General features: G+C 43.5%; 8 protein-coding genes across 13 annotated transcripts in view; 3 read left to right on the top strand and 5 right to left on the bottom strand.

The window, feature by feature from the left end:
- The window catches only part of LOC129869099 (dachshund homolog 2-like), a gene marked incomplete at its 5' end in the record, with an annotated part of 10,478 nt that extends 713 nt beyond the window's left edge, over positions 1 to 9,765 (top strand). For both annotated transcript variants that reach the window (XM_055943605.1, XM_055943604.1), the window contains 3 exon segments: positions 2,288 to 2,434; positions 3,193 to 3,258; positions 8,366 to 9,765. In XM_055943605.1, coding sequence (XP_055799580.1) covers positions 2,288 to 2,434; positions 3,193 to 3,258; positions 8,366 to 8,403 — 251 coding nt within the window.
- Positions 9,766 to 37,683: 27,918 nt separating this feature from the next.
- Positions 37,684 to 49,235, top strand: LOC129869098 (putative bifunctional UDP-N-acetylglucosamine transferase and deubiquitinase ALG13). 3 transcript variants are annotated; one of them, XM_055943602.1, is made up of 24 exons: positions 37,684 to 38,126; positions 38,457 to 38,540; positions 38,791 to 38,841; positions 38,951 to 38,997; positions 39,146 to 39,218; positions 39,603 to 39,684; positions 39,857 to 40,025; positions 40,209 to 40,278; positions 40,401 to 40,509; positions 40,743 to 40,807; positions 40,915 to 41,015; positions 41,254 to 41,369; positions 41,501 to 41,732; positions 45,052 to 45,135; positions 45,237 to 45,384; positions 45,482 to 45,626; positions 45,726 to 45,761; positions 46,010 to 46,065; positions 46,313 to 46,384; positions 46,597 to 46,774; positions 46,855 to 46,974; positions 47,083 to 47,123; positions 48,231 to 48,384; positions 48,580 to 49,235. In XM_055943602.1, exons 1-24 carry the CDS (start codon positions 38,007 to 38,009, stop codon positions 48,846 to 48,848), a joined length of 2,622 nt encoding a protein of 873 aa, XP_055799577.1. In that variant the 5' UTR covers positions 37,684 to 38,006; the 3' UTR covers positions 48,849 to 49,235. The 3 variants fall into 3 exon arrangements, with proteins under 3 accessions (XP_055799577.1, XP_055799576.1, XP_055799578.1); XM_055943601.1 differs by having other exon boundaries at positions 45,052 to 45,141; positions 48,580 to 49,234; XM_055943603.1 differs by having other exon boundaries at positions 37,962 to 38,126; positions 45,052 to 45,141; positions 45,228 to 45,384.
- Positions 49,236 to 50,809: 1,574 nt separating this feature from the next.
- Positions 50,810 to 81,714, bottom strand: LOC129869097 (short transient receptor potential channel 5-like). 2 transcript variants are annotated; one of them, XM_055943599.1, is made up of 13 exons: positions 81,446 to 81,712; positions 81,182 to 81,312; positions 70,140 to 70,574; positions 69,636 to 69,953; positions 69,347 to 69,550; positions 61,380 to 61,716; positions 60,936 to 61,075; positions 60,458 to 60,780; positions 59,662 to 59,857; positions 58,694 to 58,903; positions 57,324 to 57,365; positions 53,304 to 53,393; positions 50,810 to 53,154 (listed from the first exon to the last, which is right to left on the bottom strand). In XM_055943599.1, exons 3-13 carry the CDS (start codon positions 70,527 to 70,529, stop codon positions 52,276 to 52,278), a joined length of 3,129 nt encoding a protein of 1,042 aa, XP_055799574.1. In that variant the 5' UTR covers positions 70,530 to 70,574; positions 81,182 to 81,312; positions 81,446 to 81,712; the 3' UTR covers positions 50,810 to 52,275. The 2 variants fall into 2 exon arrangements, with proteins under 2 accessions (XP_055799574.1, XP_055799575.1); XM_055943600.1 differs by having other exon boundaries at positions 61,380 to 61,458; positions 81,182 to 81,714.
- An 18,595-nt stretch (positions 81,715 to 100,309) lies between these two features.
- Positions 100,310 to 102,657, bottom strand: LOC129867881 (mitochondrial ornithine transporter 1-like). The gene is made up of 6 exons (XM_055941350.1): positions 102,585 to 102,657; positions 102,051 to 102,309; positions 101,735 to 101,875; positions 101,294 to 101,457; positions 101,001 to 101,159; positions 100,310 to 100,526 (listed from the first exon to the last, which is right to left on the bottom strand). Exons 1-6 carry the CDS (start codon positions 102,655 to 102,657, stop codon positions 100,402 to 100,404), a joined length of 921 nt encoding a protein of 306 aa, XP_055797325.1. The 3' UTR covers positions 100,310 to 100,401.
- Positions 102,658 to 103,180: 523 nt separating this feature from the next.
- Positions 103,181 to 108,882, bottom strand: LOC129869096 (high mobility group protein B3-like). The gene is made up of 5 exons (XM_055943597.1): positions 108,698 to 108,882; positions 108,239 to 108,379; positions 105,332 to 105,468; positions 104,159 to 104,333; positions 103,181 to 103,965 (listed from the first exon to the last, which is right to left on the bottom strand). The coding sequence occupies exons 2-5, from the start codon at positions 108,335 to 108,337 to the stop codon at positions 103,888 to 103,890; spliced, it is 489 nt and encodes a 162-aa protein (XP_055799572.1). The 5' UTR covers positions 108,338 to 108,379; positions 108,698 to 108,882; the 3' UTR covers positions 103,181 to 103,887.
- Positions 108,883 to 119,082: 10,200 nt separating this feature from the next.
- On the bottom strand, positions 119,083 to 121,217 carry LOC129869095 (protein EOLA1-like). 2 transcript variants are annotated; one of them, XR_008761849.1, is made up of 3 exons: positions 120,546 to 121,217; positions 120,087 to 120,414; positions 119,083 to 119,959 (listed from the first exon to the last, which is right to left on the bottom strand). XR_008761849.1 is itself a non-coding variant. In XM_055943596.1 (2 exons), the coding sequence occupies exons 1-2, from the start codon at positions 120,802 to 120,804 to the stop codon at positions 120,200 to 120,202; spliced, it is 474 nt and encodes a 157-aa protein (XP_055799571.1). In that variant the 5' UTR covers positions 120,805 to 121,217; the 3' UTR covers positions 119,083 to 120,199. The 2 variants fall into 2 exon arrangements, 1 of the variants encoding a protein (XP_055799571.1); XM_055943596.1 differs by having other exon boundaries at positions 119,083 to 120,414.
- Positions 121,218 to 121,317: 100 nt separating this feature from the next.
- Positions 121,318 to 126,290, bottom strand: LOC129869094 (transmembrane protein 185-like). The gene is made up of 7 exons (XM_055943595.1): positions 125,672 to 126,290; positions 124,955 to 125,131; positions 124,599 to 124,806; positions 124,369 to 124,452; positions 124,077 to 124,253; positions 123,857 to 123,980; positions 121,318 to 123,690 (listed from the first exon to the last, which is right to left on the bottom strand). Exons 1-7 carry the CDS (start codon positions 125,707 to 125,709, stop codon positions 123,446 to 123,448), a joined length of 1,053 nt encoding a protein of 350 aa, XP_055799570.1. The 5' UTR covers positions 125,710 to 126,290; the 3' UTR covers positions 121,318 to 123,445.
- Positions 126,291 to 126,394: 104 nt separating this feature from the next.
- On the top strand, positions 126,395 to 131,817 carry LOC129869092 (cysteine protease ATG4A-like). The gene is made up of 13 exons (XM_055943594.1): positions 126,395 to 126,490; positions 128,114 to 128,224; positions 128,321 to 128,392; positions 128,481 to 128,579; positions 129,000 to 129,101; positions 129,359 to 129,431; positions 129,579 to 129,658; positions 129,768 to 130,009; positions 130,120 to 130,198; positions 130,319 to 130,464; positions 130,658 to 130,714; positions 130,793 to 130,904; positions 131,192 to 131,817. The coding sequence occupies exons 1-13, from the start codon at positions 126,481 to 126,483 to the stop codon at positions 131,254 to 131,256; spliced, it is 1,248 nt and encodes a 415-aa protein (XP_055799569.1). The 5' UTR covers positions 126,395 to 126,480; the 3' UTR covers positions 131,257 to 131,817.
- Positions 131,818 to 143,634: the final 11,817 nt, after the last annotated feature.

Genomic DNA, 143,634 nt, shown 5'->3' with positions numbered 1-143,634 from the left:
GAGAGAGAGAGAGAGAGAGCGAGAGTCGAGAGAGAGAGAGAGAGAGAGAGAGAGAGAGAGAGAGAGAGAGAGAGCATATACCGTGTAGCAATGAATACGTATCAATGAATTGGCGAGGACACTAGAACACTAGAACAGTCTTCAGCACCCGGCCTCACCCTTCTGGCCTCGGAAATCAAATGTCTACCGTTTGCAGATGATTTGGTGCTTATGTCACCAAACCAAAGAGGGGCAGCACCTAGATCTTCTGCACAGTTGCTGTCAGGTGTTCCAAAAAAGGTCCAGAAGCCCAGATTTAAAAAATGATAATTCCATCCAGACACCGTTGCCCTAGAGGGCACAAATAATGATACCTACCTCGGCCTAAAGATCAACACCACAGGTAAATTCCACAAAGCTGTGAATGAACTAAGAGACAAGGCAAGAAGGGCCTTCTACGCCATCAAAAGGAACATAAAACTCAACATACCAATTAAGATCTGACTAAAAATACTTTATAGAACAATCAGTTATAGAACCCATTGCCCCTTATGGTTGTGAGGTCTGGGGTCCACTCACCAACCAAGAATTCACAGAATGGGAAAACCACTCAATTGCAAAATTCAGAAAAAATATACTTTGTGTACAACGCAAAACCCCAATCAATGCCCGCAGAGCAGAAGGAGGACTTCACCCGCTAGTTATCACTATACTAGGCATCAACATCCAGAAAAGAGCTGTTCAATTCTACAACCACCTCAAAGGAAGCCATGCCCACACATTCCACCACAAAGCCCTCACCTACAGAGAGATTAACCTAGTGAAGAGTAGCTTCAGCATGCTGGTTCTGGGGCTTTGTTCACAAACACAAACAGAACCACAGGACAGCAACACCATTAGACCCAACCAAATTTTGAGAAAGATTCAAGAGAACTACAGTATTTGACAGACTGGAAAGAGTCAACCAAAAAAACATAGCAAATTGGAATGCTTTCTGGCCCTAAACAGAGAGTACACAGTGGACTCATTTCTGAACACTGTGACTGAACCAAAAATTATGAAAATCCTTAACTATGTACAGACTCAGTGAGCATAGCCTTGCTATTGAGGGAGGCCACCATAGGCAGACCTGGCTCTCGAGAGAAGACAGGCTATGTTCACACTGACCACAAAACGAGGTGGAAACTGAGATGCACTTCCTAACCTCCTGCCAAATGTATGGCCACATTAGAGACACATATTTACCCCAGATCACACAGACCCACGAAGAATTTGAAAACAAATCAAACATTGATAGACTCCCATATCTGTCAGGCGAAATACCGCAGTGTGCCGTCACAGCCGGAAAGATTTGTTGCCCGTTGCCATGAGAAAAGGGCGACCAGTGGAACACAAACATAAAACTTATCTGTTTATTTATCCTCCGCTACTATTCGTACCACAAGTATTTGCACATTGCTAAAACACTGTGCATAGCTGATAATATAACACTTGAAATGTCTTTATCGTTTTTAAACCTTTGTTTACGGTTCATTGTCTGGTAGTCTGTCGTAAATGTTGTTTCGTGTCTTCTCACTTTTGCCTATTGTTTTTTTTTCTTTCTCACATGCTTTGGCAAATGTAAACACGTTTCCCATGCCAATAAAGCCCCATTGAATTGAGTGAGAGAAAGAGACCTGGCAGTGGGAATGAATATATGAATATATACATACAGTAAATCAAAATCCAGTCAAAGGAATATGTGCTTGCATCTATACTGGACTTGGCACACATCCGTGTCTGATTTAGATTTGAGTTGTGCATCTTCAACCCCGGCCAAGAAATTAAGGCAATTAGTCGTCTCGGTAACAGCTCCAACAATATGTACAGACACTGATTATCTATTAACTATGGCTGTTATTTCATTGCCTGTTATTCAAATGTGTATTTTAATAGAGAGGCAGTAAAGTGATGATTTGTCCAATCAGCTGTGTGTAATTAGAGGTGTTAGCAGCTCTGAGTTAGACAGGGCAGAGCTGGTGCTTCTGCATGGTGCCGTTGGTTCCTCTTTACTGGGAACACGCTTTTTATTTGGCTGTTAATTTGGGGAGAATCGGCACCCCCAAGAGCTGCCAACTGGAGACAGCCTAGCGGCCAGCTCTGGGCTTGGCTGAGCTGGGCTGGCGCAGCCAGGCTAGCTGTTGTAGTACTGGGAGGCAGCACTAAGGATTCACCGATGCAACGTTTTTTTTTCAGTTTGTCTCAGTCGAGGTGAGCCTGTCAACTCACTGGCTATCTTCCCCCTCTCCGTCCCTCTGTCCCTGTGCAGCCACCATCCAGAAGCGCCTGAAGAAGGAGAAGAAGGCTAAGAGGAAACTGCAGGAGGCTCTGGAGTTTGAGTCCAAGCGTCGTGAGCAGGTGGAGCAGGCCCTCAAAACGGCCACCTCCCCAGAGAACCTCTGCATGAGTCTCAACGGTAGGCCTCAATACTCGCCTCTCCTGCTCCTCTCCTCCATACTCCCCTCTCCTCCTCCTCCTCCTCTTTAACTCTCCTCTCATCTAGTTTTATCATATTTCTTCACTCTTTCTCATCCCGTTCTTAAGTTCTTTCCCCCTGCCCTTCCTCATTCTTCTCTGTAAAGCAACGCAGATATTTTCATTCAGGGCAGCGGTCCTGGCGCTTATCACTTCCAGCGTATTAGCATTGTTACCCTGGGAGGAAATGGATACAGATACTTATCATAAACGCTGTAAATGCAAACGCTTAAAACGGCAAATTGTTTTGATAGCTCCTCATTTTCAGTTGTTTATTTCTGAATATCGTACCAGGAGCAGTGAAGGGGAGGGGGGGGGACGGAATCAAGAGCACGGCACACATCTGCAAACATTTCAGAGGGCAGAGCAATTATTTCCAAGGCTGATTAAACATGCATTTATTAGAAGAAATGCATTGGGTTTTCTTTCATCTGACGTTGTTGGGGCTAATACATTATTGTGTGAACAATCAGGCTACTTCTCGTGCTATTTGCAGAAAACCTATCTGAATCTAATCCCCGTTTCCGTACGATCTCAGATAGCCCCCCCCCACCCCACTTAAAACATAATTTGTCTCTTGGATAGAATTTCTCCTCCACCTGGTATATGTTCTTACACCGGAGACTGTCTAGATAGGTGAGATGTAGGCTAGATAGGTGAAATGTAGCGGGCCTAACTGACAGTTGTGTTCCATTTCAGAGGCAGTGATACCAGAGGTTGAGCCGGAGCGTAACGGCAGCCAACAGGAGAACTCGGCTGTACAGGGTAAGCATTAGCACGCCCCTGGTTCAAGCTCCCTCTCAGTCTCTGGGATCTGGGGGGGGGGGGGGGGTCAGGTAGCCATGACTTAACTCCTGTGTTTGATACACCTGAGTGTACTAAACATTAGGAACATCTGCTCTTTTCCATGACATAGTCTGACCAGGTGAATCCAGGTGAAAGCTATGACCCCTTGTTGATGTCATTTGTTAAATCCACTTCGGTCAGTGTAGATGAAGGGGAGGAGGCAGGTTAAATAAATACAGATTTTTTTGAGACATGGAATGTGTATGTGTGGCGTTCAGATGGTGAATGGGCAAGACACAATATTTAAGTGCCTTTGAACAGGTTATGGTAGTAAGTGCCCCGCGCACCGGTTTGAGTGTGTCAAGAACTGCAACGCTGCTGGGTCTTTCACACTGAATAGCTTCCTGTGTGTATTAAGGATGGTCAACCACCCAAAGGAAATCCAGCCAATTTGACACAACTGAGGGAAGCATTGGAGTCAACATGAGCCAGTATCCATGTGGAACACTTTCGACACCTTGTAGAGTCCATGCCCCGACGAATTGAGGCTGTTCTGAGGGCAAAAGTGGAGTGCAACTCAATGTTAGGAAGGTGTCCCTAATGTTTTGTACACTCAGTGTATAATGTCATCGAAGGAGTTAAGTTGTGATGCTCCCAGAAGTGTGTACCGCCAACTACATCAAGTCACTATCAGTCGACACTTGTAAAAATGTCCATTCTTTAATGCTTACCTTGTACCTATGTTTGTCCTGTGTAACTGAGAGCTTTCCTTTGGGTGCTGATATCCTTCGTTTAAAAGAATAATAAAAGTAGCATTTTACGCAACGTTGTTTGTGAATGGAGAAAGAGCAGCCTGTCATTTCACGGACAATTTTTGGGGGTTTTGGCAGGGGACGCAATCAGGACAAGCACAGGTAAGCATTAAAGAATGCATATTTATAAAGTGACCGAGTGGTAGTGCACGTTTGACATCTCCTACTTCATACTCCATTTTAAAACAGTGGATTACGGGGCGCAATTTGACAGACGTCACATATCATATAAGAAAAAGAGCGATTTCCAGCACTCATGGAAAAGCAGTTACACAAGACAAACATAGGTACGGTAAGCATGAAAGAATGGACATTTTTACAAGTAAAAGGTGACTCGGTGCAGTTGGCGGTGCACTCCTCTGGGAGCATCACGTTAGAACCCGGATGGAAGATATTCATACATGGATATAACCAGAGCTAGGGGGCGAGGTAGCATGGTGAAGGAACAGGGGCTTGGTATATCTCTCTATTTCCTAATATAGTCATAAAACCACAATATGTGCGCCACAAAGTACCGTTCAGATGAACTTGTTAATGTCGGAAAGTACGCTCACATATGGAGGTCAACGTTAGGGGATTGATGAGGTTGGGGGACGTTGTGGCCTCCACATGCTCCACACGTGGGCCTTAGTGCCTCTTCACAGTACCTTGTGACACAACAGCAAACACAAACCAGAGAGACTCTCTCTCTCTCTCTCTCTCTCTCCGTCAGCACTCCGCTCTCCGCCTGGGCCTCTTTGAAGACTCCCACCCCTCGGAATAAGATTACAAACTGATGTTGTTGCATATGCGTTTCACGCTTCCATTCTCTCCGAGTTTTGTTTGTAGAACCCCCTGCCTCTCCACCTCCGCCCTCCCATCCGATCCCCCTGAAACGCAGCTGAAGTTCTGTTTGATAAATGGAACCTATTATCAACATGTCTGAAGGCGAATTAAAGACACTCTGCCGTACGTCTTATTGAAATGTGGGCTGCGATAGGTGAATAAATACATATGTTTACGGAACATCCGGTGAGTGTGCTGCAAAGTGTTTCAGTGGAGATGAGAAGGTGGAGATTGTTTTTCTCAGAGCCAATTTCACAGTCTGCAAATAAAGGGCTCTCCATTTTTCTTGCTTCTGACAGCATCGCCACGCAGCGGAATGTTAAGGCCCTCCTCTCCTCGTATCAATAGGCTACTCCGCTCGGGGGGGGGGGGGGGGGGTTGCTTTTCTAAGGACAGGGTTCATTATCAGTGTGAGGGGGTCGTCTGTAGGTGAGTTTAAATCTGTGGTCTTGGTCAGGATTACCGAGGTATGGAACCCCTCTCAGGGCTAAAACCTCAAGTCCTAACCATAACGTCAAGGACGCAGACGTACTGGCTCGCAGACATGTTTCAAGGCTGGCTATGTGTAGCAAGCACTTTAGGATGTCATTGCTAATCCCACTTACTGTAGTGTTTTTCTATCGCAAAACACATAATTATCTGACATTCAGCCTTGTAAATCCACGTATTTGTCCGTTACTAATGACAGTGTGGAGAAGGGGATTATGGGGTCATGGCGTTCCTGACCTTTAGGGCAGCAGGGAGAACTGCCGACGGCCATGTGAGGGACAGACGGAGCACCTTCCCTCGCGCTCCACTGCCCTCCGCAGGGCACAGGAAGAGAGAGAGAGCCGTGGGTGACACTGTCACACTATAATCATTCCCTACCTTCGGTCATGCTCTGGAGCGGTCGGGCACCGTCCGACAGCAACAGGCAGCAACAGGAGTTTTCAATTACATTTGAGGACCTTTTCCCCAAAACCATGAATTCCTGTGTTACTGCTTAAAACGGGTCGGGCACATCTATCCTATTCCTATGCTTCTTCTGTTTGCGTTGAAGGTCTTTCCTTTGGCCAAAGTTTTAAAGGATAATTATCTCAGTAATATTACATTCAAGACTCATCACGACTGGCTGATTAGATCTGAGCTACCATTATGAAAGCATCGTTAGATCTTATCCCCCTCCTACCTATCAGTGATTACGTTCACTATGTAGCAATCAATCTGAGTTACAGTGCTATTAAAATAAGCTCTGTTTCAACTGTGCCAGCTTGGAATCCCATGCTGATGTGGTGTGTTCGTCCAGTCCCAGTCCACCAGGCTGTCCATCGCCCCACTACCGCCATGCCCAGCAAAGGTGTCTGTCTGTGGGGATGCTGTGGCTGGGCGCATGGGGCCTCTCCTGGAGCTCCTGGCTGTTTGGGGACAGGGAGCCGACTGACTCTCTCTCACAGGGGTTTAAGAGCTCCAGTCAGGAGTGTGTTGTCCGGCCCCTCCACCCCCACAGCCCACCGCATTTATCCATTACACTGGGAGAAATCTAATTACACCTCGCTTCACTCCCAAGTTGGACTTCACAGTTTTGCAAGCTTAGCACTGACAACTGATTTCATTAGGTTTGATTGTCCTTGCTGAGATCCCACTTCTGGGCCTAAAAGCTTTTTACGCTTTCTCAGGTTCCTCTGTGTGTTACGGCCTATTACGCCGACCTGCGTCTGTTTTATTAATCAAGATGAGTGGAGGTAACAGAAACTGCTGAATACAAAAGGAGGTGACATCATTTTGCAAGCCGATTAAGAGAAGAGGGGGAGAGTAAGAGAGAGGGGGGTGAGAAGGGGGGGGGGGGGGGGGGGGCAGGAGAAAGTAATCAAAGGCAAGGACCCAGAAAGGATAGATGAGGACCTCAACACTCAAGGTGTTATTACACCAACACACTCCTGGCTTCACTCTGGCTCCTATCACAACCACTTGTTCCTTAAACAAACGGCTCAGCATCTTCAGCTACATGAATAATCTACCCCCAAATAACTCGAAATCTCATAACCTGCTTTAGTTCCAAACACGTGCTGTACATACAGCAAATGAGACCCTTAGGTACCGTTCATTTCCAAAGTTTGCAACTCACTAATTGGCAACCCAATGAAAAAAGAGCAAGCAGGAACTATCCAGGTGAAGCTTTATGGCAGTCCCAGATCTGTTGTAATTAGCCAGTTTGCAGTCTATGCAGAAAAGAATGGGGCCAGAGGGCCAGAGCCGTGTTAAATATGGATTGAGCTGCCGAGGAGGGCTCCCAGAGGTGTTGCAACATACACAAACCACACGTCTATTCTATTCACACTGCCCTGGGAAGGGTTAAACATAGCAGATAGAACGAATGTCACATCTTGACCGTACATATTGACATTGGAATATAATTAGAGAACCAGGAAGGGTTTCTCTTCTCTTCTCGTCTTGACAGTACAGACAGCACATCACCATCCTTTTCTCTCTTTCTGGGCCTCGTCCTCCAACACCACCGAACGTTGCTTCCCCCCCCTGTCTTGATGATGTTCCGTCATATTTTCTATTTTTCCAGAACCCATTTCAAACATGCAGAACCACTCTCCTTAGCACAGCACAATGATTGCCCGTTCTGTCTCTCTCTCTCTGTCTCCAGTGAGAGGAGCTGACGGTGGCTTACTACCATGTAGAGATTAACATGCAGCTGCTGACTCCAGTCACTTTGTTATCCAGCTGTTTTTCTTTCAGCTGTCCCCTCCTGTTGACAACTAACACTAAATGATTAATCACCCATATTATTCCTGATGCACATTTGATTAAAGGAGATACTAAATCCATTGGTCGCTCTTGAACTTTTGTTCTCGTGCATGTGGAAAAGTTGAGAAATCACAAACTCAGTTTCACATGATTTGAAATATATACACACTCTGGAGAGTAAACAACTTTCCTCGAGAAGCATCTTTATTTACACTCCCCGCTGTATTTATTTGAACACTGAAGTTAAAAGTTGTACATTTGGGTTTATACTCCGACATTTTGGAATTGATATGAAATGTTTCATATGAGATAACACTACAGAATGTCAGCTTTTATTTGAGTGTGTTTTCATACATATCCATTTTACTGTTTAGAAATGAAAGCACTTTATGTACTGTATCTATCCCCCACCCCCCATTTTAATAAGTTTATAGTGTATTAAAGTAGTCAAAAGTTTAGTTATTGACTACATCAAGCTTGTGACTATACAAACTTGTTGGTTGCATTTGCAGATTGTTTTGGTTGTGTTTTGGGTTATGTCAAAATGTGTAGAATTGCACGATATTAGCTTTAAAACAACAACATTTTCTCTCCGCCTCATGGCAAAAGGTGTAGCATAGCTTGAGATTAGCGATAAAGCGGCGGTATGACACTGAGTAAAGATGGGTGGATGGAGCACTTGATTAACTGATGTTTCTTTGTTTCCGTAACAGAGAACAGACCCTACACCAAGCCTCCAATAATGTACTGAGAGAGACCTCCAGCTTCTCTAGACCTGGCCCAGGGCTGTCGCTGCAGGCTTCCCCAGAGACAGAGCCCTTGGCTGGGAGAGGACGAGTGGAGAAGAGGGATGACTGGAGGGAGGAATGGATCCCCAAAACCATCCCCTGAAACTCATGTACAGGACTGCAGAGAGGGTGTGGTGGGGTGAGAGGCAACACTGGAGTGCTGCTTATTGCTGCCCCATCATCCCACTTCAGCTACTTGTAAAAAAAATCCCTCTATTTTACTTGTTTTGACTACTTTTGTTCTACCCTCTTTGAGAGAAAAAAAGTAAGGACCATTGAAAATAAAACTGTCTTGGATTTCTCTCTACTCCCTGTGAAGCACATACAGAAGCCTATCCTCCTTCTCTATCCTATTTCTCTCCAAGCCGATTTTCCTCTCGTTATTATTATTGTTATTAATTATTCTCGCTCTTATTATTATTCTCGTTATTAGTTGTTGATTCCTCCGATGCCCCAATAGCACAAGTCTTGCAGCGCATATATAGGATCATATCTTCCTAAAGCTCAAAAGTCTGAAGGAGGATATGAAATGTCAAATTCAAGACAAAAATGTGCTTCTCTTCTTCTATCCCCTGTTCATCATCAAGTTAAAGGGAGTCAAATGGTTTCTGAATTTCTACGCTTTTCCCCTCTTTTTGTCCGGGGTGGATGGGGGAGGGGGGGGGGGGGTATTGTTGAAAAATGTCACTACTGTCTGTTGACTTAGAAATGTGTCCGCTCCCTGAACTGCATTGTTCCAGTGTTTATTTTAAGTGTGTTTTACTCAAAGCTCAGTCTGGATACAAAGAAAGAGATATTGAGTTCTATCCTATAGAGCCCTTCCTCCTGTAAAGGTTTCTCTGTTGCTGTGTTCAGTTCAAAGGTTCTATTGCTGTTATAAATACAGTATTACAGTAAGCCCTGTTCTGTTTATCCCCCCTTCGTTTTTAGACATGTAAAAAAAAAATGCTTTAGCGTTTGCTATTCTGACATCGTAATGAAGTGGATACATTTTTAGTGAGAAAAAAAAAACGAAAGTAAAATGAAATACCCCAATGCACATCCGATGCAAGCATGCATGTAGATACGACACTGGTAAAAAGTTACACTTGCTGGTTTAAAAAAGCTGCCAATTTAAATATATTTTTAAAGAATTTTGGGAATTTCATTATTACCATGATCACAACCAGGCAGCTATCTAAAATTGTTGACCTTGTTTTAATGATAATAGTATCACATCACAGCCTTGCACATAACACAAAAACAATAAAACATACTTCTGGACATCGTGGTAGATTTGTTTTTTGTTTTTCTGTTTGTTTTTTAGTAATAAAGTTCTAGATTCAGAGGTGTTTGGTTGAAGTTTTCTGTGTCCTCTGTTTCACTGCTTGCTGGGGTCTGTCTGCGGTTGAAACAACACGCACACCTCCAAAGAAACGATTCTCCCTGTGTGAGTGAGTGCCGCACTAAAGCGTATTTCTTCTAGCTCGTTGAGTGAGAACCTTTTGGGAGGACGAAGCAAAGAGAGACCGATGGAGAGCGGCCAGCTATAGTCCCATGGTGTGAGGAGCGAAGGAGCCCTGGAGGAGTCCTCTCGACTTTCCGTCAGAGAGCCTTACTGGAAGGACGAGGAGGAGGGAAGAGGGGGTGCTTTGCACTTCAATTAGAGACAGGTCGTTTGATCTGCTTCTGATTGCCCTTCCTCACTTAAAGCTTTATGTAAAGTAGTCAAAATGCTTAATTAATGATCAGTGATTTCTTTAATGAAAAGACAATTGCTGTAGAGGGCTATTTGATCAGTGGAATTAAAATGGAAAATTTGCATTATTTTCATTATAAAACATAGGATTTGATTAACACTAACAAGGAGAGGGGAATCAAACAAGGAGTTGTGACCTTGACTTGTGGGGCAGGTGCATGTATTTTTTTCTTCCACTCTCACTCTTTTTCTTCGAGCGTAATCCATAACAGCAGATCCATGTCAATTAAGAATATTGGTCTCTGGGATGAAATATGAGCGGAATCCTGGATCGATGTCACTTAACCTCTCTGCAGAGGAATTGTTTGGACAGATCTTGCCACTGTAGCCCTGAACGATTGCCTGTCATCAATACACGGTGTTGGAACACAGCCTGGTTTCTACCTGCACAAGGCTCTCCTCAGGTTAGCGCTCTACTCCAGTATTGACAAGTAAACCAAAGCTGTTTTCGCATGTTCCCCATCTCTCAGATGTCTTCCTCGGGGTCACCGGCCCGCGTGTGAAGAGATGGTGATGATGCTGTGACGGCAACACAAGCTGGGAGAAATACAAAGTCTGTTCCCACCTGACAGCTTCAAATCAATACAGGAGAAATCAATAATCAAATGCATTGAAATTAGCTGAGATACACGGTGTATGCGCCAAAGTTGTCAGCAGCGGCGAGTGACGATATGGGAATTGACAAGCACTCCCCACTTGGTACACCCAGTCATTTCAACATGAACATTTGGGTAATATTTTTTGTTTGAGATTTTGATCAATGAGATTTCAACCTTTATTTACACACTCAAAAAGACAGCCAGAAGTTTTTGGAATTCCCAATGTGTTAGTACTGCGCTTTAAAACCATTTAGAAGCACAACAAAGTTCAAATGGGAACACAATGTCAGATATTCTGCATTTTATACAACAGCTTAATGTGTTATCGGTTTGCTTCATCTAATAGCCGAACCAAATGGCCTGGATTGTGGTTGAGATTACATTAAAAGTACAAAAGTGCAAGTGATCAATGCTGTTCATGATTCTGGCAATTGTGAAGATCTCCACAGACCTTTGCATGCTATCTTGAACATCAACACTTTCTGTGATTACATAAGAAGACATACATAGTTACAGTACACTCAAAATGTGGCCATGGAAGTGTTTACAGTATTTATTCAACTTTAAAATGTGTAACATAAGTTTGTAAGATAGCCTTAACTGTATTACAAAAGTCATATTGAATTATGTTTGGTTGATAACGCAACCAAATCCACATTTGAAGAAGATCTAATGCTTGGATAGTTTCACCTGAGACACTGGCTTAGTCCTGTTGTTGGTTTAGTTAGAGACGTGAATCCAACATATAAACTGTTAACTTATCGAGGTGCTATTAGGCTATGCACTGTATTGCAAAAGTGATGTTGAATTGTGTTTGGTTGTCAATTCAACCAAATATCAACATTTGAAGAAGATATATATTTTGTGCCACTGACTTAGGGCTCTATTCAATCGGTAGCGCAGAAAATCCACTTTATTGCGCGATTGACAGTTAAAGGCAATGTTCCCGCAGTTGCGGAGACGACATTCACGGTGAACTCTGCGTATGTCAGTTAAAGGCAATGTTCCCGCAGTTGCGGAGACGACATTCACGGTGAACTCTGCGTATGTCAGTTAAAGGCAATGTTCCCGCAGTTGCGGAGACGACATTCACGGTGAACTCTGCGTATGTCAGTTAAAGGCAATGTTCCCGCAGTTGCGGAGACGACATTCACGGTGAACTCTGCGTATGTCAGTTAAAGGCAATGTTCCCGCAGTTGCGGAGACGACATTCACGGTGAACTCTGCGTATGTCAGTTAAAGGCAATGTTCCCGCAGTTGCGGAGACGACGTTCACGGTGAACCCTGCGTATGTCGGCTCAATCAGAAACGCCCCTCAAATTTGAACGTGTATCTTCAGTGATACGAGTTTAAGTGAAGTTTGATTTGATTCATTCTATAACTTGGATTTTGTTGGTTGAGATGGAGACGTAACTAAAGCTTGAAACCCTATAGCCCTATATGTATTGTCTATTTCAAGTTGAACCCTGCTTTGAATTGTTGATGACTTCACAAATACTAGATATACAGTTGAAGTCGGAAGTTTACATACACCTTCGCCAAATACATTTAAACTCAGTTTTTCACAATTCCTGACATTTAATCCTAGTCAAAATTCCCTGTCTTAGATCAGTTTGGATCACCACTTTATTTTAAGAATGTGAAATGTCAGAATAATAGCAGAGAGAAGGATTTATTTCAGCTTTTATTTCTTTCATCACATTCCCAGTGGGTCAGAGGTTAACATACACTCATTTAGTGTTTGGTAGCATTGCCTTTAAATTGTTTAACTTGGGTCAAATGTTTCGGGTAGCCTTCCACAAGCTTCCCACAAAAGAAGTTGGGTGAATTTTGGCCCATTCCTCCTGACAGAAATGGTGTAATTGAGTCAGATTTGTAGGCCTCCTTGCTCGCACACGCTTTTTCAGTTCTGCCACAAATTTTCTATAGGATTGTGGTCAGGAGTTTGTGATGGCCACTCCAATACATTGACTTTGTTGTCCTTAAGCCATTTTGCCACAACTTTGGAAGTATGCTTGAGGTCATTGTCCATTTGGAAGACCCATTCGCGACCAAGCTTTAACTTCCTGACTGATATCTTGAGATGTTGCTTCAATATATCCACATAATTTTCCTCCTCATGATGCCATCTATTTTGTGAAGTGCACCAGTCCCTCCTGCAGCAAAGCATCCCTGCAACATGATGCTGCCACCCCCGTGCTTCACAGTTGGGATGGTGTTCTTCGGCTTGCAAGCATCCCACTTTTCCCTCCAAATATAACGATGGTCATTATGACCAAACAGTTCTAATATGTAATATGTACCAAAGCACAGGCTTTCACCCGAAAGCTGGTCTGTTTCATCAGACCAAAGGACATTTCTCCAAAAAGTACGATCTTTGTCCCCATGTGCAGTTGCAAACCGTAGTCTGGCTTTTTTATGGAGGTTTTGGAGCAGTGGCTTCTTCCTTGCTGAGCGGTCTTTCAGGTTATGTCAAGATAGGTCTTGTTTTACTGTGGATATAGATACTTTTGTACCTGTTTCCTCCAGCATCTTCACAAGGTCCTTTGCTGTTGTTCTGGGATTGATTTGCACTTTTCGCACCAAAGTACGTTAATCTCTAGGAGACAGAATGCGTCTCCTTCCTTAGTGGTATGACGGCTGCGTGGTCCCATGGTGTTTAAACTTGCGTACTATTGTTTGTACAGATGAATGTGGTACCTTCAGGCGTTTGGAAATTGCTCCCAAGGATGAACCAGACTTGTGGAGGTCTACAATTTGTGGAGGTCTTGGCTGATTTCTTTTGATTTTCCCATGAGGTCAAGCAAAGAAGCACTGAGTTTGAAGGTAGGCCTTGAAATACATCCACAGGTACACCTCCAATTGACTCAAATTATGTCAATTAGCCTATCAGAAGCTTCTAATGAAGAAGCTTCTAATGAAGCCATGACATCATTTTCTGGAATTTTCCAAACTGTTTAAAGGCACAGTCAACTAAATGTATGTAAACTTCTGACCCACTAGAATTGTGATACAGTGAATTATAAGTGAAATAATCTGTCTGTAAACAATTTTTGGAGAAATTACTTGTGTCATGCGGAAAGTAACTGACTTGCCAAAACTATAGTTTGTTAACAAGAAATTTGTGGATTGGTTGAAAAATGAGTTTTAATGACTCCAACCTAAGTGTATGTAAACCTCCGACTTCAACCTTAGGCCAAATAGTATCATTGATCATATTGGACTTATAAAGTATGGTTACATTTAATTTGCCCTCTTAAACCTACCCTTTGGAATGACTTCGATAGCAACAGTGAATCTATTTAGGTATTAAGAGATCTCACAATAATCATTGTCACAATAGCATATTGGTAGAAGTCAGTGACAAATATCTAAGCTGGGCATGGTTAAAACCTTGGAGGAGAGACCAAATGGATGAATAGACAGAATAGATTAACTCTCCAGTAGGAGATGCTACCCAGCCTATATATTTTTTTATGATAGTGGATATAACGTTGAAGATCGGATGTTGTTTCAAAAGGTACAAATTCAACATATTTTCTACGAGGTTTGTGTATGTTGAAAATGGGTTACCATGACGACATAAACCTGTGGTTGAAATGTCACCCCCAAAACAACAGTTGATGACTTCTTGCAAATCCAATGTATTTTCTGCATAGCTTCCACGTCACAATACCTTGACAAATTACACTGAAGAAAAATATAAAAGCAACATGCAACAATTTCAAAGATTTTACTGAGTTACAGTTCATATAAGGAAATCCGTCAGTTGAAATAAATTAATTAGGCCCTTATCTATGGATTTCACATGACTAGGAATACAGATTTCTCTGTTGGTCACAGATACCTTAAAAACAAGGTAGGGCGTGGATCAGAAAACCAGTCAGTATCTGGTGTGACCACCATTTGCTTCATGCAAACACATCTCCTTCACATAGAGTTGAATCAGACTGTTGATCGTGGCCTGTGGAATGTTTTCCCACTTCTCTTCAATAACTGTGCAAAGTTTCTGGATATTGGTGGGAACTGGAACACGCTGTCGTATACGACAATCCAGAGCATCCCAAACATGTTCAATGGGTGGCACGTCTGGTGAGTATGCAGGCCTTAGAAGAAGTGGGACATGTTCAGCTTCCAGGAATTGTGTACAGACCCTTGAGACATGGGGCCGTGCACTATCATGCTGAAACATGAGATGATTGCGGGATGAATGGCACGACAATGGGCCTCAGGATCTCGTCACTGTATCTCTGTGCATTCAAATTGCCATAGATAAAATGCAATTGTGTTTGTTGTCCGTAGCTTATGCCTGCCCATACCATAACCTCACCGCCACCATGGGACACTCTGTTCACAACGTTGACATCAGCAAAACGCTCGCCCACACGACGCCATACACGCTGTCTGCCATCTGCCCGGTAGAGCTGAAACCGGGATTCATCCGTGAAGGGCACACTTCTCCAGCATGCCAGTGGCCATCGAAGGTGAGCATTTGCCCACTGAACTCAGTTACGAAGCCAAACTGCAGTCAGGTCAAGACCCTGGTGAGTACGACGAGCACGCAGATGAGCTTCCCTGAGATGATTTCTGACTGAAATTCTTTGGTTGTGTAAACCTACAGTTTCTTCAGCTGTCCGGGTGGCTGGTCTCAGCCGAACCCGCAGGTGAAGTGGCCAGATGTGGAGGTCCTGGGCTGGTGTGGTTACACGTGGTTTGTGATAGTGAGGCTGATTGGACAAACTGCCAAATTCTCTAAAACAATGTTGGAGGTGGCTTATGGTAGAGAAAGGAACATAAAATTATCTGGCAACAGCTCTGGTGGACATTCCTGCAGTCAGCATGCCAATTACACAATCCCTTAAAACTTGAGACATCTATGGCATTGTGTTGTGTGACAAAACTGCACATTTTAGAGTGGCCTTTTGTGGTCCCCAACACAAGGTACATCTGTGTAACGATCATGCTGTTTAATCAGCTTCTTGATATGCCACACATGTCAGGTAGATGGATTATCTTAGCAAAGTAGAAATGCTCACTAACTGGGATGTAAACAAATTTGTTCACAAAATTTGAGAGAAATAAGCTTTTGGTGAGTATGGAAAATTTCAGGGATCTTTTATTTCAGCTCATGAGACACTTTACATGTTGTGCTTATATTTTTGTTCAGTGTATATTGAAACAACGTTAACTCAACCAGTTTGTGCCCAGTGGGTCATATCTACTTTTTTGTCGACAAAAATCCCAGCTTTATTGACAAGTTCTGAAATTAGACTGGAATTACTGCAGAGGCAGCATTGGAATCTCAATGTAATTATATAACTTGTCAATCCGTCCTCAAAACAAGATAAAGCATGCGTAAATAATGATCAAGAACATGTTTTGCCTCACTAATTCTCCTCCCGTTGGTGCCATGCCTACCCAGTCTCCACCATGAGATAATGGTTCATAGTGGAATGAGAGAGATGGACTTTGGCAAAGGGAAATGGTTTAATTGGATGCATTGGCACATGTTATATCCTCCAACCAGCCAGCGCCACACCACAGCTGTCTCAGCTGTCTCCCTGCTGGTCTGGTGTGGGCCTGGGGGACGGAGGAGAGATCAGATGGTCTTCAGTCATTGCTGGGGAGAAATAAGTCCCATGAGACTTCACCATTCAGAGACTGTACAACAATTCAGCACAAGTGTCTGTGGCTGGTTTGTGGTGCGATATTTGCAGCGGGCGGATTGGGGCGGATTGTTTTCCCACACCCACAATGTCATGTGTTCCTTATATTTTCTGCTCACACACACAAACCAACGGACATGTACACACACACACACACACACACACACACACACACACACACACACACACACACACACACACAAACTATAGACATAAAGGTAAAACAATACCAAACCACCCGTTGTTTTTGTCATGCCATTGAAAAACTTTTAGCACTAAATTGAGGCCATTTAACTTTAAATAAACACAAGCAGATAAAGCTTTGAAAAGCAGCCCACTGAAGGGCCTGTCTACAGGGTGTCTTTGGAACTAATGATTACCTTCAGGCACCATTAAAAAACAGCCAGTAAATTTCATTACTAGACGGAATAGTGAATAATAGGTGTGTGGGTTTTGAAGAGAAAGCAGTCTAGCAATGTTTCCTCTCTAGTTACCCCCACCCCCCCCCAAGAAGTGAGTAGATGAGGTAATGGAGGAACTGTTTACTGTAGTTTGTTTATCCATTTGGAGCAGACAAACATCCCCACGTTAATGATTTACAGATTAGATCTCAACTACAAACGGGAGGGTGACTGCATTATAATAACGCTGTTGATAGAAATGTCTCTTCCACATTAGAGACTGTCAAAATGGCCGGATGGGGATTTGTAAAATAATGACGTGTTTAGGTCATTCCTCTGTGTGTGTCTTTGCCTGTACATGTTGTGTGTTGGGAATGACTGAATTCAAGTTTCAGTTATGAGAGGTGAGGTCGAGAATGGCAAAGGGCACCTGAAGTATGCTAATGTTCACTTTTTTTTTCTCTCACTTGAACCAGTCCAGGCTATTTTTACTGGGTCGGCCCTCGTATGGGGAACGCCATGTAATGAAGCATGGAGCCAGAATTGGGCTACACCACAGCAGGAAAATGTCAAGTCGCATCTCGCTGCTCTCAGAAGCATGAATCACACACTGTAGACCTACTATTTCCCAGAGAACACACACGCACACACACCTTTACACACCGAGTTGGAAAAGGGACAGGGGAGAAGAGTTTGACCTTTCTCGTTTTTTTTTTTTACCTTTGCTTGCAAAAAAAAGAGATTACACTCCCGACATGGGCCTATGACAGTACATCTACAGTATGTATGATGTTTCCCTCTTGTTTTAGTCAGTGTGTGTGTGCGCGCACGTGCGTACGTGCGTGCGTGTGTGAAGTGTCCAAGTAAAATATTTCTCTTCGCAAGTTTATGTTGCACATTTTATTTGTTTTTCTATAGTGTGTGTGTGTGCAGGTGTGTGTACGTGTGTGTAGGTCTCTGTACACTGGAGCGATCTGGGAGCGTGAAGAACGACTTGGCCTGCACTTCTCTGTTATACATTCTCACAAAGAGCTGATATGGCGGGACAGCGGGCTGGAACGGCCCCTGGTTCCCAGTGCGTTGTATGCGGCTGTCACCCTGTGATAAATGACATCATCGCCACAAAACCAAACAGCACCAACACTCTCCAACCAGCCTTCCCACCATATTAACACGTGTTTATTCCTGCTCTGCCACTCAGTAGATGGGAAGGGTTTGAACAAGCCTGCTGGCCCGGCGGAGATGTCTGCAGGCGATAACGCTCTGGTCAGCAGCTCTGGAGAAGAGAGGGCTTTCCTCTCTCCGCTCTGTTCGCTCCTCTAAGGCCTGGCTGGACATCCTGCCTGGAGTGTTTTTACTGGGAGAAAGGCAGTGCTAGGCCCTTGAGATTTAGCCAGTGAGGGACTCTTCTTCAGATGGCCAACTATTTAGCTGTCACACCTAAACGCCTTGGTTAAGGACTACACTTGTTTTCTTGATATCATCAGCATATTGTATACCTCAGAGTGGGTAACTGATGAGGATTCAACATTGACCACCATGCTATACGGTTCAGGTACATAGCTACTGTAAGTGTGTGTATTGAAAATGATGTTAACCGGTTCACCACATTTTGTCTATCTTTTGTCTCTGTGGACCTTTCCTGCTTTATCTAAACGTCTTTCCAGACATCCTGCAACTTTTTCTTCCAGGCGAGGCTTTTTTGGCAGGAAGTATGATCATTACGAGGAGAGAGCTGTCTGTCTTTCTGTCAGTCTGTCTGTCAGTCAGTTCAGCGGGAGACAGTGACTTTCGCCCTCCGGCATGCACGAAAACCCAAAGATATATTACAAATCGAAACTGATTTGCATGATCGCATCATCAGACGAAATCCCAATCAACTATGGAACATGAGACGTAGCATCATTCGAAATATGGTGCCAAAGAGGACACTAATCCTGCCCAGTCCACACGTTTTTCCAGAACTGATTCAGTCCTGACAATTGATGGATGGTCTTGGTTTGCATTCACTGTGGAGACGAACTGGTTGGTTCGAGAGATTAAACAGCGGACAATAAAGAGATAGCTGAAACTTTCACAAGCAAAGCCCACATAGCTTTGCAGTATTGCCTTCCTCTTCATGTCATGTAATAAACTCATCACCTATCCACATCGCAGCCTTCAATTATTACTGTATCACTACTGATTAGTGTCCATACCTTTATGGAGGCGGTGCAAGATCAATTAAAACACAGTTTTTGTTTCAGTTCAATTTATTGCACCGAAGACAAGAAAATATATATAAAAAAAATTTAAAAAGTGTGCAGGTGTGGTTGGAAGCCGAAGGGCTTATATGAAAACCACACCACAAAAAAACAATATACAATACATAAGTGCACAAATTAAAAAACGTTTGTTAAAACAGATAACAAAACGTACTAATTATAAATGTATACTTGAATTGATCAGTAATATATATTAGTTTGGTTTAAATGCGTGTGTGAGAGTTAGTCCATATGGAGCAAGATTACTGAGTAGTTTGGTTCATCAGGCTGACCCCCAGTCTTCACTTGAAGTTATTGAGGGATGGTGATGAAATAGGACTACTTGGATCATGCATTGGAATACATTGGCTCCTATTTGATCAGTGGTGGAATTGCAGTCTGTCCCTACTTAGTGAGGGAGCTACATGGGGAAGCAGCTTGACGGTGGGTCCCACTCTGGATGTGGAATGGGGGTTGGCGTCTGCACATATGTCTCCCCATCAACCCAGCATTGTGCTTTCCCCCCCATCTGCTGATGCTGTGTGTCTGGCAGACTTCATCTATTATTGATCAGCTCCTGAGGAGGCTGCTTGCCCAGTGGAACAGGCCCCAACTAGAATGGCCCCAGAGGCCCATGTCCGCTCATCATCCCTGCTATTGGAACTCTCCCTCGCCTCCTCCTTACTCATCGCTCATTGAGACTCAGTTTGCAGGACCAAGAGAGAGAGCGGCCATCAACTACAATGAGTACAATACTGAGGAGACAACCCAATGTGGACCACCTAACCACAACCTCCCTCTCTCTCCCTCTTCCTCCGTCCCCTCAGAGTCAAATGAAAGGAGGGCAGGGGTGTGAGCAAGGTTCTGATCTCATTGCTCTGTCCTGTGATCTCGGAGATGAAAACATGCGATGGCATGTCCACAGAACATACAGAAGTCAATGAGTGATGAGTAAACAGCATGTGGGGGTGGGAACCCCCATAATTAGCGGGTGGCATATGCCAGGGCTGTCAGGCAGTGTTTCAGCAGCGCATTAACGCCTATCTGCCATCTGTCCCTGAGGAGCGGTGGACAGCGTCTGCCCCGCCCGGCCGTCGCCCCCACCACAACTTGGCTGAGGACCCCTCCAGGTCCCCGAACTAATGCCTGTGACGAGCTGTACAGTTCAAATATTACTTGTTTAACGCCAAGGGACTTTAGAAACGGACAAAGATGGTCCCAAATCATTTCCCATACTCTGCTTTGCACTGTTGATCTGCCGTAAGGTCTATCAGACCGGAAGGTGATGCTTTCTCTTACTTTCTCACCCCAGTTCATCCCCATTTGGGGTTTTACGAAACAACAAAATGATAAGAAACAATATGGTTCCTTGATAATAGTTCTGGAGCCATGTGTTTTGGCTTGTTAATGACACAGACAACGCATTAGCCCACCGTTCCATTTCCATGAACTCCACTCCACCTTCCCAATCGACTCCAACGAAGGACTGTTTCCAGAGACTTTCCTGCCCTCAGACTAATCATGGAAAATGCATTAAGAGCTCTCGAGCAGCTTTCTCACGAGATGTATAAAAATACACGTTACAGAGACGGGGGAGGAGGACGATGCTGCGCGCACTGATTTGGCCCAAGAACACTTCCTCTCCGGAGGCACACGAGATGATTTCATGTGCAGCCATTCCAAATATATAGAAATATATTTGGAGAGAGGGCTATTTGAAGGGGGGGAAAATCTTCAGTAAACAACGTGATGTCTGAGAGAACGACATGTGACAGCTGTCCCTTGAGAGAACCAGCAGCAAAGTAGCAGGGGACAGTTTGTGTTCTGTCCAAGGTAAAGGCACTGCTACTAATATCCGCATCATCCTCTCACCTTTCTCATATGGGCCATGAGTATGGAAGGACGGTGATGGTTGAATGGCACATCCATCTCTATTTCTGATTCTCGGACGATATTACAACTCAGCCGTCATCTTTGTGACCGGTGCTAAAGAAAACATTGCAGGGCACCCTATGCAATGACATGTTATCTTCAGGGCCATTTGAGGAGGTGTACATATTCCAGGCTATTGTTCTTGGATGCTCAGTTTCTGCTTTAACTACGTCCACACCATCCGTTTGACTGGAGTATGGGAGTGGATGGGGTGGGGCTTTCCAAAACAAGTGTTTGATGACAAAACGAGGAGCAGACGCTGTGCCTCCAATAAGTGCCTCTGTCTCCTTCCATTTTTAGCACGGTGCCAAACCCATGACAAAATATTGTCCTTAGTTTATTCAGATGACTTCCTTCTTCTAGATAACAGAAGAAGGAAGTGGATTTAAAAGGGCATGCCAGGAGTACAAACAAGTCTCTCAGAAGTTACAGTTTTAGCGTTATACATGGTCATAAGTCAAAAAGCAGGGATTTGACATATTCTGTCCCAGTTGGAGAGTGGGAATCAAGGTGAGTCTATTTTCATCACAGGAGGTTGGTAGCACCTTAATTGGGTAGGACGGGCTCATAGTAATGGCTAGAATGGAATCAATGGAATGGTATCGAACTCATAAAACACCTGGTTTCCATGTGTTTGATACCATTCTCTTGGAGGACCTGAGCCCTAGGATCATGCCTCAGGACTACCTGGCATGATGACTCCTTGTTGTCCCCAGTCCACCTGGCCGTGCTGCTGCTCCAGTTTCAACTGTTCTGCCTGCGGCTATGGAACCCTGACCTGTTCACTGTGATTACTATTATTTGACCATGCTGGTCATTTATGAACATTTGAACATCTTGGCCATGTTCTGTTATAATCTCCACCTGGCACAGCCAGAAGAGGACTGGCCACCCCTCATAGCCTGGTTCCTCTCTAGGTTTCTTCCTAGGTTTTGGCCTTTCTAGGGAGTTTTTCCTAGCCACCGTGCTTCTACACCTGCATTGCTTGCTGTTTGGGGTTTTAGGCTGGGTTTCTGTACAGCACTTTGATATATCAGCTGATGTAAGAAGGGCTATATAAATACATTTGATTTGATTTTTTGGATTTGATTCCATTGACTCCATTCCAGCCATTATTATGAGCCGTCCTCCCCTCAGCAGCCTCTATAGTAGAGCTGTACCACAGAAGTCCAAGTGTAGCCAGTAAGTAAAGGAATGGACTGCTAAACTACACTGCATGAGCGTTTAACAGGGAATCATTTGGCAGGTTTCTTGATGAGAGTGCCCCTTGTGATCTTGTTTAGCTTTTTCTTCTTTTTTTTAATCATCAGACTAATTAAGATTTAGTGAGGTGCGCTGAGGATTAATAACCTACAACAGGGCAGTAAAACTCAAAACAATCCTGCCGCTTTCAAGACAGTCAGCAGTGGTGCCCCTTTGAAGTGCCATTTTACTGTACACATTCCCTTAACAAGACTCTGTAGTAAACCACGTGGAGGGAGCTTTTTTTTCAGCCTTTTGAAGTGGATGTGAGCAAATGGTGTCTGGCCAGTTTCGGAGACAATCCGTAGCTATGAACAATTTGTTTATACAGCCAGAATAATTTACTCTCCATAAACAACACAACAACATCAACAACAACAATAACAGAGGAGTCGCTAGGCAGGGCCAACGAACTGGAGTTTATTTTGCCATTGCCTTCACCTGTAGGCTACACTATTGTCCTATAGGACAGTGCCAGCACAAGTGGCAAATCCAGGAAGTAAAACAACACATTTAGTTCTACTTTTCTTTCCTTTTGATAAAGGCTCTCATGAAAAAATGAATATTCCAACTTTATCAACCAGCTCAATCATTTCTGGGGAAATGACACCAACAAATGGAGATGTTAATTTTGCTCCGGGACCACTAAATATCTGCAAAGGTCATCCATTAATAATGGGATAGGACTTTGGGGCACATGCCTGTCCCAGACCCAACAATATATTACACCATGTCTCACTGACCTGCTCCTTTGTTATCTCTGCTAATTGCCCACGATGCCCTGCTCTCCACAGCCTACTCCACAGGCTCTGGCTTAGCTCTGGAAATGCTGACATCCTCACCGTGCTGATCTTCCTCTTGAGTGGATATAGAACAAGTACATTTGTGTTTTCATTATATGTACAGTATATTACATGTATTTTCTGTGTAATAATGTCTTTCAACATTGTCAACACTGTCTGCTTGGATAGTGCAATGGTTATTTTATGTAGAGGCAAGTGCAGCGTGTATTTGAAATGAAAATGAATGTAATGTAAAACACATGATGAAGTCCTTGTTTTCTTTTCATCTCAGGACAAATGTGACTGTATCTTTTTACGGTACTATTGAAGCTTGCATCTCTGTGTCTGTCTATGTCACACTTCTTTCTCTAAAATCAAACTGGCCTTTGTGCTTCAGCTCATTCCTTTTGTACATGGGCAATTCCGCGGAAACAGAATGATGTTGAGACTCACATTTGTCACTTTAAAATGTATATGTCAAACGAAAACCAATGATTGCGAAGTCAAACACACCATACAACTCCATGCACAAGGCCAACTTTGAACAATTTCCACTGAACTCTTTACAAAAACACATTTACTTGAAGAACAGTGCGGATGCAACGTTTGGTAACAGAATGACGGCAGCAACAGCACGAACCATCATTCTGCACTGTTCTTCAAGTAAATTTATCTTAGTAACATTTTCTGTGGAAATTGTTAAAAGTAGTCTTTGTATAACTTTGCAATCATTGATTGTTGTTGTTCGACATACATTTAAAGTCTAAGAATCATTCTGTGGCTGTGTAAATGCCCACATACAATTCTGTTAAACCACACCTTTGTAAAGGAGAACGCAACTGGCGTCTGTTTAAAAATTCACTAGCCAGAGAGGGAACGTGTCTGTTCAGCAAAGAGTTGGGGACCGGATAAAAGCAATATGAACACATGTCACCAGTGCACATTGAAAGGCTGCTAAATTGTGTTGGCAATGATGAATTTGCCTTAAATAAGTTATTTGTACAGTCTGTGAGAAAATGCCAAGCGAACAACATTTCCCGAAATGGACTAACATGGGTACTGCAAGTTAGAGCTATTATTGTAAAAAGAATGATTACATTGAGTGTGATATTAATACAGAACACTCAGTGGGTATGTGTGTGAGAGGACAGAGAGAGGGAGGGGATAGCTGTGAGAGTGTCAGCTCGGTGAACTGTGCCTGGGATTGTGTGTGTGTGTGTGTGTGTGTGTGTGTGTGTGTGTGTGTGTGTGTGTGTGTGTGTGTGTGTGTGTGTGTGTGTGTGTGTGTGTGTGTGTGTGTGTGTGTGTTTGTGGATGTGAATAACTCAAAAAAAGCTAGCTAAAAACATCCTTTTGTTTTGTCAAGAATGTATTTTTAATATAGGTACAATTTATTCTCTTCACTGCCTGTGACACCATCTAAAACCAACAAACCGGCACACTCGGTGCCACCCCCAGAACTATGCATGCGTGGGAAAACCTGTTTGAAAAAGTTTTTAAAAGACTTCCTGCCGTACTTCACCGAATGTGAATATTTCATGCTGATTAAAACTGCCCATCAAAAAACCGAGTGTTCTTTTTATGCCACACTTTTTTTTCTTTCAGCAATATTCCCCTTTTCTTTTATGCAATGAAAACTATTTCAAATACAATACAACCCCTCACTGTCATTTTATTTGCTTCTGAGGAGGAAATAAAGGGTTTCACTTTGGCAAAGAGATGTTTGTTCTCTAAATTATTAATTCCCCTCCATTGGAGAGCATGGAGTGGTTCTAGTGTGTCTGATGTCAAAAGGGGAAATAAACGCAGAGTGCTTGAAAGACCGCTGTCTCGAGTGATTCTGAGCAGAGAGAGCGTTGGATTGCCGGTCAGGCTACGCTCTCTCCACAGCACCCTTTAGGCTCAAGTCAACCAGCATACCTCACTGTGGTTCAATTAGGCCTATCATATCCAATAGAATGATTTGTGTAACAATCTCACATATCCACTGTAAAATTCACTCTGAGTTTCTATAGGAATACGAGACCTATGGACTGAGAATTGGAGCACTACTAAACGTTCATGCTCTGCCTACAGTATAAGTCCAAATATTTTCATTGTCAGTGATCAATGATCAGACACGGGGCCCCAAAGGATGCAGTGATTTTGAGGTGTTTCTTTTTCACTGTGGGAGATGCACTGCCTACATAACCAAGTTCATTCCTTCAAATCAAGTGTGCTCAATTTTTTTTCTTCCTTTTACAGGCGGTGTATCATAATGTTTAACAAGGTTGGAGTGTAGGCCTACCAGCCTAAAATGTATACCATAATTAAAGATAAACTAGAAAAACTATATTGCGACTAAAGACAACTTAATGATGTATCTTCAAATACTCTCCTTCCTATTGTAAACAGTGTACTTTACTGTAGGCCTATTCAATAAAGGGAGCAGTTGACTGAGAGAAAAAGATGGGAGGTTGCCAAACATTTTTTAGATGGCTTGTTGTACGGAGGCAATCTGAAGATTAAAAACATCTCTTGAATTACAATGAAACGCCACAAAATAAAATTAATGCAGTATTTTCATTAAAAGAATTGAGTCTTGGAGTGTTTCACTATCCATTAGATAAGGTGGTAGGGGAACACGAGAAAGTACCATGATGCTTGTGTCGGGTACGGCTTTTAGGCAAATACACAGCATCACACCGCGGCCCCGTGCAATTCAATCACACTTCCCTCGCCGAGGGGATGGTGAAGCTGCATACCAATGTGGGAATCTGGGGAAAAGTGTTGGAGCTGCCGAAAGAATAATTCAGTTATCCAACTAATATGCTACAATTGACTTGAGTTCACAAATACAGTAAGATTAATGTAATCTGTAAGTTTGCCACAGGAAAAAGAAACAACCGCATAATGTAGACATATTTTATGGAAGATTCTACGCTAAGTGTTTATATAGGCTACAGTTCAGGATATAATTTTGGGAATATTGCAACCTCAATTTGGATTTTATTTTGTTGTCAAAGTGAGCTACTTTTCAAAGGGCACAGGTAGCAGTTCAAATCAAATCAAATTGTATTTGTCACATGCGCCGTATACAACAGGTGTCACCTTACAGTGAAATGCTTACTTACAAGCCCTTAACCAACAATGCAGTTTTAAGAAAAATACCTAAAAAAAAAGAAATAAAAGTTACAAATAATTAAAGAGCAGCAGTAAAATAACAACATCGAGAGCATACGTGCAGAGTCAATGTGCGGGGGCACCGGTTAGTCAAGGTAATTGAGTAAATACGTACATGTAGGTAGAGTTATTAAATTGACTATGCATAGATAATAACAGAAAGGGTGGAGGGGGGCAATGCAAATAGTCTGGGTAGCCATTTGATTAGATGTTCAGGAGTATTATGGCTTGGGGGTAGAAGCTGTTTAGAAGCCTCTTGGACCTAGACTTGGTGCTCCGGTACCACTTGCCATGCGGTAGCAGAGAGAACAGTCTATGACTAGGGTGGCTGGAGTCTTTGACACTTTTTAGGACCTTCCTCTGACACCGCCTGGTATAGAGGTCCTGGTTGGCAGGATGCTTGGCCCCGGTGATGTACTGGGCCGTACCCCTCCCATCTTCTCCAAAACTAACAGTGCATTTCCACACAACTCAATGAGGGCGATGAAACAACAGAGCCCCATTCATTTCCAATGGATGAAAGTGAAGTGGATAGAGAGACCATTGGGCGATGAGAGCATGGACGAGGGAGCGGAACAGGGCGAGACCAAAGTTGGGGAAAGCGGAACTTTATTCAAATCCCCTATTTGCGACGCTATTGACCAATGGAAGCTCACTATAGCTTCCATCCCCTACTGGATTGGCTGTTGATACCTAGCACTACCTAGCCTGCTTGCTAGCACTCACATGAGGCTGAAGCTAGTGTGGCTATCCGAATGATCGTGTTACGTGGAAATGCACTGGAAGGCTGCTGCTCACCTAAAGTATATCAGAAACACAGTTGCATCTGAAAAGCTTTGATTTGAAACGTCTTCAATAGAGAACAGCCGGCCCCATTAACATAGTCTACGATTAAGTAGTTTTAATAAATACAGTCACAAGCACCTCTCATTGCAGTACCAGATAAAGGGCTGGAAAAAGCTTTAATTTGTGAATGGTTTTTAATCAACCTCTTTCAGATGGTAAAATATTTTCCAACAATTATTTTGCTCTTTATTATATTTACCAAGTATGCATACTATGTGCATAAGGGAACCAAACCATCTTGATACTCCTACAATTGAATTCACAAACAAACCATTTAACCTCATAAGCAGACTGATTACCTGGACATCAAAGCATGAGTTTTAATTAAGCAAAATAATTATTTGATAAAAGGAAACGCACCGGTCTATACCACAGTTTAACTGTACTTCATCATGAGATCCATTTGTTTTTATTTGATGAATATGAAGCGCTATAGGCTATATTCAAATAGAACGGCTCAATATTAAAGTCATAAAAAATAAGGGGCATAAGTTTTATTGAGCTTTTTTTTCTTCCTCATTTTCTTTTCTCTTTCAATTTGAGCACCTTGTTGCCAGATGTTCATTATCATGGCACAGAAAAAAAAAGATTAGGCAATTCACTCTCAACAAGGCCTGTTTTGGGAATCGAGAGATGAGGGGAGACGGATGTATGCATAGCCCAATGCCTAACCTAATGCTTAATAAGAGACCACGTTTATGAAAGAAATACGTCGTAGAAGTACAGAAAACTACCATTAAGCGAACTTCTTGGAACACATACTCCTTTGACCAGTAGGCTAGGCTACAAGATTTCTGTTATTAGTGTCCTCACAATTTTGGGGGGGCAAATAGTCACCAATGACTGCTACATTTGAATATAAAGTATAGCACTAATAATGTCGTTTTTCTAAAATGTAGGCTATACATTCATTTCCTCAACGATTTGTACAGCAGTAGGCCAAACAAATCAATTCTCTGGCAATAGGCCTACATTGTCTATAATTAGGGCTGTACACACAAATGCAAAACATACTTACGTTGTACATTTAGATTAGGTTTTCACTGGATATGAGTAAAAATTGATTTCTGGGTTACATTTACGACTGCAAAATGTTGCACCTTTCTCAAAATGTCAGTTTTTTAAACTGTATGGCGTTCCCTTAGAAAAAACAGACGAGCCCGCGAAAAGGATGCTGAACCCTCACGAGACGCACTTCGAGGTTGTCTTGAGCTGTCCTGCCACCGTGTGGAAATTTCAAGCAACTACCACGTTTTATTATTCTAATCTTCACGGTCTCTTTCTAATAAAATATTATTTAACACAAACTTACAAAAAGCGGTACTTCAAATCAAAATAAAACATATTGACAGTGATTCTAAAGTTCTGTTAAATTAACATCAAACTATATTTACTGGCAACACAATCTCCACACAGCAATCCACTTTGCTTTGGATGGACCCAATGACCCAGCAAAAACAAAACTGTCACAGACTGGACACCGCAGACATTATAACATTGTTTAAAAAGTGATTATTTTTATGAAAGTTCAAACATGATGTATATCCAAAGTATTTTGGTTGTGATAAAAGGGAGCCATGCTTTAAAAAATCACTTGAGCAAAACAGGATAAAGGCCTGAACAGTTTTAAACTGAATTTATGTGCATGGAGGCCACATAAAGTTTGTGAGGTATTCAGAAGTTGCAGTTCAAAGGACTGTACAAAACACAATATTTTGCCTTTCATTCTCATCAGCTTGTTGCCTTTAATTAGCTAGTAGTTGTTAATAAGCCATACTTTGAGCCCTTTAACTCATGTAAAACAAATTCATGCAGCACAGTAAATTGGTCTGCAATGTAGGTCCCATAATAAACACAATAATTACAAACTATATTTTGTAAGAACCTTTAAAATAAAAATGTTTGATCTTTAATGAGCCTTCTCAGCTCCCTTTTAATATTGCTAAGTATGATGAAGCACACAAATTAGTACTTGATATATGGTACACAAACAAGTTTAATTAATGGCTCTGCTTTTAACTACAGGCACCAACCTAAATATTCTGCAGATCGTCTTACTCTCTCATTCTCTTTGCCTGTATTCGTTCTCTGTTCTTATCTAATGCAGCTTCCGTCCCCTAAGGTAGCCCCTTACAAAACAAAAGCCTATGTTATAAGCTAATTCCAAAAACTTTTAGTAAGTCCCTTTTAGATGCATGTTAATGTTTGTTGGCTAAATTTGTAGGCCTTAATTTGCCTTAATCGTCTCCAGACGGTGTTGTAGAGACACTGCATTCTTTTCAATGTTCAATGATCTCCCATCTTAAGGTGAAGGAAATTCATGAAAACAAAAAAGGCATACAATCTGAGTTTAGTAACCATAGTACACTTGTTTTATACTTATAATAATCCAAAATATGAGGTTGTATTACTCAATTGCTTGTTTTTATTGTCATTTCAGTCTTTGTAAACAATCAATGTATAGCTTCAAAATACCTGTACTGTCCGTCCTTGCACCCAGAGCACTGTGAAGAATTTCAGTAATTTGATTTTCCAGGGATTTGTCCATGAATTTGAGTGACACCTAGCCTCTTTTAGAATCTGAGAGTGAAATAATTACACATTAGTTTCTAACATGTAGGCTCAGCATTCCAGAACATTCCCATCCCAAATTACATGTCGAACAAACTTAATTTCAACTTACTTTACCTGTTGTCCGCTGATTTTGTCCCTATGTCGGAGGTAATCTGATACAAAATATCCACAGGGAAGTGTTATCAACACTACATTCAGTATGCTGGTTTGTATATCGGTTTGTATTTCCGTTTTCATTTTCAATACTGATTCATTTCGCATGTGACAAACACTGGCACAATATGGCCGAACCCAACCGAACCACAGACCGAACAGCAAACACTTCCAGCTGATTGCTAGGAAACGTGCTTCGGTCGACTACGTTTGGTTACATTCAGCTATTGTTAACATATTGTGAATCACGTGCAATGCATCAAGACATTGAAAATACAGGAGACAGAACCTACCGGAGCCGCAAATATTCGGGGAAACAACACTTTCCTGTAAATACCCTACAGTGCCTTCAGAAAGTATTCACACCCCTTGAGTTTTTCCCCCAAAAATCGTGTTACAAAGTGGTATTAAAATGGATTTAATTGTAATTTTTGGTCAACAATCTACACAAAATACTCTGGAATGTAAAAGTGGGGGGAAAAATCTAACATTTATGAAAGACTTTATGGAAAAATTAAACACTAATACATCTTGATTAGATAAGTATTCACTCCCCTGAGATAATACATGTTAGAAACACCTTTGGTGGCGATTACAGCCGTGAATCTTTCTGGGTAAGTCTCTAAGAGCTTTGCACACGTGAATTGTATAATATTTTCACATTATTGTTTTTAAAATTCTTCAAGCTCTGTCAAATAGAAAGCCATTTTCAAGTCTTGCCATATTTTTCGAGCAAATTTAAGTCAAAACTGTAACTAGGCCACTCAGGAACATTCAATGTCATTTTGGTATGCAACTCCAGTGTATATTTGGCCTTGTGTTTTAGATTATTATTGTCCTGCTGAAAGGTGAATTTCAATTCAAATCAAAGTTTATTTGTCACGTACGCCGAATGCAACAGGTGTAGACCTTACAGTGAAATGCTTACTTACAGGCTCTAACCAATGGTGTGGAAGAAAAAGGTGTATGTGTGTGTGTGTGTGTAGGTAAGTAAAGAAATAAAACAACAGTAAAAAGACATTTGAAAAAAGAGTAGCAAGGCTATATACAGACACCTGTTAGTCAGGCTTATTGAGGTAGTATGTACATGTAGGTATCGTTAAAGTGACTATGCATACTGTATATGATGAACAGAGAGTAGCAGAAGCGTAAAAAGAGGGGTTGGCGGGTGGTGGGACACAATGCAGATAGCCCGGTTAGCCAATGTGCGGGAGCACTGGTTGGTCGGGCCAATTAGGTAGTATGTACATGAATGTATAGTTAAAGTGACTATGCATATAAGATAAACAGAGAGTAGCAGCAGCGTAAAAGAGGGGTTGGGGGGGCACACAATGCAAATAGTCCGGGTAACCACTTGGTTACCTGTTCAGGAGTCTTATGGCTTGGGGGTAAAAACTGTTGAGAAACCTTTTTGTCCTAGACTTGGCACTCCGGTACCGCTTGCCATGCGGTAGTAGAGAGAACAGTCTATGACTGGGGTGGCTTGGGTCTTTGACAATTTTTAGGGCCTTCCTCAAACACCGCCTGGTGTAGAGATCCTGGATGGCAGGCAGCCATGATGTACTGGGCCGTACGCACTACCCTCTGAAGTGCCTTGCGGTCGGAGGCCGAGCAATTGCCATACCAGGCAGTGATGCAACGGGTCAGGATGCTCTCGAAGTTGCAGCTGTAGAACCTTTTGAGGATCTCAGGACCCATTCCAAATCTTTTTCGTTTCCTGAGGGGGAATAGGCTTTGTCGTGCCCTCTTCACGACTGTCTTGGTGTGTTTGGACCAATCTAGTTTGTTGTTGATGTGGACACCAAGGAATTTGAAGCTCACAACCTGCTCCACTACAGCCCCGTCGATGAGAATGGGGACATGCTCGGTGCTCCTTTTCCTGTAGTCCACAATCATCTCCTTACTCTTGGTTACGTTGAGGGATAGGTTGTTATTCTGGCACCACCCGGCCAGGTCTCTGACCTCCTCCCTATAGGCTGTCTCGTCGTTGTCGGTGATCAGGCCTACCACTGTTGTGTCGTCAGCAAACTTAATGATGGTGTTGGAGTCGTGCCTGGCCATGCAGTCGTGGGTGAACAGGGAGTACAGGAGGGAATTGAGCACGCACCCCTGGGGAGCTCCAGTGTTGAGGATCAGCAAGGCAGATGGGTTGCTACCTACCCTCACCACCTGGGGGCGGCCTGTCAGGAAGTCCAGGATCCAGTTGCAGAGGGAGGTGTTTAGTCCCAGGTTCCTTAGCTTGGTGATGAGCTTTGAGGGTACTATGGTGTTGAACGCTGAGCTGTAGTCAATGAACAGCATTCTCACATAGGTGTTCCTTTTGTCCAGGTTGGAAATTTGTCTCCCAGTGTCTGCTGTAAAGAAGACTGAACCTGGTTTTCCTCTATGATTGTGCCTGTGCTTTTAGTTCACTTTTATCCTAAAAAATACTCCCTAGTCCTTGCTGATGACAAGCATACCAATAACATTATGCATGAGGCCAATGGTGAATTTGACAAATTTGTTCTTTGCAACAAATGTGGCAAAGAAATTAACTTTTTGTCCTGACTAGAAAGAGTTATGTTTGAGGCTGCACCATGCAGTTATAAATTATGTGTCAATGTCAATGTCAGCTTCATTTTTTTACCCATCTACCAATGGGTGCCCTTCTTTGCGAACCATCGTAAAACCTCCCTGGTCTTTGTGGTTGAATCTGTACTTGACATTCACTGCTGGACTGAGGGACCTTATAGATAATTGTATGTGTGGGGTACAAAGATGAGGTAGTCATTTAAAAACTAATTTTAAACAATGTTATTGCGCACAGAGTCCATGGAACTACATTTTTACTCTTTAACAGATTTAGACTTGCCATAATAAAGCGGTTGAATACTTCTTGACTTTTCATTTTTAATTAATTCCACTTTGACATTATGGGTATTGTGTGTAGATCAGTGACACAAAATCTCAATTTAATACATTTTAAATCCAGGCTGTAACACAACAAAATGTGGAAAAAGTCAAGGGGTGTGAATACTTGCTGAAGACACCCTATCTCCACCTCCTACCGCCAAAAGGACCGACAGCATGTGTAACCGCTGAAGTAAGTGTAAATATCATTTTAGCCATCTTTTTTAGGGCGACTTGGGTCAGACTGAAAGTCCATGGAATAACCATGGTAACAGTCTGATGTTTAGGCTAAGTGATACCCAGCCCCATCCCTCGGCTTTAGGTTACCAAATGAAGTGGTGGGGCTGCCATTGGGTTGACACACAAACTCAGGATTGTGTCTTTAACCCTGAGTTAAACACGCAATCTAAGGCCTACACACTGGTAGGCTACAATCATCTACTAATATTTTATACATACAGTGCATTCGTAAAGTACTCAGAACCCTTCACTTTTTCCACATTTTGTTATGTTTACAGCCTTATTCCAAAATTGATTAAATAAAACATTTTCCTCATCAATCTACGCACAATAACCCATAATGACAGAACATAAATACCTTATTTACATACAGTTGAAGTCAGAAGTTTACATACACCTTAGCCAAATACATTTAAACTCCGTTTTTCACAATTTCTGACATTTAATCCTTGTAAAATTTCCCTGTATTAGGTCAGTTAGGATCACCACTTTATTTTAAGAATGTGAAATGTCAGAATAATACTAGAGAGAATGATTTATTTCACCTTTTATTTCTTTCATCACATTCCCAGTTGGTCAGAATGTCAGAGTCGTGTGTATAGGTGGCAGGGAAGTCAGGCGCAGGAGAGTCAAACGGAGTGTAAATGGAGTCTTAATATATGTCCACTTAACATGCTCCAAACACTAATATGTACATACATAAAATAAACATGGGTATGAGGACCCCGTCGCGTACCCATACAACCATAAACAACACTGACATAAAACAATCTCTGACAAAGACATGAGGGGAAACAGAGGGTTAAATACACAACAGGTAATGAATGGGATTGAAACCAGGTGTGTGGGAAGACAAGACAAAACCAATGGAAAATGAAAAATGGATCAATGATGGCTAGAAGACCGGTGACGTCGACCGCCGAGCACCGCCCGAACAAGGAGAGGCAACGACTTCGGCAGAAGTCGTGACACAGAAGTTTATATACACTCAACTAGTATTTGGTAGGATTGCCTTTAAATTGTTTAACTTGGGTCAAATGTTTCGGGTAGCCTTCCACAAGCTTCCCACAATAAGTTGGGTGAATTTTGGCCCATTCCTCCTGACAGAGGTGGTGTAACTGAGTCAGGTTTGTAGGCCTCCTTGCTCGCACACGCTTTTTCAGTTCTGCCCACAAATGTTCTATGGGATTGAGACCAGGGCTTTGTGATGGCCACACCAATACCTTGACTTTGTTGTCCTTAAGCCCTTTGCCACAACTTTGGAAGTATGCTTGGGGTCATTGTCCATTTTGAAGACCCATTTGCAACCAAGCTTTAACTTCCTGACTGATATCTTGAGATGTTGCTTCAATATATCCACATAATTTTCCTGCCTCATGATGCCATCTATTTTGTGAAGTGCACCAGGCCCTCCTGCAGCAAGGATCCCCACAACATGATGCTGCCACCCCCGTGCTTCATGGTTGGGATGGTGTTCTTGCAAGACTCCCCCTTTTTCCTCTAAACATAACAATGGTCATTATGGCCAAACAGTTCTATTTTTGTTTCATCAGACCAGAGACCATTTCTCCAAAAAGTACGATCTTTGTCCCCATGTACAGTTGCAAACCGTAGTCTGGCTTTTTTATGCCGGTTTTGGAGCAGTGGCTTCTTCCTTGCTGAGTGGTTATGTCGATATAAGACTTGTTTTACTGTGGATATAGATACTTTTGTACCTGTTTCCTCCAGCATCTTCACAAGGTTCTTTGCTGTTGTTCTGGGATTGATTTGCACTTTTCACACCAAAGTAAGTTCATCTCTTGGAGACAGAACACGTCTCCTTCCTGAGGGGAATGACGGCTGCGTGGTCCATGGTGTTAATACTTGCGTACTATTGTTTGTACAGATGAACTTGGTACCTTCAGGTGTTTGGAAATTGCTCCCGATGATGATCCAGACTTGTGGAGGTCTACAATTGTTTTTCTGAGGTCTTGGCTGATTTCTTTAGATTTCCCCATGATGTCAAGCAAAGAGGCACTGAGTTTAAAGGTAGGCCTTGAAATACATTTACAGGTACACCTCCAATTGACTCAAATTATGTCAATTAGCCTATCAGAAGCTTCTGAAGCCATGCCATACTTTTCTGGACTTTTCCAAGCTGTTCAAAGGCACAGTCAACTTAGTGTATGTAAACTTCTGACCCACTGGAATTGTGATACAGTGAATAATAAGTGAAATAATCTGTCTGTAAACAATTGTTGGAAAAATTACTTGTGTCAAGCACAAAGTAGATGTCCTAACCGACTTGCCAAAACTATAGTTTGTTTACAAGAAATTTGTGGAGTGGTTGAAAAACGAGTTTTAATGACTCCAACCTAAGTGTATGTAAACTTCCGACTTCAACTGTAGAATGCTCAATCTTCTTCAAATTACTAAAATATTGCATTATTAGAATGCAATCTGAAAGTCAATTACCATTCACTTTGTTACTTTCACTAGTCTCCATAATCTGTTTCCTTCAACTAAGACCCTCTACTCTTTCCAGTAGAAAAAAAAACTTTCTCAATCACTACTCCTAATACACACGGCTCACTCTAACAATGCTCTGCTTTATCCCTATTGCAAGGTTTTAAACAAAGCAAAACAAACTTGATAACTTGCTCCATATTGGAAGGCATTGTTTTAATTTTAGCCTACCTTAACAACGTTACTCGATATATTTATTTCAAATTTCTGTAGGATATTCACTTTCTGCTTCATACTTATTAAATGTAAAAAAAAAATAAGATTCATATGTAATGTGCCAAATTTATAAAATTCATTGGTCAATTCAGAAGGGGAGAGATAAACAGTTATTATAACTGGGCTAGCACTGCCTATCAGTCCACTGTCATTGGAATGTTCTATCCATAATATTTCTGGCGCCTGAGACAAAATAAACTGGGAGGCAGTGTCAGACCCCCACTCCTCCTGGGGAGTAGTTCAATTTGCCTGGTTACTCATTGGTTTAATATCTCATCGTTTGGCATATCAATAAAAACTCCATCAGGAATACAATAAATTGTAGCCTTAAGTTTAGTTAACAGAAAACCATGTTCAACATTCATTGGTTCTATTTATAGTTTTATTGGTTAGGGGTAAGTAAAGTCCCGTACATTGCTTTAACCTTATCATACCTCAAATTATCCATAAAGGGACCACTCTGAACATTCCTCAGAATACTTTGTCACCACTCACGTGGTATTATTTTTATTTTTCTATTCTTACTTCATCAGATCATCATAATAACACATTATACTCAATATTATGTTACTTTATCTCTCGTAACCCATTATACACTTGTGTTACATCACAAATTCCTCATCTACACCAGTGTTCTATTCATACAGGGGTTTGAATATTCATTCTAGTGTTCTATTTAACAGCATATTCGGGAATAATACTCTCTTCTTTCATTTCTCCATAGAGAATCCCTTTATAACATTATACATCTTTAGGTTTTCACCTTCACACTGCAGCAATGATCACAGCGCAGCAGCCCGAGAGGTACACATATCATGCTCTTAAGAAAGTCTCAGTGTCCGGGGGCATCTCAGACCTTATCCATCTCAGCTGTTACCCTTTGAACCTTTTCAATGGCTTTTCCTGTCAGTGCTCACTACCTGTAGACCGATGGGGTGTGGTGGACGGAATCCTAGATAACGTAATATATGGAAAAACTCAGCTCACAATGAACTGTTTGGGTTATCCATTATTTTCCCTATATAACTATACCTAGTTATTCACACCCACACCACTCCATGTGCATCTATGCACCACATGCGTCTTCAACGATTCTAGTCTCCCAGAGACAGTGGTCCCAAACCACTTCTTGATATCACCTTCCAACAGGACAACGACCTTTAAGCACACAGCCAAAGACACGCAGAAGTGGCTTTGGGACAAGTCTCTGAATGTCCTTGAGTGGCCCAGCCAGAGCCCGGACTTGAACCCGATCGAACGTCCCTGGAGAGACCTGAAAATAGCTGTGCAGCGACACTCCCCATCCAACCTGACAGAGCTTGAAAGGATCTGCAGAGAAGAATGGGAGAAACTCCCCAAATACAGGTATGAGATACCCAAGAAGACTCAAGGCTGTAATCGCTGCCAAAGGTGCTTCAACAAAGTACTGCGTAAAGGGTCTGAATACTTATGTAAGTGTGATATTTCCAGGGGGGGGGGGGGGGGGTTTGTATACATTTGAAAAAATGTCTAAACACTTGTTTTTGCTTTGTCATTATGGGTTATTGTGTGTAGATTGATGAGGGAAAAAACTATTTAATCAATTTTAGAATAAGGCTGTAACATAACAAAATGTGGAAAAAGTCAAGGGGTCTGAATACTTTCCGAATGCACTGTATTATTGACAGTGGGCAACAACATTTTAACTCACAGTATTGAAGTAGCCTATAATCTGTCTCCACCCCAGATGGGTGCTTTAGGTTCCAATCCAAGGTGAGGGAAAAAATAGGAATTAGAGAGGGGGGGAGAAGGGGAGAAGGAAGGGAAATACATTTGAGGCAAGACTGTCTAATATGACAGGCTATTGTTTTCAGACTGTAAACCGTTGTTCTTCAAATTGACCTTGACTAGTGATTAAATCAAGAAAACTTTGCTTTACTATGTCATACCGCAGCCACATGTTGCCAGTTTGACAACATGTAAAAATAGCATATTTATCAGGCTGTCTGTTTGATTTAGGCCATCGTTTACAATTTTTCCCTCTATATCAGGTTTATAATTCGCTTCCTACTGTGGAGTAGCCTTTTTTACTCATGGGAGACTACAAGTATAGACACAATGGGCGATCATAATTGAAGTAGGGTACTATTTCGAGGATAAAGTATATAAAAAAAGCAAGAGTTTAGTGTAACCAATCAAATACAAGAATGTTCAATACATTTTTCAACGGTTTCGCCGAGTGACGGCGAAATGAACTCGGCAATCAGTGCTCATTTGTAGCAGCTGTTTCCTTATTGCGATTCGAAAGGAAACTTTCGACCTTCGTGTTCTTTATCGTCTACGCATGAAGTTATGAAGCTTTGCATATTTATCGTTTTTTATTTTCAATTTCTTTAAATATGCAGAAAGCTTTGAAGAAGTATTTTGTAAACATGGACGAGTATCTAGCCAGCATCGGTCTCTACCGGAAAATGATGGCACGAGACGCGTCCTGTCTATTTCGAGCTGTCTCTGAGCAGGTAGGCTAAAGCCAATTTCGCAAACATTACTGTACACTTTTATTTGTATTGCATTGCATTTCACGTCCAACGTTTTGAAAATAAAGAGAAAATATTACAGTTCTCAATAACGTCGACTAAATTAATGGTGGGAAAATAGGATTTAGTCCTTTTTTGAATGTGTCGTTTGGGAACTCATGGGTCCATTTGGTTGACCGCTAAATTATTGATACTGATGAAGTGGCCAGAGTTGAAACATGGAATGCACTCAATTATGCATCACAGGGCGCGAAGTGGCCGAATACAACACATGTGGTAATAATGTACCGGTATTTCTTTCCTTTTCTCAAGCTTTATTACTCACAGAATTTCCAACAAAAGATAAGGAAAGATTGTGTCACCTTCATGAGGGCAAACCGATGCGATTTTGAACCTGTAAGTTGCAAGCACAATGTAATCACAGTACAGAACAAGTCTAGTTAAAAATCAGTCTATAATTACATTCTTTATCCTGATATGTTTTATCAGTAGGTCGGGTGTGGCTTAGTTGGTAGAGCATGGTACTTTCAAAGCCAGGGTTGTGGGTTCGATTCCCACGGGACACCAGTACGAAAATGTATGCACTCACTATACTCTTACGTCGCGCTGGATAAGGGCGTCTGCTAAATGACATGCTTTCTCTCAGTTTGTTGAAGGGTCATTTGAGAAGTATCTGGAACGTCTGGAGGACCCCACGGTATGTTTAAAACTACATGGTTATACAAGTTCATTGCACAAAACATGGGTCAGATTCAGACCATGGACTGTATGAAAATGGTCATACCCTTAAATATATTTTTCTAAAGGAAACCGCTGGACAAGTTGAGATAAAGGCATTGTCGTTGTTGTACAGGTACGTGCTCCACAATGTGTTCAGAGTTATACACCCCCACATTGTACTACATTTGTTGGCTGACAGGACATTGTAAAATGAGATTTATGTGAATTGCTTTTAATGGAACCTGAAATGAGTGTGTTCTCACATCTTTACTGTGTTGAAGGCGGTGCTTCCTCATATACAGGTACCCTGGGAAGCCACCAACTGAGATAACTGAGAAAGAGTACGTGGAGAAGGTAAGTGTGTGTGTGTGGTTCAGCACAGCCCACTTGAACCCAGGCCCTAAAGCATCTCAAATGCCTGACTAGTGAAGTAATTACCAGGAAAAACTGAATCCATTGCTAATTAAACCAGGTGTGTGAAAAGGTGAGATGACGTGTGAGACTTTGGTTTGTCCACTAGAGGGTGCTGCTCTCATTTTATCCTTTGAGAAGACTACCACCATTTCAAAAAGTCCCAATATTTCTACATTTTCAGTTTACCAGCTTCTATCTTTCTTACTTCCATCTCTATGTAGACAATTTGATGTGTCTATCATTTTCCCCATTGAATGGTTAAAGGAGTGATGGGGATAAAATGCATTACACTCCTGGACGCTGCTCTTCTTGACTGATTTGCAGATTCTGCTGTGTTGCTCCAACAATGGCCACTACGACATTGTGTACCCCAGGAACTACCCGATCGACGCAGCGCTGTGTCAGGGTCAGTATTCTCACAGTCCATCAGAATTCTGAGGAACCAGTGGATGTCTTTACTCTTTTTAAGTCTTATAACTAGCTACTCATTGATTGTAGTTAGTCAATATTGTAATGGGCAATAGTTCCATGTGTGGTCTAAAGGAAATGTACTTTTCTTTTTTTTCAATTGAATCCAGCTCTGTTGTATGAACTGCTGTACACGCAAGTTCTTGGTGTTGAGGAGGTGGAGTTGCAGGGAGCTTTGGAGGGGTTCCGTGGAGGAGGTCGTCGCTATAGGAACAGCCTATCGGTGTGCAGTGAGGATGCAGGCTATGACACCCCCGAGGACAGGGGTCAGACTCTGAGGTGAAGTCTTGTTCTGCACAATCCTTTTGAATTACAGAATGTCCTCCTGACTAAACCTGCCTTATGGTCTTCCAGTTACCTACAGTATGCATAAATTGCCCCTGCATCTATATATTGGAATAGTCATTGTGATTAATTTTTTTTCTTGCATTATTTGTCAAGTATAATTGTTTAATCTTGTAGGGACGATTGGGAGCTCAATGGGTACAATCGCACAGAGGACAAAGCCAGACCTGGAGCAGAGGAAGCAAAGGTGACAATGTTTTCTATGTTTTAGAAAGTGGTCTGGTTACCACCTGAGGTGTTGTAGTTTATAACATTACTGAGATTGTATGTGCTCCAAGAATCTATTATATCTCTCTTTCTCTTCCCAAGACTCCAGATGGACCAACAAAACTCTCTCTCCCGTACAAGGTGCTCAAAGCACTGGATTCTGAGATGTACAGAAATGTAGAGTTTGATGTATGGCATGACAGTCGCAAAGGTATGCCATGTTGCCCCTTTTGGGAAAACTTGAGTTGGATTTCTTGTGGAACTGTTAAGGTGACAGTGAAACTTAAGTAACAAAGAACATGTTTCAATATCCACGCAGTGCAGAACTTCTGTGCTGAATATTCGCATGGGGTTGATATGCTCATACCACACAGATTTCTTTTTTCTTCTTCACGTATAATTGGGCATTCTGGAATGGCATATAATGTCTTGTCTCTGAAACAGAAATGCAGAAGACTGATTACATGGTGTTTGCTGGAAGACAGTACTTCTTGGGAGACAAGTGTCAGGTAATCCAATTTATCCACTCATTTTAAGATTCTTAGTGAGTATTTCTTACAAACCGTACTCCGAACATACTCCATGACCGTAAGGTTAGCCCATGTCTCCTATGCAGGTTCGTCTCGACCCCAAAGGGAAGTATTACAATGCCTTCATTCAGGAGGTGGGCACTCACCCCAGCGCTGTGACAGTGTTCATCGAAGAGCTTGGAGAAAAGTGAGATACATGTCTCTTTTAAAACACCCCAATTGAATTGACTTAACAGGCACTACTGCACAGCACCCATCAATGTGTGCTTATTTTAGTATTCTGGTACATGAGTGATTGCCCCTGGCCTTGCATCATCCTATTGTCAGTCATACAGTATAGTGTGTATATATGGTGAATTACTTTCTACACAGTGCTGTTTTCAATATTAGATTTGAGACTTCTCTCTCTACCCCACCACTTTCAGACATCTTGTGTCTATGACTAACTTGAAGCCTGTGAACCCTGTCCCTGCCTGGAACATCACCCCAAGCCGCAAGGGACCGTCATACAGCAGGCCTGAGCAGTATCCTGGAGAGATGGGTCTGTATACCCTTTAACCTTTTTAGATGGTCTTAGCTAGTAAGCTTCTAATAGCAGTGACATGTATTGGCTTCAGACCATTAAAGATGACTTGTACAACTTTGTCTGTTACCGCTTCTCCCCTCCCCCAGACTCCGAGGTGAGAGGCCGGCGGCGTTTCTTTAAGAAGCCCAGAGGGAAGGAGATGCTGATGGTCTCTTACAATCGATCCCAGCCTCCCCGCTTCCGGCCAGGCCCTGGCGGCATACCCCTTGGGCGCGCCCCTGGCATGTATGCCCCCACACCACCACCAGGGACCCTGCCCTATGAACATTATCACCCACATCCTCCACCCAGGCCCCCGCGAGGATATGGCCCACCCAGGTCTGTGTGCTTGCTACTTAAATAGTCACACTGCAGGTTTGAGAACTCTTTCACACGGCTGCTGTTATACACAATTGAAAGGTCCTGTGGTGCACCGTTACTGATTTTTATTCTATTTATGCTTTTTGGGAAATAAGGCCATGTTCCTGTTAACCTGTCTAGGACTGGGGTTCCGCTAGCCAATGAAATTGCAGGGCGCCAAATAAAAATCAACAAATCTCATAAATCAAATTTCTCAAACATACAAGTATTAGGCACCATTTTAAAGATAAAATTCTCGTTAATCCAGCCCCAGTGTCTGATTTCAAAAATGCTTTACAGCGAAAGCTCCACAAACGATTATGTTAGGTCGCCACCAAGTCATAGAAAAACCCAGCCATTTTTTCCCGCCAAAGAGAGGAGTCACAAAAAGCACAAATAGAGATAAAATGAATCACTAACCTTTGATGATCATCACATGACACTCATAGGACTTCATGTTAAACAATACATGTATGTTTTGTTTGATGAAGTGCATATTTATATCCAAAAATCTAATTTTACATTGTGTTAGTTCAAAAACATGCTATGATTTTGCAGAGAGCCACATGAATTCACAGATACTCATTATAAATGTTGATGATAATTCAAGTGTTATGCATGGAACTTTAGATACACTTCTCCTTAATGCAACTGCTGTGTCAGATTTCAAAAACTTGACGGAAAAAGCATAATCTGAGAACGGCGCACAGCCCAAACCAGCCAAAATAAATATCCGCCATGTTGCGCTGTCAACATTAGTCATAATAGCATTATAAATATTCACTTACCTTTGATCTTCATCAGAATGCACTCCCAGGAATCGCAGTTCCACAAATGTTTTTTATGTTGGATAATGTCCATTTATGTCTGTCAAAATAGCTTCTTTTGTTAGGGCGTTTGGTAAACATCCACAGGTCCAGTTGGACGAAACGTTCAAAAAGTTATATTACAGGTCAAAGAGACTTGTCAAACTAAGTATATAATCAATCTTTAGGATGTTTTTATCATAAATGTTCAATAATGTTCCAACCGGAGAATTCCATTGTCTGTAGAAAAGCAATGGAACAAGAGCTACCTCGCATATGAAATGCGCGTGACTGAAAACGAGGCTGCTGGCAGACCCCTTAGTCAAACAGCTCCCATCCGGCCCCCCTTCACATGAGAAGCCTGAAACAACGTTCTAAAGACGGTTGACATCTAGTGGACGCCTTAGGAAGTGCAACATAACCCATATCCCACTGTGAATTTGATAGGGGCTGAGTTAAAACTACAAACCTCAGATTTCCCACTTCCTGTTTTAAAATTTCTCATGTTTTTGCCTGTTTTATGAGTTCTGTTACACTCACAGACATCATTCAAACAGTTTTAGAAACTTCAGAGTTTTCTATCGAATAATAATATGCATATATTAGCATCTGGGACTGAGTAGGAGGCAGTTCACTCTGGGCACGCTATTCATCCAAAAGTGAAAATGCTGCCCCTATCCCAAAGAAGTTAAGAGAATTATGTTCTCAATGTTCATCAACTAAACCTCAATTAACTACTCAGTCTGCGACCCAGAATTTGTAAGATACTGGTTGAAATGAAAACAGACGGAGGCCCAGCCTACAATAGTCGAATGTTTATTCACGAGAACGTTCTGAAGTCCACAATACAAAGACATCCATTTTATAGCGGTGCACATACTTCCACACAAACAGTAGGGAGATAGGGAGACCGTGAGAAGCACTCCCTGTCCTCCCCCAAGATTAGGGAGGCGCCGTGAGAAGCACTCCCTGTCCTCCCCCAAGATTAGGGAGGCGCCGCGAGAAGCACTCCCTGTCCTCCCCCAAGATTAGGGAGGCGCCGCGAGAAGCACTCCCTGTCCTCTCCCAAGATTAGGGAGGCGCCGCGAGAAGCACTCCCTGTCCTCCCCCAAGATTAGGGAGGCGCCGTGAGAAGCACTCCCTGTCCTCCCCCAAGATTAGGGAGGCGCCGTGAGAAGCACTCCCTGTCCTCCCCCAAGATTAGGGAGGCGCCGTGAGAAGCACTCCCTGTCCTCCCCCAAGATTAGGGAGGCGCCGTGAGAAGCACTCCCTGTCCTCCCCCAAGATTAGGGAGGCGCCGCGAGAAGCACTCCCTGTCCTCTCCCAAGATTAGGGAGGCGCCGCGAGAAGCACTCCCTGTCCTCCCCCAAGATTAGGGAGGCGCCGTGAGAAGCACTCCCTGTCCTCCCCCAAGATTAGGGAGGCGCCGCGAGAAGCACTCCCTGTCCTCCCCCAAGATTAGGGAGGCGCCGTGAGAAGCACTCCCTGTCCTCCCCCAAGATTAGGGAGGCGCCGTGAGAAGCACTCCCTGTCCTCCCCCAAGATTAGGGAGGCGCCGTGAGAAGCACTCCCTGTCCTCCCCCAAGATTAGGGAGGCGCCGTGAGAAGCACTCCCTGTCCTCTCCCAAGATTAGGGAGGCGCCGCGAGAAGCACTCCCTGTCCTCTCCCAAGATTAGGGAGGCGCCGCGAGAAGCACTCCCTGTCCTCCCCCAAGATTAGGGAGGCGCCGTGAGAAGCACTCCCTGTCCTCCCCCAAGATTAGGGAGGCGCCGTGAGAAGCACTCCCTGTCCTCCCCCAAGATTAGGGAGGCGCCGCGAGAAGCACTCCCTGTCCTCCCCCAAGATTAGGGAGGCGCCGCGAGAAGCACTCCCTGTCCTCCCCCAAGATTAGGGAGGCGCCGTGAGAAGCACTCCCTGTCCTCCCCCAAGATTAGGGAGGCGCCGTGAGAAGCACTCCCTGTCCTCCCCCAAGATTAGGGAGGCGCCGCGAGAAGCACTCCCTGTCCTCTCCCAAGATTAGGGAGGCGCCGCGAGAAGCACTCCCTGTCCTCTCCCAAGATTAGGGAGGCGCCGCGAGAAGCACTCCCTGTCCTCTCCCAAGATTAGGGAGGCGCCGCGAGAAGCACTCCCTGTCCTCTCCCAAATCTCTGTGGCCCCTAGCCAAGGTCGGCACCGAATTTTGCTCAGACAGTCTGTGTTTAAGATACTATAAAGACGTATTGTACAGATATATTGTTTTACCCTAATTCTGACTAAAACTACATACATTTATTATAATTTTACTGACTAAGACTACACATCATTAATAATTTTATGATTCTAATCAATTTCATACAATTATATGGTTTCAGGGTGGAATATTCTAATCATTCATTTAAACATATAAATTCCATTCACAGTTCCTTACCATAGATTTATATTCTTTTGGTATCTACTGAATGATATTGCCAATCTTGGTTCTGTTCAAAAGTTCAGCCCGTTTCTTGAACAGGCATCACCTTATTGGGCCAGAGGTGGCATACTACCCTCACCCAGGAAAACGCTGCTACCAGAGCTTCGATAACTACTCATTCAGGTCACGGTAATAGACTTCTTTTAATCATCTCCTAAGCAATGTTGAGCAGTGACTGAGTGTTGTGGTTATAAATGTATGTGTATTCACTTGAGCTCTTGCAGTCGAAGCAGGCGCCAGATGCATGCTGTCAACAAAGAGTGCCAGTTCAGCTATGTCCCCGAGGCTGGCGAAGAGGAACAGGACATGGAAGGAACAATCACCTTCTACGAGATTGACGAGGGAGATGAGACCCCTTTCCCTCCCTTGCCGGTAACGAATTAGCACATAAGCCCTCAGGGTTCAGACTTTGATAGTTGGGAGCATGAGTATTGCACAGTCAACCTGCTGTCTGCTTTGTAACCTTTAGGGTCAGGCGGTAGCAAACCCCATGGTTCCAGCACCCCCTACCTACTGGATGCAGCGGGGGCCGAGCCCCATCCCCACGTCTGGCAAACAGGCCATGACCTCATCAGAGGAGGACGCTGACGAGAGGAGCAATGGTGGCGACCAAGGTAGGCCTGTCCAGTGACGCTGTCTTGATCAAATGTATTTGTTCAACTTGAGCCAGGACTTGAATGTAAATGGAGAAAATCGATGTGTATCTGTCTCAGGTGAATATTCGGAGGAATACATCTATACTGCTCAAGGTGAGTGACTTCACCTGCTGTGGAGATTTTGGAGAGCCCTTAGGAAGAACTGGTAGGACAGTCCTTGTTCACCATTTTCATTATGTTCTGTAGATGCATTATTTTAACTGGTTATGTAGAGACAGATTAGGCTATTCCATTTCCCAACTGATGTCATTTGGCAGCAGTAAAGACTCACAATATGGAGACCCCTCGTTCAATGTGGATAAAAATGCACAATTATCTTTTGAAGTCTATTCATCTTGCAGACCCAGGGTTCCAGAGCCCGTCTATGTATGCTGCGGCAGAGTCCACTGCCAACCTGGTACTCAAAATATCCATTGTGCTCAATATGCCCTCTCAAACATTGCCCTTTATATATATCTATATCTTCTCAAATTGCCCTTCACTTTTTTGTGGGGGTCAAAACTAAGGGTAATAAAAGTTAATTTCACATGTGGCATGATTATATGTATTGTATAATTTCCAATTAACGTGCTTATTGGGGCTGATCTGTTGACTGTGTTCCTGTCTTTAAATATTTTATTTTTGTTGCCTGCCTGCCTTTCTAGACCATTGAAGAGGGAGGATCTCGTGCCAGCTCACCACAAGAGGGCGTAGCGACCTACAGCTACTCACAGCAGGTACTGGATCCCTCACCATCCGCTTTACAGAACTGTTGTCACATTTTGGCGGGAGAACAGGTGTTTCATTTATACGCAGCTGCTTTAAACATTTTTATAAACTGTAGAATGTACCTCTTTAGATTAGGTACAACTATTTTAATTTTAAGCATGACATTGAATTTAAGCATGAGTTGTCGTCTGAGGGTTATTTTAATGTTTTGTTTCCTCAGGTGGTGGTGAAGTCCGCAGTTATCACCTCTTCACAGGCTGTAAGCACAGCCCCAGCAGCTATCTTCACCTCCAACTCCTCTTCTGCTAGCAGCTCTCAGATCCCCCCAGCACCAATGGCTCCACCCTCAAGCCATCCAGAGGGGGCTCCCATGCCCCCACACACTATGGGCAGACCAGGTACCCGCTCTATATAAGTTATGGTTGGACATAATGAGTTGGTTATGAGTCTAACGGATGTCTATTTCTCTTGTTTTTAGTTTTATCCATGCAGTTTCCTCCTTCCTCTCCCTGGTTTGTGAATGAGATGGGGGAAGCAGTCAGCGCCTCACCCCCTCCACCATACTCCTATGACCCCAACGGCAATGACCTTCCACGAGGTCAGAGAAACGCTGCCCCATGGCTTTTGTGTTCAAGTTGTAAACTTCTAATGGTTGAATTTGAAAATGTGACAGCAATTGTAACTAAATCTATTTTTTTTTTTATAGATTGCAAGGTCATCCAATATTACTTTAATTTAGGAGTCCAAGTAAGTAAAGGGGATCAAATGAATATTTATTTAACTAGGCAAGTCAGTTAACAAATTCTTATTCACAATGACGGCCTAATATATAGCAGGGTTCTCCAACCCTAATCTAGCACACCTGATTCTAATAATTATCTGGTTAGTAAACTGTATCAGGTTGGTTACAACGTGTTGGAGTGAACCTACAGGAGGGTAGCTCTCCAGGAACAGGGTTGGAGAGCCCTGTATCAGTTACTGAACAAAAATATAAACTCAACATGCAACAATTTCATTGATTTTACTGAGTTACAGTTCATTTGAGGAAATTGGTCAATTGAATTAAACTCATTATGCCCTAATCTATGATTTTCACATGACTGGGAATACTGACATGTGTATGTTGGTCACACATACCTTAAATAAAATGGGCCTCAGGATCTCGTCATGGTATTTCTGTGCATTGAATTTGCCATCGATAAAATGCAATTGAGTTCGTTGTCCGTAGCTTATGACTGCCCATACCATAACCACACCGCCACTATGGGGCACTTTTTTCACAATGTTGACATCAGAAAACTGCTCGCCCACTCTACACCATACATGTGGTCTGCTATTGTGAGGCGGGTTGGATGTACTGTCAAATACTCTAAAATGATAGTGGCGGCTTATGGTAGAGAAATTAACTTTAAATTCTCTGGCAACAGTTCTGGTGAACATTCCTGCAGTCAGCATGCCAATTGCACACTCCCTCAACTTGATACATCTGTGGAATTGTGTTGTGACAAAACTGCACATTTTAGTGGCCTTTTGTCCCCAGCACAAGGTGCACCTGTGTAATAAGCATGCGTTTTAATCAGCTTCCTGATAATCCACCTGACAGGTGTGGCATATCTTGGCAAAGGATAAATGATCACTAACCGGCATGGAAACAAATTTAAGCTAAATAAGCTTTTTGTGCGTATGGGAAATTTCTGGGATCTTTTATTTCAGGTCATGAAACATGGTACCAACAGTTTGTTGCGTTTTTATATTTTTCAGTGTAGTATGGGTGAACAGTAACTGGTCATGAGACAAGACATGTCTTTTGAATGAAAACAATGTGTGCCTATATTTCTATCTGTGTTGAAACAGTGGTACCAGCAGAGCTACTGGCACTCCGTGGTGCAGATGCAGCAGGTGTATCAGCAGCCTGCTGCCTCCCCTCCCTCTGATCACACAGTCCCCCAGTCCTATCCAGAGCCTGGGAGAACTGGGCCTGATGGCCGGGGAGACATTCCTGCCAACGGTCAGCGCCACTCCTCTGCCTCAAACCTCTGCATTATGAATTGGCACATCTGCATTGAATAAGATCTGACTTCAGTGTCAGATTCTGTCACGAGGATGTTACGACTTCAAGTATCAAACGTGACTCTGATCCATAAAAAAATGTCTTTCTTAATCTCACGTTTGTCCTCACCCCCAACCTTTTCCTCCCTACCAGGCACACCCTTGGTCATGGACCCTCCCTCAACAGGAGCCCCAGGCATAGTGTTCTACCCCTTGGTTCAGGACCAGTGCAGCCAACCCCCCCTCCACACCTACGAGCCTTATGTTCCAATGCTTTCTGCCACCTACCACTACCTCACACCCTGGAACTCAGGCCCTGCCCAACCCCGTGTGCTCGCATCCTACTGCCCCTCCTCCAATCACACAGTCAACTATGTCAGTGCACCCACACACCCAGGGCACTTTATCCCTCCCAGCATGTAACCAAGCACTGGGGAGGGAGGCAGGGTCCCTCTACTATTCACCCACTCACATTCACCCTATGCCTGTAAATGTTAATTTGTGTCAAGTTTATTCCACTGTTCCTCTGTTGCACTTTGCTAGTCAGTGGCTGTGTCTGAAATGGCATCCATAGGGCTGGTCAAAAGTAGTGCACTACGTTGGGAATGGGGTGCAATTTCAGACACAGCCGCAGTTCCATCCCCACAGTGTTCAGGGATGTTTATGTTAATATTCATGTGTTTTATTTTTTTTGCTTAATTAAAAAAAGTTATGTTTCCCAGAAGTTGTAACAATTTGTCATTTGAACTGTACCTTTTTAGAGCAGGGCTCTCCAATTTGTTCCTAGAGAGCTACACTCGTGTAGGTTTTTGCTCCATCCCGTTGTAACTAACCTGATTCATCTTATCTAGGAGCTGGTTATTAGAATAGGGTGTGCTAGATTAGGGTTGGAGAGCCCTGCTTTAGAGAAGTCATTTGGTATGATCTGAGGTTCCAGAACCCTGGCCAGCACAAGGCTGATGTTGTTGCTACCCTTTGTCATGATCAGCACCATGGAAAGCGCTCACTGGTATTCGGGCAGTGTTAAAATATGTGTAGTTTATAACTCAGTTTCGGGAGGAGAGCTAGCAGGGCTGAACTGAGTGCCTTGTTTTTCAGCTTTGTCATTTTCGGCCCAGCACAGTCAGTGATTTTCCTAAGTGTGAAAATATAACAGAGGTTGGAATACTGTTACCATTATAAAGTACTTTTAGTGTAAGAGCTGTAGAAAAAGACTGCATGAAATTTCAGCCTGTTTTGGTGGGATGGAGTTTTGGCCTGCCTGGTGACATCACCAGGTGGTAAATTAGTTAATAGATACGAGTTCCAGACCTCTGACAATAACAGCTAGGTTTCAGCTAGGTTTCCCCTTCTGACTCAGACCACTCCACCCTTGCATTTGATCGAATAATGTTCAGGAAGTAGTATATAACTTCCCTCACTTGGTTGTCTAGCTCTTAATTGAAAGGGGAAAAACTAAAAACCTGCAGACACTCGGCCTTCCATGGGTTGAGTTTGACACCCCTGCAGTATAGTGTCACCTACTGTATCCTTCTAGATAATTTAACAGTCTAACCAGGTCTTGAAGTTGCCCAGGCTAGCCAATTTATTTCGCCAATTAGCTTCACTTGGCTGGTGTGCAACCCTGGCAGATTGTTTGACATTGGATAGCCTATCTCTGGTGCTAGTTAGGGACCGTCAGTACATTACACTATGTAAATGGGACTTTATGTATTTCTACAATTTGTAGCTGGTTTGAGGCTTAAGTCATTAAACTGTGGAGCGATTGACTTTATAGAATAGTGTCCTGTGTACTTTGTGTAATTTACTGATTGTCCTTAACTAACCCTATAGGGATATCCAATGTCAAATCAAATTGGCCATGGGCATGACGATTGGGTCTTGTGCAGCTGCGCTCCGAATTGATGATTACTTTGGTGCTGTGGGCAGGCTTGAAATCAACCCAAGGAAAACTTATGGTACACTTAATTCCGTTACAATATTTTCCTATCGTCTCGCAAATCTCAATTTTGGGACGAGACTGACTTTATCCTATTTACACTTTAATGACAGTCACTCTTGAAGCTTCAAAGGACTAATCTAATCAACCGCAGGAACGTCATTATACTGTATAGGCATTGTCTTTCTGCATTGGAATGCAGCCTTGGAATAGGAACTTCATATTGGAGCTGGAACTCTGTATGGGCCCAGACACCTATATTGTAATGCGGCCTATTAGCATGGAACTAGAGCCGTATATGGATTTAGCGCTGTTACCCACCTGAACTCCCTTGCTAATCAACCATCCTCATAGTATTTAAAAGCATGGGAACAGGTTAATGACGTTATTTTACGCTCCAGGCATTTTTTTTCCAGTCCCAGAAAGAAAATTTACAAAACCGTGCCAAGCTGTTCTTGACTTTATTTTGCTGGTCAGAACAAAAATATAAACGCAAAATTCAACAATTTCAAATATTTTACTGAGTTAGTTCATATAAGGAAATCAGTTGAAAGAAATTCATTAGACCCTAATCTATGGATTCCACAACTGGGAATACAGATATGCATCTGTTGGTCACAGATAAAGCCCTTTAAAAAAAAGTAGGGGCGTGGATCAGAAAACCAGTTAGTATCTGGTGTGACCCCCCATTTGCCTCATGCAGTGGGACACATCTCCGGATCCATGACCGCGGGCTGGCTTCCCCGACCAACGTCCACGCCAAAATACCACACTTTTATCAACTACTACTTCCTCAGATGACGAGAATCGTAAAAGTGTTAATTTGAGTGAGACGGCACATTAAGGTAAACCATGAATACTGCAACTAGCGAATGCATTGTGCTGTCACAATTGCCCAGAGTTTCGCTATTTTTGGACATTTCAGTGGTGTTTTGTGTGACCACAGTTAGAGGCCATCATATTACATGGCCCACTCTTGGAATCGTAGTTCTAAGAATCAGTCAAATGTATTGTATTTTAGTAGATCATTCTCATGATCAAATAAATGTATTTGTATACAAGCTTGTTTTTGACAGCAATTAAACATTGTTTTCGTAGGTTCTCTTCTAAATTGATCTTGAGTATTATAATTCACAGCCATCTTGAAAAAATAAATTAGATTAAGAGTAAACATAACTTTTTTATAAATGTTACTCTGCGAATTTCGTGCATTACCTGTCTCAATAGCCAAAAACGGGTAGTGTCTTATTTCCAAGAAAATATAGAAAAATACAACTTTCATAGAAAAACAAGAGTATTATTAGTTAATTGTCCAAAAACAACTTGTAAAGATTCAACCTGCAAGCCTGAAATAAATGTATGTCACACGACCTTGTCTACCATGATAATAACCATTCCTGTTTAGGTTATACCACATACCAAACAGAACACACTGTAGGGGAAATTTGGCACATGAGGAAAACGTGCATATGGAACAACACTGCAAAACAGTCTGGTAAAAGACAAACTTGCAACGAGATTAAACATATTTGTAAGAGAGTAGAAGTTTGGACAATGGTGATACCTCAGCTGTGTATATGAACCCCTTTAATCTCAGGGATATTTTGATGAGTAAAATAGAAATAACTGGGTCTGAACTGTATGAAAACAAGTTAAGAGGATGGTGAGCTTACAGACCCAATGATCTAAGGATCACACGTAAGTGGCAGTATGCAAACATGTAGTCATATTGCAATAGATAAAGCTTTTTTTTTTTCATTATATGTTTAGAATCTTCCTACTTTGCTATGATATCTTTGAAAATGAGTCCTGGGTTTTGTATACTTGGGTCAACCACTTATTCTTTCTGTCTTTTCAGCAGAGTGACCTAAACATACAGTACTATTCTGTCATTATTCCGGGGGGGGATCTCTAAAGCTGTGTTGTGATGGAATCGTCCTGCTCAGCCCCCCACTCAGAGGAGTCCAGCTCGTCACAAGGTCCTATCCAGCCCTCAAACATGTCCTCACTAGAGCCCAGGAGGACAGCCCGAGAGCTGGAGGCCGTGATGCTGGAAGCACAGTGCAGGGGTGGCACGGAGTGGCCTGGCGGCGGTAAGGAGTGGCCCGCCGGTCGCAGGAGCAGACTGTCACTTCCGTTAGCCTGCTGGGGTGACCCCAATGGCAGGGCCTGGGGAGGGGCATGTGGTAACTCGTTCAGGTTCACCCCCAGCTGGTCCAGGTGGAACAGGCTGCGTGTAACCGGGGGATTGGGGTGGGTCTGGATGTCCGGCCAGGTTGTGGGCTGCCGAAGCAGACCGTCTGAGATGCTGTAGGTGGGCTGGTGCATCCTGGGAGGAGGGGACCTGGGCTCTGGCACGTGTCCGTTCATGCGGGAGAAGAGCAGGCCCAGCCGCCTGATGGAGTCTCTCTTGGACTTGGAGAAGCGTTGCAGCCGGCCACTACTGCGGGTTAACGCAGCAGAGGACGGGGGGGAGGAGGAGAATCTGAGCCCGTTGCTCTTTGGTTTGTTGTCCACTGCCCCGTCTGCCCCTGACATGGACTTAAAGAGGGCGGAGACGCTGAACCCAGAGTCCTTGCTCTTCCTCTCAGCGATTGACGTGCTGAAGGATACCCCCTTGGCCCCTTGGTCCCTGGACTGACCCTGGGCCTGTCCAGCCCCTTCTTCCTCGTTGGCCTCGTCCTGCTGGGTAGCCTCACTGCTGGATGAGTAGGTCCTCCGCGGAGGTTTCCTGTCCCCCAACAGGTCCAACACCTCGTAGCGGAAACTGGAGATGTCCTGCTTGAGCTCCTATGGATCAGTTAAGAGGGGGATAGAGGCAAAGGACAGATCCACAATGAGGGACAGTTAGATAGTTAGATATTGCTCAACGACTATGATATATATACAGGCACATTTTGGGGATGAAAGCTTAAGTACACAACTTCTGAGATGCCTACCTTAAAATTCTCCTCTGTCAGACCCTCGTCTGTTTTAGCACTGCGGATCATGGCTGCTACATACCTCTTCACCAGGTTCCTGATCACCTCCTATACACAAAGACACACAGCAGAGAAGTAATCACATTAGATACACTCCTACAGTATGAAATGAGTGGTGAAGTCATGGGCACATTCTAGAAACAAGCATATTTTTCTTGGTAAGCTATTTTTGTAGACTTGTACCTCCCTAAATAGGAAATGATCTGAGATTTGGGGAAAAAGGCTCTTCCTTCCTTGCATGCACACATTTGCATGTTGTATTTAATAAGGAAAAACTGTTTAGGCATATTCATGACATTTGTATTAGCTTGAGTTGAAAATCTGGATGTACATAACTTTGCATTCATTTGCATGTTTAGGACACAATGGACCAATGGTTGAAATCAAACCAGACTTTTTCTTTTACAGAACAATAATTTGGTGTAAAAACAATTTAATGAATTGTGGAAGAGGATATTTGTAGAATTTGCATTTAATAGTGTGCACTGGAAGGGTAAGAGATACACTATACAAAAGTATGTGGACACCCCTTCAGATTAGTGGGTTCGGCTACACCCGTTGCTGACAGGTGTATAAATTCGAGAACACAGCCAGTGCAATCTCCATAGACAAACAGGCAGTAGAATGGTCTTACTGAAGAGCTCAGTGACTTTCAACATGGCACCGTCACAGGATGCCAGCTTTCCAACAAGTCAGTTCGTCAAATTTCTGCCCTGCGAGAGCTGTCCCGGTCAACTGTAAGTGCTGTTATTGTGAAATGGAAATGTCTAGGAGCAACAATGGCTCAGCTGCGAAGTGGTAGGCCACACAAGCTCACAGAACGGGACCGCCGAGTGTGGAAACAATTTTTTACGTGCATGTCCTCGGTTGCAACACTTACTACCAATTTCCAAACTGTCTCTGGAAGCAACATCAGCACAATAACTGTTCGCCGGGAGCTTCATGAAATGGTTTTCCATGGCCAAGCAGCCGCACACAAGCCTAAGATCACCATGTGCAATGCCAAGCATCGGCCAGAATGGTGTAAAGCTTGCCGCCATTGGACTCAGTGGAAATGCATTCTCTGGAGGGATGAATCATGCTTCATCATTTGGGTTTGGCAGATGCCAGGAGAATGCTACCTGCCCCAATGCATAGTGCCAACTGTAAAGTTTGGTGGAGGAGGAATAATGGTCTTGGCACTATTGTTCATGGTTCGGGCTAGGCCCCTTAGTTCCAGTGAAGGGAAATCTTAACGATACAGGATACAATGACATTGTAGACGATTCTGTGCTTCCAACTTTGTGTCATCAGATTGGGGAAGGCCCTTTCCTGTTTCATCATGACAATGCCTCTGTGCACAAAGCAAGGTCCATACAGAAATGGTTTGTTGAGATTGGTGTGAAACAACTTGACTGGGCTGAATAGAGCCCTGACCTCAAGCCCATAAAACACATTTAGGATGAATTGGAATGCCGACTTGCGAGCCAGGCCTAATCACCCGACATCGGTGCCCGACCTCACTAATACTCTTGTGGCTGAATGGAAGCTAGTCCCTGCAGCAATGCTCCAACATCTAGTGGAAAGCCTTCCTGGAAGAGTGGAGGCTGTTATAGCAGCAAATGGGGGACCAACTCCACAATAATGCCCATGATTTTGGAATAAGATGTTTGACGAGCAGGTGTCCACATACTTTGGATCATGTAATGTATGTAGGCATACCACTCACCTCACCACATGCACTAAGAGTTGCCTCAGTGCATCCCTTTCTCTGATAGGTTCTGCCCTATTCCCCAAACTCCTTCATTTGGAGCGGCAGCTGTATTCTTTGATACAGCAGTTTCATTAGACAGCGCAGGCTCCAGTCAATGCATTCGGTTTTACAAGTCAGCTGAGGAACCCCAGCAGCACAAGGCCTTAACTGGGGGAAATGAAGGGGAGGGGGGAGAGGAGGGTCGCCAAAGGTTGAGCTAATTGCAATTACTGTGATGAGCACGGACTAATAAACAAATGAACATCCCACTGGGCACACACTGGTTGAATCAACATCATCTGTCAACCTATTGTAACGTGGAATCTTCATCTTAAATACGATGACTTAACCTGACTAACAAGTTGTTACATCAACCTTATTTCAACATAATCATCAGAACTGTGTAAAACGTTGAAATTGGGTTAAATTCCGCATAGAAACTTTTCAAATCTTTTTCACCCTATCATCATTGCCAAGTTAAATAAAGGTTAAATAAAAAAGTATATATATTTAAAAAAACATTCAATAATATATATTGTTGGGTGGTTGATATGATGTTGAATTTCATATTTGATTAGACATATTTATTTTGACAGTATTACAATGTTGATAGTAAAAATCAACGTACGTTCGAATCGACGTCATTGTTTCAACAACATGCTGTATGTGAAAGTAAATTCAGAGTGAGGTTGGGTTTATGTAGGCTACTTTGACATCTGATTTGCCCAAAGGACACCATCATTTCAACGTGAAGCTAGGAATATTGTCATTCATCCATTGCTGATTGGATCTTTGGAAGTTTAGAAGTAGTGAACATTAGCCTTTTAAATGTTAAGCTAAATGCAGGATATTAATAATAAACTTTTACCTTTGGATATTGTCTTTTATATGCGTTATTCATAATATCTACTGTATATACTATCCAAAAAGAAGATACCTCTCCTTCAAATGTTGATATTTTGGTTGCGTTCACAATTAAATATCCAGTTTGTCTACAAATGAGTTATTGATATGTTGGATTCACGTCTCCATCTCAACCAACAATCTAAGTCGAATCAAACTTTAAATGCACTTCAAATAAAGTTTGATTTGATTTAGTCCTATTCTTCAACTTAGATGTTTGGCTGAGATGGAGACGTGAATCCAACATGTTAATTATTAACTTAGAAATTTGAAATCAACCAATCATCCTTCATATAAAAGACAATATCCAAAGGTAAAAGTGTATTATTAATATAATGCATTTGGCATCATTTTTATAAGCCTAATGATAGTTCTAAACTTCCAAAGATCCATTTTAACCATGTTTGAACACCATATAGAGTTTAACATACATGTTGAAAGTATTTACTTTCAACTATTCTGTTATTTAGTCTACGCAAATGAGTATGGAAGCTGCTCAGTGGTTAAATGTGTTGACGTAATAGCTCAGCTGACGTTAGAGGTAGGTGTCTGGATGGTAGACTTGTTCTCGCTGATGTGCATTACCCCTCATAAACCAGCAGGAGTCACTGTTCAGGCAGGAATCGTTGGACTGTGGCTTCGTATTTTATTTCAAGATACCTCTTTATTTAGGTTGAAGGCGTGCCATTGAAACAATGACGTTGATTCAAACATACCACTTACTATCAACATTGAAACAAGATCTAATGAAATATAAAATACAATAATTTCAACCACCCAATATACTGTATATTGAATATGAGACGAGAAAGATTTTAAACATTTCTTTGTGGATTTTTAATTTAAACATATACTGTACATAGTTCTGTGATTATGTTGTAATTTGATTGATGTCACAACCTGTTAGTCACGCTAAGTTATTGTGTTGAAGTTTGACCCTAATTTCAATGTTTAAATGAGATGAAAACAGTACCGGTTGATGACTTTTTTTCAAATCCAAATGTGTTTTTCCATGTAGATTCGACATCACAATAGGTTGAGAAATGATGTTAAAACAACATTAATTCAACTAGCGTGTGCCAACTGGGACATGCCTGGGAACAAAATTAAACCTACCGCCAAGCTCACCACCACCATAACGACGACACATCCAGTAACTGACACCTGTTCCCCACTTTGCTAAAATGTCAACAGCGTAATAATAGATTCTAATACATAGTGTGCAGTACAAATGTCCTTCATGCAGCTCAACAATGAGGCGTCAAGAGGTTGTGTTTGTGCGTGCGTGCGTTTGGACATGCATACGCTCTTGTCCACAGTTTTTAATGATAGCAGCTTTTTACCTGATAATGCTGGTTCTGAATCAGGTTGTCAGCATGCCGCTCCTAGAACAAAATGAAAAAGCAGACGAATGAAACTACTTTTGTTCGTGCGCAGCATTTATATTAACCGAACAAATGAATTGGTATCACTCTAGTGGTGTCTATGCTAATGCGTGTTCCATTGTACTGTGAGAGTGACGCAATGCACATGTTCTAAACAGGGGTTAAAGAGCTAAGGAATTTAAGGTCCAGAAGTATTTGGACAGTAACGTTTTTGTTTTGGATCTGTTCTCCAGCACTTTGGATTTGAAATGATACAATAACTCTGGGGTTGAAGTGCAGACTGTTAGCTTTAATTCGAGGATATCTGCATCCATAATGGGTGAACCGTTTAGACATTGCTGCACTTTTTATACATCGTGCCACCATTTTAGGGAACCAAGAGTATTTGGACAAATTCACTTATGTGTATTAAAGTAGTCAAAAGTGTAGTATTTGGTCCCATATTCCTAGCGCGCAATGACTACATAAAGTTTGTGACTCTATAAACATGTTGGATGCGTTTGCTGTTTGTTTTGGTTGTGTTTGAGATTATTTTGTGACCAATTGAAATTAATGATAAATAATGTATTGTGTCATTCTGCAGTCACTTTTATTGTAAATAACAATAGAATATGTTTCTAAACACTTCTACATTAATGTAGATGCTACCATTATTACGGATAGTCATGAACGAATCTTGAATAATGATGAGTGAGAAAGTTAGAGGCAAAAATATCGCACCCATGGAACGATCATTTCAGACTTTGTTCCACTATGTTTTCTCCTCTTCAAACAAAACTTCTGATTCAAAAGGGTGCATATCCATTATTATCCAACGTTATATCCCCAAAACATGTGTCTGTTGTGTTTGGTGAGTAGGTGAAGGTAACGCGTATGCCTCTGTGTAAGCGGTAGTGTGTAGTAGAACAGTGGAACGAACGGTAGAACAGGATTGCTGCTGGTAGAGGAGAGAAGTTCAGCTGACTGGGAGACATCCAGTGTATTTGGAGCCTGAGAAAGGGTTGCTTGGCAACATGTGCCTGCCCACTGCAGCTGGATGCTGGACCACCATGATATACAGTCCCCTGTCAGTAACTTCACAGCTGGGGGAAACTGAAAGCCCTAACAATATTCTCAAGCTCTCCATAACATTTACAGGCAAGGATCCCATAAAACGTATGGGATTGTGTTATTATATAGAAATGGAGGAGCAAGTTGATGATTGTAGTAAAGCAATCTCATGTCTTTCACTGATATGACACAGCAAAAAGGAAACTGCCAGGTGAGAATTGAGTGAGTGTGTGTACACTGTATACTATATTGACTGTACAGGTTTGTAAATGTGGTACCGTGAACTCCTTTAAGTTCTCGTGTTTCCTCGGGTCGTCGGGACTGGGACGGTCCCGTCCACACAGGCGGTTGTGCGTCCACACACACAGGTACCACACTGACTTGGGGCTGGGGACGATGTTGAAGGGCGGCGGGAGAGTTCCTCCCTCGTCAAAATAGCTCATCCACAGCTTGGTGCGGGCAAACTTCCATTCAATGTCCGCATGGTCCTGTACAAGGGGATTTAGATATTAAAGTGTCCGCATGGTCCTGTACAAGGGGATTTAGATATTAAAGGAGGTCTGCACCATCAGAAATGAATCTCTCTTACATCCTATGCGATCACATTTCCTATCACTGAGTGTGATGAAAAACCCACTTAATAGCAGGGCTAACATAACATTTGATCTGCTTGAAATAAATTGTTTCCTTAACATGTAGTTACATCCTGTCTTCCCTTTCCCTAGATGTGTCTTAGGCAATGCGCTGTTCTCTGATGGGAGGGATGGGGTTTGGTTGGTGGATTGTAGGATCTGTGTGGGTGTGGTGTGTGTGTGTGTGTTTTGTCCCTGTGAGCTGTACATTTTCACACAGCTCCCAGGGAGAGTGATACATGGGCGGGAGGCCCTCTACCATCGGGTTACATAAGCTCTCGCAGAAAGGTTAGTTGGAGGAAAATAAACGGATATAAATACGACTCTGTGTGATGCCTGTAGCCCCATAACTACAAACTCTCTAAGATGTGTGACCTGCCTTTCAGGATCTACAATATTTTATCGCAATGACTCATTCTGGTTCTTATTCCTGCTGAGATTGAGAGACACTTTGCATAACTTCTTGAGATCAACTGCAAGCGCCGCTTGATCGTTAAGCACCAGCAAGAGCTCCACGAAAAAGATGGGAAGGGCCATGTGACTTCCCCTGATAAAGGAGCTAGCAGACAGCTGAGAGAGAGCTGGACAGAGAGAAACGACGCGACGTGACTCACAGCGATGAGCTGATAGGAGTTGTTCATCATGGCGATGAGCATGTTGAGCAGCACCACCAGGGAGATAACGTTGTAGGTACCGAACATGGTGGCTCCCACAAACTCTGTGAACTCATGGCGTGCCTTCACGTTGGTCACGTACAGGTTGAGCAGGCCGAATATCGACCAGAACAGGGACTGCAACGTCTCAAACAGCCTGGGAAAGAACAAGATTTTTTTATACAGATTTTCTTATTTAAAAAAAAAAAGCCAAACAGCATAGCCTTTGAATCCTAAAAAGACGTCTTGCATTACAGTTACTCAATGTAATATTACAACCTAGAAAACAGATGGAGGCGAGCGATACAAAATGCTCAATCTCCAAAATGGCTCAGGGGCTGGAGGAAGCAGATGAGATTTAGTACACTGCAGTATCTTTTATTCATTACGGGACAGGGAGAGGATTATGTGCATGCTGCAGGTTTCTGTGTGAAACCTCGGGGAACACGTGAAAAAGTGCTTTTCAATGACAATAGGCATTGGAGTATCAGACCCTGTGTGGAACCTGACACCTATTCCAAACCTGCCCCCCACTTCCCGAACAATTCGTATCTCTTCATGTTCCGTCTCTGCTCCCCTCCCAATATCTTTCAAGCTCCTTCCTTTACCCTGCCCTCTACCTCTTCACTCCCCTCCTTGTCTCAGAAAGCACTCGTTTCATTCATCTCTCCACACGCTCTTCTTTCTCTGTCTATCCAAACCCCTCCTTTTGTCATGACACACTCTTTCTAGGACAAGGGGCCCTCAGGTGACTCACGTAGAGAAGGCGTTGTTCTGCTTCTCGCAGCGGATGCCCTTGCAGTTGTTGGGCTCGTCCGAGGCCTTGGTCTCGTAGTAGAAGTACAGCTGGTTGAGCCCGTTGGCGAAGGCCAGCAGCACCAGGCAGTAGATGAAGAGGAACTTGAGGATGTCCAGCAGCATGCGTCCCAGGGAGATCTGCAGAGGCCCCAGGTGGGAGTTGGCTGTGAACAAGGAGATGAGGCGCAGGGAGCTGAAGATGTTGGCGATAGCAAACAGGCCCTCGGCGATCAGCGTCGGGTGCCACATCTCCCACTCCTCCCGCGGCCGAGAGCTGTTGTACTGTTGTTGAAACGGAGAGAGGCTGTTAGCTTCTGTTAGCCAGAAGGTCATGGTTATCATATTGCAATGTGTGAAGCGGGCAAAAAGATAGACAGGAATTTCTTAGCCCTCAAAATATCATCAACTCATCTTGAAAAGATAAACGTGTGACTTACCTTGAAGTAAGCAACTATTTTGAGTGAGATAGTGGCCAAGTAGAGAGAGTTCATGGCAAAGTCCATCAGGTTCCACCAGTCATGGACGTACTCAGTGAAGCCTCCGTCCCACATCTCCTTTATCTCAGCCCAGATGAAGCCTGAAGGGCGAACAGGTGTCAAGTCAATAAGACACATGGCATTGCACACTACAATTAATGTCACCTGTCAATATATTTTTTTCTATCAGCACAACTAGTCCAAATCAGAAACAGATTAATGGCAGCAAATACAGCCTTGTATTTCTCAATATCCACCCAGTTACCAGTTAGATCCTGTTAGAGATGGATTATAATGTTAAGGCCTGAGTGTGATCATGTAAAAATGTACGACACTGACCATTAAGGATATCTCTCTAGCCCTAAACCTCCCCCATCACTGCCTGCCACGCCACCCCCTGCTCACCCAGCACCCAGGGAAGGATCATCCACTCCACCACGGTGGGCGGCGGGCCCTGGACATGCAGGTCTGTTCTCACGATGTGCTGGGAGGCCAGGAGGAGGAGGAAAAGAAAAGTCAGGTAGGAGGCTGTGTGGCAGATGAACTTGATGAAGGGCTTCTTGATGAAGAGGCCCAGGGCGCTCTTGGGGGCCAGCAGGTAGACCAGGGAGAAGATGGGGAAGAGCAGGCCGATGGTGAAGCAGGTGACCAGCTTGACCGCCCAGTGGCGTCTGCGCCACCCGGGGAAACCGTCGTACCACAGGGTGGCCAGGAGCTGCTGACAGTTTGGCTGGGACACAAACTGGAGAGGAAGAGAGTATCAGAGACGGAGGGAAGAACATCGGTAAGGCAAATCGAAACGGCAGTATCACCCTTGGCATGTGCTATACAGGGTGATACTCAACCTATGTCACAACTCTCCTTCATTGGCAATAGATAACAGTTCAACTCCAGCCAACACCGGTAAAATGATTAGATCAACAAATAGAATAGAAGTGCCTGGGGTAAGAATACCACGATGGATATTGTACACATCTCAAATAGGATTCTTCCAGTGCTTCGGATATAAAGTTGATCTGTGCTACAGATCATAAAGTTCCTGGCTCTTGCCAGCTTCCGTGCAGTAAAACTAACTTCCCAGTGTTAGTCCCCGGCGCTATCCTCCCACTGATGACCCATGAGGTTGGCACTGCAGCTTATATCCCCCAAAATACCCAAACAAACAGCCCTGCCAGTTGCACATGGAATACAGCCGTGTGCAGAACTACTTGCTGTAGTTCGAATTTCTGATATCTGATATGTTATAAGCAGCATTGGCTTGCTCATTCAGTAGTACTGGAAACAGGCTTGTTTCGGATAGTTTACTGTATCACAAATTCATCAGGACAAGGTGAATCTATAACCCATCTATAAACTAATCTATAACCCATCTACATTAACTCATCTACATTGACTCATCTATAACCCATCTATAAACTCATCCATAACCCATCTATAAACTCATCCATAACACATGTATAAACAAATTTATAACAATAACATCTATAACATTAACTAATCTATAACTCCATCTATAAACTCATCTATACCTCATCTATAACCCATCTATAACCCATCTATAACTCCTCTATAAACTCATCTATAACCCATCTACCTTAACTCATATATAACATCTATAAACACAAGACATCTACATTAACTCATATATAACCATCTACATTAACTCATATAAAGCCTTGTACATTAACTAATCTATAACCATCTACAAATGAATCTATAACCATCTATAAACTCATCTATAACCCCTCTATAAACTCAAATAACCCATCTATAACATCTATAAACTCATATAAACCCCCTCTATAAACCCATCTATAAACTCATATAACCATCTACATTAACTCATCTATAACCCCATCTATAAACTCATCTATAACCCCATCTATAAACTCATCTATAACCCAACTATAACTCATCTATAACCCAACTATAACTCATCTATAACCCAACTATAACTCATCTATAACCCAACTATAACTCATCTATAACCCAACTATAACTCATCTATAACCCAACTATAACTCATCTATAACCCATCTACATTGACTCATCTATAAACTCATCTATAACCCATCTATAACTCATCTATAAACTCATCTATTAACTCATCCATAACCCATCTATAAACTCATCTATAACCCATCTACATTAACTCATCTATAACCCCATATATAAACTCATCTATAACCCCATATATAAACTAATCTATAACCCATCTACATTGACTCATCTATAACCCATCTATAAACTCATATATAGCCCATCTATAAACTTATCCATAACCATCTATAAACTCAAATAACACATCTATATTAACTCATCCATAACCCATCTATAAACTCATCTATAAACTCATCTATAAACTCATCTATAACTCATCTATAACTCATCTATACCTCATCTATACCTCATCTATACCTCATCTATACCTCATCTATACCTCATCTATACCTCATCTATAAACCCATCTACATTGACTCATCTATAACCCATCTACAACTCATCTATAACTCATCTATAACCCATCTATAACCCATCTATAACCCATCTATAACCCATCTATAACCCATCTATAACCCATCTATAAACTCATATAAAGCCTATCTATAAACTTATCCATAACCCGTCTATAAACTCATATTTATTTATTTTTTATTTCACCTTTATTTACCCAGGTAGGCAAGTTGAGAACACGTCCTCATTTACAATTGTGACCTGGCCAAGATAAAGCAAAGCAGTTCGACACATACAACAACACAGAGTTACCCATGAAGTAAAACAAACATACAGTCAATAATACAGTAGAAGAATAAGTCTATATACAATGTGAGCAAATGAGTTGAGATAAGGGAGGTAAAGGCAAAAAAAAGTCCATGGTGGCAAAGTAAATATAATATAGCAAGTAAAACACTGGAATGGTAGATTTGCAGTGGAAGAATGTGCAAAGTAGAAATAATGTGGTGCAAAGGAGCAAAATAAATAAATACAGTAGGGGAAGTGGTAGTTGTTTGGGCTAAATTATAGATGGGCTATGTACAGGTGCAGTAATCTGTGAGCTGCTCTGACAGCTGGTGCTTAAAGCTAGTGAGGGAGAAAAGTTTCCAGTTTCAGAGATTTTTGTAGTTAGTTCCAGTCATTGGCAGCAGAGAACTGGAAGGAGAGGCGGCCAAAGGGGGAATTGCGCAACCCAAATGGCGTTTTTTTGTGATAAAAGTATAGTATAATATTTATCGAACAAAAATAACATTTATTGTGTAACTGGGAGTCTCGTGAGTGCAAACATCCGAAGATGATCTAAGGTAAGCGATTAATTGTATTGCTTTTCGGACTTTCGTGACCATGCTAATTTGGGGCTAGCTGTTGTAGCATTGGAAGCTACACTCACAAAAGCTTGGATTTCTTTCTCTGTAAAACATATTTTAAAAATCTGACACAATAGGTGGATTAACAGAAAGCTAAGCTGTGTTTTGGTATATTTCACTTGTGATTGCATGATTATAAATATTTTTTGTAATATTTTTGCATTTGGTTCCCTGCAATTCTAGCGGTGGTTTAGGAAAGTGATCCCGTAAAAGGGATCCGTAGCGCAGAGAAGTTAAAGATGAACTTCATGTGAATCCAACCACGGTGTCAGATTTCAAAAAGGCTTTATGGCGAAAGCACACCTTACGATTATTTGAGAACATCGCCCAGCAGACAAATCATTACAAACAGTAACCAGCCAAGTAGAAGAGTTACACAAGTCAGAAATAGAGATAAAATGAATCACTTACCTTTGATGATCTTCATATGGTTGCACTCAGAAGACATTCATTTACTCAATAAATGTTTGTTTTGTTCGATAAAGTCTCTCTTTATATCCAAAAACCTCCACTTTGTTTGCGTGTTTTCTTCAGTAATCCACAGGCTCAAACGCAGTCACAACAGGCAGACAAAAAATCCAAATTGTATCCGTAAAGTTCATAGAAACATGTCAAATGATGTTTATATTCAATCATCAGGTTGTTTTTAGCCTAAATAATCGATAATATTTCAACCAGACAATAACGTCGTCAATATAAAAGGTAAACAAGAAAGGCACTCTCTCGGTCGTGCGCATGAAAAAGCTCTGTAACCTCATCTATAACCCATAACCCATCTATAACCCATCTATAACCCATCTATAACCCATCTACATTGACTCATCTATAACCCCATCTATAAACTCATCTATAACCATCTATAAACTCATCTATAACATCTACAAACTCATCTATAACCATCTACATTAACTCATCTATAACCGTCTATAAACTCATCTATAACCCCTCTATAAACTCATCTAGAACCCCTCTATAAACTCATCTAGAACCCCTCTATAAACTCATCTAGAACCCCTCTATAAACTCATCTAGAACCCCTCTATAAACTCATCTAGAACCCCTCTATAAACTCATCTAGAACCCCTCTATAAACTCATCTAGAACCCCTCTATAAACTCATCTAGAACCCCTCTATAAACTCATCTAGAACCCCTCTATAAACTCATCTAGAACCCCTCTATAAACTCATCTAGAACCCCTCTATAAACTCATCTAGAACCCCTCTATAAACTCATCTAGAACCCCTCTATAACATCTATAACCCCATCTATAAACTCATCTATAACTCATCTACATTAACTCATCTATAACCGTCTATAAACTCATCTATAAACGTACATAAACTCAGAACTCATCTACATTAACTCATCTATAACCATCTACATTAACTCATCTATAACCATCTACATTAACTCATCTATAACCATCTATAAACTCATCTATAATCATCTAGAAACTCATCTATAACCATCTAGAAACTCACCCATAACCATCCGTAAACTCACCTATAACGTCTATAAACTCACCTATAACGTCTATAAACTCATCTATAACCGTACATAAACTCATAACTCATCTACATTAACTCATCTATTACCATCTACATTAACTCATCTATAACCATCTATAAACTCATCTATAACCATCTATAAACTCATCTATAACCATCTAGAAACTCACCTATAACCATCCGTAAACTCACCTATAACGTCTATAAACTCACCTATAACGTCTATAAACTCATCTATAACCATCTATAAACGTCTATAATCTCATCTTCAACCCCTCTATAAACTCATCTATAACCATCTATAAACTCATTTATAACCATCTATAAACTCATCTATAACATCTATAAACTCATCTATAACCTCATCTATACCCCCCTATAAACTCATCTATAACCATCTATAAACTCATATATATAACCCATCTATAAACTCATATATATAACCCATCTATAAACTCATATATATAACCCATCTATAAACTCATATATATAACCCATCTATAAACTCATATATATAACCCATCTATAAACTCATATATTCCCCATCTATAACCATCTATAAATTATTATCCAACCCATCTATAACCATCTATAAATGCATATATAACCCATCTATGCCAATCTATAAACCATCTATACACCATATATAAACTCATATATAACCCATCTATAACCCATGTATAAACTAATCTATAACCCATCTACATTAACTCATCAATAGCACAAATATAAACTCATCTATAACCCATCTACATAAACTCATATTAAACATCTATAAATTAATTTATAAGCCATCTATATTAACTCATATAACCGTCTATAACTAATCTATAACCATCTATAAACTCATCTATAACCATCTATGAACTCATATATAACCCATCTATAACCATCTATAAATGCATTTATAACCCATCTATAACCCATCTATAAACCATATATAAACTCATATAAAACCCATATATTAACTCATCTATAACCCATCTATAAACTAAAATATTACCCATCTACATAAACCATCTATAAACTCATATATAACTCATTCATAACCCATCATAACCCATATGACCTATAATACCTCTGTCAGATTTAAGAATGAAGAACCTCAACTTACTTCGAAAGTATGAAAATATCCCTATTTCTTTGACAAAATAAGATTTCTGTTTTGTTTAACTCCTCCTATTGTTTCATTGTTCTGTGTTCCTCTTTCTATCTAGATGTATTCTTGAAAGTCACCCGGGATTAAATAATCGAATATTACCATGGAGTCACCTGTCAGACCACCAACGAAAAAAAGGGTTGACATAGACATTGAAATCCCTGGAGAGGGGATCCTGAGGGACCACTGAAAAGATAACACAGGAACTCTTTGTGAAGAGCGCTTCCCCCCTGCCATTTCTGAAGGTAAAGGGTATGAATAAATTACTTGAGCTCTATTCTTACTTTCCGGAAAATAAATAAATGAAAGGTGGTTCTATGCATAAATGCCTGTGCGATTGTGGATGCATACGGATGAGGGACCAAGAACAGGCTTTTAATTACTTTACCTACTGTAGAATGCAATTAGGTAATCAGTCCCAGCAGAAAAGCTGATTATAAAAGCCCAAACAGTAGTCCCCCCTCCTTCCTGATGTGTGAATATTTGATGCATATGCTGAATTAGACTAGTTTAAACCTACTGTCCTCTCCCCCGTGTCCGCCGCCGCCATGTCCCCGGCCCCCATGTCCACCGTTCGCTCTCTGACAACCAGGCCCTCAACTCCCACGAGACTGTGCTGTCCTGTTCTGCACAGAATCTCTATGCCTCTCTACAAACCTACTGTCTCTGGAACGATTGCTGTTTTGAACAAGGTAACTTTAGCCAATCATAAAACGTCAGAAGGCTGACTGAACTGATTGTTGACTGTAGTGGTCTGAGGATGAAGGATGAAAGGTCTGTACTTGCTGAACGAGCCATGAGTATTCTACCTGGCCTTTTCCCCAGTTCGGTTGGTTAGGTTCTCTGAACAGCTCCGCAGAGCTGAAGAAGACTTTGAGTTAATTACAGTGCAGGAAAATATGGAGTTTTCAGATCACAACAAAGGAGCAGCCGAATGTCAGTATTCAAATCAAATCAAGACGAAGATGAAAGGTATGTGTGTGTGCGTGTGCGTGCGCTATTGTGCGTGAGCACACGTACAGAGTATGTGTTTGTGAGAGTGTGCATGCATGCGTCAGACCTCTCCAGAGGGAGAACAAGGAGAGAATAAAGAAAGACAGCAAGAAACATGCCAACTGTATTTTATATGAGCGAAAAGGAGCAACGGAATGGAAGAATTCTCAGTAGGACAGTAGACTGTGAATTAACCCCTTTTAGGTGGCAATGAGAGAGAACACAAGCCACCTGATCACCCAAGCCTTTGACCTGCCTGTGTCTCGCACTTCATTGACACTAAATGCTGCCCTCAGTTCACCTCTAACCCTCTCAGAAAAATCTCAACACCACTAAGACCAGTTGTGACTCACTTCTGGACTGGGAGACAAGGGGTTAATTTGAGTCGTGGCTTGTGACGTTTCTATTGGTTTTGTTTGACCCAGAGACGAAAGAGGAAGCGAGGCATCCTAATCCCTAATTTCTTCTGGTTCAATGGAAGTCCATTAACTAAGCAGACCAGACCAAGCTGCTATCTCATTGGTGTCTATGGCAGACCCACCCCGTTAAGATTTTTTTTTTCAATCGTAAACGGCCTGAATGAGCTATCTTCATTTATCCACCATCTTTGATTTGAACTGTGATTTCTGTTGCTAATTGACTATTGCTTTGATTGGTTTCAGGTGTGCCTCTACCTGGGGTTTAAAAGAGCTGTGTATTTCCTGCTCTGGAAAATTGAGGGAAAGACTTCCATTGAACCAGAAGAAATTAGGGATTAGGATGCCTCGATTCCTCTTTCGTCTCTGGGTCAAACAAAACCAATAGAAACGTCACAAGCCACGACTCAAATTAACCCCTTGTCTCCCAGTTCAAATGTGAGTCACAACTGGTCTTAGTGGTGTTGACATTTTTCTGAGAGGGTTAGAGGTGAACTGAAGGCTGCATTTAGTGTCAATAAAGGGGAGTTTCTCAATTGGTTTGCTCAAATCCTGCGTCCTCTCTCCTCCATCTTCTCTCGCCTCCTTTTGAAAAAGCTCAAAGGAAATCGAGAAGAGGCGGCGAGGAGAGGCAAATTACGTTTACAGGGTTGGGATCCCAAAATAAATGTGTAAAGTGATAAAAACAAATTAAGTTAGTTGTGCAATACCTTTTGCAGATAAAACTATAAGTAACCTTTAGCCATGGCTTACTCCGTGTTCATATGCTATCTGGGGAGTGGGGGGAATGACAGGTTATTAGCTGTAAAATGCTATTATTATTCATTTTTGGAGACCCGTGGGCCCACCTGTCTAGGGGGGATGGGGGGGGGGGGGGTGGTTTACCAGTGTTCACTATACTAGACCCCTTCTGCTCGGCCCTCTCAGCTCACCTCTTTCTGGTGGTACTTGATAGCTAGTTTGAGCTTGGCCAGGTCACGGCAGTCCTGTGGGTCTAGCTCCTCACTGAGGTCATCGCGGTGGTTGAGGATGGTCTCCAGCTCTCTAGAGCTCCTGGCCTGGTCCAGCAGGTCCTTGGCAAACAGCTTACACTGCTGGGACAGCTCCTCGTACTCCTGACGGAACTCATTCTCCACCTGGAAGAGCAATAAACTTGTTATAAGCCCTTTATAAACCCTGCTGGGACAGTTCCTGGTAATCCTGACGGAACTCGTTCTCCACCTTGCTTAGCTCCTTCAGCTCCCAGCCCAGGCGGAAGGCAGTCAGGATGGGGTCTTCGCTGGACAGGGCGATGAGGGACGGGCTGGCCAGGGTCTTGTAGACGTTGAGGCGGGAGCGTGAGTGACGCAGGCTGTCCACCTCGGAGCTGGACACACAGGCCACGCAGTCGCAGCGGATCTGGTGTGGCCGGGGGATGGTCACCTTGCGCTGGACCAGCAGCTTGATGATCTCATAGTTGTTGGTGTGAGCTGCCAGCATGATGGGTGTGATGTCAGGGGTAAACTCTGAGAACTGAGTATCCATCATCAGGTTGGGCACCTGGAGAAGAGAACAGGGGTTTGGGGAGGAAAGGGATTACTGAATGGGCCCAGGGAAGAGCCTAACCTGTACAACTTACATAACCGGTCAAACCTGTCTGTCAAATCATGCTTATTTAGCTACAATAAGGACCTTGTAGGGCCACTAGCTGAAATATGCCTGTGCTATACCTAATGTCCTACATACCTGTTTCTCTCTGCTGGACCTGCGATGGGACAGCAGCAGCTCCACGGCGCCCACCACCTCCTTGCGGATGGCGTAGAGTAGTGCGTCGCCCACGTGCACGCCGTGGTTGAGCAGCAGCTCCATCACCTCCAGGTTCTCGTTCTCGATGGCGATGAGCAGCGCGCTGCGCCCCAGCGGGTCCAGGCAGTTCACGTTGATGTTGTAGTAGATCTCCGCCTCCTGCAGGGCCAGCTTCACCCCGGCATAGTCGCCCTTCTCCACCGCCGTCAGGTACGCCCGCTCCTCCGCTGACAGCTCCGCCTCCGCCCGCACGATCTGCAGCGGGATGCGGTCGCGGTACGGCGAGTAGCTCGCCTTCTTGTAGTACAGCTGGGCCATGGGATTCATCATGTGTACACGGTCAGTGTCACTCACAACCTACTGGGGAATTGGAATCTGGGGGCGAAAGAAAAATAGCATGGGTTCTAGTTTCGTTCTGCACAAATTACACCTGAATCTAGTGTTGATAGCCTAATGGTGTTGAATTGCCAAATTAACAGCACAGTGAGCAATGTTTTTATTCCTGTCTTGGACTTCTATTCTATTTACATGACAATAGACGGTTCCACTCCTGCTCCAAGCATGCTATTGGACCCATAGTAATTCTGTCATTTCTTCAGCCTTCTCCTTTGATGTCACTCCACACAGCTGAATGTATTAGTAGGATAAACGTTCTACGGGGTTCTCTGTTTGATCAGGAAACTGGAAACTTCAGGAAACTGACAGCAGAGGGGAAGAAGGTGGCAGATCTAGTTTAGCCCCTCTGCCACCCCCCCCATCACCCTGGTTCTCATTAACCACCCACCCAGCCAGAGCCATTGCTGTGGCCCCACACAGCCCTGCAGGGCCTGCCGTTTCTGAGACACATCCATATTCATGGCACCATGGGGAGGGAGTGGAGGCACTACGCTGAAACACCATGGATGGAAGGGAAGTTAGAACACATGAGGACTGTGCTTTGAGCACATGAGGACTGTGCTTGCTTTTCCCTCAGCCTGGTCTTGCATGAGTGAGCCCCCTGCTTCAGGGGCACTGCAGGAGATATGGGTCCACTCCAAGCTGAGTCACGGGTGATAAAACACTCTCCCACTGTATTTTCTGCAGTGTGTGGATGGCTGGGTTTAAGTGCTGCTGGTGGGAGCTTAATCTCCTGGGGATGGCCTTGGCAAGATGGTCACTACCTCTGATACCTGGGGACCTGCTCAAATCACTTAGATTTGACAAACGCAGTAAAGGGATTGGTCAGCCAGAGAGGGTGGATATGTCCACACAGAAGCCAAGCTCGTAAGCCCCTGATCACTTCAAGTGGTAATCGAACCAACCATTGACTTAATCAATACAACTGTGTTTGACCTGCTGGTGTCCTTGTTACACCAGTATTACATTCCCTGCATATTGGACTGGACCACTCCAAACAGACAGAGACATTCTTGGCAAGGCATCTTGAGGAGGCATGCAAGAGTTCGATCTTGTTTGCGAACAAATTGTCACCTTGGAAATGCGTTCCTGTGTCACCTGTCAACGAGGAGGGACGTGTATAATATCACCTAGCAAGACAAGCCGCAGAGTACCGACATCAACCTCCATTTCCACAAACTGGAGATTGTAATAAACGCAGCTATCAAATCTAATGCTAAAGCATTCTTCTTTCATGATAAGAATTGATATCACCATTCGAGCACGGCTGTTTACTGTGCTGAAACGCCCATGCTGTTCTCTATCTCTTCATCAGACCAAGCTGGCAGCTGCAGTGCACAGACCGCACAGTTTTTCAATGTGAGTACTAATTGGCCTTAAATGCGAGTAAACCAAGCCAAAGACAACCTTCTGCCCATCTTTAGCACATATCCCCATTCTGTCCTAACGGAGAGGACTGAAGCCTCTCAAAACAATTACATCAGTCACCCCCTTTACAATGTCAGTTAACATCCCATATAAAATATGAACTGCGTAGTCCATGATGTCCATGCCCCCCCCCCCCCCCCCCCCCCCCATTGACAGATAGTTATTCCAGAGCTTGCTGTTACAAATAAACAACAGAGTTATGCCTCTGAAGGGACTTCTGGGTTCACAGGTCCATGATGTATCCAACATATTTATTTTACTTGAATGAGACAGGGCTTTACCGTGATAGAGAGGGAAAGTGTCGGAGAGAGACTACACACACACACACACACACACACACGCACTCATGCACACACGCAAACACAGATAGAGTGCCTTCATAAGGTATTCACACCCCTTGACTTTTTCCACATTTTGTTGTGTTACAAGGTGAGATTTTTTTTTAAATACTTAAAAAAAACATCTGAACGATCTCCACAAATTACTCTGTAATGTAAAAGCGAAAGAAAAATGTACACGTTAGAATTTTTTCCCATAAATAAATAAATATCTTGATTAGATACTGTAAGTATTCAACTCCCTGAGCTGGCACTCTTTCTGGGTAAGTCTCTAAAAGCTTTGTACAATTTGTTATTAAAAAAATTATTATAGCTCGGTTAAATTGGTTGTTGATTATTGCTAGACAGCCATTTAAGTCTTGTAACCAGGCCACTCAGGAACATTCAATGTCGTCTTGGTAAGTAACTCCAGTGTATATTTGGCCTTGTGTTTTAAGTTATTGTCCTGCTGAAAGGTGAATTTGTCTCCCAGTGTCTATTGGAAAGCAGACTGAACCATGTTTTATTCCTTTTCTTTTTATCCTAAAAAACTTCTTAGCTCTTACCGATGACAAGTATAAAAATAACATGATGCAGCCACCACCATGCCACGTTTTTTGCAGTTTTACTTTAGTGCCTTATTGCAAACAGAATGCATGTTTTGGAATATTTAAATTTTGTTCATGCTTCATTCTTTCCACTCTGTCATTTAGGTTAGTATTGTGGAGTAACTACAATGCTGTTGATCCATCCTCATCTTTTACCTATCACAGCCATTATCGTGAAATCCCTGATCGGTTTCATTCCTCTCTGGCAGCTAAGTTAGGAAGGACACCTATATCTTTGTAGTGACTGGGTGTATTGAAACACCATCCAAAGTGTAATTAATAACTTCACCATGCTCAAAGGGATATTCAATGTCTGCTTTATTTGTTTGTACCTACCTACCAATAGGTGTCCTTCTTTTCGAGGCAACCTCCCAGGGCTTTGTGGTTGAATCTATGTTTGAAATTCACTGATCAACTGAGGGACCTTACAGATAATTGTATGTGTGGGGTACAGACATGAGGTAATCATTCGACAATCATGTTAAACACTATTATTGCACATTCGAGTGCACATTTAAGAAATGTTTTTACTTCTGGTCTTATTTAAACTTGACATAACAAAGGGGTTGAATACTTACTGTCTCAAGACATTTCAGCTTTTCATTTTTTTATTCATTTGTAAAGATTTCAAAAACATAATTCCACTTGGAGATGATTGTGTGTAGGCCAGTGACACGCAAATCTAAATTTAAACCATTTAAGATTCAGGCTGTAACACAACAAAATGTGCAAAAAGTCAAGGGGTGTGAATAATTTCTGAAGGCACTGTACACTCGAGACCAACCAGGAGCGACCAAACCGTGCTCTGTGTTAATATGCTGACAAAAACACAAACGATTTGGACCTTTTCAAGTTGCCCATACAGGTATTGTCTTTGTTTTAGAGCCTCTTGAGCATCGCTGTGAGCATCCTTGTGGTTAGCCCATGATGCTGTCGTCCCCGGGAAGAATCTAGATGATGTCTGCATTATATAATCTGTCCTCTACTTCAATTATAGTGTTGAGGGCAAAAGAAAATTGTTAGTCATCGTAAAAACGAAACTAAATGACTCCTCGTTATCTATTGTGTGTCATCTTATAGCATAGTGGTCCTTGCATAACTATACCACATTCATCTTGAAGGATGATTGTGTCCACAGTAAATGTTCACCTCCGCAGTTAATGTTGTGACCAGGGTGGTAAAGTAATGGGTGATATTAGGCTACAGACTGAGTTATGTTATTGAACCTACCTGTCCATGTGCACCAGTGACATGCAAGTCAGGGTTGGCAGGGTATGCAGTGCATACCCAGCGATAATATATATATATTTTTTTTTAAGCTGTTACAAAAAAAACTAAAAAAACGTTATTATATAGAAAAGGTTCTGTTATCTAATGTTTTTTTTTAAATCAAGGATTCTTGCGCTTTTCATGTTTAAAATCTCAAATATTTTGAAACCCAACCACCGAACCAATCCAACGATGGGATTTCAAAATAAATGATCCCCCGAAAGGACTGAGCTCTATATTATATACACAAAGTTTGGAAAGCTTATATCCTGAGCTAGCCATTAAAAAAGTATGCTCAAAATGATCTAATATATGAATATATGACCTTGGCATCCTAAATTCCGAGCCATCAATTTATCCATTCTAAGTTTGTTCACAGACTGTATTTAACACAAAGTAAAAATGTTATGATGAAATCGTTGGCTCTTAGATGGGCCCACTCTCTCCCAATTCGCCAGGGGATACATTTACTATTAGAAGTTGTAACATTAGAATTATCGACAGCGAGAATTAACGGTGCTAGTCAAGGAACAAGGGGATAAGGGATAAGTGGTGAGGGGGTGGGAAGGGTGGTGTGGGCAGATATGGGGGCGTGGGGATTGACAACCAACCTGTGTTGCTAGGCGGGGTAGGGTGGAGTTGGGGGTGTGGGCCGACCTCTTTTTCTTTATTTTTCTTTACATATCAAGTTTACTATTACAAAATAATTTTTGATCAGTTCTCTGTATGTATTTCTTATATTTATTTTTGAAGTGGCAGCCCATGTGGTACATGTTATATAAACTGCATATTTGAATTGAAATTGATATTGGACCAGTAACAAAAATAAATAAATAAAGGGTATTCATTCCTTTCTTTCCATCCATTCGAATGCATTAAAAATCCTTGATGCATGCAGCCTTTCCTGACTCCAGTCACTGTTAATGGCAGGGTCAGTATAGGCGTCGCTGCTTTGCCTATCTTGAAGTAGCCTGAGCCGATTTCATATTTTGTGCATGCGTATTCCCTAAACATGTTGTGTGGCTACCGCCCGGGGGAAAGTCCACATGATTAAGGCGTATCCTCATAATTTGGGGCTCGCATCCCTTGGACCGAACAAAGCCAGCTAGCCAGCAAAAACAACGCCACAAATGGACACCACTATACTGCACCCCAAACAATTCTCCAAGTTGGAACTATAATGCAAGGAGCTGTTTGGAGGGCTCGAAGAATGGAAGGTCAACCACAATGAAAGTCTTAACCAGACAGAGGCATCACACAGCATACAAGATGTGACTTTATTCATGACAGGCAAGGCAACCACCATCTCCCTCACTGCCAGCCGTCAGGCAGGCAAACAGCCAGCACTGGACTGTCCACCCGTCCAAAATGTCACCACCAATCAACACTCTCTACTCAGACTTGGGGCACAAGTCTATTTTTGATTTACATTTGGTTGAGTTGTCAACTAACACGAATGCAACGTGAAATCAACAAAAGATGTCACCATGACATTAGATTTAGGTTAAAAGTTGGATGAAAAAAAGACGAAACACTGTAACGTGAACATTTTGTTAGAACCTTATTATATATGTGTGTGTAATAATATTTCACATAATAATATCATTATGTGTGCGTGTGTTTGTGCGCCACGCATGGGAAGAATTGTAAATCCGTCGTGAAAGGCTATGGCGTTTGCGTTGCGAATGATTTGGATTAAATCAGTGCCACATCCAATGGATGCTACATTGGTCTATGGCTGAGCTGAGTTGAGCAGTGTGTCACTTTGTCAGATGATATGAAATATGCCGCCATCAGAGGTTATCGCTTGTTTACCTTGGCTACATTGGTGTTTACATTTGGTGAACGTTTATTTGGGAGCTTTGATAATAGCCGGTGCTGATCCAGTCAACGACCTCACCTCATGTCACTGATTTGCACAGCTTCTCATTACTCTGCTGACTGTTGCACACACCTGCACCACAACAAATTATATTCACCGCAAAACAAATAGCCTACAATGTATTGGCTTTTCGGGGAGTTTTTTTTTCTTCTCTCTCTCGTGCGTTTCAACCAACAACAAGACTGAGGGGAGTGCTGCTTCAAACATGTCAACTATATATTTAATCACTAAGAGCTCTATATACCAACACACCACAGTTTCATATGAAAGTGACTTGATTGTTTAAAAAAACAAACAAGGATATTCTATTAGCAGTGCATGATGCGTGAAGCAGGGGGAGATGAAAGAGATGATGGAGTGTAATGGAACAAGCTGTGGGCGTCCAAACCTGTGGGTGCTCTGTAATGTAATGGTTAACAGCACGGATTCAGTGTACTTCTGAAGTCTTGTGAGCTGCTAGAGTGGCCCTGCCTGCCCGTACACTCACTGCTCGGGCTCGGGCTCTGTATGTGGGTAGTGCACTAGTGTTGTGTGATATAAGAACTAAACATGGAGTCATTTGAAGATGGAGGAGCGAGGAAACTTCGATGAAAATGTGCAGCATGGTCTGATGATGTGCAAGGCCTGAGGCGGTATCTGTGGACCATCCACTGCTATAAGGGGGGGGGGTGAAGGGAACCCATGGAGAGGACATGGATATTCCGTGCCGATGCTTCATTGCTATGCCCGGTGATAAAAGAAGCATTGCGCTCATTGATTAGCTTGCATAAGAGCCTTCTCCTGACATGCAAACTAGCATCCATACTTAAGATCAACACTTGGCCCCGCGGTAGTTCTTTATTTCTGTCTCCTCTTGGTCTTCCTCTGCGAGGCAAGGTGAGGAGGAGCAGGGAGGGAGAGGAGCCGCTGGCCATGCACACACAGGATGAATAATGCAGAGGTACTCCGGTTCGGCTCGTTCCGTTGGGGGCTGGATACCTGGCGCCTCATCAACCGGTTGCCATAGAGCAAACGCATTAGAGCTGCTGAAGGCTGGGGCGTCCTCCACTGCACCAGTACAGTAGAGCTGTAGGGAGGCTCAGGCTGATTGGAAATCCAGCAGAGTGTGACATAATTAGGGAGGTTTCGTTTTCTGTTCAAATAAAGCACTTGCAACTCTATTTGCATATAAGGATTTCTTCACAATCTGTCATTTTAAATGGTGACCTAAGCCTGAAGAGGAGAGGGTGGTGAGAAAAGCAAGTCCACAGGGGTGTGGACAGGTCTGGTACGGCAACACTGACCTCAATACTATAAACACAATTCAGGACATGTCACAGGAGCCTAGCCAATCAAAGACGTGAACATCAAGTTAAAGAATGTTCAAAACAGTAAAAAATGTAAACCTGTTTTCCAGGTACTGCCTTCGACTGTGTTCAAGTTTGTCAATCGATGGTCAACTGGACAGTCGGAGAGTGAGACTTCTGGCTCTGTTACCATGGTGAGAACTACACATCTGGGAGTGAAGGAGATCCGTTGTCGATGTCTGTGTCCCGAGTGGCAGTGAGGTTGACAACTACTGTCCAAACGACATTCATTTTAAATTCAGCGAAGTCAATACGATGAAAATGTCCTCATGATGTTAGCCTGATGTCTTTCATAAAATGATCAAATCAGTAATAACATGAGAGAGAAACACTAGAATGTGCAGCTTCAAAGGCCATTGGTTGGAGAGCGGAGCAAAAGACAGATGTGTTTTGTACTTTGACTCGGAGTCTGAGAGAGCAAATCGTAGGCAACAACATGTAAACCCCTCCACAATAGGGAGCCAGTGCAGAAGTCTAGCAATCAGTCCTCTCTCTCTCTGTGTGTGTGTGTGTGTGTGTGTGTATATGTGTGTGTGTGTGTGTGTGTGTGTGTGTGTGTGTGTGTGTGTGTGTGTGTGTGTGTGTGTGTGTGTGTGTGTGTGTGTGTGTGTGTGTGTGTGTGTGTGTGTGTGTGTGTGTGTGTGTGTGTGTGTGTGTCGCAGGCAGATTTATTTTATTTTATTTCACCTTTATTTAACCAGGTAGGCTAGTTGAGAACAAGTTCTCATTTGCAACTGCGACCTGGCCAAGATAAAGCATAGCAGTGTGAACAGACAACAACACAGAGTTACACATGGAGTAAACAATAGACAAGTCAATAACATGGTATAAAAAAGAGAATCTATATACAATGTGTGCAAAAGGCATGAGGTAGGCAATAAATCGAATAATTACAATTTAGCAGATTAACACTGGAGTGATAAATCATCAGATGATCATGTGCAAGAAGAGATACTGGTGTGCAAAAGAGCAGAAAAGTAAATAAATAAAAGCAGTATGGGGGTGAGGTAGGTAAATTGGGTGGGTAGTTTACAGATGGACTATGTACAGCTGCAGCGATCGGTTAGCTGCTCGGATAGCAGATTTTTAAAGTTGTTGAGGGAGATAAAAGTCTCCAACTTCAGAGATTTTTGCAATTCATTCCAGTCGCAGGCAGCAGAGAACTGGAAGGAAAGGCGTCCAAATGAGGTTTTGGCTTTAGGGATGATCAGTGAGATACACCTGCTGGAGCGCGTGCTACGGGTAGGTGTAGCCATCGTGACCAGTGAACTGAGATAATGCGGCACTTTGCCTAGCATAGCCTTGTAGATGACCTGGAGCCAGTGGGTCTGACGACGAACATGTAGCGAGGGCCAGCCGACTAGAGCATACAGGTCGCAGTGGTGGGTCGTATAAGGTGCTTTAGTAACAAAACGGATGGCACTGTGATAAACTGCATCCAGTTTGCTGAGTAGAGTATTGGAAGCTATTTTGTAGATGACATCGCCGAAGTCGAGGATCGGTAGGATAGTCAGTTTTACTAGGGTAAGTTTGGCGGCGTGAGTGAAGGAGGCTTTGTTCCGGAATAGAAAGCCGACTCTAGATTTGATTTTGGATTGGAGATGTGCACCAACACTGACTGTGCTTTTAATACTGAAGCAGACACAGAAAACACATCACTTAGAGGAAATGCTAATTGGAGGGAAGGGGCTTGTTTACTACAGCCCAGGCGTGATATATATATATATATATATATATATATATATATATAAATAAGAGAGAGCGAGAGAGAGAGAGAGCGAGAGAGTGAGATGGAATCCACTAGCAGCACTGTGAGAAATTGTAATCTCCCACTTGACTACGTGTGACTCGTCCACACTCCCTACACCTGGGATGTTGTGTCTCCCAGCCCATCAACTGTGTGAGAGACACAAAGCTGGTATTTAGCCAGATTGTATCCTCTGTGCTGTCAACAAGGACTCTAATTATTATTACCACAATGCTAATACTCCTCCCCAGACAGACTTGAGTTATTCCGAACCCTCCTTTCTCTAATCGTCACCCACCGTTGGGTTCATTTGCCATCCACAAACCCCAGAACTCTGTGTGGTGCATCCAACCCCGAATTATGACAGAGGGACTTGTTTCTTAGAAACACTAAAGCCTGAACATTTGATTCCTCCTGCACCACCTACCGTATTCACAATGAGGAACGAATTACAGTACGCGGCATCATCTTTGGTTTTTAACACGCGTCTTGTTTTGAGGGTAGGATTCAAAGTGGGTCTGAGGTGCGGAACCACAGGTGGGACTTCAAAGCACACCCAAGGCACACAGATGGATGGAGTGAGACTGCAGCATTGGATCGTACAATTTGCGTAATACAACCCTGAAGCACGTTGCTGTTATGTCTCTTTTGACGGGTAACAGACGTGGATATTTTAGTCTGCTCCTCTTTCTGACCTGTTCTCCATGCTGTGTGTGTGCATGACTGCATTTCCTGTGGAATCATCCAGAAGATACCATGGCATATGCGCACTGCGATCATTAAAGATGAATTTAGACGTGGCCCTAACAATACACAGGAAGGAATTGGGTAGACAAAAATTGGAGAGAAAAAAAAACATGTGAAGACATATATTATATTTTATACATAGTGATGAATTATGTTTTATTGTCACATCAGCTAGGTACTGTCAAATGGGTTGTTTTACCTGGTCAGCCATAGTAGTACAGCACCCCTGGGGGAAATGAGGGTTAAGTGCCTTGCTCAAGGGCACATCGACAGATTTGCCACTTTGTTTCCTCAGGTATTCAAACCAGCAACCATTCGGGTGACTGGCCCAACGCTCTGATTGCTAGGCTACCAGCCGCCCTAAAATAAACACGTTTCGTCAGCGCTAATTCATATGTTCACAATTCTTTATCTGTTCTGAGAACTTTGAATATCCTGCACTGAAGGAAGAGGAGATTAGGGGAAGAAAAAGGACATGATGTGTGATTGTTTTCTTCAGTGCTGCGCAGCAATATTAGATTAGGGCTTGCTAAGGGCACACTACCACACCTCCTAGTTTGATCATGTGCATTAGAAAGGAGAAATTCTGTCTGTCCCTCTGTATATATCTTCCATCTGTCCATAAATCTATGCGGTGTCTCGGTGGCCTTTAACAAATCATAACATGCAGGTCCAATCGCTGTGTCACAGGCCAGCACTGTGTTTAATTGTGTTTCTGTCCATTTAAAAGGTGGAGGACAAGCCATGTTAAAGTTCCTGGGAGGGACCGTGTCCCTGTTGAAAGAAGCACAATGTGCCAAACGCCTGGCTGAACACATGCTTAAAAACCCCTCAACACATCGTGGTGTTTTTACAGTGAGTGGGATTCTTGTCTGTGGTAGGAAAGGCTTACTGGGAAATGAGTATAGATGACGCCCCTTTACTGTATATCTCAGCAAGTATGCGATGTATCAGTAAAACAGGGCTGATGATTTCCACAGAGATGCACACTCCATTTCAACTAGAATTACATCCCATTTTTCCCCGTTGCAGATGAGTCCTTTCCGCACGAATTGTGCATTTAGTTAAAACACAGCTGACTTATCTCCTGCAGACTAAATATGTACAACTGTGCCATCGTCTCCGGTGTGTCAGAGAGGGAACGGCACACACAAATCCCACCGTCCACCCTGGAGTCTGGCTCATACTTAGTTTGACTATGGAGATGCAATGTTTACGTTGAAAAGATAATGGCAAACTTACCGGATGCAGATTTTCTACATTGTCTTTTTCTTTGCGTTTTTTTCCCCCCACCACTCTGGTAGCTCCTAGGTTGTAATAGTGATTGGGTGGTCCTGTTACAATCAGTATCTCCATCCTTACACTCCTCCCCACTGTGGGGGAAAAGAACAAGAGCAAAGCTGATTATCCAAGAGATTTACTCTGGCATCCAGTGTTCAGGTAAGAGGCAGGGAAATGACTGGGTATCTTCTCTCTGTGTAAGTAGCGGGGTCTGGGGTGTTCTACCTCTGTTCTGCTATCCTGTGCTGCGTCTCTCCCCTCACAGCTTGCCGCGCGCCACTCGCTCCCCCCTGATTGGCGGGGCGGCAGGGCCGGGGGCTCGCCGTGCATTTGCTACGGTTGTCATGGTGTCGAACGGAGTGTAGTCACGGCGGTGGCGGCGGCGGGTGCCCTTCTCCAACCCCTCTCTGTCTCGCTGCGTTGTCAACACTGCCAGCTCCTCTGCTCTTCACATCAGACTCTCCTCTTTGGCTCTTTGCATTCTCTCTCTCTCTCTCCTTTCTGCACCCTCCCTCTCTCTCCCTCCCTCCTCCCAATCTCCCCTCATTTATCTCCAGCACCAGCCTCCTCTCCCCATGCACCCATTCTTCTCAAGTATCTGCCTCTTTCGTTGCAGTTGATGTCAGCTCTTCCTTCCCGGCTCGCCAAATTGCGGGTGCAATTTGTCATCCGAGGCTAATCAAGGATCAAGGGATTTGACATGGCTTTCCCTCCCCACCCATCATCACCAATCCTGCAGAGTTACACTGCTGCAGTTTCCCATTCTCATGCATAGTCAGTACACAAACCTGTCTGGAGTGTAGTGTACCTTGAGTTGCAACTAACCACACCGTCATTTTGCTACCCGAATCATGTTAATTGAAAGGAGGCCCCACGTGTTCTGGTGACTCTCCACGTGGATCCAGTCCCATTGTGGGGGTGAATGGAGCACCCTTGGAATGACAACAGGAGAGAGGATACGTGCCAGCGATGTGCTCAGCCTCATGGGAAACAAGACCGACGTGCAGGGAGCGGAGGTTAGCATTGATTCACTGTGGTGTTCATTTTCCCCAGTCAGATGACGTTACCTGTACAGGGATGGCTGGCTTGTGGCACTGCAGATGAAGCACACAGGAGACAAGGGGCTCTAGAAATGCTTTGGCATGCACACTCAAGCACACACACACACACGCACACTTGCTAGAAACAATAACAGGCTAATTTAGTGTCACTGACATACCACTGACATACCATTATCAGTCTCTGCTGTTTAAATACATGATCTGTCTTTAATAAGAATGACAATGTCCTGTCAGCGGGGATTCTTCAACATGAAGAAATCGCATCGCTTCCGTTCGACAAAAAGTAATTATTTTGTCGTTCTTTGAAGGACTCCATCCTAAACCCCTGATTGATTGCCCATATTAACGATTATCATCGAATATCCATAACACTTGGGGATTATTCAATAGCATAAATACATATCTCTGGTTCATCTGCAGTCCAGCCAACCACACCCAGTCAATAGAGTGATTCGTTTAACTACTTGATGAATTAGACAATCCTGTAATTAGAAATGTGAGACGTGGGTTAGTCATCAAAACAAGATTCAGCCTGGCCTGTGGCTAAGTTGTCTTCCCCGTGGTGCCGTTTCCTCATTAATATCTCTGCGTCTTGATGACTTGTGGGTCTGGACATTCATAATGTATGGGTCTGTTCTCTAATTTATTCCTGTAGAAATAAATCCCGCATGATGTGGCTCTCTTTGTTTGTCTGACGCAGGAAAGACTTGTTTCGGGTAAACAAAGAGATTTAACGACAGACGCATTAACATTAATAGGCCTTGTCTCTTTTGCTTCTTCAACGCTGTCAACTCCGACTTATTATTAGTTTGACTGTTATGGTTTTTTTTAAAGACAGGGATCTAGGGAGGAGGACAAAAAGAGTGAAGAGAGAAAAAGGAAAAGAGACAGAGCTCTTCTCAATTGTAAGAGGGTGGCGGCACGAGATGCTAACACAGTGTGGCACACTGCGACAAATGGCTATGCTGTCATGGGCGCACAGAAGCTTTCCTGCATTCTCTCTAGTCTACGCTGGTTTAGAGTGGTTTGTATATGAGTATCTGAAAATGTTAAGCAGCTTCTGGCAGAGAGCAAAGCGCACATACACAGATTTTAGGATGATGAGATGAGAGCTCTATCCCAACCCCCCCCCCCCCCCCCCCCCAGTCACTATTTTGATTGATCAATTATCTTCTTATGCTGGACAAATTTCTATGGTGATTGTGAGCTATCATGGCTCAGTCTGATTAGAAAGCATTAGGTTTGTGTGCTGTATCCACGTTTGAGCATGCAACGACAGACTTTTAGATGACCATTCCAAATCATTGTACAATGAACTACACCACAAGAGAGAATAGCATATATATGACATCAGCATTGTGATGTAACTACAGTGGCTTGCGAATGTATTCACCCACCTTGGCATTTTTCCTATTTTGTTGCCTTACAACCTGGAATTAAAATTGATTTTTGTGGGGTTTATGTCATTTGTTTTACACAACATGCCTACCACTTTGAAGATGCAAAATATTTTTTCTTGTGAAACAGACAAGAAATAACACAAAAACACAGAACATTTGAGCGTGAATAACTATTCACCCCCCCCAAAGTCAATACTTTGTAGAGCCACCTTTTGCAGCAATTACAGATGCAAGTCTCTTGGGGTATGTCCCTATAAGCTTGGCACATCTAGCCACTGGGATTTTTGGCCATTCTTTAAGGCAAAACTGCTCCAGCTCCTTCAAGGTGGATGGGTTCCGCTGGTGTTCAGCAATCTTTAAGTCATACCACAGATTCTCAATTGGATTGAGGTCTGGGCTTTGACTAGGCCATTCCAAGACATTCAAATGTTTCCCCTTAAACCACTTGAGTGTTGCTTTAGCAGTATGCTTAGGATCATTGTCCTGCTGGAAGGTGAACCGCCGTCCCTGTCTCAAATCTCTGGAAGACTGAAACAGGTTTCCCTCAAGAATTTCCCTGTATTTAGCGCTATCCATCATTCCTTCAATTCTGACCAGTTTCCCAGTCCCTGCCGATGAAAAAAATCCCCACAGCATGATGCTGTCACCACCATGCTTCACTGTGAGGATGGTGTTCTCGGGGTGATGAGAGGGGTTGGGTTTGCGCCAGACATAGCGTTTTCTTGATGGCCAAAAAGCTCAATTTTAGTTTCATCTGACCAGAGTACCATCTTCCATATGTTTGGGGAGTCTCCCACATGTCTTTTGGTGAACACCAATTTTTTTCTTTAAGCAATGGCTTTTTCTGGCCACTCTTCCATAAAGCCCAGCTTTGTGGAGTGTACGGCTTAAGGTGGTCCTATACTCCAATCTCCGCTGAGGAGCTTTGCAGCTCCTTCAGGGTTATCATTGGTCTCTTTGTTGCCTCTCTGATTAATGCCCTCTTTGCCTGGTCCGTGAGTCTTTCCATTTTTTAATAATGGATTCAATGGTGCTCTGTGGGATGTTCTGTGGGGCTGAATACATATGCACGCACCACTTTTCAGTTTTTTTGAATTTTTTGAAACAGGTTATTTTTTAAATTTAATTTCACCAATTTGTACTGTTTTGTGTATGTCCATTACATGAAATCCAAATAAAAATCGATTTCAATTACAGGGTTAATGCAACAAAATAGGAAAAACACCAAGGTGGATGAATACTTTTGCAAGGCACTGTATATAAACCTGCTAGGTAGGTCACAACACTGCCCCTGGCTCAATATATGTGAGAAAATTCCACCAAACCCTCCATCTTGTTGATTTATAATCAACAGATTACATGTCTCTTTGAGAGCCTGCTGATATTACAAAGGAAATTGAGGAGTGATGGAGCATTTGGGTGTTGGGGGAAGAGGGTGAGTGTAATGGAGAGAATAAATCTAAACCGAACAGTGGCAATGATGTAAACGTAATTGTGCTCTGCACCACCTAACAGCCACGATAACGTGTAGAGCAAATGGACAACGGTGGCGCTATTCAGTAACACCTTTCTCTCCGCTGTGGCACTTTCAGTGCCATGATACAGTACTTCCTATCATTTATTCAACATGATGTCACTAGTACTTTCTATTATATCTCCACGTAAGTGACCCGGCAACAACATGAAATACCATAGTGGTGCTTCTGGTTCTACTTCAAGTCAATAGACTTTTATAAGATTTAAACAATCATCGGCAATGTGGGAAGTGTCTTCAAATGGTATTTTGACCTGGGACGTGCACTGGTTATCACACCAGGTTTCCACACACAATTACAACGCAAATACAACCCAAATGGCTGCAACTTGAGTGAGTGAGTGAGTGAGTGAGTGAGTGAGTGAGTGAGAGAGCGAGAGAGAGCGAGAGAGAGCGAGAGAGAGCGAGAGAGAGCGAGAGAGAGCGAGAGAGAGCGAGAGAGAGCGAGAGAGAGCGAGAGAGAGCGAGAGAGCGAGAGCGAGAGCGAGAGAGCGAGAGCGAGAGAGAGAGAGAGAGACTCGGTAGATGCGTGAGTGTGCACTGATCAGATAGGACCCAGGGAGTACGGAAGGATACCCGGGCAATGTGGGCCTGTAATGACAGAGGTAAGGCAGCGACACAGGCCCAGAGATCAATAAAGCCATTACACACTCAGCTGTGGACAGCAGCCATCGGACAGCAGCAGCAGTCTCACTCTGACGGTCCCTCTGCACACGCACTACCAAAACAACCGAGAGCTTTCTGAGATCATCAGCATGAAACAAACGTTTCAATTACCGTCCTAGTCCCAGGATGACGTTGGCCATGTGAGAGAGGAGAAGAAGATTGATCAGTGAGGCCAGGTCTTAATCTCTTGTTTTGGTCTGCCTGTGCCCTTGTCCTGGTAACCTCCCACACGCAACTGGGGGGAGTTTCCCAGTGGAGGCTGCTGAGAGGAGGACGTTTAATAATAATGGCTGGAATGGAGTGAATGGTGATTGATACCATTCCATTGATTCCATTCCAGCCATTATTATGAGTCGTCCTCCCCTCAGCAGCCTCCACTGGAGTTCGCATATGGCAAAAGGTTGTGGTTGATGGATTAAAATCTTGTGGCGCTGATATCGACTAGCAGTCCTTTGGTTCACTTCGTGCTGATCGCGGCGCTGTCCATGGTCCTGAATCTTCCAGCGCCAATATCAGCACACAAAAAGGATTTCCGCAGACTAGTAAAGGCCAATTGTACTCTATAGAAAAGGACCCTCCGGAGCGTGTAACAATTCTGTTTTTTTGTCACAAAAGGGTGGTCACATTGTACCACCTATCTCCACTCTCCTGGATGCAGGTCCCTAGTGGATGTGGGGTGGATGTACCGTGTTGATGCCTCTGTGTTGTCAGTGTCTGTGAATCAAAGGTCTTTTTGGAGGGCCGCGCAGGCCTTCACAATGGTCTCAGCTTTCTCTGGGGCAACCTCGGGGTCTCGTCTCAGGATCCTCCGACATGCAGCAAGGATCCCAAAGCAGTTCTCTGAAATTATTCTGCCTCGGGAATGGCGGTAGGTTGTAAATCGTCTTGGCGGCTTCAAGGACAGAAGAATCTTTGGAGTGAAAGAAGCGTTTCCATTAGTATTGAACAGGAACATGAAGGCTATCGAATGTGTACTGTAACAACTGTGTAGCCTTTGCTTTGGACATAGGCCCCCCATCCTGCCAGATCACTTTTATGTGAGCCATATAACTACACCATCTATATTGGTATACTTTTTACATCATATGGATATAGTCACATGTACAATATTTAGCTATCTTACCTGGATATGGTCGCATCAGGTTTACCCTCAGAAGGAATGCCTCGTCTCCCACAAAGACACGTGGGCTCGATGTTTGGGTGTCCGGCAAGCACTCGCCTTGGTGGCGGCAGCTGGCCTGCAATGAGTTGGGAGTCAAACTTGTTTCGTGAGAAGATACCCGCATCTCCCTCCTGCACACGAGGGCCTCGCTCTTTATACCAGTCAAGAAAGTCCATACTATTTCAAGTGAAATCATCAAACAAACAAGAGAAAGTGTATCAGACATTCATGTGTAACAGTCATATCCCCAGCAGAGACGTTCCTGTGGTAACATTCATGGTAACCGTTGGGTTATAGGTGAAGACGTACGGTATACGCCATAAATTGTAACGCTACAAGAAGTATCTGTAAGAAATTAACACGTGTAGCTTCCGAGTTTGCTTTTGTTCATTGAAGTTTCTCGAAAAGTCTGTGTTCACAATGCGGGAAATGATAACATAAAAGTAGTGCCTGATATTTGTCTAGCATTACGAAAGTAGACACAAGTTGGAAGTCAGAAAATGTATTGAGGATGGTTACTGGTGTGCTATTAAATGGCCTGCAAATTATACAAAAAGTAAAGTAAAAACTAATTGGTGTGAATATGGGAGGGAGCCCAGAGCTGGTGTTTATAATGGAGATTACATATGTATTCTCCATCGTCCTCTCTTGCCGTGTTCAGTGGGCAAATTTTCTCCGTTGTATTTTTTTTCACCTACTGAGTAGTAAGAGCAGTTCAAGCTGTATCAATTGCAATTCATAGAGAGACATGTTTGGTTCTGCTTCTTTGGCTAAACAGTAGCGTTGAAAAGCATAGAACACCAGACTAGCCAGACATGTAGCTAGCTAGTATTTGTCAACAAAAAAGCATATAACACTGGATCTGAAACTTCAAATGTTGTCGCTAGCTACTGTCAAGGAGTGCCTCGGCTCCCCCTAGTGGATATCCACTACACAAGGCCTATCTTGCTTGGTCAGCTACTCTGGCTGCCCGAGGCCCTAGTAGATTTACACTAGGCAGACTTCCTCTCTGGGTGGAAACACAACAACGATGTGGACAAAAGTGTGCACTGCCCCCCAAAAAACGGACTCAGCCCTTGCACATGCATGCACGCCGATCAACGGTGTGAAGCATGTAGCAACCTTTAGACATCTTCATCGTACCTGCGGCTCCTATAATGTAAGTTACAACAGCATGGATTAGTGCAGGCCAGGGATCACCAACTAGATTCAGCCGTGGGACAATTTGTTCCTGAGTGGAAGGTCAATGGGCAGAACATAACTATAAATCATTTGGAGATTGCAAAAATGTACAGCAAGAAACCCAAACAGATATCATAATATCTGACCAAAACATAATCACTTCAATCCTTGTTTACATTTGTATATGATCACATATATCTCTCTATTATGTGTGGGAATACCTTCGAACAGATTTCCAAAATTAAAATCACTTGTAGAGGATTTACTGTTGGTGTTAGACTTTTATGTCTAACACCAACAGCAAAATCGTCCCGCCAGTAGGGGAACCCTGGTGTAGGCTAAAACATTAGTTTCGCATCACAAGTGACCACAAAACATAAGCAGAACTTCAAAGATGAGATTCACCAAAATGTATTCCAATACAATATTTGCCCAATCTAGGACAGCTACAGTGACGAAGACCAGGTCAGCATACTCAATGTTCCCAGAGCCAGCAACATTGGGAATAGCTCAAGTCCTCCCCTTGTTTCGCTGGTCATCTGCACTGATGTTTGGATGCATAATAATGACCTGAGGAAAAAGCAGCTGCTATAGTGATATTGGATGCTGAAGCATCATTAACATAAATCAATGCGGGTAAAGTGAAGGACTTGGACACTGTTGGCTGCTAGGTTGTTGATTGATCGGACCAAAGCCTTGAACCCTTCTACAGACCCATAGGCGATCAGCATGTAGGCTACAGATTGTATCTTTAGGCACCGTAGTCAATGATCACACCAAATACAATAACATGCTGCACACTTTCACCATCTGTGATTTTAATATGTACTGCACTTCACATTGGGAGAGACCCAGTTTTTCTGGTGTCGCAGTGAAATGGTTTTTCAGAGAACAAACGAAATTCTGCAGGCACAGAGTGAGAAATAGAAGATTCAAATTATCTTCCCGAGCAAAATCAATTCTGAGGTTGATGCGTTTCTGTCCCAGCCTGTTTCACTTCTCAAATTCAGACGTTAATAGGCTGCTGTGATAGATCATGACATCAACAGAATATTTAATGCACTGTGACTTTTGAGCGTCACATACCGAGATTTCTATGTTGGATTGTTCTTATCACAAAATGGAAACAATGCTACCACTGTCGCTGGGAATGCAAATAAGTTCTGCAATATCTAGAGTAGCTACACGGGCAACATTAGAATGATTTCCAACCTCACAATAACTCACTGCAAATTCGATCCAGCATACCCAGGCAGACAGACTGTATGTCATCTAGTGATGAACAGCTTCCTTTTTTCCTCCCGCATTTGCTGTGTTCACGTTTTGAAATACGTTTGCTGTGCCAACCTATTCACAAGAGCTGCGTGTTCAATAATATATATATTTTTTAAATGTAACCTTTATTTAACTAATTGAAGTGTGAAATCTCACGTATTGTCACGGATCCCTCGGGAACTTTCATTGCGCACACCTGGCCCCTATTCCCACGGATTGTATTTGTATATATGTGCCCTTTGTTCACCATGATAAGGTCGATTATTGTTACTATATCCGTTGGAGCGTGTGAGTACCTGTGCTGTGTGTTTTGGCTTTCATGCCATTGTGGATTGCGCAGATAATTCCGGGTCTCGTCCCGTGTGATAATCATTGTGCGCGTGTGTTATTTATTTGAGGTACTCCTCGCTCTTTTGTTTGGGTTTTAACCCTGTGTTTTGTATAGTGTTTGTTTGGTCTTCGTCCCTGTGCCTTGACACGGCACGCCGTAATTTGGGTGAACTTAAAAACCAGTATTACGCATTCCTGCGCCTGTCTCCCGAATCATTCATACCAACATGACACGTATGCTACCAAAAAAGCATGTCCTAAATTCTCACACGTGCTATCTATTAAGCTTGTTGCCAATGATGTACTCTAACCCAAATTGAGAAGTGACATTACTCCGTGCCTCTCTTTCTACTCTTGATTGTGCACAGGTGAACGAAGTGAACAGGACTCCCTAAAAGACGGAAGTGTGTAGACAGTGAGCATGCCTCTCTCCCTGTATCCAACAGTGTGGACATACAGCTGTCTGGTGGCCACCTTCTCCTAGGACCCACAGAGACCGCATTCAGTCCTGTCTCTGAACACTCTTCGCTCCTAACACAAATAACAAACTAAAGTGTAGTACTCTTTTCCTCTCACCCTCGAAGTTATCATTTACGTATCAGAGCTACTTCTGTAATGATTATGCCGGGTATGAGCTAACAATGTGATGAAGATATAGAAGCAAAAGGGAATTAATATGGGGGAACTGTGATACCTACCTGACTCGGATACTTACACTGCCTTCTTCCTGAGGATGGACCTGAAAACTCCCTTCGCGGAGACTGGAACCTGTGGAGAGAAAGAGAATCAATGGAGAGCTATGGAGAAAAGCCCTAACTAAAAGTGGAGGAACTGACAACCGTGGGCGGACTCAACTACATGAGTGTTGACTGGTGAAAATTAAGATTACTGGTGAAGTATGGGTTTTCCGCAAGTGGAATTGCTATTTTTGAAAAGAGACTTTTAAAGAGACGTTTTCCAAAATGTTTCTAAATAAACTATGGCTCATTGTGAAACTTGCCTGGTTGTTGGTCATGCTCTCCAAAATTGCACTGGGCCACAAAATAACCCCAGTTTTCCCATATCTGACATTTGGCGTAGTTGGCAGGATGCTCAATACTTCTTTGATGAACGAGCAAGGTGAACAAAATAATGCAGCCCCCCAAGCACTCTGTTAATACCATCGATGATGGGAGCGCCATGGGTTCCTAAATTTAAAGAGTCATATAATGAAGATTCAAATGAAAAATGGCAAGGCCAAATTCAGTTTATGATCCGATCACAAATGCTGACTCCACAACAACAGCTGGAGTGTCTAATGCATGCATTGAAAAGGGATGCAAAAAGAGAATTACTTATCTTGCCCGCTGTTGACAGTCCTAATGTGTCACTAGTTTTTAAGTTCCTCGTACACCAGGTTCACCAGTAGCACATTTTTGGGCGAAATGGCGGCTACAGCGGCTACACCCTTCGCCTGAAGGAGCTGGCAAAAAGAGTGGAGCAAAAGACAGGGGAATCCTTAGACACCCGGTTCGTCAAGAACTTCACCAACAACTTTGTCATAACCCTATATGTAATTTTCAGATGCCACCCAGGAGGGCCATAACTTGGAAGGAGGTGGCCAGACATCCATGGGGAGGCTCAGTGTGCTGCGGTTGGAGACCACCCAGAGAAGGGCAACCCCCGTGCCCACTAACATGGAGCAATGGGAGGAGAAAGTATGAGCAGACACGGGATCTCAAGTACCACTGTTCAGTGAATCTTTCATTCAGAAGTGGATCCAAAACCAGAAATGGTGTTACCGAGGACATCGACTGGTTGACTTTGAAGGCTGCTAATGGGCTGTCCATAAGTGGGGTACGCAGTCTTGAATTTTGAGATAGGAGGGGTGAAGATACTCGAACGGGGAGTGATCCTGGTACAAGATGACTAAGAATAAATGCGCTAGGAATGAATGCGATAACCGCCTGCTGGCGAGAGCTCTTTGGAGCGCTCCCATTCAACATGTTCAGTTTTAGACCGTCATGAGACCAGAAAGGAGTGAGACAAAACCTAGTGGAAGGGATTGTGGCCTAGTGGAAGGGATGGAGGATGGCAGATCTCTCTGGCCTTGGTTCATATTGAAGGAAACCAATGCCTGGTGAGAGTACAGAATGTTAACCCATATCCTGTTGAGCTCCCTCAGCCCTCGGCTACCATCCATTCCATCAATCCAGAGGAGATCAGAGGGGAAAAGGACATCACCCTTAACCCAAAAGGGCCCCACACTATAGAGGTGGAAGTGACCAGTGCTACCCCAGAAGTAGCTGTGTTAGTAGACACGCTGCCAGCAGATGTCCTGGAAGGGAAGGACTTGACCCCAGCTCAAGCTGAACAACTCTCAGACCTGCAGAATGGGCCCAGGTGTTTTCATGTCACGAAGACGACTTTGGCCATACAGGCACTGCCCCACCCAGCAGAGCATGGTTCCAGCCCAACCCCCAGCACTCTACCAGGAACTGTGCAGCCTTTTGAAGCAGATGCTGGATGGAGGAGTGGTGTGTGAAAGCACTAGCCCTTGGGCTGCACCTATTGTCCTGGTCAAGAAGAAGAATGGTACATGGCGTTTCTGTGTTGACTACAGAAAGTGCAACGCAGTGACTTACAAAGTTGCCTACACCCTCCCCTGGATCGAGGAGTCCTTAACCACCCTTAAAAAAGCTGCCTGGTACTCCACTCTTGACATCACCAGTTGCTACTGGCAAGTGGAGGTGGAATCCGGAGACTGGGAAAAGACTGCTTTCACCACTGTTTTGAATTTTGAGCAGATGCCGTTCGGGCTGTGTAACGTGCCAGCAGAGACTGATGAAAAGGTGTCTGGGGAAGCAGGCAGGAGAATCATTGCTACCATTACTACCTTTTCTACCTTTGACAATGTTATTGTCAAAGGTAGAAAGAAGCGTTGGAGCGCCTCTGGAGCCATGGATTGAAACTACAACCCATTGAAGTGTCACCTGTTCCAGAGGCAGGTCACTTACCATGGGCACATTGTGGGTACCCAGGGTGTCACGCCGGACCCTGGTAAGGTCGAAGCCGTAAAGGAATGGGTTACCCCTACCACAGTGACTCAGGTAAAATTGTTTCTGGTCTTTGTAGGGTATTCTCAGTGATTTATCCCCAAGTTCACCATGATTGCTTATCCTCTCAATAGGCTATTCAAGGACCAGGGGTCCAGCACACGAAAAACCAGGGTCCCAGTACAGTGGTCACTAGAGTGTCAGTCTGCTTTTGATACCTTGAAAGTAACCTTTTGCAACACCCTGTTATGGCATATGCTGACTTTTCGCTCCCTTTCCGGCTCTATGTAGATGCTTCCGGAGGGCTGGGGGTTGTCTTGTCTAAAGTGCAGGATGGACTGGAATAGGTCATCACGTACGGCAGCCGAAGCCTGATCCCAACCGAGTGAAATTAGCAAAACTACAGCTCCTTCAAGTTGGAACTGCTGGGACTGAAATGGGCGGTGACAGAGATGTTTAAACCTTACCTGTGGGGCTCCAATTTCACTGTGTACACTGACAATAACCCGCTTGTCCATCTGCATACAGCCAACCTCCGGGCAGTCAAGCAGTGCTGGGCCACGCAGTTGGCAAAACTAATAGTTCAACATCAAGTACCGTCCAGGAGCCCACAACATCAACATCGATGTCCTCTCTAGGCTTCCAGAGCAAGGAGCTGAAATGACACCCCAGACCCAGTTCATTAGAGGGACTTCGGTAGAAGGACTTCTAGGGCAAGGAGGAGGCGAGTGAGACACCCCCGGCCCAGTTTGTTGGAGGGACTTCAGTAGAGGGGGACCCCCCCAAACACATGGCCTTGGAGTGTTTGGCAACAGGTCGACAAGAATAATGGGATCACTGTTAGACCAGGGCAAGCCCTTGGACAGCCCAGCACGGCAAGCATCGCCCCAGCCAACCAAACTTTTATTGCAGGAGTGGAACCTGCTCAAAAGAGAGGAACCTGATCAAAAAACAAGAGGGGGTGACAGTCAGACAGAAGCAAGAAGAACGGACGGGGGAGAATCACATCCAGATTGTTGTCCCTGAGGGGAAATGGCAAGAGGTATGGAAACACTTCCACAAACCACTACAACACATGGGGGCAGAGAAGACCCTATCTGCCCTACAGCAGACGTTTCTTCTGGCCAAAAATTAGAGCAGATATTTAATGTAGACTGCTCAATGTCAAAAATGTGTGGTGAGTAAACCTGTGCCCTTTACCCATGCACCAATGCTTCCAGTGTCAACTAGTGCCCCAATGGAAATGGTGACCATTGATTACGTCTCCCTGAGTCGCCCAGCCAATGCATGTCTCTACTTCCTCGTGAAGGTTGACGTGTTTTCCAGGTACGCATGGGCGGTGCCCACAAAGGACCAGACGACCCACACCACAGCTCGAGTACCTTGGAAACACTTCTTCCAAATCGTTGGTTGCCCCAAGCATCTTCACAGTGACCGAGGGGCAACTTTCGAGTTTGCATTGGTCAAACAGCTGTGTGCATTGTATGATTGTACCAAAACCAGAACCAGCCCATGCTGGCCACAAGGTAAGGGGGCTTGTGAAAGAATGAACCAGACACTGTTGACTCTGTTAAACACATGGAGTGAAGAAGGGCGGGCCCATTGGGAAGAACAGCTACCAGCTATTCTTCAAGCCAACATCAATACAGTCCACAGGTAGACTGGGTACACCCCACACTTCCTAATATTTGGTAGACATGCACAATTGCCTATTAAATGTACTCTTGGAGTCCAATTTTCCCAGACGGGTGGATCCAGGGACCAGTGGCTGCAGCGTCATCTAGAGGTCCTCCTGGAGACCTATGAGAAGGTGGGGAAGACGACCCGACAACGGCAGGTATACGACCAACAACGTAGAGACGACAGGCCACTGGCACCACCCTTACTGCCCGGTGAGCATTTACACAAAAGGCCTATTTTTTAAGAGATACTTTTAAAAGTCATTTTCATACATTCTTATGTCTTGTTCATTGTGAAACTTGCCCGAAATTGCGCTGGGGCACAAAAGAACCCATATCTGACATATAGAGTACAGTATTGAGGAACAAAGGAGTAGGAGGGAGCCCATTAGTTGACGTGGTTGTATTCTATGGCCTGGATTAAAGATGTCCTTTTAATGCAGTAAGTAGAAAAGGCCTTGGGCATAAACCACATCTGCTGTTTATAGAGCAAAACAAAAGTCTGTGTCCCGTCGTTATGAAGTTGATTGTCAAGTACTAATTAACAATTTTACTGTAAGACCGGGAATGATTACAGGGATAGCATCCAGCTTGTCTTTGTTATTGTGTATACATGGCCATAAAAAGCCTGTATGGAAATGAAGCATCCCAATGTTTACAAATACTTAAGCCTTTCTGTCAGCTTTCAGTAATACCCTAATTATTGAGTAACACACACCCACTAACTAATATCACTCCTTCTCCCTCTTCATGTGGTCAAACGACTGACCTTGACACGAACAAAGGAAGTCTGCCCCACTTCATAAGGGAAATCTCCACGAAGCTTATGGACACTATTCCTGTCCCCCTGTCTGTTTGAGGACCTTCTCCCTGCAACATAGAGAATGTACATGACATCCTGCTTATGCAATACACTCCACAATTCATCAGTTTCTCCAGGACTGTAGCAGACCGGCGGTGTGGTGCAGACTGAAGCATGGCTCTGACCTTTTGGCTATAGTCTGCCTAGATGGCCGGACACTCTGAGGAAAGCCACCTAACTACTTGTGTGCATGGCCAAGGAGCTCTATTTTCACGTCATCTGACCATGCCACCACCTGGAGGTGGCACTTGGATTGGAACCGGTGCTATGGTCATATGGCATGAAAATAGAGCTCTTTGCCACGCACACCAGTGGTGGGTTTGGGGTTTAAAAACTGAAGCAGATGCCGAAAAGTACCTCATACCTTCTGTAAAATATAGTGGTGGATCTTTGATGTTATGGGGCTGTTTTGCTTCCACTGGTCCTGGTGCCCTTGTTAAGGTCAATGGCATCATGAACTTTACCCAGTACCAGGATATTTGAGACAAAAACCTGGGCGCCTCAGCCAGGAGGATGACACTTGGCCGAAGGTGGATCTTCCAGCAATCCCTCCCAACATGTTCTCCAAACACATAGCACTTTTTTTTAAAAGGACAATAACACCAAGCGATAATCAAAATCCACAAAGCAATGGTTAATTGAGCACAAAATCTGAATTTTGCAATGGCCATCTCAGTCTCCGGACTTGAAGCCCATTGAAACCCTGTGGTTTGAATTGAAGAGGGCAGTCCGTAAGAGCAGATATCAGATATCAATCCAAGATCCAAGATCCCTCCCAACATGTTCTCCAATCACATAGAATTTTTTTTTAAAGGTTCAGTGTCATTATCCTCACAAGGGGAGGGTGCTAAAGTATTGAAAACAGGGGTGCTAATAATTTTGACTCATACTTTTTGGGGGATATTTTGTGTTACACTAAATATCTTTCTCTGGGCAATTGTATTAGCATAAAACAATGTCATTTCCCAATTTCTTTGAGCCTACAATATAGCTCAGTATTTGTATTCATTATTTAAATATTTTTTGCTCATCTTTATTAAGGGTGCCAATAATTATGGACCTTCCTGTATATCATATTTTATTGTGGGCCTCAGTCTCATCTTCTCAATTACCACTGCAACTTCTCTAAATCCTCCAAAGTCCTCTGGCTGACATTGTCATTGGATATTGATGTGATACTACACCTGCCCTGGTTATACAACCTAAACGTTCTGTGTAAACCTCCAGGTGGCTCTCCTTTACTTTCAGCATCAAGACATTCCTCTTTAACGTGGGCGAAACAATACACTAGTTCCTGTTAGTGTATTGTACAGTACGACGCAGGTATATGATGGTACATAGCAGCAAAGCCAAGGCTTCTTTTCTACGAAGAGGCAGATAAATCAAATGTCTTGAGCCGCCTCTGTAAAACCCTTTCTTACATGTAAACAGTCAATAGGTGACTGGGTGTATTAGCTGTCTATCAGTGATGGTATGTAACGTACAGTGCTTTTGGTCAAAGTCTCATAGACAGTACCAATGACTGATGAAGTTCTGGACTCTGAAAGGAGACATCAGGGTAAAAACATTATATGCATCATCAATACCCCACCACATGTCGACATTTTATAATAATAATAATAATCATAATAATAATAGTATACTTCATCAACTCTCTACCCAGATGAGAAAACAGGGCAGATAATACTGCAGTATCACACCAACATCTCCTTTTCATTGAATTGATTTTCTTTGATGCCGTGGTCAAATAAATGGGAGCTTCTCGGGGGGGGGGCTATAGCAGTGAACGCTGTGCAAAGGATGGGCTAATGCGTCCCCTTTTGCTGAGAGAGAGAGAGAGATGAGCCACACAGAGTGCGAGAACAAGAAAGAGAGAAAGAGCGAGAGAGAGAAAGAGAGAGCTCCCTCTGGTGGAACCGTTGTGCTCTAAGTCTACATTAACAACATTACGCACTGGACAAAAATATAAACGTAACATGTGAAGTGTTGGTCCCATGTTTCATGAGCTGGAATTTTCCACATGCACTAAATGCTTTTTTCTCAGAAATGTTGTGCACACATTTGTTTACATCCCTATTAGTGAACATGTTAGCCTTTGTCAAGATAATCCATCCACCTGGCAGGTGTGGCATATCAAGAAGCTGATTAAACAGCATGATCATTACACAGGTGCACCTTGTGCTCGGGAACAATAAAAAGCCACTCTAAAATGTTCTGTTTTGTCACACAACACAATGCCACAGATCCCCTCAAACCCGCAGCCCACGTGTAACCACTCCAGCCCAGGACCTCTCCACATCCGGCTTCTTCACCTGCGGGATCATCTTTTGTGGTGAAAAAATTGTGATTGGCTGGGCCTGCTCCCCTGCCCAGTCGTGAAATCCATAGATTAGGGCCTTATTTATTTCAATTGACTGATTTCCTTATATGAACTGTTGCATTTATATTTTTGTTTAGTATACATTCACATGCTCAACAAAACTGTGTTTATTGAGTGAAACAAACATGCTTTCCCTACTACAGTGTAAGAGTATTGTATTTGATCTATCCCAAAGTTGAAACTTGGTGGACAGTTGATGTGAACCCACTGCATTTTGAATGTGCTGAGTTAAATGATGACATGTCCAAAAGGGTGTCGTACGAAGCAAGCTATATCTACGCAGGGTTTTCTAAAGCTAACCTACTTCAGTTAGCTTCACATTCCAGCTCAGGCATCATCCGCAGGCCTACTGCGACAGTGAATATTGCTCGTCCGCCTGCCTCTTAACTTTAGCAGGCTTGTAACTGCATGTCGCACATGGCTAGTCAAATGCAAAAGCCTTTATTGAGACAATGCTGAAAAATCTATCTAGCCGCTATTTCGTTTGTGTCGAAAATAAAATTAAAGTTGTCTTGCAATTCAGCAGACTATGGTGTGAAATAGGCTTTTAGAAGTGCCATCTTTATTTAATTACTTATTGTTAACGCCGTCTTTGGTGTGCTTATCAATGCACAAGCACCTTCCTATCAATATTTGTTTTATTAAGTCATACAAAAGTTTAAAATGAATTCTGACATCACCAAACATGTACATTATGTTTTTTTACACAAAACAAACATTTGATTAATATTTAGAAGGCACTCGCACATCTGAGCAAACTTTTTGCAGGTGCATGGCAACAGATGAACAAGATGAATGAAAAATGAATAAATGAATGAATAAGCTTATTAAAGATCAGTGATACTATTAAGAGCAGTGTGCAGTTTCCTTTTTCAAACCTTTGTTTAATAAAATATTTAAAATCAGTCATCTTCCTCAAATGAAGGGGACGGGAATCTGATTTCATTGGTCCTCAACTCACGGCTCAGTCACTTCATTCAAGGTAAGTGGAGTGAGCCGTGAGTTAGCCTGCCCCAGAGGCTAACTCAGGTTAGCCTGAGTTAGGTTTCGTTGCCATAGAAATGTACCTGCCTAAAAGGTGAGCCACTTTCGAATGTCCGGTTATCCCGAGACGAACTCAGAGTTGACCCAAGTTACCTCGCTAACTCCTCAAACCTGCTTCGTAGGATACCCCGCTTTCACACGGACAGCAAAAAAATATCAGACGACCAGTTTGTCTGCTGACCTGGGAGAAGAAAAAAAGCTAGGAAAGGTTTGAAGAATTTGAACAGTCAGCTTGAAAGAAAAATTCAATACAGTGTTCCCATGACCTAACATCTCTTTACTTAAAGTTTGGATTGGTTTCAGATGTTCAAAAGAACACATTGTTGTCCATTTCATACATACAGTAGCTTCTCCGTCATGATAAAGAAGGCATAGTACTTGACTGTAATATTCACTAAGTACACAAAACATTAGGAACACCTTCCTAATATTGAGTTGCACCCCCCGTTCCACTGGATCGGAAGCAGTGGAATGGTGTCAATAAAAATCTAATATGGTTTCCAGGTGTTTGATGCCATCCCATTATTATGCGCCGTTCTCCCCTCAACAGCCTCCACTGCTCAGAACAGCCTCAATTCGTCGGGGCATGGACTCCGGTGTTGAAAGCGTCAACATGGGCCAGGATGGGCCAAGATGCTGGCCCATGTTGACGCCAACGCTTCCCAATCCCACAGTTGCCAAGTTGGTTGAATGTCCTTTGGGTGGTGGACCATTCCTGGTACACATGGGAAACTGTTGAGTGTGAAAAACCCAGCAGCGTTGCAGGTCTTGACACAAACCATTGCGTCTGGCACCTGCTACCATACCCCGTTCAAAGGCGCTTACATTTTTTGTCTTGCCCATTCAGCCTCTGAATGGAACACATACACAATCCACGTCACAATTGTCTCAAGGCTTAAAAATCCTTCCTTAACCTGTCTCCTCCCCTTCATTTACACTGATTGAAGTGGATTTAACAAGTGACACCAATAAGGGATCATAGCTCTCACCTGGATTCACCTGGTCAGTGTGTCATGGAAAGAGCAGGTGTTCTTGAATGTTTTGTTCACTCAGTGTATATCTCATGTATGAAAAATAACAAACATAACAAAAAACAATGTTATTGATCAGTGGTGTAGTCACATCCCGAGTGGCTCACAAATGGCCCAGCGTCGTCCGGGTTAGGGTTTGGCCTGGGTATGCTGTCATTGTAAATAAGATTTTGTTCTTAACGGACTTGCCTGGTTAAATAAAGGTTAAATAAAATATGAAAGGCTTTTATGTACACATAAACAGTAAATACATGTTGACAACACATCCTGTCTGAAATAGTGTGATGCATGTCTCGGGCAAGTGGGTGGAATGTTGTTGGATTGCACGGAGTCCATTGATTGAATACTGACTCATCCGGTTCTGTGGCTGGACATTAAACCTATTGGCCCAGCATAGAAAACATGGTCAAAACAAGATCATAGGTTACCACAAATTGCGAATGTCGTTTTTAAAACTTTCAGTCTTCTGGTTTATACTGTAGATGTTGATGAATTTTGGGGTATTTGAATTCACAAACCTCTAGCTCCAGCCCTGCAAACTCAGGCTGTAGATGTGTGGTTGAGGAGGGTTCTTCTGGTCCACTCGTAAGCCAGGAATAGAGCTCCGTTGGAGGGGAAGGCCTGCAGGACGGTAGGGGTTAGACCACAATACAGAGCAGGAACGCCTAGAACAGGGGCAATACATCATCAAGCACATCATGGGTGGATAACAGCCCATACATGTGAAATCTAAAGGGGCTCAAACTACAAAGCCGAGGCACTACAGGAGATTGGTGGCACCTTAATTGGGGACGACGGCCTCATGGTAACGGCTGGAGCGGGAATATGTGGAACGGTATCAAGTACATCAAACACAGGGTTTCCATGTGCTTGATGCCGTTCCATTCGCGCCGTTCCAGCCGTTATTACGAGCCTGCACTACGAGGGACAATCCTAATCTTCTGTGAGCTAGTGAGTTCATTCATTTCTGTTATCTGGATAAGAAAACTGCCAACATGAGTAAATAAGCAAATGATAGGGCAAATAACGCAATCAGAAGTTTATTGATGAACACATTTGAGATTGACAGAACGCCACGCAGTTCAGAAGACTCTGGGGAATAGAATCAGATGATGAAAAATAACGTGGTATGTTCTCACCTTCTGTCCTCATGATACAGAGCAGTGGTCTGATAAACCCAGCCTGCTTGCCTGACATAGATAGAACCTGGATTCTGGATTTGACTGAATCAATGGGGTACACTGCCAACCAAAAGGCGGCCCCACCAACTCCTCCACTGATTAACAGCGGGACAGCATCTATCAAACAACAACAAATACGAAAATCAGTTGCGTGAAGCTATATACCATAGACATCTGTCGAATCTGGAGTTTGCTGAATAGCTAAATGAGAAGTTGAATCGCTTCAGTGGAGTCATAAGGAATGGACTCACCCTTGGACTGGCCAGGCTTTGTAAAGAGGGTTCTGCTGATCTCGTAGCCCCCAACGAAGAGGAAGTATGCAGGCACCTCTCTGAGCCAGGTGCTGGTCATTCCCTGGAAGAGGCCTTGAGGACCATCTGTCTTCAATATGTCCCTCACCACTGACCAGGTGGAACTGCGAGGAGAGCACCAGAACACAGCCAAACACAACATCCATTATCACATCACACACAACGTCTTGCTTGTGCATTGTACCTTGTGCATAATGTGCTTTCGAGTAGAACCCCAAGGTAATATGGTTTCCTGAGACATATTTCATTCACCCACTTACACGTGTTTTTGGAAGATAAGCAAAAAGAGATGACCTGCCACCCACGTGTGTACTATTTGTGTTGAACCACAATGACAACATGATCTCGTTGTACTGTCCACAGAACAGTTGCGATGCTTACATGTGTAACGCAAGGGAGGTCTTTCCCACCATCCTCATCTCATGCACGGCCAGCATGCGACACGTCACCAGCTCTGTGGGACACAAAACCAGCGAAGAGAAGACAGACGCCAGGGACCCGGACAGGGCATTCTGCAGGTCACTGTGACAAAGACGTTATAGACAACGAGCGAGAGATTACAGAAGAGCAAAGAGAAACAGCAGCAAAACACAATAACAGATGAAGAGACCGCTTTGCATTTTTTAAGCACTCAGCCAGACACATAGTGAAGGGGAGAGGGGTGAGAATGTTAAGCCAGAGATCCTCTGTTGTCAACCTGAGGTGAGACCCTTTTTCCAGCCCAAAGACTCTCCTGGTGAGCTGCTGGCAGGTCCCGTAGCAGGCGAAGAGCACAGTGTTCTCTGCCACGTTGGCCAGAAGAGCAGGCACACTCCCCTGGTAGAGCCCCCGAAGCCCGTCGTGGCGGTATGTCTTCAGGGAACAGTCCAAGAAGCCACAGTACAGGCTGGGGAATGTCTGCATCTTCACCTTGACCGTGTCGAAGGGCTGACCGCTCAGCACACACGCAACACCCCCTATGTGAGAGGAGAGATTTCCAGAGTCACCATGAAGGACCTCAACCTTTTCTTGCACTCTTTTATGTTCATGGTTAGAAAGTTAACATTTTCTGAATGACAGCCATCCTGTTCAGCTTTATCCGTCACTAGATGTTTCCACTGAACAACAAAACAACCTTGTGTTGTACGTGTGTCAGTCAAGAGTCATCAAGGCTAAAACCTATGGAAAAGTTTGTGATGCTAGGTAATTGAAGAAATTAAAGATTACTTTTTGGAAAAAAAATGTTACCTGCCTGCTGCCCCAGCAGTGAGGTTTATGATTGCGTCGGTCATGGGATGTAATGTACATTCCTCCTCCACGCCCATTGTGTCCGGAGTCTCAGCGATGCACTCTCACTGACGTTGATGGATATGATGAAACATTTTGACTTATCAGGCAAACTTTTTGTTGGATAATAAATAACCTACAGAAGAGGAACGTGTTTAACTACACTGTGCAGCGTATTTGGTGTACTGCGCGTGGGGAAAGGTGGGTTGCAAATTATAGTCTCGAAACTCAATGGGAGGAGCTATTAAAAAAATGTGTTATTAACATTGAAGATTAAATCCAGGATTCAATCAATTGCGGATAGTGGCTTTCTAGGGAGCACTTTCAGGGCCCAAAGCATACAATTTCTTAAAGATAAGAATACTTCTGAACAGCTAAATTCTTAAATTTTTACATTTTCCTATGAAGTGTAAAAATTGGTTTCAACGTTGCTACTAAAAGATGCATGCCTGTCACAAAATACCACAATGTTGCATGAAGTTGAATACATTTACCGCTAAAGGCCACAAAAATGCAATCGGTCATTTCCATAGAGGGAATAAATCAATTTGGATCCACACAGAACGTAAAAACGTAATTATTTATTTTTTAGATCAGAGGCATAGAAAACAAACTGTGCAGGTACAAAGAAACTCCCACCTTGTCCAACAGATGTATTGTCACCATTGGTCAAGAGATGGAGAAATGTTAAAATCTAAAATGTCATTCCACGTATCCAAATTAACAACAAAACAGAACCCATTTCATCATCATTCATTTCAGCCATAACACAGTGGAATGGATCTGTCCTGCCTCAAACACACAGGTGGTTGGCATAATAGGCCATGGCAATGTTAGCTGAATACCTGATTGTCAGACTGGACATCTGCCTCAAGTCTATGGATTTTGTGTCTAGAAACACATACAATTCCCTCAAATGCAAACTTAAAACTCCATGAAATGTGGATCCCTGTCAAATAGAAAAATAAAATCTAAATCTATTTCAATAACCACATAGTAGCATACACATCACCATACAAGTATTGTATAGGGTAATAACCCTTATGCCATCACTGTGAATAGGTTTGTTCAACTGAAAAAAGCAAAGGGATCAGGAAAAATACTGCAGAGCAAAGTGTTAATGACTCAAAATGACAGCCAGAAAGAAACTACAGCGAGAAACCAGTTTCAAAACCAATTTGATGTTTTCTTCTGGGACAGGTGAACCCTACAGATATGTGTGCTCACATCTAAATTGCCAGTGTCTTAAACCACAATACCCTTTTCTATTAGTCATCCTCATCTTCCTCATCGTCGTCTCCTGCCCCGCCCAGTTCCCATTTTCCTCCGTTGTAATCTGCCACATCCTAGAAACAGTAAGCAAAGGTGTCTTAAATAAAAGTCACATTTTCAATCCCTTGGAAGAAATCACAGGTTCTCATATTTAGCCAGTGATTCCTTGCATATAGGGTCTGACACCACAGTCAGACCACTTAGTGGTAAAAATACCCTTCAATTACATTTCCTTTGAGACAAATAAAGATTCCCAAATGGCATTACCTTTTGGTATTGTTCCTTGTGTTTGTTGGCTTTGGCAATATATGGCCACTTATTGGAGTCTGTCAAATTGTTCCACATCTCTCTAAGCTTCTTGGCCACATCCCCAACGCCAAAGCTTGGGTGTTGGGCTTTGATCTTGGGGTGCTGCTCAGCACAGAAATTAAAGAACCCTGATCTGTATAAGAGAAGGAGTGCAGTCGTTACTGCTGGTTGCAGGACTTCAAAAATGTATCATACTTTGTTTTGAACTGTCCAGGGCCGGTCCTGGGCATAAGTGGTCGCTTAAGGCCCCAACCCAAATTCACAATTCTGCTGAGAGTTAGTAGAATACACAAGGTGCAATTTTGAAATTTGGTAGCGCATCAGCAGTATCTCATGTAATGGCAGTCACTGACAATCACTCAAGTAGTTCATGCCAGCTAAAAATGGGGTTGTATTAGTAAGTTAGTCTAGCCAGCTATCTACACCTTGTAGTAATTACTGACCAGGCAAACAGGGCATGTGTCCAGGGGCCCTGACCTCCAGGGGGCCCCCATTGATTTCATTAGGTACTCTCACTCAGATATCATATCAACATGGCAAAAGGCAAAATGTGTAGATTTACAGGAATTTAGCTTTAAAACTTCTCTCCACCCCATGGCAAAATTGGTAGAAATGCATGAAAAAAACTTAACATTGGAGGGCACAGGCCCACCCACTTGGGAGCCAGGCCAATCCAATCAGAATGAGTTGTTCCCCACAAAGCAAAATAGCTTTGTACGTATGGAACATTTCTGGTATCTTTTATTTCAGCTCATGAAACATGAGTTAGTAGAATACACAAGGTGCAATTTTGAAATTTGACTTAACATTTACATCTTTGTTCAGTGTAGTTTTAAAAACAGCCAAATTCTCTCCACTCCCTGCAATTCTACACATTTTGCCTTGAACTTTACTTTAAAACTGAAATTCCTCTCCGCTGTCAAGAGGGGGACCACAAATGTTTACCCAGCGAGTTGGGGGGCCCCCAAACCAAATCTCTCGCTTAGGGCCCGCAAAACATACGGCCGACTCTGGAATTGTCTATAATAAATCAGCATAAACCAATATACACTGAGAATACCAAGCATTAGGAACACCTTCCTAATATTGAGTTGCGCATAGATGATTACAGTATTTTAGGAATAGACCTACGGAGGTCTCTCTGGAACACTAGGATCCTTCTTGACCCTCTTCACAGGAGGACCATAGCTCATCATTTCCAAATCATAGCGAGCTGTGTCCTGCTTCGCCTGGTCCTCAAACTTTGACTTCTCCTTTGGAGACATGGTCTGCAAAAAAAATTAAAAATAAATAAGTGTGCCAAATAAAATGTTAAGATAGTGTATTTCATTGAAAACATTTATCATGACATCTGAAAAGGTTTACTCAACTCTCCATGCTGCTCCTAAAATCAAAGTAGGAAACTAGGTGCCAGTTTATTCAAGAAAAGACATTGTAATCTCATCCACCACCAAAACACACATCCATGACTAATTTGAATAAATGATTTGTAGTGCGTGTGTTGGTGATGCAACTCATATAGGTGTAACAGGCTTAGGACCACGTCAACAGATAATAGTATCCTAAAAAATATATATGAGACTGGAAATAAGGTGTCTGGTTAGTGGACAGCGTCGCTCAGAATTGATTGAACATATAAAAATAAAAATACATCAGTTTCTGTTGGTATCAAAAATAATAATTTCATACAAAAATAACCACTCACATATACACTACATGGCCAAACGTATGTGGACACCTGCTCGTCAAACATCTCCTTCCAAAATCACGGGCATTTATATGGAGTTGGTCCGCTCTTTGCTGCTATAACAGCCTCCAGTCTTCTGGGAAGGCTTTCCACTAGACTTTGGAACATTGCTGCAGGGACTTGCTTCCACTCAGCCACAAGAGCATTAAATGAGGTTAAGCACTGATGTTGGGCGATTAGGCCTGGCTTGCAGTCGACATTCCAACTCATCCCAAAGGTGATCGATGGGGTTGAGATCAGGGTTCTGCCGGCTAGTCAAGTTATTTCACACCGATCTCGACAAACCATTTCTGTATAGATCTCACTTTGTGCACGGGGGCATTGTCATGCTGAAATAGGAGAGGGCCTTCTCCAAACTGTTGCAAGTACAGAATCGTCTAAAATGTAATTGTATGCTGTAGTGTTAAGATTTCCCTTCACTGGAACTAAGGGGCCTAGGCCGAAACATGAAAAACAGCCCCATACCATTATTCCGCCCTCCACCAAACTTTACAGTTGGCACTGCATTTGGGCAGGTAGTGTTCTCCTGGCATCCGCCAAACCCAGATTCATCGGTCGGACTGACTTGTTGGAAAGGTTTCATCCTATGACGGTGCCACGTCGAAAGTCACTGAGCTCTTCAGTAAGGCAATTCTACTGCCGATGTTTGTCTATGGAGATTGCATGGCGGTGTGCTCAATTTCATACACCCGTCAGCAACGGGTGTGGCTTAAACAGCCGAATCCACTAATTTGAAGGGGTGTCCACATACTTGTAGTGTACATCATCCATCACAAACATGTGGAATTACATTGATCACACTCACTCATTACCCAGTACAAGACCACACACAGGCCTAGCCACAGCTTAAAACTATTAATTTAACTAGAATACATAACTAGAAACACAGTGCAATGCATTCACTAAACCTCCCTGAGTAACAATGAGCAGCAGTCCCCCACTTCAACAGAACCACCACCATGAGGCTACTAACCTTACAAATGGTGAAAAATGAAAATGTTTCTAAATAATGATTACATACACAGAGACATAGAGAAATTAAATAAGTGACAGATACAAACTACATTTCAAAACCAAAAAGCCTGTGGAATCCTCCTTTGTCCCCCTCTAGCTAAGCAGCATGACTTGCCCCACAACACAAACTTTACAAAACGATCAAATATACTGAACAGAAATATAAAACGCAACATACAACAATTTCAATGATTTTACTGAGTTAGTTCATGTAAGGAAATCAGTCAATTGAAATAAATGAATTAGGCCCTAATCTATGGATTTCACATGGGTGGGCATAGGCCAACCCACTTGGGCACCAGGCCCAGTCAATCAGAATGAGTTTTTCCCCCCAAAAGGGCTTTATTAGACAGAAATACTCCTCAGTTTCATCAGCTGTCCAGGTGGCTGGTCTCCAGACGATCCCGCAGGTGAAGAAACCAGATGTGGTCTTGGGCTGGCTTGGTTACACATGGTCTGCGGTTGTGAGGCCGGTTGGACGTACTGCCAAATTCTCTAAAACAATGTTGGAGGCAGCTTATGGTAGAGAAATGAATATTCAATTTTCTGGCAACAGCTCTGGTGGACATTCCTGCAGTCAGCATGCCAACCGCATGCTCCATCAAAACATCCGTGGCATTGTGTTGACAAAACTGCACATTTTAGAGTGGCCTTATTATCCCCAACACAAGGTGCACCTGTCCAATGATCATGCTGTTTAATCAGCTTATTGATATGGTTCAACTGTCAGGTTGATGGATTATCTTGGCAGTATGTAGGAGAAATGCTCACTGACAGGGATATAAACAAATTTGTACACAACGTTTGAGAGAAAAAAGCTTTTTGTGCGTATAGGAAAATGTCTGGGATCTTTTATTTCAGCTCATGAAACATGGGACCAACACTTTACATGTTGCGTTTATATTTTTGTTCAGTATAGTAAAACCACTAACTGACCGTTAGTAGTAGTAATGATAAAGTGCATAGGTTTATACAGTTGAAGTCGGAAGTTTACATACACGTAGGTTGGAGTCAATTAAAACACTCCACAAATGCCCAAAACTATGGTATGTAACCGACTTGCATGACACAAGTCTCTTTTCCAACAATTGTTTACAGACAGATTATTTCACTGTATCACAATTTCAGTGGGTCAGAAGTTTACATACACTAAATTGACTGTGCCTATAAACAGCTTGGAAAATTCAGAAAATGTAATGGCTTTAGGAGCTTCTGATAGGATAATTTACATTATTTGAGTCAATTGGAGATGTACCTGGATGCATTTCAAGGCCTACCTTTAAACTCTGTGCCTCTTTGCTTGACATCGTGGGAAAATCAAAAGAAATCAGCAAAGACCTAATTTTTTGTTGTCCACATCCACAAGTCTGGTTCATCTTTGGGAGCAATTTCCAAACGCCTGAAGGTACCACGTTTATCTGTACAAACAATAGTAAGCAAGTATAAACACCATGGGACCACGCGGTCGTCATACCGCTCAGGAAGGAGACGCGTTCTGTGTCCTAGAGAAGACCATACTTTGGTGCGAAAAGTGCAAATCAATCCCAGAACAACAACAAAGGACCGTGTAAAGATTCTGGAGGAAACCGGTACAAAAGTATCTATATCCACAGTAAAACGAGTTCTATATTGACATTACCTGAAAGGAATGAGAAACATTATCCAAACATGCATTTCTTACAGGCTGCCAATATATTACAAACAATTGCTTTCAATAGGACCTGTGGTCTGCCTACCTGCGTTGCTTGTTTGAGCGCAGTCAATGAGTCACACGATCCCACGTCGGTTCGTTTATAGCGGAATACACAGCCTCGCGCTAGCTCACTGCGAGACCGGTCTGATTGGATAGTCGATTTGAAATAACCTCCTCTAGTATGGATTGGTTTACTTAATATCAACTTGGAGGGCACATACAGCAGGCTATTTAAACTGTATATAGCTGACATTCCAACTTCAATTGGACCAACACGCAAAGCGTCATGCCAAAACCATGCGTTTGTTACAACAATGTGCAACATATTTTCTTCGGTAATCGAATACTGGGTATATTAACGTCATGTGCAAAAATGGAGCCTGTCGACATTTTGTTGGTGGTAAATTTAATACGCAATATGACGTTTATTTAATTAGCCTAATTGAAAACTACCACACACTATATCATGAAGGGAAAAGTAGGAAGAGAAAATTATGCGACTGGAACATTCTGTTGGTGACTTGTTTTGAATAGCAGGCTAATGATTGGTTTGCAATGGTTACAGTTAGCCACTGTCACTGATTCCTTCCAAACCACTCTTTGTTGAATGTGCGATTTCCAAATTGTTGTGTAATGTTTATGGCCAATGAGCACCGATATGTTTTATCTATATACACTAGGCGCACCATGCTTATCTCTCACAGGGTGCAACCATCTTGCCTAGACTCTTGTGTGTTCCACAGTGAACGAGCTATGCAGTAACTAGCTTAACAAGAACGGCCCAATGCGGGACTAAGCACACTTCTCACATCCTGCCAACATCTCCACAAATAGTAGAATAAACTATAACGTGGCTTGAGTTACAGCCTACCCACACGTACAGTATAAGCAAAGATTGAGCTCACGTGTGTGAGAGTTTGTGTGCACTGCCCCTCCTCCCACAATCAGACAGTTCACACCTCGTTTACATATTCCCTTCCCTGCAAGATGGCGCCGACAGACATGGCAGCGCTGCGTCTAGCTCCTAAGCAGCTTTGCAGTATTTTGCTTTTTTAGTGTTTTATTTCTTACATTATTAGTCCAGAAAGTTTATTATTACATACAGCCGGAAATAACTTTTGGATATCAGAGCGGCGCTAACTCACCAGCATTACGACTTTCCCGAATTTAGGAATTTAAGTTCGTACCCCCCAGGGAAATTGAACTTATGCCAAAGGCTGCTCCAAGACGCCACTGGCGGAGAAGAGGTATTTGGAGTGGACTTCTAGTCCGACTCAGGAGGCGTGCTCACCATCCACCGCGTCCGAGTATATCACTTGCTAATGTTCAGTCTCTGGACAATAAAGTAGATGAGCTCAGGGCAAGGATCTCCTTCCAGAGAGACATCAGGGACTGTAACATACTCTGTTCCACGGAATGATGGCTCTCCCCGGATATACTGTCCCTGTCCATACAGCCAGCTGGGTTCGCAGTATATCGTGCAGCCGGGAATATAGAACTCTCTGGGAAGAAGAAAAGAGGGGTTAACTATTAACTACTCATGGTGTGTTTGTGATAACGTATAGCATTGGTGCCCAGGACATTGATCGCGGTCAACCGGTCAATAAAAGTTTTTAAACTGTATGCACTAAAAATATACATTTTCCCAAGTCACCTCGTTAGGAAGAGGTTGGAAAAAGTAGCTCCTATGTAACTAAAGTCAGGGCACCGGTGAAGTACAGAAACTCAACCTAGAATACCTCACAATCAAATGCCGACCGTATTACCTCCCAAGAGAATTCTCTTCGGGTTATAGTCACACAGCCATGTTTTTTTACCCCTCAAGCCGACACCACGACGGCCCTCAAGGAACTACACTGGACTTTGTGCAAACTGGAAACCACATATCCTGAGGCCACATTTATTGTAGCTGGGGATTTTAACAAAGCAATTTTGAGGAAAATGCTACCGAAGTTCTATCAACACATTGACTCTAGTACTCGCGCTGCTATAAACACTCGGTCCCTGCTATTCCAACTTCCGGGATGTCTACAAGGTCCTCCCATGCCCTCCTTTCGGCAAATCAGATCATGACTCCATTTTAATTATCCCTTCCTATAGGCAGAAACTCAAACAGAAAGTACCCATGCTAAGGTCTATTCAACGCTAGTCTGACCAAATCGGAATCCGTGCTTCAATATTGTTTTGATCACGTGGACTGGGATTTGTTCCGGCTAGCCTCTGAGAATGACATCGACGTATACACTGACATGGTGACTGAGTTCATCAGGAACTGTATAGCGGATGTTGTTCCCACTGTGACTATTAAAACCTACCCAAATCAGAAACCGTGGATAGATGGCAGCATTCGCTCTAAACTGAAAGTGCGAACCACAACATTTAACCACGGCAAGGTGACTGGGAATATGGTTGAATACAAACAGTGTAGTTATTCCCTCCGTAAGGGACAAAGTGGAGTCGCAATTCAACGGCTCAGACACGAGACGAATATGGCAGGGTCAATAGACAATCACGGATTACAAAGGGAAAACCAGCCTCGTTGCGGACACCGACGTCTTGCTCCCAGACAAGCTAAACACCTTCTTTGCCCGCTTTGAGGATAACACAGTGCCACCAATGCGGCCCGCTCCCAAGGACTGTGGGCTCTCGTTCTCCGTGGCCGACATGCGTAAGACATTTAAACGTGTTAACCCTCACAGGGCTGCCGACCCAGACAGCATCCCTAGCCGCGTCCTCAGAGCATGCGCAGACCAGCTGGCTGGAGTGTTTACGGACATATTCAATCTCTCCCTATCCCAGTCTGCTGTCCCCACTTGCTTCAATATGTCCACCATTGTTCCTGTACCCAAGAAAGCAAAGAAAACAGAACTAAATGAGTATCGCCCCATAGCCCTCACTTCTGTCATCATGAAGTGCTTTGTGAGGCTAGTTAAGGATCATATCACCTCTACCTTACCTGACACCCTAGACCCACTTCAATTTGCATCCCCCCCAAATAGATCCACAGACGATGCAATCGCCATGCAATCGCACACGATGCAATCGCACACTGCCCTATCCCATGTGGACAAGAGGAATACCTATGTAAGAATGCTATTCATTTACTATAGCTCAGCCTTCAACTCCATAGTACTCCCTCCAAGCTCATCATTAAGCTCGAGGCCCTGCGTCTGAATCCCACCCTGTGCAACTGGGCCAGGACTTCCTGAACAGGCCGCCCCCAGGTGGTGAAGGTAGGAAACAACTCCTCCACTGCTGATTGTCAACACAGGGGCCACACAAGGGTGTGTGCTCAGCTCCCTCCTGTACTCCCTGTTCACCCATGATTGCGTGGACACCCATGCCTCCAACTTAATCATCAAGTTTGCAGACGACAACAGTTGTAGGCCTGATTATCAACAATGACGAGACAGCCTACAGGGAGGTGGTGAGGGCCCTGGCGGAGTGGTGCCAGTTAAATAACCTCTTCCTCAACTTCAACAAAACGAAGGAGCTGATTGTGGACTTCAAGAAACAGCAGAGAAAGCACGCCCCTAACCATCCCGAAGGGACCGCAGTGGAGAAGGTACACATCACCGACGATCTGAAATGGTCCACCCACACAGACAGTGTGGTAAAGAAGGCACAACAGCTCACAGGAAGGCCAAAAAGATCATCAAGGACATCAACCACCCGAGCCACGGCCCATTCACCCCGCTACTATCTATAAGGCAAGGTCAGTACAGGTGCATCAAAGCTGGGACCGAGAGACTGAAAAACAGCTTCTATCTCAAGGAGTAACTGGCTACCACCCAGTTACTCAACCCTGCACCTTATCGGCTGCTGCCCTATATACATAGACATGGAATCCCTGGTCACTTTAATAATGTTTACATACTGCTTTACTCATTTCATATGTATAAACTGTATTCTATTCTACTGTATTTTAGTCAATGCCACTCTGACATTGCTTATTTATATATTTTTTAACTCCATTCTTTTACTTTAGATTTGTGTGTATTGTTGTGAATTGTTAGATATTACTGCACTGTTGGAGCTAGGAACACAAGCATTTCACTACACCCGCAATAACATCTGCTAAATATGTGACCAATAAAATTTGATTTGAGACTAAGGCTGGTACTGTAGGTCTGTAGTACTTGACTATCACAGTATTGAGCTGTGTATACTATAGACACATAGTAATCACACTGTTGGCTTCACTTTCACAGAGAAACTATAAAGCTATTATGGTGTTTCATTGTGAGAGATGCAGGGTACCCCTGCCTACGGGGATGCACACTCTGCCTGCATGACCTGTCTTGGGTTAGACCACACATGGAGAGCGCTTAGAGAACCCAATAGTTGTTTAGCCTACTCTTCCTTTGGAGAATGCATGCGCTTAGCATGCCTGGAGGGGATGAGGGCCTCAGTACAGTCCTCCCCGGCTGATGACTGTATTCCGCCCTTGCGGCAGCACCCCCTCCCCATCTAAATCCCCCATCCAAACTTAGTATGGCTGAGGAGTTGATCGGCCTTGAATGTCAGGCGGAAAGCCTGCGGGAAGAAGTGGACGCTTTATGGGGGATGATGATGGCGACTACACCCTCTCTCTCCACGCTGGAGACGAGTTGGGTGACAGTGCTTCAGTGTTTCGAGCACATCGGGGATCAATGTGCTGGAGCTCAAGGCGGTTCACCTGGCACAGTTCCTGCCCTACTTGGAAGGGAAGCATGTCGTGATCAGATCAGACACCACCACGGTAGTGGCATATATCAATCACCAGGGGGGACTGAGATCACGGCACCTCCACAAAATGGCTCAGGAGCTCTTGCTGTGGGCTCAGAACCGCTTAGCGTCATTGCAGGCAGCGCACATCCCTGGGGTCTTGAATCGGGCAGCGGACATGCTTTTGAGAAATGGCCCTCCGGAGAGGGACTGGAGTCTACACCCTCAGGTGATGTTACAGCTGTGGGAAAGGTTCGGGAGAGCGCAAGTGGGCCTGTTTGCATCTCAGGAGAACACTCATTGTCCCAGCTGGTTCTCGATGTCGGACATTCTAGGCCCTCTGGGTTTGGACAGCCTCACTGACGATTGGCCGGCAACGACACTTTATGCGTTCCCACCATTTCCCCTGATCACAGCTACGCTAGAAAGGGTCCGTTTGAATGGCAAGGGCAAGCGGCTAATCCTGATAGCCCCATACTGGCCGAGACGACCATGGTTCAGCCTCCTGTTGTCCCTCCTCTCTGGGACACCATGGCAGCGGCCGCTGAGACCCGACCTGCTCTCTCAGGCTCGGGGGACACTGGCATCCGGACGCTCCACCAATGTGTCATATCAAATGCGGTGTGGCATTTTCTGTACTTGGTGTGAGGATCATAATGTTGTCCCCGAGTCGTGTGATTTACAAACGTTTTTACACTTTTTACAATCACTGCTTGATGTTGGTTGAGCGGCATCTACGTTGAGTGTGTATTTAGCCACAATTTCGGCGTGCCATGACAATGGCCCAGAGGGACCCATGGGTGGCTACCGATTGCTCTCCGAGTTTATGAAGGGAGTTAGACGTCTGTGTTCAGCGAAGGCCCGTTCGGTGCCAAACTGGGACCTTGACATGGTGCTGTAAGCACTTGCTAGGCCCCCATCGAGACCCTGGGGTTAGCGTTTTTGAAGCACCTATCCATAAAGGTGGCATTCCTGTTGGCTATTAGCTCTACTAAGAGGGTTAGTGAACTTCATGCTCTTTCAGTGAGTGCTAAATGTTTCCGAATGGGTGCAGACAAGGGGAGTGTTATCCTCCGGCCTAAATTCTATTTCTTGCCAAAGGTCCTGTCTGACAGACATGTGAACCGGCCCTTGCATTTGTCCATATACACATCTTTCATGACTGTGAGTGGATAGGGTTTTTCCCCAAGTGTGCCTTGCCCAGTGAGGGCACTAGACACTTACTTTATACGGACTAAGACAATAAGACAGTCAGATCAGCTGTTTGTGTGTTATGGTCAGACAGTTCTGGGGAAGAGCCTATCGAAACAGAGACTCTCATGTTGGATTGTGGACACTATAACTACAGTATATCAGCTGGCCGGCTGGACTTTGCCGTCTGCTGTGGCGGCGCATTCTATTAGAGGAGTAGCTACATCGTGGGCCCTGCTTCGAGTAGTTCCCCTTGCTAGGTACTATCGAGTGAATGTTGCTGCAGCCAACCAGGTTGGGCCGTGTTGGGTGTTGCCTCCACTTCCCTAAAGGGAGATGGAGGGGATACAGCAACCATGACTGCCTTGAGCTCAGTCTAACGGGATTTTGCTCCTGCCTGGCCATGCCTAGTTCACCGATTCATCTGGTATTGTGATACCATATTGGATTGATCCGATTTATATAGTGCGACATAACGAAGGCTACGCATGTAACAGTGGTTATGTGAGCTATTGGATCACTCCAATTGTCTTGTCGATGATCTACGGTGCCTCGAAAAGGACACAAGGTGGGATTAGTGCAGTGGCAGCTATTTAAGGGGATCAGCCACAGCACTACCAGGTACACAGGAATAATCTGAAATTCTTACTTGGAATGTACTGTATCCTGCCGAGCGGAAGGATACCATATTGGAGTGATTCAATAGCTCACATAACCGTGGTTACATATGTAACCTTCATTTTGTATTGCAACACGCTTGCTGTTGTTAGCAATTTCTTTGAAAATAACTTGTGCGTGGAATTGACAGCATTTTAGCAACATGAAATCTTAAAATCTGTTCATATAACCCCAGGAAGAATTACACTTTTTAAAAACCATTTTCTGACAAGCGACCATTTAGATATGGTCACGTTTTCATAAATTCGTAGAATGTTTGGGAATGACATATACTAAGGCATTTGTGAATATTCTATAGCAAAATACACTGCTCAGAAAAATAAAGGGAACACTTAAACAACACAATGTAACTCCAAGTCAATCACACTTCTGTGAAATCAAACTGTCCACTTAGGAAGCAACACTGATTGACAATAAATTTCACATGCTGTTGTGCAAATGGAATAGACAAAAGGTGGAAATTATAGGCAATTAGCAAGACACCCCCCAAAACAGGAGTGATTCTGCAGGTGGTGACCACAGACCACTTCTCAGTTCCTATGCTTCCTGGCTGATGTTTTGTTCACTTTTGAATGCTGGCGGTGCTCTCACTCTAGTGGTAGCATGGGACGGAGTCTACAACCCACACAAGTGGCTCAGGTAGTGCAGTTCATCCAGGATGGCACATCAATGCGAACTGTGGCAAAAAGGTTTGCTGTGTCTGTCAGCGTAGTGTCCAGAGCATGCAGGCGCTACCAGGAGACAGGCCAGTACATCAGGAGACGTGGAGGAGGCCGTAGGAGGGCAACAACCCAGCAGCAGGACCGGTACCTCCGCCTTTGTGCAAGGAGGTGCACTGCCAGAGCCCTGCAAAATGACCTCCAGCAGGCCACAAATGTGCATGTGTCTGCTCAAACGGTCACAAACAGACTCCATGAGGGTGGTATGAGAGCCCGACGTCCACAAGTGGGGGTTGTGCTTACAGCCCAACACCGTGCAGGACGTTTGGCATTTGCCAGAGAACACCAAGATTGGCAAATTCGCCACTGGCGCTCTGTGCTCTTCACAGATGAAAGCAGGTTCACACTGAGCACATGAGCACATGTGACAGAGTCTGGAGACGCCGTGGAGAACGTTCTGCAGCCTGCAATATCCTCCAGCATGACCGGTTTGGCGATGGGTCAGTCTTTGTGTGGGGTGGCATTTCTTTGTGGGGCCGCACAGCCCTCCATGTGCTCGCCAGAGGTAGCCTGACTGCCATTAGGTACCGAGATGAGATCCTCAGACCCCTTGTGAGACCATATGCTGACACATGCACATTTGTGGCCTGCTGGAGGTCATTTTGCAGGGCTCTGGCAGTGCACCTCCTTGCACTAAGGCGGAGGTACCGGTCCTGCTGCTGGGTTGTTGCCCTCCTACGGCCTCCTCCACGTCTCCTGATGTACTGGCCTGTCTCCTGGTTGCGCCTGCATGCTCTGGACACTACGCTGACAGACACAGCAAACCTTTTTGCCACAGTTCGCATTGATGTGCCATCCTGGATGAACTGCACTACCTGAGCCACTTGTGTGGGTTGTAGACTCCATCTCATGCTACCACTAGAGTGAGAGCACCGCAGCATTCAAAAGTGACCAAAACATCAGCCAGGAAGCATAGGAACTGAGAAGTGGTCTGTGGTCACCACCTGCAGAATCACTCCTGTTTTGGGGGGTGTCTTGCTAATTGCCTATAATTTCCACCTTTTGTCTATTCCATTTGCACAACAGCATGTGAAATTTATTGTCAATCAGTGTTGCTTCCTAAGTGGACAGTTTGATTTCACAGAAGTGTGATTGACTTGGAGTTACATTGTGTTGTTTAAGTGTTCCCTTTATTTTTTTGAGCAGTGTAGAATGAGAAAGCGGCCATGCATTTGGACAATTAATAGATACTGCAGTAAATAAAACCGGTGCACTATAGCCAATCAGAGCTACAGTAGGTCTTTAAACAAACAAGCCATTTGCCACACGGGTACTTCTCATTTGGGAACTTTACAGTCCTATTGATTAACCAACCATGAAAAGGTAGGATCTCTCTCCCTCTGTTGTGCACATCAACAACAACTAATGCTAGCCAGAGCAAGATGAGCTAAAATCTAACGAAGGAACATTAGTTAAAGCCTCAAAATAGCACTGATAAACGATGGGGAATTGTAGCCTTCTCGCCCTTCTGCAGCTTGCCTGCCAATGCATGCTTGTCCCAACCAAGCACCCAAGATAGCATGCTAGCCAACTTTAGCAAGTTAACAAGCTACTTCCAGACACAAATGAGAGAATGCCTCACTCTGACCATTTTACTCACCGTATCAGAGCTGGTTAGGATGTTTACATGTTATCTTGTACTTTTCCCCCTACGTTTACTGACACCAGTCATATTCAGCAGGTGTTGCACGTTCATAAATTCATCAGTTCTGTGCTCTGGCACACAGACGAGAGTGCTCTGAAATCAGAGTTACATATCTCTCTGCATTCACTCTGGCTAACTGGATAACAGTCTTTAAAGTTCTAGCTAGCTAACCAAATTACACCTGCATCTCTAGCTGTGTATAGCCACCAAAAAACGGTATGAGGGGGAAAAGTCAATCACTCACCCACTCCTCCAATGGCATGACATCCTCCTAGCAGCTAACTAGCTAACGTTAGGTTCTGTGTTTTTAGCCTGCTATATAAATAGATACGTTAGGCTATTAGCCACGTTTATGACTGACTGTGATCATTGCCTTGCTAGTTTGATTGTATTGACATTTCCAGCGTGAGTTACATTTGTCTGTTTTTGTCCAGAATATTGAGTCATTGAACCAGTGCATCCCGAATGGACGAAGCAATGTACCAGGCCAGCTGTTATTTACAACCTGATAGAATTATTTTCTGGACTACCAAGAAATGTATTTGTGAATGATATCAATCATGCATTGAACTGCATCCATCTATTCAGAGCCAACAATGCCTTACTGAACGCCCTGGAACGTTGAGTCAAATAGAACCTCATTTTTTAATAGTTAAAACGGTGTCAGTTCCACTTTAAACTTTAGATCACCAACTTACTTTGTGTACTAAACGTGAATTGCTTTTTGCCAAGGAAAGTAATTGTTGTACATTTTGATTGGGAAATGCTTAATAGTTGTGTTTTTGTGTTCTTATGATTGGGACCTACTGGCTTATGAGTTTATGGACTGCTTATCCTTTAACATCATGCTTTGTGACTGCTGTCTTTCCATCGGTCCTATGCAGTGGTGTAGTGGTGACTGGAGAAGTGGGTATACTAAAATGTTGGCAAAAAGTTCCCAAATGGCCAGCCCAGCGAAGGAAAGGCACCCTGTGTGAAAAATCCTGTTTTCCTGTGTTTTTTGTTTTCCTATAGATTTTCAGGTTTTCATTCTCAAAATCACTTTCTTTTAATATATATTTTTTTAATGATGGTCTAAGTCCACAATAATGCTTAAATCACATCAATCTGATTGGGTGGGCCTGTCCATCCAGGCCATCAACCCATCCCTTTTTTTTTTTTTAAGTAACCTTTATTTAACTAGGCAAGTCAGTTAAGAACAAATTCTTATTTTCAATGACGGCCTAGCAACAGTGGGTTAACTGCCTTGTTCAGGGGCAGAACGACAGATTTGTACCTTGTCAGCTCTTGGATTCGAACTTGCAACCTTTCGGTTACTAGTCCAACGCCCTAACCACAGGCTACGCTGCCGCCCCACTCTGGGTCGGTATACACTCTGGAGTCGGTATACACTCTGGAGTCGAGGACTAAAAGAGGAAGAGAGCAGCTTCCAGATTCTGTCTCAGAAAAACATATCCAAGAAACCTTAAGATACCGCTCAGACACAAATTGAACCCAGTGGATGCCCATGTTTATTACATTTCATTCTCAAAACAACTGTGGACCACTAGAGAGAAATTCTAGAATCTATGAAATGCGGCCTCACGGGAATGTAAGTATTGATAGACGAGGAGTTGTTCACACGGGAGGTAATGAAAAGCACCGAACCATCCAAAATCTGCGAAACGTCTGGCATGAAGAGTTTTCTCCGCCAACTCAACGCCTATGGATTTAAGAGCTTTCCCTGGTATCGAGGTCGACTTCTAAGCACCTTCATTGCTTAGGGAAGACAGCGCATGGACGTCAAAGGGAAGTTTCATGAATATCAAATTGTGTTACGCTAATTTCCAATTCGGACGTGTGACTTCTTGACACTGACTTTTTAATCCTGCAGCTGCACTACTACTCCAATCCCAATTTCCGCCAACCATTCAAACATCTCCTGTCACGAATGAAGAGATGTGTGCAGGTCAAAAGGCACAAGACTTGGCATAGGGAGGGAGAAATCAGGTAACAGCAATGAGACCAGCGCTGGACACCAGCATAGCCCAAGCGTTGCAGATACAGGCAGTGTGACTCCGACTGGGCTGAACTGGGGAGCTCCACTCCCAAGCACTTCAGCCATATCGTTGGCACCAGACCTTTGCACTTCAGGCCAGGAGGCTGAAGAAAACAGCAACAGCAGCCCAAGCACCGGTTGACTACCCAGTTCTCAAAGCAGAATGCTCGAGCAGCTTGTCTAGCCCAGCTCCAGACCCACATGACCACCACCTGGATATCCTTCGTTCTTCCATTAGTGATGGCATGGCACCCTTGCCCTCTTAACTCCTCACTGCCACAGGGATTCACCTCCCATAGCTCCAATGATTCAGACCTCCCATTCTCCCTGCAAACAGATTTAGATTAATAATAAATGCCTATTGCAACAAAGTTATGGTGTCTATATGAATTTTAGACATGCAGGATATACAATAACATTGACAATACTTTGGTCCATTGGTCATTTATTGCACCTTAAAGCGAAAGCGAGTAGTCTACAAATATATTGCCTCCCTAACTTGATAGATGATCCTGTCAAAATCCTGTCAAAAAAAGTACAAAATGAGTATACATTATTTTACTACAACTACGCAGATGGCAGTAATTGCACTGGGATATCTACTGTCCATATGTCTTTGTGACCTCTGGCATAAAGGGGTTCCTTGAGCCAGCGTGGGTTTGACAGCTGTGTGAGGTGTTTCTCTGTGAGCCCAGTGAGCACTGCTGCCTTCTCCAGCTCCCTCAGATCCTTCTCTGGCACATTGTCAGAGCAGCACCAGGTCTCCCCCACTTCCACCAAGCCTAAAAACAAGACATGATGGGGGTTGGAGATTCATCTACTTTACAATTCCAAATCGAGTTTATAACAAACATGAGATGTGCTGTGTTTTAGTCCTCACCACTTTCTAAATCATGCAAAAGTACTGTTTTACCTGCTACGACTCCACGGCCAAATCTGTCTCCGGATGCCAGAAGTTCCTCTATTTGCATGTGGCTCATTCCCAGTGTATGGGTGAGGATGTCTCTCCACTGGTCGGCCTCCCAGTCCTTCTGCGCAATATGAATAGCTAGAGTGCAGTTTTCCATTGTGGACAACAGAGGGCGCCAACGTGTCTCAATACTTTTTACACCGTCCAGTACTAATCCTGCATACGGCTGCTTGAATGATAGGCAACCCACTTGTAATGTCATCGTCACTCCACGTCGTGAATACTATACAACCAGGTGCTAGCTACTCTATCACGCTAAATCAATCCTAAAATAATGAGCTAGTAAGAAAGAGCTGTTGCACACATCATCACGCAGTCAATCAATGCCTTTGTAGTCTCTGTGACGCGTAAATTATGGCTGGCTGGCTACATGTATCCGACTGAAATTATAAAGGAACAATGATTGACTTGTATTTATATAGACCACCTTGTTACAACAAATGCAATTTACTCGGCAATTCCTCGACGCACCAGAAACGTAATTTTTGACATTAGCTACAAGACTTTTCAACTACTCTCCCAAACCTTACACACTTCCTGTTTGTCCTGTTAACAAGCACGTCTTGATAAGAAGGTAATGGGAGTTCCAAAATGTTTAAAATAGTCGCATAGTGCCACCTAGCGACTGACAAGTCCATGGAAACCATTCATTCCATCATTTGTATTCACTGTAAATTGCAGCCAATCAAGTATACACAATGTGGAAACGGAAAAGTATTATTTCCAAAAGGTATTATTTCAATTTGAAATCAATGTTCATGCATTTGACACCGTTAACAAACAGTGATTTAAATGTTTTCAGCATTTAACACGTACTGAAGTGCTTGCCAGCAGAAAAAAAAACAGCTATATTGCAACAGAATGTGTATGGTGAAAGGTAAGAAACAAGGTACAATAGAGGGGAAAAGTATAACATTGGTCCGTCCTCAGTCAAAAACATGTTTTCAAATGAGTAATGCTCATCTCTCTGGCCAGCTGAGAGTGGTCACAGAACATAGACAAAACAAACAAAACATGAGGGGATACCATTAGAAGTACAATGGGGGGGGGGGGGGACCATTTTGTATGAAGGGGAGTCACAATTTCATAGGTATAATAATAGAGAAGCGCCACTGCAGGTTCTCCCTTACATTACCCAATGTAGACCTGGCAAGGTAGAAGACGCAAACAGGCTGTTAACCCATAATACTCAAGATTAATTGAAAACTAGAATACACTACTAGGAACCTTGAGGTGAAGTTGTGCACCCCGAATCTGACATTATTGTATCAGCAAAGGCCAACTACAATGACTGTCATAATGCCATATACACTGAATATACCAAACATCAGGAACACCTTCCTAATATTGTGTCTGGCACCTACTAACATACCCCTGTTCAAAGGCACTTAAATCTTTTGTCTTGCCCATTCACCCTCTGAATGGCACACATACACAATCCATGTCACAATTGTCTCAAGGCTTAAAAATCATTCTTTAACCAGTCCCCTTCATCTACAATGATTTAAAGTGGTTTTAACAAGTGACATCAATAAGGGATCATTGCTTTCACCTGGATTCACCTGGTTAGTCTATGTTGTGGAAAGAGCAGGTGTTCTTAATGTTTTTATACACTCAGTGCAAAGGGCCACTAGAGGAACAAGGTTGTAAACTTAAATACAATTGAGTGGACATAGATCAGGGTTGAGTCTTAATTCAGGAAAAGACCCTATGAAATCAAAACCAAACCATCCAAATATAAAAATGGGTATTAGGGAATAATACTATATATACACACTATTATATTACAACAAATGTTCCTCACAATATAGAAGTTAAATAATTTAATAAACAAAAGCAAATATACCCAAGTAGCAAGCTAATCTTAGGTTTAAAAAGGATAGACTAATAAGCATGATCGTGTTGTCATCCTAACATATAGTATTTGAGCTTTGATACAAAAAAATAATAATCAGGGTTTGGGAAATTTGACACACATACAACAGAATGTATCTTCAACTGGAATAATGTGAAAGATATCTGAATTTTAAAAGAGGATGCACGCTTTGGAGATATTTTGTTGGCGGCCAGAACATCACAAGGAAAATAGAAAGTACTATACAGTATATCACATAAATCAATGAAAAGGAACTCGTTCTTTCCACTGCCAATACAATGGAAAAACACACGTTGATATGAGTGCCTTTTCTTCCACATACTCTGCCATGGATTTTTGTTTTCAGAAAAAACTCATGTCCAAATTCCGGTCCCACCAGGTCCCATCGCTCACTAGGAGTGACTTACATGGAAAGCTATGCTCTTCTGCCTCTTCTTTAAAGGAGAAGTTGTTTGTTTTTTTACAACCAAATCTCTATTTCTGATGTAAATGGCATGTTATAGAAGGGTCCAGCTAACTTTTTTATTTGTGATTGTACTTGTTTTTGAGAAACTTACTCCAAACAGCAAATCACTTCCTCATCCTCGTTGTGCAATATGGGGGCCCCCCAAAACCATGAACAAACGCTCCAAAAACACCAAAATAGGTTACTTTAGAAACGGTAAAGCTCTCAGTATAGTGACGCAGGTATTTAGATATGTACACATGAAATTGCATCATTCCGAACTTTATCTGCAATGTAATATGCCGTTTCTAAAAGACCATATTTGGGGGCTTTTTCAGGGCACCCATACTGCACAACAATAATGAGGAAGTGATTCACAGTTTTGGGGTAAGTTTCTACTTAACCTTCTATAACATTCCATTTAATAAAAAATAGATATGTGGTTGTAAAAAATACTTATCCAGCTGTCTGGTGCATGTGAAGGCCATCAAAGCTCTAGAGCAGTTGTCGCAAAGCTTTCATTTAGTCAGGCATGTCAATGCACAGTTTTGGAGGAGGCACAAAGTACTTCCCTGGGCTCTGTGTGATCACCACACCATTTTTTTTGCTGAACATCGGGGCTATTTTTGGCGGGTCGTGTGCAGGCATCTCCTCGCACACCTCAGGGTCCTCATGGTGCAGGTCATAAGAAACGTTCCCATACTCCCGCAGGAAGGGAAAGAGCTCAAGAAGAAACTGGCAGAAGTCTTTTCGGATGCCAAACCACCCTGTTAGAAAATAGAAAAAACAGTTAAAACAAATATAGCTTAAAGCAACATTTAAAGAGTTACACTGACTGCATTCTCAGATAAATAAAAAATAACATTGCCTCAATATGACTGATATGGCAATTAATTCTGCTGCACTGCTATCACTGTCTGAGGAATCACTCACAGTGGTTGCCTCCTTTCTGGCCAAAGGTTGTGGCCATCAGAGTCACCAGGGATACCCAGAGAGGCACGAAAACTGACACATAGCTGGAGCTGTAGTGGCCATCCAATTTATGGACCAACAGGATCTGAAGAGCCAATGACACAGACAACAATAACAATGTCCCAACTTCTTTAACTCTCTGAACACACAAATAACTGGGGGGGATGGCATGACCACATACCTCAAAGGTGAGCAAGGGTACAACGATTGTCATCCAGCTGATCGCCATGGTGATGTGAGTGCGCCGTTGCTCTGCGATAACGTCCATAGACCGCAGAAAGAGCACTGACCACACCATGTAGTAGAGCACCACAAGGCACAGGAAGGACATGAGGATCCACAGTGGCACACAGACGACCTGGATGACAAAAATCAACAGAATGTCTACGTATATTTCCATTCCAACTCGCTATATATTGTACTCAATTCCCATAATATTTCAGACCAAAATATTAGGGAGGTAGTTCTCTTACCAGCCATGGCCAACTGATGATTCTATCCAGTCGGAGGGCAATGAAGATAAACTGGAGAATATTGACCGAGCACAAGATCTCCAACTAATACAAGGAAAGATAGGAAGAACAGAAAAAAATGGGTGGGTGGGGGGGGGGAGATATATGTATCTGTTTATCACCAAGATCTAGCCTAAATATGCTATTTGAGAAAAATAACATCCTTGTAACTGATAAAATGTCAGACTGACCTCTAGAGAGCGATCATGGCGGAAGCCCCACACACATGCTGCAACAGAGACAGGCGAGACGAAGAAGAGGGGCATGAAGACCAGCAGCCAGAAGTGGGTGCCCCTCTCCACACGGTCACACACCAGAACCTCAAAGGTGAGCAGGAGTAGGTGTATCCCAACCGCTATCAGCATGGCCTTGAACTCCACACAGGTTTCACCCTCAGCCCTGCATTGCCAGCATAACAGGCACAGTAAATAAGACATACTAGTCAGCAGTGATAGGTATGGCAACCAGACAGCTTCATGTTGATAAGACAGCCACAATGACAGAAAAACAAAACAAAAAATAAAAGAATTTGGGTTTAAAAGCACACCTGTACTGTGGGTTATGGGACCAGACGCCTGTGCCAACTGAGGCACCGATGATAACCATTAGCTTCCATAGCCATATGGGGGCAAACACAGCCCAATAGCTCCATTTGATGATGCCATCCAGACGCAAGGATAGTAGAACAGAGAACAGCAACAGACAGGCATAGATGAGGAATTTACTGAGAAGGAAGGAAGGAAGGAAGGGAGGGAGGGAGGGAGGGAGGGAGGGGGGGAGACAATTTCATCAACCATGAATCACAATTTCATCAACCATGAATCTATTCAGCAATAAATTTAGCTTGCTACTCATCAGATTATGTTAGCGCAGGCTGGTACAAAAATGTGCACCCCATGCAATTCCAGAACAAGGAAACTGAGCTCAATGGAGTCAGCCATTCCGACTATTCAGCCGTTAAGTTATCTAACTAACGTTAGTTGACATAAAAAAAAAAATGCTAACGTTACCTAGCTAATAATAACGACTGTAAAACAAGGCTGACTAGCTAACATCAATGTTTGCTAACTTAGCTAATGCTGTCCTTCCCCAATATAATAGCTAAATTAGTTTTCTAATGTTAGCTAGTTCGTTAGTTGGGTCAGAAGTCCTAATGATTCACCGGTTCAGATAGCTAGCTAGTTTGCTAACGTTAAGTTAGTTAAGTTCCTGGTAGCTCGAACGCGAGACATTAACTTAACAGCTAGATTTCTCTTTACGTTACCTGGGATTGAAATCTTGAAAGAACCCCCGAAGATTCATGACTATATTTTATATTCTTATTTGGATTAACAATAAAATTACGTATCAAGAGGATGTTTTTTTTTTAAATCAGTCAAACTGCTTGCTATTGCAGTTCACGCTAGCTAGAGAGATAGGCCACTAGGGGCGTCATGTACAGTAAGGCTACCGCCACTGGCAACAATGTAGCTAGTATTGTCAAAGCAAGACAGCTTGCTACAATGATAATGATAATGAACATGCTGTTCGACATTGCAGAAGACTGCCGACTGACTGATCTACAAAGAACATTGATTGCACCTTAAATAACTACTCATTAGTATTTGTAGATCAGTCAGTCACAATTGACCCGTGATACCTAACACTACGATTTTGATCCTCTCTTACACTGCCACATTCTGGCACAAAGCATGAACGTTTTTTGACTGATATATACATTGTAGCCTAAACGCACGCAAAAATCAAATAGGATTATGTTTTAAAGCAACAGGCACGCATTTAATAATTGAGACAATGAAAATGAATATTTTTCATATCGGAATTAGCCATATGTATGTCCATAACCATTTTTTTGAATTGGGTGAAAAAACTACAAAAACCAGACTGTCAAGTAATGTTTTGCAGTCTGGAAACTCTCACGTGGATTCGTTATGAACAAGTATTTTTGGTAGATGTAGTTTATGATTTCAAATGTTATTAGTTGTCACGAATCACAAACGCACTTAAACTACATTACCCAAGAGGTTATACTATGCGTGTATCCTGCATTTTAACGCCAATGACAGCCGAAGGATGGAGTCAGGTAATAGCCACTAAAACAAATACCGTATTCACTTATTATGCGCCTCTCAGTTAGTCCCTTACATGTGTTGTCAGATCGTCCTGCCATTGAACCAAAAACATGTTTTCTAAAGATGTTGGTCGTTCTTAACTTGCCCCTGTAAAAAGCTATGGCTGATGTGAAAGTTTAGCCATTGTTGTTTCCTTGGTGGCCTGTTTCGCTCACTTGTCTACCCGGCGGCTTTCATAACATTTGAAAAGCGGGGCATTGTCAGTGGAATGTACTACTTCTCTGAAGTACGATATTTATTTTTTCAGTGTAAGGATGCTATGGTAATTTGGTCACACACAGTATTGTACAACTACACTCGTAGACGCTACTTTAGCCCTATTTACTATAGTGTCTTCTGGCAGGGGGAGTTTTGTTAAGAGTTCCGACGCTTGCTCAAAACATTAACACGCATCGCTTGCGGTACTGTTTTAGGAACGTATCTGTCATATCAGTTAAATATTTATTTTTTTAAAAGGTAAATTACTACATGCCTTTTATAGGGTTAGTGTTCCCACAAGGCCATATCTTCATGTTACGCCGCTTGTTTACAGAAGACATGGGCCGCCACCTGTGCTAATTAGCTATCTTCTTCGATGAGGTTTAATGGCGTTCGGAATCCAATACATGTTGCATTACCGCCACCTATTAGACTGGAATATAACCTCCCTTTATGCTTTGCTTAATTATAATTTTTTTCAACAAAAAATAATTACAACAAATGCCCTACCATCTAACACTACACTCACAAAAAAAGTATAATAAATACCATAATAAATACCGTAGTCCTACTTCAGGCCAACATCCTGAAAAGATGGGACACCACCACTTAACACACCCTGTAACTCTTCTGATGTCAAGTCTCGCACACCCAAATACCTCTCTGCAGCTGCCACCACAACCTCAATTGTCTGCGTCTTACGTTCCATCCCTGCAGTACAGTTGATAACCATTACTATAAATGTTAAAAATCCAATCTTACTGAAACATATCACTTGTTTATTTATACCTCTGTACTTTTACAGATCTACTACTCACACCACTCTTCTTAGGATCCCTCCCCCTTGACCCATCGATTGCGGTCACACCATCCATACGGCACCTCCGACCATATTTTCGGACCAAACATTATTGTCTCTAACTGGGGATGCAGTGTAGTTTGTCAACAGGAGGCACACACAGTATATGAGTCTGTACAAAACCGAAAGATTCTATCTCGTTGCCATGAAAGATAAAGGGCCGTATCAGCATATGTTTTCGAAAACCGTTTAGAAAGCGATGATTATTGACGTTTCTAAACGTTAAAACACAGCCAAATCTGGGCAAATGTAATGGCGGCAAATGATTCATACGGAGAAGAAGGGTTTTTGAGATCTAGCGTACAGCCTATACTGTGTGTTATCAGGCATAACGACAAATCAACCTGCATGTCTAATAATTCCAGCAAACCTAAATTATAATGTCAAATTGCAGCTAAATAACAACCCATATACCCAAAACTTCTTGTGTATAAACTCTATGAACTGGTGTATCACATCATGTACGTTTATTGACAAGTCTTCTTTTGTGTCTCCCATTTTCCATGTCTCGTTTCAGTATTAGCCAAGTATGAAAACCAGATAAATGTGTTTTCTGAGTTCCTTGAAGACTTGCCTGACACCGACGAACCTGTATGGGTTTTAGGAGAGTGTTACAATGTTAAAACAGGTAGGCTGGCATCTTCTAGCAGTCATATTGGGATTTATATGTGGGGAAAAGAAGCAGAATAAGGGCTTGACGGTGCTTCTTGTTGTGTGGTCACAGAAAAGACAGAACTCCTATCAGACGTTCACTCGCGGTTATGGTTCACCTACAGGAAAAAATTCTCTCCCATAGGTGAGTGAAACAGGCAGATGTTATTGTGTTATCCAACTGATGGCTAGTTGCTTTAACGGTTAAGTGTCTATCTTTGTTTGGTCTGTAGGCGGAACAGGGCCCTCTTCAGATACAGGCTGGGGATGCATGCTACGGTGTGGGCAGATGATTCTCGCACAGGCCCTGGTATGCTCACAGCTGGGACGAGGTGAGGAGGATGTCTCAAGAGTCGTGTACATAGCTGTATGGGGTGGGGATCTATGGAACTGCATCAGCAAAGGGGTGTTTTATGTGTGAATTATTCATCTGGGGGAGAGATTTTGAGGATCTCAAATAGGTCATGATATGTATAGTACTATGTAATCAATTCAACAGTGAGAAAGAGAAAGGGGTTATATCAGACAGGGTATCAGAATGCATAGCTGCGGGAATTAGGGGTGATGAGGGTGCTGCAGCACCCCCTGAAAAATCTGAATATATATATTTTTTTTTTGTGTGTGAAAAATAATAGTTTTTTCACAAAAGTAGTGCACTGGGCCTTTACTAGTCCTGTATTACCTGACCATAGCATCTGTAGCATGGCTATGTCAGAATGGCACGGTGATTGTGGCCTGTTTTCCTGTTGTAGCCTGGCGTTGGAGGACAGAGGGAGGACAGCCAGAGGAGTACCATCGTATCCTCCACTGTTTCCTGGATAGGAAAGACAGCTGTTACTCCGTACACCAAATGGGTAAGACAGAGTCATAAGCTAACCCTGCCGTAACCTTGGTCTGACCACACCTACCATGAATCAGCAGATGAAATGTTTTAGTTTTTTTCTCTCACATTCCTATAATTGTCTAGAGGACAGGTCCTCAAAGTAAAGAAGTGTAACTTGAAGAAAGAATATCAAATAGCCTGATGAATAGACGGCAGGTTAGACAGGCTAGAAAGGAGCCATGACTTAGACCTTTGCAGTGACTTTGTTTGCCTTTTACCTGCTTGCAGCTCAGATGGGAGTCGGTGAAGGGAAGTCTGTGGGAGAGTGGTATGGCCCAAACACAGTTGCGCAAGTACTCAAGTAAGTATTTTATGAGCATGTTTTACGACTGATCAATTCATTCATGAATATTGATTACGGAACATTGAAATGATCAGTAGTGGACTCAGTGACTTCAAGCTAAAATAAGTTTGGGCCACGAATAAGGAACCTGTTATCTCTCCTCAGGAAACTTGCACTATTTGATGACTGGAATTCTCTTGCTGTGTATGTGTCAATGGACAACACGGTGGTGATCGAGGACATCAGTACGTTTTCTTCTTCACCTGTTGAACGATTACCATCTGAGAGTTCTGTATAGGATCACAAAGGTGATGCCAAAAGGACACAAATGTTTTCTTTCCATGTCCTCTCCAGAGAAGCAGTGTCGCCAGGCAAGCAGAGGGAGCAGATTGCGGCCCAGACCCTGTGGCTGGGGGGAACCCTTCACCTCTGGAGAAACACCAGAGCAAGCCTGTTTCCACACGCACGGGAACAGAGCCACGGTGTGTCCACATTCTCAATCCCAGTCTCGTTCTGACTGGAGGCCCCTGCTGCTGGTCATACCTCTCCGTTTGGGAATCAACCACATCAACCCTGTCTACATCCAGGCCCTCAAGGTACAAGGAATTCTTCTGTTCTTATTCAATTGATACTAAACTACAATATTCCTGTATTTGCAGTTGCTTTTTAAATAGTTATACTGGTCTCACTCTGTTCTCCCATTCAGGAGTGTTTTAAAATACCACAATCCTGTGGTGTGCTGGGAGGAAAGCCCAATCTGGCCTATTACTTCATCGGATGTGTAGGTGAGTCTAAGAGGAAGCCGTAAGTGAAGGTTCCCAAAAAGGAAGCAAAAAAAGAAAGAAAAGCCAAACCTGTGAGTTGTCAAGCCACTGTGTTCAGCCAGGCCTGTATGTGTCCTCCAGGAGAGGAGCTGATATATCTGGACCCCCACACCACCCAGTCAGCCGTGGAGTCAGAGGCTGGCAGCGGAGTGGACGACCAGAGCTACCACTGTCTGAGGAGTCCACGCCGCATGAAGATCACCAACCTGGACCCCTCTGTGGCCCTGGTGAGAGCTGAAGCCACACACCGACCACCATAACCTGCTCTGCTACCGAGCCTCCTGTCTCACGGGCCTCGTTCGTATAGTTCAAATGATTCTTTTTTTTTTTTAAGTGGCATGTTCTAAAGTGTTGCTCCAATGTGAATTTTGTGTACAGTGGTGATGATTTTGCCAATCAAAATTCAATCTTTTTTTTAAGGGATTTTTTTGTAAGAGTGAAGATGACTTTGACAGTTGGTGTAGCCTGGTCCAGCAGGTAAGAGTCATCCACTCAAACCACACGTCAATACAGATGACGGTTATTCTCTTGTGATTGAGACCCGTGTCCTTTAAGGAGATCCAGATGAAGAGGAACCTGCGGATGTTTGAGCTGGTGGAGAATCACCCGCCCCACTGGCCCCCCTTCGTTCCTCCCACCAAACCAGAGGTTCAGACCACAGGGGCAGGTATGAGCTATGTCACCAGACAGACCCATAATATTACACCAATTACAAATTCTGTCTGCAAATAATTATAGGGATACAGGTATTCAGCTTCCACTCTTATTTCTGTTGTTTTGAAATGTCAGTATAGGTCTATACAGGAAGTGTATTTATTTATAGGTGCATGACTGCTCCTTATTACTTGAACCGTATTGAAACATCTATGTGGTGTTTAATCTCAACTGAAACCTACAAACTAAATTGAGTGTGCCGTGTCAAACGGATTACTGTTGCGTTCTCTTTTTGAACAGAGTTCATCGAATCGTCCGACAAGCTGTCTGAGTCTGAAGAGGAGTTTGAGATCCTTAACGTGTGACCAGCTTCCCCTCCCCTCCGCCCAGTCCAGTGGATGATGGCGATTGGGTTGATTCCCTTGGCCACCATCTTCCATACTGTACTGTAGAAGTGCCTCAGAACATCACCAAGCATTAACTGCTTACCACTTTGCAAAAAAAAAAAAATCACCAACAAGAGACAATACTAGATAAGAAAAGATTCTGGACAACAACTCAAAACAAAGTGACCAAATGAAGGCAGAAACATGATGTACACAGTAAATACAAGCTTGCACTGTCTCACTTTGATGTTGTAACTGGGAAACAAAGCCAGGGTCCTACAGTAGGTGAAGACAGGGGTGAGGATGATATCTCCTCGTTACACACTACCTCCTGACGCCAGGAGACAGCAAATATGCAGACACATTTTTTCCCCCAGGGTTAAAATACAAACATTCAACAAATAACTTAAGAAAAGTGCCTCTCTTAAATATATGTGTGTTATTCAATGGTTAGAATAAGGGGTTTCCCAAGGTATTGGTGTGGAACATCCCCACTCATGTAAATATGCCTGACAATAAAGTTATTTAAATATATTGTAATTCAGCCTCAGGGTTGATATTCTGTTCTTGCACCATCTTCCTTGTGTGTATTTCTGAGAAGGAGCTAAAATGGCCTTGTGTAGAATAGAGTGATCATTAGCAAAAGTGGCTTCTTGTGATGAACCTAACCCATCTGTTCCTGCAAACCCCTTTCCACTGATGAATTGTTGTTCTATGATGGTTATTGATTGTCCCTGCAGCTCGCTGTATTAGTACGGAGGATGATGGCCTGTGGTGACAACTGAATTATAATGGTTCTAGTATTACTGGTTGTACATCTAACCCAGTAAATGAAGACAAGCTGTGGATAACATTTTCTATATTTTAAATGGTGTAATCCTATCTCAGGCATAAAAGGGTGATATCGCCGTGGCAATCCAATACGAAACAGTTTTTTTTATTTTTTCCGTACAGGTACAGAGCAACTTTCCAGTAAATGCCCCGTGAAAAATAAGAAAATAAAACATCCCTCTCTTGACTCACAAAAAAGACATCAGTAAGGCCCACACAAAAAGAATATTCTTCAAATTGACAACCAATACAAAACCAACTTCTTTGTAAGGAGCTATAGGAACATGTTCTCCAAGTTAGCAACAACCGCCAAAAGAAAATAAACATGACAGGCATTTTCAATATGAATAATTAAACTGGGAAAAAATAACTCATATTTTCCTTCTTCTCATTCTATAGACAACGAGGCTGAGTATTCACAATCTGGTTTGTTCTGTATTAATCCATTCAAAAGCAGGATAAACCAGTGACATCCAGCACATACAAATCACTTTGGATGAGAAGTACGACGAGGTAAGCTACTGAGAGGGCTTCTACCGTTCCATTCAGTGATTGCAGGATGGCACACGAGGACTTAGTCATCGTGCTCACAGTTCCTCTGAGGTGGGGGGGCTGGTTGGAGCTTGGTAGAGAGGAATAAGAGGTGCAGGACCTAACAGCCTCGGGTGAGCCATGTGTATGAGGCTCCAAAGAGACATGTATTCATCACAGTGAATGATCGACATGACTAAGGCTCTCCTTTGCTGGTGAACAGCTATGTGGAAGCATCATGTAGCCCTGCGGCCCCACCTGGTCTGAGGAGAACGTGGTAGCACTAGGTGTTTGAGGAGTGGGAGTCATATTGACCTCTGAAGGGATATAATCTGCATCATGAGGCCCTGGGCATATAACTGCCCTCCACTGAGGATGTATGTGTACTCTGATGATAGACATGAAGGAAACAGGGCTTGGATGAGAGGTATATTTCACATTTTGGAGCGCATGAAGTGATTTACTGGTATTGTCTGGAATATTCAGGGGTAGACTTTTTCCACATCAAAGATCTCGCCATTACCTTGAGATCCATGGCCACGTAGTCAGTCCGGCTGTTCTCTTCAATGAGTGGGAGTCAGAGGTGTTACTGCTGGAGAACTGAAAGGCTTGGAGCCCAAATCCTCAGCCCAGACAGAGCCTCTGTCACTGGGAGAACCACAGACAGAGGTGCCAGAGGGGAAGGCAATACGCTTGACCTCATCTTTACTAGATGCTGTTCTTCCACTAACCTCATTGCAACTCCCCTCCAAGTCTCCGACCACTACCTTGTATCCTTTTCCCTCTCGCTCTCATCCAACACTTCCCACACTGCCCCTACTCGGATGGTATCGCGCCGTCCCAACCTTCGCTCTCTCCCCCGCTACTCTCTCCTCTTCCATCCTATCATCTCTTCCCTCTGCTCAAACCTTCTCCAACCTATCTCCTGATTCTGCCTCCTCAACTCTCCTCTCCTCCCTTTCTGCATCCTTTGACTCTCTATGTCCCCTATCCTCCAGGCTGGCTCGGTCCTCCCCTCCTGCTCCGTGGCTCGACGACTCATTGAGAGCTCACAGAACAGGGCTCCGGGCAGCCGAGCGGAAATGGAGGAAAACTCGCCTCCCTGCGGACCTGGCATCCTTTCACTCCCTCCTCTCTACATTTTCCTCTTCTGTCTCTGCTGCTAAAGCCACTTTCTACCACTCTAAATTCCAAGCATCTGCCTCTAACCCTAGGAAGCTCTTTGCCACCTTCTCCTCCCTCCTGAATCCTCCCCCCCCCCTCCTCCCTCTCTGCAGATGACTTCGTCAACCATTTTGAAAAGAAGGTCGACGACATCCGATCCTCGTTTGCTAAGTCAAACGACACCGCTGGTTCTGCTCACACTGCACTACCCTGTGCTCTGACCTCTTTCTCCCCTCTCTCTCCAGATGAAATCTCGCGTCTTGTGACGGCCGGCCGCCCAACAACCTGCCCGCTTGACCCTATCCCCTCCTCTCTTCTCCAGACCATTTCCGGAGACCTTCTCCCTTACCTCACCTCGCTCATCAACTCATCCTTGACCGCTGGCTATGTCCCTTCCGTCTTCAAGAGAGCGAGAGTTGCACCCCTTCTGAAAAAACCTACACTCGATCCCTCCGATGTCAACAACTACAGACCAGTATCCCTTCTTTCTTTTCTCTCCAAAACACTTGAACGTGCCGTCCTTGGCCTGTCTCCTCACCACGTGCTCTCCACGTGCTCTCACCACGTGCTCTCACCACTGGTGTCCCCCAGGGCTCTGTTCTAGGCCCTCTCCTATTCTCGCTATACACTTGGCTCTGTCATAACCTCACATGGTCTCTCCTATCATTGCTATGCAGACAACACACAATTAATCTTCTCCTTTCCCCCTTCTGATAACCAGGTGGCGAATCGCATCTCTGCATGTCTGGCAGACATATCAGTGTGGATGACGGATCACCACCTCAAGCTGAACCTCGGCAAGACGGAGCTGCTCTTCCTCCCGGGGAAGGACTGCCCGTTCCATGATCTCGCCATCACGGTTGACAACTCCATTGTGTCCTCCTCCCAGAGCGCTAAGAACCTTGGCGTGATCCTGGACAACACCCTGTCGTTCTCAACTAACATCAAGGCGGTGGCCCGTTCCTGTAGGTTCATGCTCTACAACATCCGCAGAGTACGACCCTGCCTCACACAGGAAGCGGCGCAGGTCCTAATCCAGGCACTTGTCATCTCCCGTCTGGATTACTGCAACTCGCTGTTGGCTGGGCTCCCTGCCTGTGCCATTAAACCCCTACAACTCATCCAGAACGCCACAGCCCGTCTGGTGTTCAACCTTCCCAAGTTCTCTCACGTCACCCCGCTCCTCCGCTCTCTCCACTGGCTTCCAGTTGAAGCTCGCATCCGCTACAAGACCATGGTGCTTGCCTACGGCGATGTGAGGGGAACGGCACCTCAGTAACTTCAGGCTCTGATCAGGCCCTACACCCAAACAAGGGCACTGCGTTCATCCACCTCTGGCCTGCTCGCCTCCCTACCACTGAGGAAGTACAGTTCCCACTCAGCCCAGTCAAAACTGTTCGCTGCTCTGGCACCCCAATGGTGGAACAAACTCCCTCACGACGCCAGGACAGCGGAGTCAATCACCACCTTCCGGAGACACCTGAAACCCCACCTCTTTAAGGAATACCTAGGATAGGATAAAGTAATCCTTCTGACCCCCCCCCCCCTTAAAAGATTTAGATGCACTATTGTAAAGTGGCTGTTCCACTGGATGTCATAAGGTGAATGCACCAATTTGTAAGTCGCTCTGGATAAGAGCGTCTGCTAAATGACCTAAATGTAAATGGCTTAAATGTGCCAGAGGGCCAGAGGTGTGTATCAGAGACATTGCCACTGCTGCCGGATACACTGACGGGGCTGGTGGTGGAGATGCAGGCACCTGTGACTGAGGCTCTCTTCAAGGCTTTTATTGATGCAGACATTACGGAGAGCCACGGTGCCCGTCGCAGGGCTGATCAGTTGTTTACCTGTCCCCTCTCCTTGGCTAGAGGATTGGTTAGGGCTGTGGCAATCATCTCTTTCACTTTTCTGTGGGGACAGTTTGCTTACAACAGTTTCAGTCCTTGAGGAGCGCTGGAGCCCAGTCCGGCTGGGTGGCAGGTTGACATGGTGATGACGTCACGTGGCAACTACAGCGCAGGGGTTTGATGGGAATGATTGACTCTTGCTCCGCGGCCTGAAATCAGGGATGGCCGTCAGCGCTCTCACGGCCACCAGGATCGTCTCGTGCATGTTCTGAGCCACTACAGGGTCACCTGAGTCTACCTCCATCCAGATCTCCGCGGGCCCTGTAGAGGATCGAGCGACCCACCTCGATGAAGAAGAAGCACTCGGAGTGACCACAGCGACAGACATTCATCATAGGCAGGTTCACAGACAGCGTCTCTTGGCAGAGAGAGACAGCAGGCACAGCCTCGTTAGGTTCTTGGTTTGAAGATGGTGCCAGGAGAGATTGTCCAGCATCCATAATTCAACTCCTCAGTGTCCTGGTGCTCTTTTCTCTCCTAGATACTCAGGTCATTCAGAGCCAGGTACCTATCCTCTTGCTCCTTCGCTATCATGATAAAGTTCTTATCCTTAGTGTACAGGCCTATCTGGTGCTTGTGTTTAGAATCTCCCCTCTTAATAACAGTGAAACATTGATACAGATCAATTACCTTCTTATAAGAACTCACAGCACTGGGAGATTTCGAAATTAATTGTAGTCCAAGAATGCAGTGATGTTTCCTCTAGCTAAATGTGAGCACTGCTGCCGAGGGAAGATGTTGTTGTGGTTGATTATGGTGGTTTCAGGTTAGGTGAATAGCAGCTACGCAAAATATATTCTCCTTTGTTATACCTCTGCACTCAGGTGTTTTCGCCATTTTCAAAGCGCTGAACGTTCCGGGGAAACCAAACTTTTAGTGCTCAGTAGCTTGTACATGTTTTGATTTTCTAATACATTTACTTACATGATCAGGTAATCACCAGGTTATTCGCAACTAAAAGCCACTATTTTTGCTGTGCAATTGCATTTTCGCTACACATCTTCAACTAATAAATCGCAAATTTTTCTTGAAGCAGGATGCACTTCTGTAAAATTAAGATGACACTTGAATTGAACAGGTCTGCGTTTCAATTGGTCAGTCTTTAGGGTTTATGATTTACTATAACATACAACACTACCAGCCAATAAGATCGAGAGGTTTTGACAATAATTAAGTAAAAAATAATAATTAAATGGCTCGACACTTCGTCTATGTTGGAGCACTATAAAAAAGGTACGTAACATAGAAGTTGGGCAATTATGAAACAAAGTTACCAGTGTGACAAGTCTATGCTTTAGGTTGTGTATTTAGCGTACCATATAATTGACTCGTGACGGTGGTTGGCTACAGACCTATTGTATGATTCTTTTGTTGCAACATGTAATACTTTATCTCTCAATTTCATAGTGTTTTGGAGCCAGTCATATTTTTGCAACAAATCATCTTTACAAACACACAGGACAGTACAAGATATCTGAGCAGAATTTACACTTGTTTTGGCTCACAATGTTTTCCCTACTCACTCTTCTGATGAAAGGATTTCATGCAAATTGTAATGAGGATAGTTTACGTGTAGGATTATATTGGCTTCATAGGCCTATTATGGGTCACGTTCAGTTTCCAAACGTTGTTGAACGTTTCCATGAATAGAGCCGACATGATTACATGTCGGAGACGGAGAGGCGTGTTGGTTCTACATAATAACATGTTTTTATCTGAATGTTCCAAAACTTTGTGTGGTGCTGAACGCGCCCCTGGTACTGTCCCGTTCAGCCTTAGGGGGGCAGTGTAGCGCATACTGGAGTTGAGATGAAAACACTGGAATCTTTAAATGCCCAGATTCTGATACTGTAATAGAATGTCACTTGTTGTCAATTGTCAATTGTTTCTAAAGAAAGATGTTCGATGCATGTTTCCTTCATTCATCTACGTTGGCTTTTAGTGCATAGTTGCATCACAAGATACTGTACTTGCAGGGCCACGCTCAAGCACTGTGTGACGAAACCAACCAAATGCAATTCCAATTCCATTTATTTGAGATTCAGATAATAAATGGTAGGTAAAACACATGTTTTTAGCATCTCATGCGAATGACTCTATGGATATGGAAAGATTTCAGACAGCTCAGAAGGATCGGATACAACTGCATAGTAGATTCATGAAACATAGATCCAGTTTTATGTTGCAATACACCATCATATTTGTACGTGTACAATCCTTATATGAACCCTTGTATGATTGTTTATTTGAGCACAGGAAAAGTACACACGCTCCCGAGATGCAAAGATTGTGCACCCACCCAACTGGGTCAAAACGTCATTTTAGTTTATTTTTACTGACATCCTCATGTAAAGAGTGTTTTCTTCTACTGTACTACATGCTGTCTGCTACAGGAAAGGGAAAACTGGGGTGAGGGGCAGGTCAGAAATGTGATCCCTCTATGTCTCAGTAAATTAAATCCCATGGGCTATTTATATCTCCTTCTCCAGAGACAAATTCTTCTTTGAAAAGCTCCTTATTGACATTTGCAGAATAATCTCTACAGTATATTGTACTGCAATATATCCTGTGATGTCATCTGCAATATATCCAGTGATGACATCTGCAATATGTCGACCGATGCCAACTGTAACATGTCCAGTAATGCCAACTCACCCTGTCCCAATGAGGCTTTGTTGTCTATTTCTAAAAATGCCCATAGATGAGGAGCAGCTCATAGCTTCACATAGAAAGCTGTCCCCTACTCATTCACAACATCTGATGGTCTGTGGCACTGACTTTTCAAAATACCATTTCCATAGGAAGAGTTTTGGTTGGACAAAAGTCTTTGAGTGTCAAAATGGCAAATACAAGTGCAGAGAGTATGCAGTTTTCACTTGATGTTTCTCCTCATCCCCCTGAGTTGTTTCTCGTGCTTCGGGGATGATACCTCATCACATTGTCCTCCTCGTCCAAACTTGCTGCCAGAGTCCGTCACTGTCTGCACAGTCAAGATCCTCCTCACCGCTTCCTGCAGTAGATGCTTAAAGTCCGGCGCTGTCCTCGTTCTGAAAGACAGCAAGCAGGATGTGGGACATCAGTCATCCATGAAGTCTGTGGTCTTTTTCCCCTTGAACTGTCATTGCCGCGTCCGTCGCACAGACTCTAAAGAGCGAGTCCCACTTGCGGTCCATTTTAAGTTTGAAAGAGCATCATGTTAGTCAGGTGTTAGTGAGATCTTCAGTAGAAAAAAAATCCAGGAAGAGTGAAAAGGCAGTCAGTGTGCATAATGAGTATCCCACAGAGAGTGGTCTGGCCACGTACACCTTGTAATGATATACATGTTTCATGCATAACTCTACTTCATTTATTCTTCTTGGCAAGTTGTTCTGCTTTCTTCAGCTTGTATCGGGCAATCTCCTCCATCTGCAGGCCATGAGCCATTTGTCTGGGGGGGGGGGGGGGTGATTGAAACAAATGCTGCACATGGGAACTCTACTCATAATGTGCTGCAGGTATCCACTTTAAATTGTCATAGTAACTCGTTATGATCCGGTGGTTAAGTGCAGTTTGTATACAGTTCGTGATGCATGCAGTAGTTTGATACATGCAGGAACACGGTCACTCGGACCACAGTTACTGTCCCTGTGTCGGTTGTTTTTGCACTCCTACCAGCCAGTAGGTCTCCTCCGTGCCTTTTCCTTGTGGAGACATGGGACATGTCCACGGTCATTATGTACCACAGATAAACCACTAAAACAGTATTCGGTTGTTCATTTTATTATTTACTTTGAGGGTAATAGAAATGCCCAACAGTGGGAGCATAAAACACTCAACTGACCTTGAGCTCTTTCTTTTGACGAAGTTGAACCTGGTTTCTTTGCTGTGCGATGGCTCAAATGGATTCGGTATGCTGCGAACAACATGGCAGGAGAAATCCTGTGGGATAAGGCGATGGCTAAAACGCAGCTTAGAATTGCTTAATCTTTTAGCCATATTGGGCTTTCTGGTGGCAGTTGAGAGGACTTACGCTTTCCTGTTGACTGAAACACACCACTTAGGGCCCTATTCAACTGAAACTGGATAAACGTGTACATCCTAGACAGTTTCTTTGAGGGTGTGTGTGAGTGTTGTTATTGTCTGTTACTCATGGAGGCAGCTTCTGAGTGAGAGAAACAGAAGACTGAGACACTACTATCTCCAGCTCTCTCTGATCAGCTCCTCCGTGTTAGAGGAGTACTGCTCCAGGATCCACAGCACAGAGTCTAGAATGTTGGTCTCCCTCCCTTTTGTTAAAGTTCTTAAACTGGGATTGATTGGGAACATGGTTAAATTAATGGTGAAATTGATTGAAATTTCACTGACAAAAGGTTCTCTTAGTCAAATGTTTGTTTCTTTCTTGATTTCATTAAGACGCCGATTGTGAGCTGTTTTTGATGTCTCGGATATCTCAGGCTAAGGTACCGGGTCAAAGATGTCATCAAAGTGCGTCCGCCCGACTGTTCGTTCCAGCACTGTTTCATCAGCTGGATACACTCCAAGGGTGGCGTGGTCTGGTGACACCACAGCATAGTGGAGGAGGGTTACTCACCTTCTGGATGATACTTGACAGACAGGAAGAGAGCATTGGGACCATGCATGCAACAGACAACGTATATGTACACACATTCAAATGAAGCCTGAATCACTCACGCATATTAAACTAAACTGTTAAACCTGTTTTTGATTGTGTCGGGGGTTGTGATTGGATGAGTGATCCCTACCTTCAGCAGACAGGTCAAGCGTCACACCCTGATCAGTTTCACCTGTCCTCGTTATTGTCTCCACCCCCTCCAGGTGTCGCTTGTTTTCCCCATTGTATTTATCCCTGTGTTTCCTGTCTCTCTGTGCCAGTTTGTCTTGTATGTTCCAGGTCAACCAGCATTTTCCCTGTTCTCCTGCTTTTTGATATTCTCCCTTTTTTTGAGTCCTCCCGGTGTTGACCCTTGCCTGTTTCTGGACTCTGTACCTGCCTGCCTGACCATTCTGCCTGCCTCGACCACGTTCCTGCCTGCCACTCTGTACCTCCTGGACTCTGAACTGGTTTTGACCTTTTGCCTGTCCACGACCATTCTCTTGCCTACTCCTTTTGGATTAATAAACATCTTAAACTCCAACCATTTGCCTCCTGTGTCTGCATCTGGGTCTCATCTTGTGTCATGATAACTAGAGTCCAATTGAGAAGAGCATCGTCAAAGGGATGCACAGGAAGACTATGATAGGATGGAATGTATCCGCTCCTCCTGACCCCGAAACAGGACGATGAAGTGGGAACAAAAACATCACATAGTGAACGTAGCATTTGCCTGATTTAAAAAAAAGACCCCCTAGCTTCCTGAAGTTACCACAAACTATGTCAACATTCCACCACCACACCCTGTTCTAATTCTCTGTTCCACTTTCCTCTAGAGAAAGAGGTCTTCTCTCTGAACAGATGGCAACCTTCTCTTCCTGTTTTGATGGTGTGGGTGTGAGTGAGGGCAGTGTGTTAGTGTGTATGTTCCTTTGTCTGTGTTTAACCCCCCCCCCCCCCCCACCCCATGTGGTTTTGTATAATTTGCTGTGTTCTCTCCTCACCTACAGTGCGTAAGGTGCCTGGAATTAACCAGCAGTTGGAGGCTGGGGCCCCGATGGGAAGTGGGTGCTGCAGCCCAGAGACCTGACCATCCAGGGTCTAGGTCCACACGGTGGGTGGGCAGCAGAGGCCAGGACTGCCTATCGGTGACCAGCACCACATACTCCAGTAGGCTGGCCCCGGAGCCATTGGTTCCCGACATGTTGGCGGAACCCATAGAAAGCCATGTTTCTGGAGTGGCGGACCAGCTCGGCTCCAGACATCGACTACCCAGCGCCACTCACATTCTGCATAGCGTCAGCCATGAAGAGGATAGAGCTGTAGACGGTACCAAACAGAGGGGGAATGTGGAAAATGATCAAATTAACGTACTGATGTTACACAAATGCAAATATACAAAACACAACAAATATACAAGACACTCAAACGACCTGATTTAGCCCAAACTATGGCTATTCATGAAAAAACCCTTTAGCACCAGTTCTCCTCAGCTCATTCAGCTGTACCTGGTGGAGCTTGATGTGTCTTGTAGGAGGAGTTTCCCTCTGAGTTCATGGTGGCGGTCAAGACAGCGTTGCATGCTCTCCGCGGCTTGCCGTGGTTGACGAGGGCGGGGTAGTGCACGTCCTTGTAGGGCAAGCTGTAGAGCAGCGTGTCGTAGGGGATGAACTCGAGGGACCGTCCGTCAGACGCGTGTCCAGAGCAGTCTGCAACAGCAACCTCTGGTTACGCCCTCCAATCAGCACAATCAAACACAACCACACAATAGGTTAGTAGTAACAGTAGTAGTTGCGACACAGTAGTAGTTGTCTTTTTTATACTGTCTCTGGTACTGATTGTAGTACTAATAGTTGTTAGTGGTGGACAAATAGTAGTTGTATTGAAAGAAAAACCACATTGAAAAACCGTACTGTTTTCTGCTCTCTGGACCCTAGTGAGAGCCAGTCGTATGCTAGCAGGGCCCTTGTCTGTGGATACCACGGTGGTTACGCAGGGCATTGGCCACCTTGCTGACTGTGTCCACCCACACACATCCTCAGCCGAGGAGATGATCCCTATGTGTGCTCAGCGGAAGTGTCTCACCAGGCTGAGCAGCACCCAGGTGGGCGAGGGCACCGTGCGGGCAAAGGTAAGGTGCCCTACTTCAATCATCCAGCACATAGTTCACACAGACCCAAGAATAAAGAGGCTGCTTCACAGAAACCAGGGTTGACAGGGCCCGGGAAGGCATTAGCCTGTGACTAGTGGCCTAGGTAACCTTTGAGTGACTTGGATGTCTGGCAGTCCTCATCGATGATGACGTATTCGTGAGGGGTCATTGTTGATCGTCTCCACAGTTAGCCACGCTGCAGTCTGAGGCAGGACCTTAGCAAACAGAGGGTCACATTTCCAAGGTCCCACTATCCCTGCCTTGAACACAGTAGATCGGGCCACAAAGGACAAACAGACTGAGGGATGCCAGCAGGAACCACAGCAGCCAGGGTCCATGGGGAGGTATAAGGGAACTTGGCTTCTTTGAGGACTGGGGTTGTCAAATAGGTTGAGGCCACTCATGCAGTGAACTGTGAAGCTGGTAAAGCTGCCGGAGCATTGCAAGATGCCTCCTCCAGCAGATTCCACTATCCATCAAACACTGTCCTTCCCCCCAAAAGGCCCGATGTCTTGTGAAATATAAAGTTATGACGACAGACATGGCTAGGTTTATTTGACGTCATTCTATAGGTTTATTTTCTCCAATGGGATGGTTATTCATCATGTGTGGTGATGCTAATCTAATCAAGGCAGACAGGGAGTACAGATAGAAAAAGCCCTCTGTCTGTCCCCATCGGCACCTGCCTACTAGCACTGTCACAGCGACCTGTCTAATCCTCAGTGGAACCGTTCTCAACCTGTCGTTCCAGCTCCATGTGTTAGAATTGTGATTCGATAGAAAAACAAACTCAATTCACATTTTCAACCTCGCTTGTAAAATATCATAAATATCATATCATACAATGATCCGTATATTTCGTGTGACATGAAAACGAACCCTTATTACACATCCTTTTGAAAGACGTTGTGAGACATCACTACGTATCCCTTTGAAAGACGTTGTGAGACATCACTACGTATCCCTTTGAAAGACGTTGTGAGACATCACTACGTATCCCTTTGAAAGACGTTGTGAGACATCACTACGTATCCCTTTGAAAGACATTGTGAGACATCACTACGTATCCTTTTGAAAGACGTTGTGAGACATCACTACGTATCCTTTTGAAAGACGTTGTGAGACATCACTACGTATCCCTTTGAAAGACGTTGTGAGACATCACTACGTATCCCTTTGAA

The sequence above is a fragment of the Salvelinus fontinalis genome, chromosome 13 (assembly GCF_029448725.1).
Source record: "Salvelinus fontinalis isolate EN_2023a chromosome 13, ASM2944872v1, whole genome shotgun sequence".
Taxonomy (NCBI): Eukaryota; Metazoa; Chordata; class Actinopteri; order Salmoniformes; family Salmonidae; genus Salvelinus; species Salvelinus fontinalis.
The sequence above is the reverse complement of the archived record's forward strand: the minus strand, read 5'-3'. Positions and strand labels throughout refer to the sequence as shown.

Excerpts from the sequence above, each read along its gene's own strand:
- LOC129867881 (XM_055941350.1), bottom strand. The coding sequence starts at position 102,657 with ATGGGCGTGGAGGAGGAATGTACATTACATCCCATGACCGACGCAATC. Across the intron at positions 101,876-102,050 it reads GAAAAAGGGTCTCACCTCAG|TGACCTGCAGAATGCCCTGT; the intron begins GTTGACAACAGA and ends TCTTTGTCACAG. Across the intron at positions 101,458-101,734 it reads ACCTCCCTTGCGTTACACAT|TTCCACCTGGTCAGTGGTGA; the intron begins GTAAGCATCGCA and ends CTCTCCTCGCAG.
- LOC129869098 (XM_055943603.1), top strand. The coding sequence starts at position 38,007 with ATGCAGAAAGCTTTGAAGAAGTATTTTGTAAACATGGACGAGTATCTA. Across the intron at positions 38,541-38,790 it reads ACCGATGCGATTTTGAACCT|TTTGTTGAAGGGTCATTTGA; the intron begins GTAAGTTGCAAG and ends GCTTTCTCTCAG. Across the intron at positions 47,124-48,230 it reads ACTTTAATTTAGGAGTCCAA|TGGTACCAGCAGAGCTACTG; the intron begins GTAAGTAAAGGG and ends GTGTTGAAACAG.
- LOC129869094 (XM_055943595.1), bottom strand. The coding sequence starts at position 125,709 with ATGAATCTTCGGGGGTTCTTTCAAGATTTCAATCCCAG. Across the intron at positions 124,807-124,954 it reads TCCCATAACCCACAGTACAG|GGCTGAGGGTGAAACCTGTG; the intron begins GTGTGCTTTTAA and ends CTGGCAATGCAG. Across the intron at positions 123,981-124,076 it reads TACCCTTGCTCACCTTTGAG|ATCCTGTTGGTCCATAAATT; the intron begins GTATGTGGTCAT and ends TTGGCTCTTCAG.
- LOC129869096 (XM_055943597.1), bottom strand. The coding sequence starts at position 108,337 with ATGAACCAGACTTGTGGATGTGGACAACAAAAAATTAGGTCTTTGCTG. Across the intron at positions 104,334-105,331 it reads AGTGTTCCAGAGAGACCTCC|ATCAGGGTTCTTTAATTTCT; the intron begins GTAGGTCTATTC and ends TCTCTTATACAG. Across the intron at positions 103,966-104,158 it reads ACAAGGAACAATACCAAAAG|GATGTGGCAGATTACAACGG; the intron begins GTAATGCCATTT and ends TACTGTTTCTAG.
- LOC129869092 (XM_055943594.1), top strand. Across the intron at positions 128,225-128,320 it reads GTGTTACAATGTTAAAACAG|AAAAGACAGAACTCCTATCA; the intron begins GTAGGCTGGCAT and ends GTGTGGTCACAG. Across the intron at positions 129,432-129,578 it reads ACAGTTGCGCAAGTACTCAA|GAAACTTGCACTATTTGATG; the intron begins GTAAGTATTTTA and ends ATCTCTCCTCAG.
- LOC129869095 (XM_055943596.1), bottom strand. The coding sequence starts at position 120,804 with ATGACATTACAAGTGGGTTGCCTATCATTCAAGCAGCCGTATGCAGGA. Across the intron at positions 120,415-120,545 it reads TGGCCGTGGAGTCGTAGCAG|GCTTGGTGGAAGTGGGGGAG; the intron begins GTAAAACAGTAC and ends TCTTGTTTTTAG.
- LOC129869097 (XM_055943599.1), bottom strand. The coding sequence starts at position 70,529 with ATGATGAATCCCATGGCCCAGCTGTACTACAAGAAGGCGAGCTACTCG. Across the intron at positions 69,551-69,635 it reads AGCTGAAGGAGCTAAGCAAG|GTGGAGAATGAGTTCCGTCA; the intron begins GTGGAGAACGAG and ends TTGCTCTTCCAG. Across the intron at positions 59,858-60,457 it reads CAGAACAACGCCTTCTCTAC|GCTGTTTGAGACGTTGCAGT; the intron begins GTGAGTCACCTG and ends GTTCTTTCCCAG.